This window comes from Bombina bombina, chromosome 2 (assembly GCF_027579735.1).
Source record: "Bombina bombina isolate aBomBom1 chromosome 2, aBomBom1.pri, whole genome shotgun sequence".
NCBI lineage: Eukaryota > Metazoa > Chordata > Amphibia > Anura > Bombinatoridae > Bombina > Bombina bombina.
This window is the reverse complement of record NC_069500.1, coordinates 977689836-977793411: the sequence shown is the minus strand read 5'-3', so window position 1 is coordinate 977793411 and position 103576 is coordinate 977689836. Positions and strand designations below refer to the sequence as shown.

Here is a 103576-nt window from a genome sequence, read left to right as displayed (position 1 = left end):
AAGAGGGGGTAAGTGGTTTCCATTCCTCAAGAGCTTTTTAAGGGGCTATAGTGTTTATTGCATTAGCGCTGTGGATTCTGTTGGCGCTCTACAAATAACCGATAATAATAATTGCATTGCTTGGCCACATGTTATAATGAAGCGTTGGATTCTATCGCTAAATTTTCCAAAGAAACTGAGTCTCCTGAACCCCTTTCTACCATTATTAGGTGTGATTATTGTAAAAAAAAAGCTGAAGTGCCGTCTACAGCTAATTTAAATGACTCATGTTTAGATTTGGTAATGCAATCAGACCAATCTAATGCTGTTTCTTTGTGTACTAATGCACCTACTGTTTGTTCATTACAGGAAAATGCTGATGGTGGTGTCACCTACTATAAAAAATGTTATCAAGGCTGTAGTTTCTGAGGCGTTGGCTGCTCTCCCGCATTCTAATAAGCGTAAAAGGTCAGTTCAGATTTTACCTTATACAAGTGCTATGTGCCCTGATACCAGGGATACTGTTATGTCTTAAGATGGTTGTTTCCTAGGGATGAGGACTCCTCATCTGATGTTGCACCTAATCTTTCCTCTTTTTTTTTTTTTTTTTTTTTCGTTCTCTTTTAAAGGATGCCTTAATTACTTTAGGGGTTAACAATTCTAAAGTTTCTGATGAGCTTTGTAATCATTTAAATTCATTTTTTTAAGACTGTTGTTAATCTCCCTGAGGTTTTTTTCTATTCCTGATGCGGTCAGGAATAGACCTGATTATTTTTAGTGAATAGTCTAAGCCAGGCAATTCTTTTACTCCTGCAATGGTTAAAAAGGTATACCCTTTACCTGCTGCTAATACAGATTTGTAGGAAAATGTTCCCAAGGTGAATAGGGCCATTTCCACTCTGGCTCAACGTACTACTAGTCTTTTGGAAGACAGTACTTCTTTTAAATACCCTTTAGGAAAAGAGGGGTGTCCATACTGATTCATCAATCCACAGATTTTAAACACATCTCTACAATTTCTGACCCAGAGGGTAGATTCCTAATAAGTAGAGGCCAGATCCAAGATACAGATATAACCCTATGCAACATATATGCCCCTAATGAAAATCAACACACATTCTTTAAGCATATTTCCCACCTCCTCACTCAATGGTCTCATTCTAAAATAATATTGGAGGGAGACTTTAATGTTACAATGTCACTCAAGGTTCCAAAACAGAACATCGCACTTTCTCATAAGAATCTCCATCACAACCGTATAGTTAGGGAGATAGAGGACTCCTTCGCCCCTCACTCTTTTTCAGACTCTTGGTCGACTCTAAATGGTATCACCAATGACACTATTTATTACTCACCAGCTCATAAATCATACATTAGACTGGACTATATCTATACCAGTCAGGTTCTACACCCAATGTTACTTTCTTCCTCCATCCACACTTGCTTGACTCTGATAGTTAGATCATGGACATTCAGCCCACATTGCTTGAGGGACCCGCTTAAGCACAAGGACACTCTCCAACAATTAGTGGAATATTGGGACCTGAACTATGGCTCGACTTCTAACCTGATCCATATATGGGATGCCCACAAAGTCTATGTCCGAGGAATTCTAATTAAACATAGGTCACAACACATTAAACAAAGTAAGGCTCTTTTAGCCAAATTATACCAAGAATTAGAATTGTTAAAAAGGCAACACAAATTAAACAAACAAGACTCAACACTAAAAACTCTCCAAAGCAAAAAAAAAATCCTTAGCCGAGTTTTTAAACCAATGAGGTATAGGAGCCATTCACGCATTAAGGGTCAACTACTATATCTACACCAATAAACCTGATAGATACATGGCACATAAGATTAGGGAGCGATGTAGGGCCTCTATGATATCCAACATTCAAAAACCTGATGGTACATTGACCTCCCACCCTCAAACCAAAGTTGATACATTTGCAGATTATTATGGTAATTTATATGATGGCAAGAAAACTACCCGAAATTCACAAACCACTGACATCACTAATAACTTTTTTAACAACAGCCCTATTAAATGGTATCTCTAAGGAGGATTGGGAGTCCCTTAATGCCCCAAACACACAAGCTGATATACTCTCAGCTATAAAAGACCTAAAGTGAGGTAAAGCTCCGGGACCTGATGGTTTCTCAGGAGAATACTATAAGCTATTTAAAATGTCTCTCGTCCCCCACTTGACTAAATTTTGCAACCACATTATGGAGGGACATGCTATCCCACCAGAGCTGCTTCATGCCAAAATAATAGTTATCCTGAAGCCCGGCAAAAAACCCAAGCTATGCTCAAGCTACCGTCCAATCTCCCTTATAAATCAGGACCTAAAAATTTTCACCAAAATACTTGCGAATAGATTGAAACATATTCCTCCTTCATCGGTGCACCCAGACCTAGTGGGGTTCGTTAAGGGAAGAGAGGCTCCTGATAATATCAGACGGATGATTAATATTATCCACTACCTTACCACGACCAGGACGCCTTCTCTGCTCCTTTCCTTGGACGCGGAGAAGGCGTTTGATAGGGTTGATTGGAACTTCATGCTTGCAGTCCTTTGCCACATGGGGTTCGAGGGATCGTTTATTAAAGCCATTGAGGCTATATACTCCACGCCATGTACCCAGGTATCATCTGCAGGTTATAAATCTAAAGTATTCCCGATCCTCAACGGGACTAGACTGGGTTGTCCTTTATCCCCACTTTTGTTCAACATGTGTATTGAACCTTTAGCAGCTAAAATTAGACTCTCCCCAGATGTATCGGGTGTCAGGATCCGAGATGTAGATTATAAATTATCCCTCTTTGCGGACGATATTTTATTGTCAATAACAAAACCACTAATTTCATTACCTAACCTATTTGGAATCTTAAATCAGTTCTCCATGATTTCTGGCTACAGAATAAATTTTGACAACAGCAAAGCATTACCTATAGCTTTATTCCCACACTCACAGAAACTCTTAGAATTAGATTTTGACATGAAGTGAGCCAAACACTGTATTAAATATTTAGGGATTCAGTTAACTCCTCAATATGATCAACTATTTACATTTAATTATCTACCAATTTTTATGGAAATCAGGAAAGACCTTAAGAAGTGGAAACAATACAATTTTTATTCCCTAGGTCACATCTCGGTGGTCAAATTTAGCGCACTTCCTCACCTTCTATATTTGCTTAGATCACTACCCATTAACCAGATTTAAACTCTCTTCAAAAAGAAATCCAGTCATTTGTAAGAGGGGTGAGGATGATGAGAATCCCAAACACGATAATGACAAGACATAGAGAGATTGGAGGACTGGGTGTTCCTGACTTCTGGGACTACTATAGAGCTTCTACACTAGCACAAGCCACTCTATTACACAGAACCTCCAGGGAGGTCCTTTGGACATCCCTAGAGGCAGACATGGGAGGCTGGAACTTTCCAGATGCCATATTATGGGACATACACCATCCAAACACTGAAATTGGCCAATTTAAACCCACCACAACCGACTCCTCTAAACAAATTTGGTCTTCCCTTGCAATAAACAAGTCACTGATCCCTACTTACATTCTAATAAGGCCAATGGGATATCTCCTTAATAGAGACTTCCGCAACTGTATAAGTAAATGGGAAAATAAAGGCCTATATCGAGTGGCGGATCTTTTGGAAAATGGGAAATGCCTACAATACACCCAGCTACAATGTAAATCAGATCTGATACACGTTCATTGGTACCTGTGCTTACAAATCTCGTCATCCCTGCATAAATATCTGAACCCCTTACCCACGCCCCAAATCACTACCCTAGAATCTATTTGTAACTCCACAAGTAGGCCAAAACAGTTGATTTCCAAATTATATTTAACCATTCAAACTCTCACTGATAGCACTAAATCTTCCGCCATGTTAAAATGGGAAATGGATCTTGGTATCACACTAGAGAAGAAGAAGTGGGATAGAATCTTTAGTTCAGCCACCAAGGGTCTACTGAGTGTGGATCTACAAGAAAACACACTGAAAACCATCCATAGATGGTATCTCACCCCAATTAGAACTTCTCTTAGTTCTATTGACAGCACTAGACTCTGTGATAGGGGTTGTGGGGAGGTGGGAATTTATCGTCATATGTGGTGGGATTGTGAGATTATACAACCGATATGGAAATCTCTGTCGATCCTTCTAAACAATACTTTAGAGGAAAATATCCTACTCACTAGGTCACAAGCATTGCTCCACGAACCACTCACAAAATATAATAAACACATCAATATTTTTATAAAAATCCTGTGTACAGAAACCAGGATCTGTATAGCACATTACTGGAAGACCGGTGCGCCTTCTTGGATGGAAGTACAGTATACAACAAAATCTCACACACTTACTCAATGTACAACTTGGCTGCTTATGTCTTAGATACTAAAGAGAATAATGATAAGATTTGGTTCTACTGGAGTCTCAATGGTACGTCACTAACAAATAGGGGGGAAAGTACCTAGAAGAACCCTAGCACTTATGTCTGTTTGGTATTTTGAGCTATGTAACTCTCTGATTTGAATCAATTGGTATCTTATGTTATCAAGGAAAGTTTTTCAAGATAAGGGTTTTGCTAGCACACGTCTAGATTACGAGTTTTGCGTTATCAGTGAAAAAGCCTCATAACGCTGCTTTTTCACTACCGCTGCTATTACGAGTCTTGCAGGTATAGGTGTACCGCACACTTTTTTGGCAACGTAACTACCGCACTTTTTAAAAAGTCATTTTTCAATGGGACTACCATAGTGCCGGTATTACGAGTTTGCCTGTCTGGCCAATAAGTGAGGTACAGCCCATAACTACAAGATCCTTACCGTAAAATGAAAGTCAGTAGTTATGAGTTTTACGTTACAAAGCTGTAGCATAAAACTCATAACTAAAGTGTTACAAAGTACACTAACACCCATAAACTACCTATTAACCCCTAAACCGAGGCCCTCCCGCATCACAAACACTGAAATAAAATTATTAACCCCTAATCTGCCGCTCTGGACATTGCTGCCACTATAATAAACATATTAACCCCTAAACCGCCGTACTCCCGCATGGTAAACACTAGTTAAATATTATTAACCCCTAATCTGCCACCCCCAACATCACCGCTGCCACTATACTAAAGTTATTAACCCCTAACCCTGACACCCCTAACTTTAATATAATTAAAATAAATCTAAATAAAAATTACTATCATTAACTAAATAATTCCTATTTAAAACTAAATACATACCTGTAAAATAAACCCTAAGCTAGCTACAATATAACTAATAGTTACATTGTAGCTATCTTAGGTTTTATTTTTATTTCACAGCTGTTTGTATTTATTTTAACTAGGTAGATTAGTTAGTAAATAGTTATTAACTATTTACTAACTACCTAGTTAAAATAAATACAAATTTACCTGTAAAATAAAACCTAACCTGTTTTATTCTAACACCTAACATTACACTACAATTAAATAAATTACATTAATTAAATACAATTAACTGAATTACAAAAAAATAAACACTAAATTGCACAAAATAAAAAAGAAATGATCAAATATTTAAACTAATTACACCTAATCTAATAGCCCTATCAAAATAAAAAAGCCCCCCCCCCCAAAAAAAAACAAAAAAAAACCTAGCCTAAACTAAACTGCCAATAGCCCTTAAAAGGGCCTTTTGCGAGGCATTGCCCCAAAGAAATCAGCTCTTTTACCTGTAAAAAAAATACAAACAACCCCCCAACAGTAAAACCCACCCCCCACACAACCAACCCCCCCCCAAATAAAATCCTATCTAAAAATCCTAAGCTCCCCCTTTGCCTTGAAAAGGTCATTAGGATGGGCATTGCCCTTAAAAGGACATTTAGCTATTTTTCTTCGCCCAAACCCCTAATCTAAAAATAAAACCCACCCAATAAACCCTTAAAAAAACACTAACCCCCGAAGATCCACTTACAGTTTTTGAAGACCGGACATCGATCCTCAACGAAGCCGGGAGAAGTCTTCATCCAAGCGGCAAGAAGTCGTCCTCCAGGCAGGCAGAAGTCTTCATCCAGATGGCATCTTCTATCTTCATCCTTCCAACACAGAGCAGCTCCATCTTCAAGACATTGGAAAAGCCAATAGAATGTGAGCTCAATCCTATTGGTTGATTGCATCAGCCAATATGATTTTTTCACCTTTAATTCCGATTGGCTGATAGAATTCTATCAGCCAATCGGAGTTCAAGGGACGCCATCTTGGATGACGTCATTTAAAGGAACCTTCAGTGTACAGCTGGGACCGTATGAAGAGGATGCTCAGCGCCGGATGTCTTGAAGATGGAGCCGCTCCGCATCGGAAGGAGAAGATAGAAGATGCCGACTGGATGAAGACTTCTGCCCTCCTGGAGGACGACTTCTTGCCGCTTGGATGAAGACTTATCCCGGCTTCGTTGAGGATGGATGTCCGGTCTTCAAAAAACTGTAAGTGGATCTTCGGGGGTTAGTGTTAGGTTTTTTAAGGGTTTATTGGGTGGGTTTTATTTTTAGATTAGGGTTTGGGCAAAGAAAAAGAGCTAAATGCCCTTTAAAGGGCAATGCCCATCCAAATGCCCTTTTCAGGGCAATGGGGAGCTTAGGTTTTTTAGATAGGATTTTATTTGGGAGGTTTGGTTGTGTGGGTGGTGGGTTTTACTGTTGGGGGGGTTGTTTGTATTTTTTTTTACAGGTAAAAGAGCTGATTTCTTTTAAGGGCTATTAGGGCTATTAGATTAGGTGTAATTAGTTTAAATATTTGATCATTTCTTTTTTATTTTGTGTAATTTAGTGTTTATTTTTTTTGTAATTTAGTATATTGTATTTAATTAATGTAATTTATTTAATTGTAGTGTAATGTTAGGTGTTAGTGTGAGGTAGGTTAGGTTTTATTTTACAGGTAAATTTGTATTTATTGTAACTAGATAGTTAGTAAATAGCTAATAACTATTTACTAACTAGTCTACCTAGTTAAAATAAACACAAACTTAGCTGTGAAATAAAAATAAAACCTAAGCTAGATACAATATAACTATTAGTTATATTGTAGCAAGCTTAGGGTTTATTTTATAGGTAAGTATTTAGTTTTAAATAGTGGACCAACTGTATGAAAGAAAACATACTTTATGCTTACCTGATAAATTAATTTTCTTTCATGGTGGTGAGAATCCACGAGACCCCAGCCTTATGTTTATTTGGTTTTAGTGTTTTCATATTTTTCCCTATTCCTTTTATGGCTCATTCATTTTTCTTACCTCACTTTGCATGGCTATACATTAGAATGAGGAATCTGTGAGCTGGGAGGACTTTTATAGAGCTCTTGGGGCTTGGGAATCTTTGCCTCCTCAGAGTGGTAGAGAAGAGTAATTCCCAAGAGTAATGGATAATGGTTTTGCACCACCCTGAAATGATAGCTTAATATATAAAAAAAAGCATAAATTATGCTTTCTTCAGCCCCACCCTTTCATTAATTTAGGACTCCACAGTATTGGTTGCCAGGAGTAATTTATTGTGGACTCTCACCACATAATTTATACTTACCTAAAAAAATATTTTTTCTACTTAAACGGGGAGAGTCCACAGCTGTATTCATTACTTTTGGGAATTCCGAACCTGGCCATCAGGAGGAGGCAAAGACACCCCAGCCAAAGGCTTAAATACCCCCCCCCCCCCTTCCCTCATCCCCCAGTCATTCTTTGCCTTTTGTCACAGGAGGTTGGCAGAGAAGTGTCAGAAGATTCAAGATAGTCTCTTATGGAGGATAGTACTCTTCGGAATGGGACTGGAGTTTTAAGTAGTCCTGTCAGCCTCTCAGTGAGAGTCCGGAGATGCAAGGAGAGTCTTTCTGCGAAACCATCCCAACTCATATTAACAGCTCCTAGGCAATCACCGTTGACGAGTTTCGCTGCCTGCTTTATTCACTCAAGTCCATGTCAGAAGTGAGACTACTATCTGTCACACTTGAAGGGCCGTGTTCCTGTTCCATGGCGTAGATTCCGGTAAGATCGTTTCATTTTACTTAGATATGTGAAATGTAATGTAAACGAAGAAGTCAGGGTCTCAGTGGGACTCCTTTATCTTATGTAATCAAAGGTTAATATCTCCTGAGGGGGGTTATTGAACAGGGGGGACTTTAATCATGTTTGTTACGTGATTTTGTCTGCTAATGTGTGGTGATATTTGGGCTCGTGGCTATATCGGAACATAACAGCCTTTTTTGTCAGGCTGCGCAGCTCTTGTGGCTTTGGCGTGTTTTTCTTTGGCCTGCATGGTGTACCTTCTGACCAGGCGTGGTCACATTTCTAGTCTCCATTTCCGTATTCCTGACGCGTGGCAACAGAGAGAGTCTGTTTCGCTAGTTGTCTGGGTCATAGGGGGTGGTAAGTGCCCCAGCCATTGGAGGTGTAAGGTGCCGTTTTTTTTTTTTTTTTCCTATCAATAATGTCTATCCTAGTTATGGAGGATTGTGACTTTTTGGAGACGGATGTCTCTGATTCAGATTCTACTTCTAGCAAAGAGTATGAAATGGCCCGGGTAATCCATGCCCAGTTATGTTCCGCATGCCGCTTTAGAGTGCTCTTTTATTCCGGAAGATAGAACTTAGAGTCTGCTGAGCCATCTTCCCCTGGGGACCCCATATCTCATGTGGCGAGTACCCTAGAACCTTCTTTGGCTACGCAAGCAGGTGTCCCTAATGCCGTTACCCCTTCTCCGGAAGGCGGCTTTTTCCTCCAGAAGTTACGGCACTGTTCCGCATGGCCATTTATTTGGCATTGGCGCATTTACATCTTCCAGAGAGGGAGACGTTAGTGAGATACTGTCCGTATCTGGTTAACCCGGGCTCGTCAGGCAGGGGATCATCTGGGTTAGATCAGCCCTCTGGGGAAGCGGTTTCTCTGAGGCTTCAGGGGCCCAATCCTCGGGGTCGGAGTCTTCAGTTCCCCCGGCGGAGGTAAGTTTTGCCTTTCGTTATAGACTGGCGTGCCTTCATGTCCTGCTGCGGCATGTTTTGGCAGTGCTGGAGGACCCCAATCCTAATGGATTGAGGAGTCCTTGGTCTTCCGTCCCGAACGGCAAGCTGGGTTAGACCTGGGGGGATTAAGTTAATCTCCTTGTCCTCTCCAATTTACCTTTCTATTTGGGGTATCTTATTCCAGTTCTGAGCTTCGGAAGAGTGGGATCTCTGATTGGCTGGCCCTGTTAGTGTACCCACTTTTCTTGGGCGTTCACCTGCAAGTGCTGCCCTCTTTTTCGTTGATCCGGTTAGGATGTATTTGTTTGTTTTTTTGGAAGCTCATGTTTGTTTTAGTTTCCCTCTTGGGAAACTTTTTTTCTCTAGAATTTGATACTAGTGATTTTGTGGTCGCTTGGACACTTCTGCGGAAGTTGCAGGTTAAGGTGTTAGTTACATACGTTCTATAGATCCTTTGTCAATGTCTACTGGGATCTAAATTTTTCTGTGGCCTGGTTCAGTACTTAGTGCCCTCTGTAGCAGGCTGGTCCTGGTCAGGCCCTGGTATTCTGTTCCTTAAGGTCTATACCATCCAACGTGGTGTTGGTGTTTCTGGCTGACCTGGTTGGGTGGGGAGTTGCTCTTTTAGATGAGGAGTTTGTTATGCTATGGTTCCTCCTTCAGAACGAATATCTTCCCTTTGGATAGGGATTTCCGTCGAGGGGAAAACCATGAGAGTTTAATTCATTTTGTTTTGGGGAAATCTGCCCTTGACAGAGCTAAGAGAGGGGCCTTTTCATTTATTGACGTCAGGCTAGTTCTCATTACTTCTTTTGGGTGGGGCATCAAGGGGCTTGTACTCATTCCTCTTGGTCCTGTTCCTGTTTGTTGGTGGGGTTCCAGAAGCGGATCCTGCTAAGAAGGGTTCTGAAGGTTCTTGGACCTCAGAGCTAGAAGCTACATTCCAAATTGGTCTGGAGGTTTAGATGACTCTTTAAACTTCTGGGGTACCAGGTTGAGGTATTTTTTTATCTCCCCTATGGTTTTCTTTTTGGCCTACCTCTTTTTTTTGAGGTTTTTGACCTCAGTACTTCTTCCTTAAGGGGTCAAGGTGACTTAGGCTTCCTTTTCCCTACTGGGGTTGGTTGTTGGGTCATCGGTTCTGGAAGTTTGGGCATTGTCAGCCTTTTCCTCATGCTGATTCTCGCCTGCTCCCATGTTTTGGGGGGCTTTGGAGAATGCGTTGGTCTCTCTTTTGACCTGGAGCTACCCTTTCTTACGACAGGTCAGTTTGATATGTCGTTTCCTGGGATATCGATGCTCGTTCATTGTTTTTACCTTGGTCTAGGTGGTTTCCGAGAGGTTGATCCAGATGGATCGATGGAGACTATATTGCAAACTCTGTTGCAGAGGTGTGCTATTTCTTGTGTATGCTTATTAGCTCCTTAGCTTCTTCTTGGTCTTAGGGGTATTATCCCTCGAATTTTGAGGAGTTATATTCTCTGTCTCTGAGATGCTTAGTGAACGTTCAGCGTCCTAGGACTTTTCGATGTGGTAGCGATTGCATCTTCTAGGGTTCTCCGTATGAGGTATTCTAGGGTTCCTCAGGAGTTCCTAGTTTGTGCCCGGCTCCGGTTTCCAGGTGCCCGGTTTTTCTGGATGTGGTCTAGTATATCTGACCGGACCTCCTAGTTGGATCCTGAGTGATTCAGTGCTTACGGTTGCGAGATATCCACTTGCTCCTTCAGGTGTTGTGTCTTCTCTTATCGGAGACTTGGAAAGGACCTGATGGTTAGTTTAGTTAACTAGCAAGTGGGAGTTTGATCACTTATTACAGCTACTTCCACTCTAGAGGTGGGCTCGCTGGCTGTTTGTTTGTCTACTGGGCCGGCTGTTGTAGCCGGATTGTGTCTTTTCAGTCAGTTTTGTTTTTGCTGTCTGTTTGATGATGCACGCTCCGTACCTTTGGGGGGGGGGGTGAGCAGTTGTCTTTTGCATTCCTCTCCCCTTAGGGGGATTGGGGTATAACACAGTATCCACCTGATGTGGAGGGGGGTTCCCTCTGCCTTGTGTGCATGATGTCATGTAGAGGCGGATTCTGGTATCGTGCTAACACTGTTGTTTCAGTGTGGTCTCCCTTTTGTCTGGGAGTGTACCTTCTTGTCGGGAAGGGATCTGGGTCTGGGTTCTGGAACCCGAGATCGTACTATGTTCGGTTCTAGCTTAGTAGTTTAGCATGCCAGTCTTGTTACATATGGTCAGGGTTTGCCTACCCTTTGATACCGTTTAGTCCTTCTTTCTTCCTTTTTGGAGATATGGGTGGTCCGAGGAATTGTTTATTTCCCTACCTTCGGACATGCCAGTTGTTTGGTGTTGGGTCCATTGCCTAGATGAAGCAGCCCATGTAGCCTAAGGGTTGGCTTTGTGGCTTTGCAACCCTAGGGTTGTTGGTTCGAATCCAGCGGTTGGTGCTGGTTATACTTTTAACGGTCTGAGGTCTGTTGGCTTGCTTGAGCCTTGACAGCGTTTCTTCTCCAGATCTTGTGATCTCTCCATAGGTGGAGTTTAGTGGAGCTTTTTACTCAGCAGGGGCTGTTCTCTGCTGGGTTTTGGATACCTTCCTGCTTTCCCTTTTTTTGACTGGGAGGGAGTGGATACCTGCACTTCTTGGAAGGTTCTCTCTGTGGGAGTTCCTGGTGCATTCCATTCAGATTGGGGTAGGGGTCTTTTCTCTACCTTCCTTCAGTTTGGTCATTCATTCTCTATGCATTTTCTTTTCTTCTGACGGGGAGAGTCCACAGCTCCCCACCCCTGTTTTTATGTGGGGCCGTGTTTCTTTTTATTCTTCTGGGACCTTTTTTTCACTTGATATTTCTCCTACTGTTCCTTGTTTTCTCAGCAGAATGACTGGGGTATGAAGGAAGTGGGAGAGATATTTAAGCCTTTGGCTGGGGTGTCTTTGCCTCCTGTTGGCCAGGTTCTGAATTCCCAAAAGTAATGAATGCAGCTGTGGACTCTCCCCGTCAGAAGAAAAGAAAATTATCAGGTAAGCATAATTTATGTTTCTTTCATGGTGGTCCACAAGACCCTACCCTGTGGGTCTTTCTTTATTCTTGCACACATCTTTTTTTTTTCTCTGCTTCTATTATTTTTTTTAAAAAAATATATAGAAGAAAAAGGAGGTGCCTCAAAGGGTGAGTAAGTCCTATGTACCATATACAACAATAATGATAAGTGCCAACTCACAGATTTGTTGGCACTACCCGTAGTGGCATATACTGGAGACTACCGGTCCCTCCAGTAGGACAACCTCAAAAAATATCACCAGCCCGCCAATGTAGTAGCAATCCATCTCAGCAATATTATCCTCGCGTCAGAAAGATGCTCCAGGCGAATGCCAACGTCACTGCCAAAACATTTCTTTAAAAACACACTTCAGGGATATAAATGCTACAAAGTGTTAAATGTGAACGTGTACATATGATTCACATAGCCTTGGGACAAAGTTACACCATAGTTCACTAAATAACACTACATACAGTATTTTACACATTTCCGGTAAAATTGAAGTACTGGCTCTTTAAATTTATTTCTGGCATTTAGTATATACCAGAGTTCTGTTCCTCATTCTCAGCAGGCTCTCAGCTGTTCAGGATTTTTTCTCAACATTTGGAGTTCATTTTCAGAAGTTTCTGAGCTTCCTTCTTTGCAGACCTAAGGGAGTTATTTTTTTCCAAAACTGTGCTCTCACCTCACAGATGGTGGCCATTTTTGATGACGCACTGCAATTTCTCAATGTGGTAAGCACCCTTAATAACTAGAGCGTGGCGTAAATTTATATTTATTTAACCCTTTAATGACTCACACTGCAATTTTTTTATATTTTAAAGTATAATTCACAGGGACTTCAGTCTTATATTGTAGCAATATTTATGTTCCCCTGAGAGTGTTAACTAGGCTTGCCATCTTTAGTTCAGGCCAAACCTATGTATAATAGCAAATAAACACAAACTCTCACATAAATATTGTCACTCTTATCTCATACAAACACACATAGGGGCCGAATTATCAAGCTCCGAGGTTCGCCGGAAACAGCAGTTATGAAGCAGCGGTCCTAAGACCTGCTCTGAGGCTGTGGACATCAATCCGCCCGATCCTATACGATTGGGCTGATTGACACCCCCTGCTAGCGGCCATTTGTGCTGTCGGCATACATTGATCATCCGCTGAGTGGATCATGTCGGACAGACTGATGATTAATCGGCCCCATACTCTCTATTTCTCATACAAACTCTCTCACACACTAACACACACTAACACACACACACTAACACATATACTCTTACACACATTCTGTCACACAAACACACTGACTAACACAAAGACACACACTCTCAAGAACACAGCTATGCATCATGTAGGAGCCGTCACTCAGTAAGAAGAACTGTACTAGTACAGTACTACTAGGCAGCGTATATTTGCACCACATTTCCCACCAAACCAAACTAAGCTTCAAACCCAGACACACAAATGGAAACCCGGACTGTCTGGGTCATTCCCGGACAGATGACAACCCTATTTTTAACCCTTTCTGTACCTGTGTACTGTATTTCTGTGCTGCTTTCTAATTTTAGATACTTATCTGTCCTTGCTATTCTAAATCATTATGGAGCAAACTGATGTAGCTTAAGTCTTAAGACATAACACTGATCCCTTAGAAGGGAAAGGGCCTCATTGATTTTTATTGCTCTTTATTGCTTTGCAGGACTTGGTACACAGATTTCATAAAGTTGTCCTTAAGCCAGCCTTGGTGTTTTCCTCTCAGGAAGGACTTTCTCTATCAAGGTCACTTCTTCAATCAAGATTTCAAATCTAAACAAATCAGAGTAGAGGGCGCCACATAGTGCAGATCATAAAGTAATTTAGATACAGATACAAGAATGGCAGAAGAATCCTACTCACAAAATGTAAAGCACAGATGTGCAATACCAGCAGTCCGGAACCGCGGCCCGTCGTCCGGTAGACCAATAGATAGAAGGGGAATCCTCGTCTCGCCAGGGAGAGTCCAGAGATACCACGGAAGGAAGTCTGTACAGCGATGGTCAGTCACACAGGTCCAGAGGCCTGGATGGAGAGTCTAGGATGGAGAGTCCACAGCTCCAAATAGGTGGATAAATCCCAGAATAGGGAAAATAATAGGTCGGCAGCAAATAGAGGGTTGGAGAAACTTTAAAAAGTTTATTAAAATGATAAAAACAACAGCAACGCGTTTCTCAGTGTTACACACTGTTTCATCAGGATAGCCTGTTGAAACAGTGTGTAACACTGAGAAACGCGTTGCTGTTGTTGATGAGGTAGTCACTCGAGGAGTGAATCAGGCAGACCAACAGGAGCAGCCAAAGAAAGACAGGATGATTTTCACCACTACCTTCAACAAAGGAAAAGATAAGATGGCCGAGAATATCAGGAAAAGGTGGGAGATCCTAGCAACAGACCCTAACCTACCATTTAAACATATGGATCCTCCCATCATGGGCTACAGACGGGGAAGGAGCTTAAGGGATCTACTCATGTCCACAGACCCCCAACAGTGTTATATGAAACAACAATGGCTAAAAACAAAGAAAAAGGGTTGCTACAGGTGTTTGGGATGCACAACATGCAGTGGGATGATCCCATGTAAAGTCTTCAGACACCCACACACAACCCAGAAATACACAATAAGACATTTCATTACCTGCACAACTTCTCATGTTATTTATCTGCTCAGCTGCTGTTGTGGCCTATTTTATGTAGGAAAAACGACGGACAACGCAAGACTCAGGATGGCTAACCACAGATCAGCCATAAGGAGCGCCCTGGACAAAGGGGTGTCGGACCAACCCGTGGCACGCCATTTCCTTATGGCCAAACATAAGGTGACGGACCTAAGATTCGTCTTGATCGACCACGTTCCACCACTTAAACGAGGAGGTGACAGAGACAAAGCCCTACTTCAGAGGGAAACGAGGTGGATACACAGACTTGGTACCCTACATCCTAAGGGCCTAAATATGTCTAATGATTGGCATTGCTTCCTCTGATACCAGTGTGGAGTGGTAATATACCACTGATCCCATACGTGTGATGATTCACCCGTGGTGAATCGCCCGCTATAGTGGGACACAGTATAGAGTTTGATACCCAATCAAGGATAGTCATTTGTTGCTCTGGGATACACACTGAGTTGGACCGCCTTGATCTTGACTAAACATGAGGGTTGGAGAACTAACCAGTGTGTTTCATGTTACATAATGTGATACACACTGGGTTGGGCCTCCTTACCACTCATGAGTCTCTGTTTGGCTTTTCCAGAGGTGGCCTACACGTATGAAAACAAGAAAACAAGACATACGAATGTATGGCACATAGGTAATGTCAGGGTACCATGACCTCTCTCCTAACTCAGCATGAACATAACTTTGGTTTATTATGGATTCATCTCTGTTACCAAAATGAATGAGGTTATGTGACCATTATACCTCCACCTTAAAAAAGAGTCAGCACTGTGTAATTGCTAATGGATGGACTAGAACTAAGCTGGATTGCATTGACTTCCTTGATTGCCATTTATAAATAGTGAACCAATGATACATTTTGAGGTTCCACTATATGGATACGATGGTGTCCAGACACAAGGAGCTTATACTGTTATATAAGGGTTATCTACTAAGTATCCTGTCAAATATATACCCATAGAGTTAGCCACTGTCTGATATACACTTAAAGCTTGAATATTAATACGATATGCTACCAGAATTTACGAAATGTGTGTGGTGTAATATTGCGTTTGACCGCAAATATGTTGTGCTGCTTCTAGTGTAATTTTTTTGTTTGATTTCCCTGTATGACCTGTTTGATACTACAGCTGCTATAACTCGGTAAGGGATGGGAACTAGGTCCTTAGCACTTATCCCCCAATAGCTGAACAGGAGACAACACACTCTAGCCATACAATATAGGTTGTGCATAAGGTAAAATATTCCCTACCGGAGTAATCCTTAATACCCTGCCTCTTTACATTTGATACGGTCCCCCTCTTATGTTATACTATGTGATCTAGTGTCTCATGTATGGATATCTTACTGCAGCATGGCCACATAGTACCATCTGACAAACTCTTTCACACCACTCTGACAGTCTTTTTGGGGCTTGAATTTGTGGAACGCACCAAGGTTACCATGACTACATACATACTCGCAAAACGGGTGACGTCATCCGCATATGCTAATTAGCCATGCGGTTTGAGGAATCACACTACAGACGCCGGAGTTCTCTGCTCAGCGCCTCTGGTATTCACAGCTCTGATCTTTACAGCAACACATTCGACTACTTTGCTGACCACATCTAACAAATCGGACTGGGGACACTGGCATTCTAATACAAGGTAGGACTCAATACCTTTTGACAGTTATTATTATTATTAACAAAGACTTGATATACATGGTGCGGTTACAGTAACAGTGGCATAGATCTTCAATGATTCTCTAGTTCTGTGCAACGCTAACTTAAGCAATATGTGATGAGGTGACTGTGATATAACCATAACTATGGATGGGATGTTAACGGATACATATGAGAAACCAGTTAGGTATACATAAATGATAGGTTATAGTGACTTGTTTTCTCCTATACTAATGTGACTTTGTAACATGAATCTCGTGCTAGATTACTGTTATCCCATTGCAGCCTAATATTCTAATCGTTGTTCTACATGGATGTACATTGCTATAATGATATGTTTGTATATCTCTTTAATATATTTCATTATGTTAGTAGTATGGTAATATTGTTTGGTAGAGGGGGCCATCACCATGACAACCACGGTTTTGGCGCAATTCACACACATTTTGCTAGATGGGTGGGGCTTAATGTATATATAAGTCACTATGTTCACTTGCATGTTTGTTCTGGTCTGAGGAAGGAGTCTGTGGACTCCGAAACGTTACCACAATAAAATAAGTTTTTATGCTAAAAACCCAGTGAGTGCAGTCCTATAATACTGTGAATACTACTGACCTGGCACCCTGGTTGATGACTGGAGGAGATTGTGAGTGCAGATACACATGGAGGATATATATATATATATATATATATATATATATATATATATATATATATATATATATGTGTGTGTGTTTAAGTGTATGTATATATGTGTATATATGTGTGTATATATATATATATATATACGTATATATACACACATATACTGTATATTTATTAACAGTACAATATACATATATAGGTATATATATATATATATATATATATATATATATATATGGTATAATATATATAGGCATTAGAATATATATATACACACACACAGTACAATTTCTTTACAATGAAGTAGAGTAGTTTTATGGTATATGACAGCAGTAGTGGTATTTCAGTAATTCCTAAATGTATTAGCCATTGCAAACTCTATTAAGAGTTGCTTCTCAGCTACTAATTTCTATAACTTAGCAATGTGTATGCAAACAAAAAAGTTAAATGTTTTACCAACATACGTTAGATTCCTCACAAAGTAAATAACTAACCTTCCTAAGAAAAACCCTATGTAAATCACACAACCAGAACCTGAGTCCATCCAAACAGGACCCATAAATCTTTAATCATTGCCAGTGATTGACAATTTTGGAGAGATCCATTCAGTCCCCATCACATAAAAACAAATATACAACTGAGAGTTATTTATGTGCAGCTTTGCAAGGAAAAGCACGACAGGCTACCAATTAATTTTTACAATTCATTTATGACAGGCCATGCATATCAAAGAATCAGTCCTAGAAACTTTCAAGGTTAAGTAGTTACCATGTTTCTAGGGGTAGTGACATTAGCTGCATGCCAGTGGGTGTATGTTGAGCTGCTCCATCTCAGTGTGATCAGCATCGGCTAATTCCTCCAGCAGCTGTAAAATCCAGATACTCAGTGCACCCTGGCCCCTGGCCATGTGCAGAAGCAGCTCCCACCCGCTCTGAGTAGACAACAAATGAATGCAGGGGGGCCAAGACATTTTTGGGATTTTGTTTTTAAAAAGTAAAAAAAAAAAAAAAAAATGTGCTGAAGATGGGGCCCCCCTTATGGGGGACCTCCTGGGGGCCGGTCGTGACCGCGACTCGGTAGTTCCACGGCTAAGCAAAATAAATGAGCTCCTCTCAGCTCAACGACTTCTACACAATGATTTTTCGTGCCGTTGAGGGAGAGGAGCCTAGTCAAGCATCATCACGTGACTTCAGTGATGATGTATCTGGACCAGCTTAACACCACCTCACTGGCTCACTCGCACAGGCTCTGAACTGTACAATTAAGCCAGTATAAGGATGGGTTGGAGAGTGGGAGTGGCATCTGCATGAAAGCTAATGACACAGGCATGTAGGCTCTACTGCACGTGCGGTTAAATAAAGAAAAAACAGTGTAAAAATAAAAATATATATATTTTACAACCAAAAACAGTTTTGCTTTCACTTTTTTGGGGATATAAATTAAATATAATTTTTCCAATAGGAGGGCTATTGGAAAAATTATATTTTCTTCAGAATTTTTTTTTCTTCTTCTTTTGACTGGGGGTTCACATGCGGGTGTGCACATATGGAGGAGCCTCCACTGGGTCCTACTGTAATCACTTTACATGAAGGATTACACCTTTGATTCATGTAGCATACCCTGTAGTGGGGAAATCTCCCACTGAAATAATTACTGCTCATTATTCCAGAGTAGTCACCACTTATTGGGCTTTTAGAAATGAAGCTTCCATTGAACAGATGTGCAAGGCCGCTACTTGGTCATCTTTTCATAACTTTACCAAATTCTGCCATTTGTGCTCTTGGTAATAAGGTTCTGTGGGTTGCAGTGCCTGTTTAGTACCCTCCCTAACTGTTTTTGCCTCACAATTTTATGGTGCTCTCATGGACTTCCCAGCTTGGGTATAGGATCCCACATGTAATGGCTTGTGGACCCTTACCATCTTATGAAAGAAAACAAAATGTATGCTTACCTGATTTCTTTCATGATGATAAGAGTCCATGAGACCCACCCTATTCTTTTCAATAACAGTACCAGTTTTTACTTCTTTTACCCTGCTTTTCCTTTCCTACTTTCTCATACTCTCCTTTCTCTTGGCCATATGTATGACTAAGGAATCATGGAAAAGTGGGAGGAATTAAATCTGTGTGGGGTGTTTTGCCTCTTCCTGTAGGACTGGACTTTAATCCTACATGTGATAGCTTGTGGACTTTCACATCATGAAATAAATTATCAGGTAAGCATACATTTTGTTTTCTTTCATAATGGTGAATCTACGGGTCATCACATGTGGGGCAATTCTCCTCCTGACCAATAGGAGGACGCAAAAGTTACCCCGAACATACCAGAGCTTTAAATCCCTCCCTCTTCCCATGAATTCTCTGTCATAGTAGCCAAGTAGATGGCGGAAACAGATATGCAGGAAAGATAAATTGGGGCAAGCAAAGTACAAACGAAATGCACATTACAACAAGTCAAAAGTGGAAACTGTTCCAGTATAATGAACAATAATGCACTGAAGGGGAGTCTTCCCTGCAACCAAATATGCCTTACGAATTAAGGCTTTAAGCCAAGCAGCTAAAGTAACAGCCACAGCTTTCTGCTCTTTGGGGGGCCAGAAACATGACCAAAAATCGAAGAAGTAGTTCTGGGATATTTTGTGGTTATATATAATATTTAAAATCTTCCACTACATCCAGACTGAGAAGAAGTTGCTCCTTTTTAATTGTTGGAGCTGGCCAAAAAGAAAGAACCACAAAATCAGAAAAAGGAGGTTTGCAAGACAAAGCATGAAAGCTCAGAAACCTTCCAGGTAGAAGAAATAGCCAAAAGAAAAAAAAAAAAAAACTTCCAAGAAGAAAGATGAATGGTCAAAATCACTGGTTTTCAAACCTGTCCTAGGGCCTCCCCAACAAGCCAGATTTTCAGGATTACTATGGATGAGAGCAGGTAAAATAACCATGTTTACTAATCGGCTGATCATTTGACCTGTGCTCTAGTTCAGATGTCCACAAAATGTGGCCAGTTAGGGAAGCCTGAGGACATGATTAAAAAAGCCAGTGGTCTAAACAATAAATAGGCTCAAATGTAGGAGTTTGAAGAACTCTTAAAACCAGATTAATATTCCAAACAGAAAAAAAATGCATGAATAACTGGTTTAATTTTTATCAGAGTCTGAACAAAGATCTGAAATCTGGGATTTTAGCAATTTTCTTATGCAAAAAGACAAAAAAGATAAAAAAAATCTGACCCTTAAAGAGGCATAAAACTCATTTATTTCCCCCATGATTTAGATAGAGCATGTAATTTTAAGCAACTTTCTACTTTACTTCTATTATTACATTTTCTTTGTTCTTTTAGCATATTTTGTTGAAAAGCAGGGAAGTTTCTGGAGCACTAGATAGAAGAATGTTATCCATTTGCAAGAGCACTATTCCAGCCATGTAGTGCTCTAAACACCTACCTAGTTATCTCTTCAACAAAGAATAACATGAGAATAAAGCACATTTCAAGATATAAGTCAATTGGAAACTCTTGAAAAAACTCTTGGAAAAATTTAAATTGTATGTTCTGTCTGAATAACAAATGATTTGGGTTTCATATTGTCAGGGTTTCTCCCTGACATTTATTGTTATTTACTGCCATATTAGACTCACCTGTCTTCACTCTTCTCCTGTAGCAGAGTGTGTAATGCTGCTCACTACTTCAGGCTCCCTCTTATGGCCAAATTGGAGAACATCATCTGAGAGAGACAGGTTGCATTCCCAGAGTGATGATGTCATCATTCCCTATTTAAAGGGACATAATACTCATATGCTAAATCACTTGAAACTGATGCAGTTTAACACTTCATGTTCTATCTGAATCATAAAAGTACAGGTATACCTCACTTTACAGCGCTTTGCTAATACAGCACTTTATGGAGCTGAAGTTTAACCTTTAATGATTTTGAAACAGTGCTGTACTCATTGTGAGATTGCAAAAAAAGTTACTGACACCATTTTGTTATGCACAGTTCACTTTGTTTACAGCATTACAGTGCATTCTATGTCTCAGTATTGTAGTCTGGCAAATTTTACTACCGTAATTGTTACTATTTTACAGGTACAGTTTTTATTGAATACTGTGCTGTGCTAGTGTTAAAACTAAACTTAGCGCTATTGCACCCCTAATATATGTTCAAATATGTTTTCAAGTTTTTAAACACACTGGCAAGTGAAAAGAAAGCTAAATCAATGTTGTTTCACTTTAAGCCAGGTTTCACTTTACAGCGGGCTCTGGTCCCTAACCCGCTGTATGAGTGAGGTATACCTGTATATTTTTACTTGAGTGTCCATTTAAGAGAACCCTTATCCAACCCCTCATTCAGGAGCTCAAGAACTTTATTCAAATTCTAAAAGAATTCCAGTGGTATATTTTGCAAGCACACCAATCTAACAATGTTTTCAAAACCTTATTATATTTGCTACTGGTGTCATGTGTCCTACCCTGAATTAAGGTGTTAACAATCTTGTCTGAAAAAAAACACTTTGATATTCCAATAAGCATTCAATCACAGGGCCATCAAATTCAGAGTTTTTAGATTTCTGATACAAGAAAAAACCTTGAAGAAGCCTCCAAGATGGACAAGAGGACATTTGAACTAGGTCAGCAAACCAAATCCTGACACATCTGAGCAATCAAAATTGTGGAAGCTTGCTCCTGCTTGATTCTGGCAATCAATCTGAATAGTAAAGATGTAAATCAGGTTAAATGACTATTATGCTCACCTGAGACCTGGCCCAATAATGGGCAGTTTGTGAATCATGTGTACATGTTCATACTAATAGTTGGTGGGCTATAAAGATACAAAGTACGTACCTAATATTAGTAGATTAGAGACAGCACTATATAGATGCAGACAATGGAGAATGCTTACCAAGTCTGTCCAGATTGGCAAATACATCAAAACTCTTGCTGCTTAAAATATAAAATGGACCTTTATTTAATTAATTTCACAGGTTCCAACATTGCACAAGCAATGAATTGGCCTTAACAATAGTCATTAATCATATTTGCTCTCCAACCTCTTAATCAGCCTTTAAATATCTAAAAAGCGCTAAAATTATACAATACAAATGTGCCAAATAATAAACCTTTCCAATACAAAAGTGAAACCTTAATCTATAATGCCACCCAGTGGTTAAATAATTTACAACTCAAACAATGTATACATACAATATTATAGTGCTGCCATTTTGTATCTAAGAAGCCATTATGAACCAATAATGAACTGTTCTACTGATATTGAACTGTTGGGTTTTTTCTGTATTTTGTTATATGACATCTGTTCTTTGGGGAGTAACATCCTTATCTCGTTACTAAGGTAACCATGCAACTAAAAGCATTTTTACATTCTTTGTTATCTTGTTTCTCTAGGATGAATGTCTCCACTTTTATACAAAGGATTTTCTGTCTGTTATGTTGTATTAACTAAGTTGTAATAGGGGGCATGTATGAAGACCCTCTGTGTTGTTACATGTATGTCATTTGTAATATATAACCCAGCCCTGCTAAGAATAAATCAGAGCAGCTTGAAACCTTGTTGTGTATGTCTGAGTTGCTCTCCAAGGCCTTGAATGTGAAATACTCAATTCCAGTGATAAGTGTAGAATACTGATTGGTATTTTGAAGATTATGAAGTGGTAACCCGGCGCATGGAGACGTCCTAACACAATCCCCCTACTGTCCACTAGGCGGAGGCAAAAGACACCTCAACACACCAGGGCTTTAAATCCTTCCCAATTCCCATGATCCTCAGTCATTTTATTTTGTTTCCTTGATGAGGAGTATGATGAAAGTGAAGTGCAGATCTACTCATTACTTAAAGGTGATCCTCTAACCGATCTGAGGCCCAGTTTCTTCTCAACGTTCAGAGGGATTTTAGTTCTAGTTTGCTTCATAACAAACAAGTAGCATTTTGTCAACCAAGTCAGTGGTTACGTCATTGATTCTCGCTGTGGGGCTAATTATTGCATGGAGCAATCGTGTTAGTGTAGAGTTTGTAAGATATACATGGAAACACCAGGGAATTAATATGCCCTGTATTTATGTCTTATAACAATCATTATGTATCATTTGAATGATGTTAATTTCTACTTAAATGTTACATATTTGATTCACATTGTATCTATGGAATTCATTCACTAGGTAAATTGTTAGAAGATTAATTCTACCCATTTCATGAATTGGTGATACTGATTGGTAATTCTCAGATGACGATTCTTACGTCATCCTTCTACCCGTTTTATATAGACAGGCATGGATTGGAACTTATCTCGTATGGAGCCATGTGGATTGCATTTGGTAAATATCATGTTTACAGTTAATTTTTTTTTGTAGATGTGAGATCACCATTAAGCTAGGATATTCATACATGTAACTCCTTATTCAATGTTGTTATGTATCGATGCGATAATAATCAGGATCTGGTTGGTCAATGACCCCATCGAATTAGGGTTGCAGTAAGAATTGCCTTTTAGAATTTATTGGATAATGGATTTTGTTTTCTTGATTTTGATTGGTTTTGTTGTATTTTAAATCCAACTCCATTTGTTTGTACACATTATGCCTGAGGAAACTACGGAATATCACTGAGAAACATGTAGTATTATGTGATATATGAAAGCTGCTCATGGAGCATTTTTATTGATCTTATTCAGGGGTCAAGTCCAGCAGAAATGCATGGGAACGGAGTTCCTGCACTATTTTTGCAGGAGGAACTGAAACGCTTCAGTAAACACTGCTGCTGCTGGTGGGAGAAGCTGGAGCACAGTCTGGTTAGAGGGATAGTGAGATCCTCTAGCAATGAGCAGTAACATTTCCTACAATACACTAAATGCAAGCCTGTAAATGGTGCTTCTGTGTGATCACCCCGGAATGTGTGGAACACATGGTGCTTACATTTCTGTGTGGCTTGCTATGGGGTTAGTTAGCTCCTCTCAGCAGATATATGACTATTGCACCTTAAGTGGGTGAGACTCTGTGACAGAGGAAGAGTCTAGAGTTGCTGTCAGACACGGAAGTCTCAGCCCACCCTGGAAAGGAAGGAGAGGGGAAGAAGGAGGGTGTGAGGAACTGAAGCTAAGCTGGCTATGCACCATGTGATTTAAAAACAAAGTATAGACACCCTTGGATCTTGACATTAAACAACAGGCATTCATGTGTGTCTAGTTTAGTTATTTTAAAATAGTTTTTAAAAAGTTCAGTATTTCAACAAAGAAAAAATGTGCTCATCAACCAGGGAAGAGTCATGTCCTTTCAGCTGTAATGTACCGACAGGGTTAAACTTGCTTTAAAGAGATATATATGTTTTGTAGCTATAAATAGTCTCTGCACAATAAAGGTGATATAATGAGCAGAATAAACTATATAATAGCAAATACTGAGGATAAACAAATAGCTCAGGTAGATTACAATTATGTAAGAGTAATCAAATGCAGGACAGTTAATAAGTATCAATATGACAATGTTTGCCCAGTAAGCGTATAAAGCAATTGTGTTGCAAGCAGGAGGTTACACAGTGTGTAATAATATGACTCCAGGATAGATGGAAAAAGCACTGGATAAAACACACAAAGCTAAGAGGATAAGACCAGCAGACAAATATGAGAAGCAGGTTAGTTAGCAAGCAATGCTATGGCAAACAGATAGAAGTCAGTAAAAAATACAAGTTCCATTATAAGTTTGTTTGTATGATACAAAATATTCTTGCGGTTCCTGAGTACAGCTGTTTAAGGAGCAGTTAGAGAGTGAGTCAAGGATGTGACAACGTTTCAGCAGACAAAGCTTTACAAGTGAATCTGGTAGAGCAATGGAGGTTGGAGGCAAGTAAGTTACTCTCGGTTCAGCACACTGTGGTGAGTAGGAGGAGTGGTTAGAAGATTCACAGGAGCTTGAGGATCCGATCATGTGACAGGCAACAGCTCCAAACAGATGGCAGAGTTTAGTATTCAAAAGTCCGTAAATATACAGCATGAGAATTGGTAGCAGATATAAGCACCAAAAGCAGGAACATCCACTGTAGACAAGAAACTAGGAGGCTTAAACTATCAGGTTCACTAATAATATTCAAGCAATGATTCATGGGAAAGGTGAGCTAATATAGGTATTGATGGGGGTGGAGTATGGAGTTTAAAGATATTACAGATCCCTCATGTCAAGGAATCCTCACCGAGGATTCAGGACCTGGCTTCAATGGATATTTCGAGTGAAACCTAATCAGTAATCTAGGCGCATGAATATCCGTATGAGGGATCCAAGAGTTTTCTTCTGGTCCAAAACCCTTCCATTGAACCAAATACTCCAATCTTCATTGTCTGATACGGGAATCGAGAACAGTTTGTATCTCATATTCATCTTGGTCATCAACCCAGATTGGAGGAAGATAAATTTTCTTGTGAGGCAATAGAGGGTCAGGTACATATGGTTTTTTTAGAGATACATGGAAGGACGGATGCATCTTATAGGATTGTGGTAGACGCAAAACTACAGCATTAGCGTTGATAATGTGTTTGATAGGGAATGGCCCTATAAATTGATTGGCCAATTTTTTAGATGGTACATCTATTTTTAAATGTTTTGTGGATAACCAAACCAGGTCTCCTATATGATACTGTGGAGTAGGTCTATGACGTGTATCGTAATAAAGCTTTTGTTTGGATTTAGCTTCTGATAGATGCATCTTCAAGAGATCCAATGAGGCTTTCAGAGTAGCTGAATAGTCGGTTGCAGCTGGGGACTTTTGGTTGGTAGACAGAAAAGTTAATGTATTTGGATGATATCCATAGGTAGAAAAGAATGGGCGGGGGGCGGAGCCAGCTATTGAAGGAGATAGACATGTTTGACAAGAGCTCCTGGCTCTTTTATATTGAAATTAATGTTTATTGGCGTCTAAAATATTTCTTCAATTATCAGAAGGGGACTCTCTTATGTATTGCACTAGTGGAGTATTTGGGAGTGCTCGGAGGCCAACTTTTCTCCGCTTTGAGAGAGTTCTGGAAGTCAAGCTACAATGGAGGCCTTGGATGAGTGGAGGAAGGCTGTGGCGCAGCTTCTACAGGAACATCATGCCAGCCTAGCGCTGACCCTATGAATACAACGGCTGGTGAGGATAAATCTATACAGTCTGCTGATCACTTTATTACTGAAGCAAATCCTCATGCTCTGCTACCTATCACTCCTACCAGTCTCCTGAGCATTTATGATGCAGCGAAAGCTCCCGAGACCTCCCGTGGCCATTTTGAGTCCCTTAAACAAGGGAGCGTTAGTGTTTACCTTCCCGAAGTCTGGCTGGATTGTGCTGGTGGAACCGGGAGACACACGACTGCAAGCAAAGTTTCCTGCCTGCCTACTGACCCGGCACGCTATTTGCGGCTTGGAATACCGACTTTTTCTCCTCCTCATATACACCTCTCAGCTATTTTGTGTACTGGGAGTCCGCAGCTTTCCCCAACAGGGTCTCAGCCCAGCAGCAGCTTTTTCATTGACCAGCATGGACACTTGATGAGAAGCGGAGTGGGGTAAATAGACAATCACCTATCACAGGAAGCTCAATACCAAGGTCTGGTCCCACACCTCACTAAATAGCAGAAAAGCTATCAGCCGACTCTAATTAATAAACTTTTCATCAGACTTAACTTCTTCACAGTACTTGCCTGACTGCAGACTGTATGGATATCTTATTTAATGCTGTGACTTTTTATTCTGTATTAGCTTGGCTGATATACCCACTTACAGCTTTTACTTTCAAGATATACTCGAAGTGGGCAAGGTTTAAAAACTTAAGTTGCAAATATTTCTCAACACTAGGGTCTTTTTATGATGGCAACAATGCCGGATGTATTGGTTCTCTGGTTAGTACAGGACAGTTACTCTGATCTAGGTTGTTTATATATCAATCAAGTTAACTGTTATATAATGTGTCTAAATTTATCCATATGTCAGACTTTGTTATGTACACTACAAATACATTTTTCATTGTTTAGTTAGTATATAGGCATGTTGAATACCTGTATATGTTCTGAGTGTTAGTCTAACAGTAAAACCTCCTGAACAAGATGTAATGGCCACTTTCAGCCACTAGAGGGGAGTCAAAGCCCAGCTATAACTTGATCTGCACTGCAAAGCTCTGTGATCTTGCAATCTCAGGTACTTGTCCCTATCTGTCTTGAGACTCCCTGCCCTGGGAAGTGAGATTTGTCTCTTATGAATATAATTCATAAGCCTAGATCTTGGTAATTTCTGGGAACTCTAGAAATCCTCCTTAGGCATCTGGACTCAGCATATGGCATCTATGATTGTATGTATTACACCCTGTTTTCCTGCTTCTTATTGCGCTTTTCTTGCTATTTATAATATAATCTTCTGTGACTAAACATTTAAGTATTTTACAGATATAGCTGAACTATACATTTATTTTGCCTGTAGTGCTGCATATACTGAAACACTGTCAAACTGCTGTGGCTGTCCTGACCGAGGTTGCCTTAGTTAATAATGTTTGTTCTATTTTTGTAATGTTTCGCTAAACAGTTCACGCCTTATGTCAAGCAAGCCCTAAGATTCTACAGAAAGGTAGAAAAACTGATAACTGCCCATCTACTATATATGAGGGAAAGGGGGTAACTGACTTATAGCCGTTTCTGCTAATTTCCACAGTGAAAATGGTTATTCTGTTCTCCACAGATCAGTTAGCACATAAGATCAATATTTTGTTGTTTAGTTAAACTTTTATTATTTTTAATGTTTTATCATCTTGTTTCCAAGTGATATGTGTGGCTTTGCAGCATGGTAGTCCCCTACTCTTTAGCATGCTGGCCTGTTGTTGGACATAGGGCCCATGTCCAACTGACAGGGCAATTATGAGGGGGCGGTGCTGCCACAAAAGCCGAATTATGCCTCTATTCCATATCTTCATGGAGACAGTATTGATATGATAGCTTTTTTATTTTAAAACTGTTTAGCCTAATGTATGTATACGGTTCTATCTCCCTAATGTCACATATTATCTTAAGGCCTCGTCATGACTTGCCCAACCTTTAGTTCTTCTGCGAAGATTAACCTATCATTATGAATTTCATAAGACTAGCTCCTAGTTCCAAAACTTCTACCGTTCTTTAAGTCTGCTGCACAGTGACTTTGATCTCCTTATAATTCATTGAGATAATTAGCTTATGTCACGCTTGTACATTTAGATTTTAGGACTCTAGCATATTGGATTTGGCAATGTCCTAGTAAGCATTAGTTTCTTGTTATGCACCTATTAGCAACACAACTATACCTAGTTACACGCAGATGATGATAGTGCCCAGTGTTACTACAGCTTTTCTCCTCCTATTCCACCTACATTTATTTCCTTAAGTAACTCCTTCCCGACACATAATGAACCTTTTGGCTCCCAAGTTACATATCTTCGTATAATCGTTCACTTTACCACCTCCCGCCCCCCCTTATTGTATAGTATTCTGGTTCTTTGTGATTAGACCAGATACTTCATTCGCGGTTCCCTTGTGAATAACCGCAATTACCAATATTATATAATAACTATGTTCTCTATATACAATGTAAGTTCTCTGGTGTATGCAATGTATATGCTGAGTATCTCTCTTTCTCATCATAAGCTTGATGTTAATATACATTTTGATAAGCGCATATGCACTATGTTTTACTGTTTATTACTTATTAATGAAACAATATAATTCCTAAAAGTAAAAAATGTATGAGGTTTGCTTAGTCTTGGGACTCTACGCATGACATACTATCGTCTATTCTTATCCTGTCATTAGAACCTACTGCATATTATACTATTATTGATTTGATATTGATAGCTACTGAGCTCTTACTGTATGATGATGTTTCTCGTTGTTACATAGCAGTTTCACCTGTATTTGTATGTCTTTTTATCATAAACCTCAATAAAAACCATTTAAACAAAAAAAAAAAAGAATGGGCTAACTTTTGTCGATGTGTTCATCAAATTATTGTAGGAAAACTCGGCCATTGCTAGGAGGGTAACCAGTCATCTTGGAGATAGAAGATGTAGCATCTGAGATACTGATGATTGTGTTGGGTATCCCATGTAGTTTCACTATATGAGTAAAGAAGGCGTCTGCTGTTTCCTTTGCAGTAGGTAGGTGTTTGGGAGGGATGCAGTGGGCTAGTTTGGTGAGGTGATCAATGACAACAAGGATGGTATTATGTTCTTGTGAGAGGGAAAGTTCAACAATGAAATCCATGGATATGGTTGACCATGAAGTATCTGGAATTGGTATAGGGGACAGATAACCAAATGTTTTTTTGAGTTGGGTTTTGTTTCTGGCACATATCTCACAAGAATTGATTAAATTTTGTACATTGTTTTCTTTTCGAGGCCACCAGAATTTTATACAGTGTAATTCAACAGTCTTGGTAATTCCTTGATGACTGGAGAAGGGTGAATCATGGAAGTGTTTTAAAAGGGTAGGACGTAGATCCTTAGGGATATACAAGTTATCAAATTGGTAATATAGTCCTGAGATATCCTTTCTGATCCCATTCTTCGGTAGATCTGGATCTAAATGCAAATAAGTTACAAGTTCTGTTTCAAAGGAGGTCAAAGTTCCAATATTTTTTTCTGGTGGTATGATGTGTGTTGGGTCATCTTTCTCAGAGTTGTAGTTATTACATCTGGATAAAGCGTCAGCTTTAGTGTTCCGCGACCCTGGACGGTATGTGATCAGGAAGTCAAACCTGTCAAAAAAAAGTCCCCATCTGACCTGGCGTGAAGACAGTGTTTTATTTTGTTTAAGATACTCAAGATATTTATGGTTAGTATAAACTAGAAAAGTTTTTGATGTGCCTTCCAATAAATGTCGCCAATTTTCTAATGCACACTTGACTGCTAGAAGTTCTTTATCTCCTATCGAGTAGTTGATCTCAGCGGGTAGGAGATTTCTAGAATAAAATGCAATGGGATGTATTTTAGAAGAAAGTTGATTTCGTTGTGATAGAACAGCTCCAATGCCTGTATTTGAAGTGTCAACTTTAACAATTAACTGATAATCATGGTTGGGTAAGTGCAGAATAAGTGCAGTAGAAAAACTTTGCTTTAAATATTCAAATGCTTCTTGGGCTTCTGATATCCATAAGAATTTTGGTAATTTTTTTGTTAAAGTAGTTAAAATTTTAAATTAATTTTCTATAGAATTTGGAAAACCCTAAATATCTCTGAAGAGATTTGACAGAGGTTGGAGTCGGCCAGTTTATGATTGCAGATACTTTTTCTGGGTCCATTTGTATGTTTCTGGGAGTAATGATGTACCCAAGAAATTTGATCCTGTTCACATGAAATTGACATTTTTCCAACTTAGCAAACAATCTGTGATCTCTTAAGCGTGTGAGAACCCAACATACATGTTTCTGGTGTTCGAGTAAATTCGTAGAATAAATGAGAATGTCATCTAAATAGATGATGACATATGTATATTAAATGTCAGAAAGTGTCATTAATGAAATTTTGGAAAGTTGCTGGGGCATTACAAAGCCCAAAAGGCATTACCCTGTATTTGAATAACCTGTATCTAGTGTGGAAAGCTGTCTTCCATTTGTCTCCCTTTCTCATTCTGATTAAATTGTAGGCACCTTTGAGATCCAACTTGGTATAAATGGTGGCTTCATTTAGACATTCCAAGAGTTCAAGTATAAGAGGGAGAGGGTAATGATTCTTTATAGTAACTGAATTCAGAGCCCTGTAATCGATAATTGGTCTCAGGGAGTTATTCTTGTTTTTGATAAAAAAAAAAACATACCGGCGGCAGCAGAAGATGTGGATGGAGTAATGAAGCCTTTTTGTAAGTTTTCATCTAAATACTGAAGTGGATATATTTTTCCAAAAGGAATATGAGCACCCGGAATGATAACGATGGGGCAGTCATATATCCTGTGAGGGGGAAGGTTTTCTGCTTGTTTTATATCAAAAACATCAATTAAATTCTGGTATACAGATGGAATAGTATTTTCAGCATGCGATATTGATATGGAGATTTGTGGGAAACGTATTTTGACAATATGATGATGGAAATGTAATGCTGTTTTGAGTCCAATCTATAGTAGGATTGTGCTTTGCTAACCATGGATAACCTAGGATTAAAGTGTGTAAAGAAGTGGGAATAATATCAAACAACATAAACTCAGTGTGGCCCTCTATAGTAGTAGGGGTATGGTGTGATGAGTTATGGGTCCCTTCTGTATAAAAGAACCATCAATAACTTTGACATAAAGAGGTTTTTGCTTCCTTATTGTAGGTATGTTATTATTTTTCACATATTCAAAATCAATAAACAACCCACAAGCTCCAGAGTCTATAATTGCATCAATCTTGAGATGGTGTTGATCCCACTGTAATGACAAAGATATGGTTAATTGGTTGTTAATGGTTGGTGTGGAGAGAGAATTGATGATATTTGTCTTACCCTTCTTCTGACGGGTCAAGATGGGACATGAGGAAACATTATGGTCTTTACTAGCATAGTACATGTATAAACTAGCTTGGCGTCTTATCTTTTCATCTTGGGATATAGGTCCCTTTATGGATCCTATTTCCATGGGAGTAGTTGTGTTGGCATTCCTATCTGATGGATATGTTGGGTACTTTTTGGGTAAGTGTCAGAGTTTTCCTGCCCTTCTTTCCCTGAGTCTACAGTCAATTCTAATAGACGTTTTTATTATATCATCCAGAGTTTCAGGGATATCCAAATGAGATAATTCATCTTTCAAACTTTCTGATAGTCCCAGTCTGAACTGATTTTTTAAGCTTACCTGATTCCACTGGGAATCTAATGACCACATTTGGAAGTCTAATGTATTCCTCCACTGGTCTTTTACCTTGTTTCAAGGAGCGTAGCTTATTCCCAGCGTTTATTTGTTTGTCTGAATCTTCATAGTTTCTTTTTTAGCAATGACAAGCCTCTATCTAAAGAGTCCAATATAGGGTCATTATTCTCAAAAAATCGATTTGCCCAAGCACGAGGTTCACCTAATAGATAAGGTTTAGTTGTACATACTTTAATCCTATCTGTGTAATAGGTTTGTGGTTTCATAGTAAAAAGTAATTTGCAGGCATTTTTGAAATCCCTGAATTCTGATCTTTTGCCTGAGAATGGTGTAGGGGGTTTTATATGTGGCTCAGGAGTCTGAGGTTTTAGGTGTCATGAAATCTTTCAGTAGATTTTTTAGAACTGTGTTTTTCGCCTGAACTACGGTTAACCCTCTAGCCAGGAAGTCTATTTTTTGATTAAGGGTAGAAAATTGAGTATTAATCTCATTTGGATCTATTTAAAAAAAAAATATATATATATACATATACACACACAAACAAAGAAGAAATGCACTCTCCATTGTAATTAAGCAAAAGTTTTACTATGTGAACGTTTTCGGGGTTGCCCCCATCCTCAGACTTACATACAAGTGAAAATACAAGACAATTTATGTGCTTTACCTGGTTCCTGGTGTACCTCAGGGCGTGTACCGTTCCCTATGCGCAACAGTCCGTACGGAGGCCCTAGAGGTTCAAATGAGTCACCAAGTCAAAAGTTAAAAACAAAGTGAGAGTAAAAGTAAAATTAAAACGCAACAAACAATATACTACAGATCAAAATCCTGATCGTAGCATACTAAAAAAAATACAGAGTGCATGTAGTATCGTTATATTAGGGGCAGAGTAGTTATGGTGTATGTGTTGTAAATGAGGAATATCAATTGACTCATCACAGCAAGATATTACAAATGGTTATTACAGAGAGTGAACAGATGGATACTGAATTAAATTTGTAATAGCCGAACTAGAAAGCAACCCATGACAGGACAAACTATTAAATGTCAGAAAAAGGCACCCAGAACCAGCATGTATGTACTGGGAACAAGCCAAACAGATCATAATTTAATCCAAGCTCCCCAATAGTAGCAAACTGCCGTGGTGGTATGAAAACCATATTACAATCCAAACATACATCACCTGCCGGCCACTGACAGCACCACAAATAAGCAAAAAATTAACAGATATTAATTAGAGCCATATCGGTTGAGACACCGTATTGCATATACTATGCAGAGATACATAAGTGTCCCGTCTGAACAAGAATCCAAGCCAATTTCGCTAGGGGACCGTATTCACAACACAATTTCTAAATTACAATATTCCCCATATAACACATAGAGATATGTCAATATCTGTGCGAAACAAAATATATTTTATTTTATTTATATCAATGGAGAGCTTTCATTCCAGTACCACTCTTTCAAAAACCTCAACCATAGGGGGAAACATGACTAACACTTCTCCATATACCAGGACAAATTAAATGAACCAATATATCCAATATACAAACACCACATTGTTTAATTCAAAATTACCTTATTATATAGTCCAGATCAGTACATACCAAATGAACAATACCGCCCACTAGCTATATTCAACTGTGACCATACTAACAAGAGAACATGCCAAAGATTTTAAGGGATATAACCAAAGATCACAGGAAGCAAAGCATGTCCAAATGGAATTAAAAAATCAATTTTATGGTTGCTTTTCACCTTATTTATGGCTTGAATATTCTAGGTAGATTACATATTAATGTATACATTTGACCAACATGTCTAAAGTAATGCCACTGTAACAGCAAACTCATGTTCACGTATCTGTGCAATTATTTTATCGATGAGCATTGCTCAATAATTGAAAGCTTAATTGCGTTTCTGTAATTATTAATTTCTTTGGATCTAGTAGTGTGATGATTATATTTTAGATCTGTTTTTAATATCTTAACAATTGTGTTTATAATAATAGTCTAATATAATTGTTTTGAATATTAAGTGATGCTAAATAATATTTTAAAGTTATGTACTAATCGATATGCAATTGATAAAATAGTGGAGGATAGGGAGCTCACGGATGCGCACTTCCGTTTATTCTCTGTTACACATATTCGTCACTGCGCAATAAATAGCATTCTTCCTATATGATGTTTGACGAATCTAAATTCATATGTATATCATCCTAGTTAACGTCTGTTTTATATTTGAGATATGAATGTATACACGTTGCTTAAATGTATACTCAAATAATAAAATATTATATGAAGTCTGATCTTTACCTGGTTCAGCCTCTGTCCCGCTTGCTCCCAGGTCACCGCTTGCGGAGTGGAAAGGGAGATTGAGGAGTGTGTATAAAGCCTCCTCATGTTCAAGAAGGACTAGTTTTGGTGGGGGCAGGCCCGGATCCTCACCTCTCCGACGGGCACAAGTCTAATCCCTCATGAGGCAGACTTTTTTCCGCAAATGTAACCTCATATCTTTGAATCACCTACACATTTGCAAGGGTGTCCTCTGGACTTCTGACACCCCATTAAATGATGGCATCTTTTACTGCCACAGTCGTCATCCTCCTCCGAGCCCCATAAAGCTGTGGATAAAACTCTTCAATGACGTAGACCAGTGCCGTCTCCTGGCTGGTGAACCTGGGAAGCACCATATTGCCAAACAGGCTTTAGAGAACTGACAGAAATGGCTACGTGAAATTGACTTTTATATGGGGAAGTAAACATGCGATACACCATGGGACATGTATCTGTACATCTGATTGGATTAAATAATGTAATCTTGTTATCATGTCTGTGAGGCCAAACTGACTCAAGTCATGTTTGTGTGATGAACTCTGATTGGCCGTTACTTAATGGTTCATGGATTCATATCTTTGTAACTTACATACACATACCTCCTAGGGACGCAATGACTACATTTGGCATGTAGACTTTTCTTTAGAATTTATGGGAATGTAATGCATATGTGACGTATATATATATATATATATATATATATATATATATATATATATATATATATATTACGGCATCCATTAAATATTAAGCTATTTTTTTTACATTTGACAGTTGAAATATATTTTATTTAATATTCATAAAGTAAATATTATCCAGTCACATTAGTTAATGTTTAAACATTTCAAAGTTATTGATCAATATTGTGTTGTGTAACATTGTTCAATGTATTTTTCACTCTCTTGATAATTTCTTAGAATGTTATTATTGTATGTATTCCTTTGTTCTTAAATAAATATTGTGACTCATTATCAAGTATTGACAGTGCTTTTTAAAATTTATTTACAATCCCAACAATGCACATCGATTGTGTGCTAAGTGACAGTGTGTGAAATTATGTTTGACTTTTAAGAAATGCGAATCTCATGTTGAAAGATACGTTTACCACACTCTATTTTACTAATGGTGAAATGTGTTATTTGTATTTAAAATAGAAGTTACTTTTATAAATTAAAGGGACATTTTTAAAAATAAATGTCATTATTTAGCAAAAATCAAATAGAGCATGTATTTCTATTAAATAGTCACATATACTAAATTTTTAAATTAATTCTCATGGTGTATTTTATTTTATTTTATAAAGCAGATATGCAATACTGTGAAGTATCTGGATACATCTAGCTAACTACAACTTCAATTTAGGATACCAAGAGAATGAACCAAATGTGATTATCGAAGGTAAATGTTTGTTTTATTAAAAAAAATTCTGTCGGAATCATGGAAGATTAACTTTGGGATGCATGTCCCTTTCACTACAAATGAAATAGCTATCACAAGCTATTAACAACAACAACTAAATAGTTAACATATTTACTTTTAGAATATTGTTCTTATCATTGATGAATGCATGCAATACACACTATTCTAATAGTAAAGATGCAATGGTAATGTTTTAACAAAATAAGATTTAGATGCAGTCATGTCTAAATCTAAGAAGACATTTAAATATATTAGTCTAGACACCGTCAAAAGTTATATGCATATAAAGGGGCAGTCTCCACCAAATAGATATTTACTTTTTAATGAATCAGTACAGATTGTTGAAGGGACAGTATACTATAATATTTTTGTCCCTTAATGTGTTTCAAATTCCTTTTCTTTAACAGCAGCAGGGTATAAAATGTATGATATTTGCTTTTTATGGTTTATTTGTGTATATGAATAAGCTGATTTTGTGTTTTGAAGCCACAAACAAATAAAATGGTTTGAGCTTGTAGATATAATCTGATCTCATTACTTTATCACATTGTGTACATATATATGCTACTTTGTCTTATATCTGTCTGTAAAACAATCACCAATACTTGACAATTAACATTTTATTACCTTATCTCTATACCCCACTGGGAGTGTAATTTCTTATGATGGCTGTGTTTACACAGCTTGGCCCTAAGGCCAAAAACTTTCTGACTAGGTGGAAATACCACAGGCTAAATCAACTATTTTAAATGCAAAAATAAGGGTAATGGAAATACTTGTAAACAATTTAATACACGCCAGCAGGTAAAGTGAATAATTGTGAACAAATTGAAGTTGAGAAAAATATAGAGTTAACTGTCCCTTTAAATGACTCCACTAGAGTGAACACTCTTATCAATATGGCATACAAAAACTAGTTCTGTCTAAATGTGAAAATAAACTTAGCTATAATGTTTTCTTTTAAAAATCATTTAATCTACCTATGTTATCTTGCAACTAACAATAACATAATAACTAACTTTATTTTAAAAATATATTACAATTTTCTACAAACGTGAATGATAGATATTAGAATGAAAATTGCAAATTAAGCTAGACTGTCACTTTAATCTAGCAAGTTCACCCTAAACATAACAAAAGTTGTTATGTCTTTCAACATATAATAATATGTACAGATATTTGTATAAATTCTAAATTATACTGCATAGCCTCACCATTAAGCCTTAATTAACATTTTCTGAATTGTACATCTCTAAATCACACAACCAAAATTCATTATATGGCTGTATCTAGCTCCACCTTCACTTTGTTAAAATACAAGACTTTAACACTCATTATCTACTTGAGCTGTGTTGATATTTTAAAATAAATTTAAAACAAGTTAACTGTATTATATATAATAGCAGGCATGTGCTTGTAAAATAGATCATTTAACAACCAGTTATGCAACTATTCTTTTCTTTCTATGTCCTTTTCCATGCAAAAAAGTGGGCATTATATATATATATATATATATATATATATATATATATAACACATTTAGCAGAGAAAAGTCATACACGCCAGAACTACAATTCCTGAGTATACAATATATTGTATATTGTATTGTATCCTCAGGAACTGTAGTTCTGGCGTGTGTGTGCAGCTCATACACAGTGGCTTACTATATTGTTTTATATGAGTATGAGTCTCTGTTACGTGTGCTCCTATTGCCATGTTATCCAGTATTAATTTCATTTAACACTGTTATCCATTATGGATTATGACTTTTTCTCTGCTAAATGTGTTATATATATCATGCCCATTTTTTGCACTTGTTTTGACATGTTTTATGTATAACTATACATTAATGTTATTAGCCAATTTGTACTATTTTATTATGTTTTGTGCCAGTTTGTATCTTTTTAAATTGTTAATATCCGTTGTGGGTGTGTATAGAACATTTGTATGTGATTGGTTAGAGGGTTCTATATGAGGAGCAAGGTTAATTGTGGTAGTTACAGCCTGATGAAACGGCAGGAATCAGCCGAGAAACGTGTTGCTGTTTATTTTGTTTTTAATAAAGACTTTTATATATTTTAATCCACCCTTTCTCTTGTGGAGGTTATTATCCGAATTATTGAGGGTATCGTAGTGTTTCACTGACACACACCCGGTGAATCCTGGTTATATCCACACCCTCCTTTTGTTCAAGCTGATTGGCGCAGCTCCTGAAGGCACTTGTGTGTTTGAGCCAAGGAACTTCTCTGAATCGTCTAGCACTGTCACGTGATTGGCCCGAGCAGTCTGGAAGAGAGTCTGTCGGGCGACTTTGACGTCCCGGCCTGCTGTGTTTGGGACCGTTTATGCTTTCATCTATGTGAGATGCCTTTTGTCTTTTGGCTTTCTTAACTTTTGCACAGACTATATTGTCCCATGTTGGTGCCTCCTCTTCTGTCTTCACGGGGTGGTATTGTGACTTCTCTTTTCTCTGGGAGTGCTGCCGTCGTCCTGAATTTTAATTCATCCATTGCTGTCTATCTAATAACTTTTACTATAGCGCACCTCTATAGGGCTTTCTAGTCCTATATCTTTATAATTAACCTCTGATGTATGACTTTGTCAATTCAATGTGCTTCAGAGTATCCCTTTATCTGCTATCTGTCACATTCATCCCTTTCAGACTATCTAAAATCTAATGATGTCTAAAACGAATACATGTAAACTAATTGTGTGCCATATGATGGATATGATGGCCAAAATCCCCCACCCCCAAGTCTTGGTCCATACATTGTCTATACTTACAATGTGAAGGTGTCTTTAGCTGTTGTAGAAGTCAGCACAGTTGAAAGACAATGCCACAGACATGATCACATTGGTATTCTTCACTTTCAGTCTGTATATGAAGTAAATCTCCCTAATAGAAAATAAAGTGTAAATAAAATATCTAAAAGTGGTACATAGTTCTGCAACCCTCTCCCTAACACTAACTATTTCCTAAATGTTTCTTAGCAATAGCTTAATAAGCGTATGTAGCCTCTTTTGTGTTATGTTATTATAACAATCAAGTGTGAAGTTGAGTCACATACATTGTGCATACTCAACCTCTGATGTATGACTTTGACAATTCAACGTGCTATCCATTTATCTGCTATCTGTCACATTCATCCCTTTCAGACTATCTAAAATCTAATAATGTCTAAAATGAATAATACATGTACACTAATTGTGTGCCATATGATGGATCAATGGCCCAAATCCCCCCACCCAGTCTTGGTCCATACATTGTGTATACTTACCATCTGATGTTGTCTTTAAAAATCAGGTGGCGAAGTCATTACAGAAGCCAATGCTAGAGACATCTGATGTATAATTTACCTATGATTATAAAATATATTTTAGATTTTGATATAGTAATTTCTTGAACAATCCTAACATGTTCGCACGATTCTACTTTAATTTTACTAAAAGTGTCACATTTTTGCAATTCTCCTATATAACTTATAGTATTTACCTTCTGACGTGGTTGTTAATGATGTTGTCTCTGACATTGACCCCCTCATCCTGGAATGGCCCCCTCTACAACTTCATCATCCTCCTTATCTCTTTGAAGGGTTAGGGGCACCTGGACATCCTGCAGGATCCCTGCCTGTTGAGCTATGTTATGAAGGATGCTGCAGGCTATAATGATCTTTGCCACCTTCCTAGGGCTGCATTGGAAGGCTCCTCCAGACCTATCCAGACATCAAAAGCGCATTTTGAGGAGCCCAAACATCCATTCAACTACAGCCCTAGTTTGCCTGTGCACTTGATTATAGCGCTCCTGTGCCTCGTCGGTGGGGTTTCGTAGAAGCATAATGAGCCAATTCCGGCTCATGTAACCCAAATCACCTATAAATAATTAACATTACGAAATGTGAATAGTATAAATATATGATAAATAATAAGATGAAAAATACATTTAAAGAAAGAAAAAGAAAATGATACAATGTATCTCCATGAAATTAAAATGAGGGTTAAACATTTGCATAACCTAGCTAAAAGTTCTATATGTAATCAACTTTAATTGCTCTGCTAGTGAATTTGCTGATTTTACAGAGTCTTTCAAACTGCTAAACTGTTGTCTACGTTTAAAGAGCTACACCGTCCCTTTAAAAGTATTGTCAAGGCTATGACCTGCTACATATCCGTTTATATAACCCTAGACATTTGCTGAAAGAGACAAGTGAAGGGTTAAACCTCATTCTATATCTGCACATTTTAGCTATGACCTGCTACATATCTGTTTATATAAACCTAGACATTTGCTGAAAGAGACAAGTAAATGGTTAAACCTCATTCTATATCTGTGCACATTTTAGCTATGACCTGCTACATATCTTTTTATATAAACCTAGACATTTGCTGAAAGAGACAAGTAAATGGTTAAACCTCATTCTATATCTGCATATTTTAGCTATGACCTGCTACATATCTGTTTATATTAACCTAGACATTTTGCTGAAAGAGACAAGTGAATGGATAAACCGCATTGTATATCTGCACATTTTAGTTATGACCTGCTACATATCTGTTTATATAAACCTAGACATTTGCTGAAAGAGACAAGTGAATGGTTAAACCGCATTCTATATCTGCACATTTTAGCTATGACCTGCTACATATCTGTTTATATAAACCTAGACATTTGCTGAAAGAGACAAGTAAATGGTTAAACCTCATTCTATGTATGCACATTTTAGCTGTGACCTGCTACATATCTGTTTATATAAACCTAGACATTTGCTGAAAGAGACAAGTAAATGGTTAAACCTCATTCTATGTATGCACATTTTAGCTGTGACCTGCTACATATCTGTTTATATAATCCTAGACATTTGCTGAAAGAGACAAGTAAATGGTTAAACCTCATTCTATATCTGCACATTTTAGCTATGACCTGCTACATATCTGTTTATATAAACCTAGACATTTGCTGAAAGAGACAAGTAAATGGTTAAACCTCATTCTATGTATGCACATTTTAGCTGTGACCTGCTACATACCTGTTTATATTAACCTAGACATTTGCAGAAAGAGACAATTAAATGGTTAAACCTCATTGTATATCTGCAAATTTTAGCTATAACCTGCTACATATCTGTTTATATAAACCTAGACATTTGCTGAAAGAGACAAGTAAATGGTTAAACCCCATTCTATATCTGCATATTTGAGCTATGACCTGCTACATATCTGTTTATATAAACCTAGACATATGCTGAAAGACAATTAAATGGTAAAACAACATTCTATATCTGCACATTTTGCACATTACACAAACAGAACTGTTTCAAACATTACAGTGGCAATTGTCTAACTTCTTAACCATGCTGTGCACAAGTATTCACCAACAAGCCACCCGTGAGGAAACTGTCTGTCCTCAAACTACTACTACTACCCTGGAATTCGCAAACACGTTCATAATTTGCATCCGTGCATCGCAAATTAACTGCACGTTCAAACTATGAAAGTGTTTGCAATTTCAGAAAGGACCCTCTTCTGCTGGAGCCCGCAGAGCAACATGGGTGTAATCTATTGCTCCCAAAACATTTGGCATTTCAGCTATTTCATTGCTATTCCCTCTTGAGGTTTCTCCAATCGTCCTTCATTTTAAGGAATCCTATGAAAAGCCTACAAAATGTTTCCATGGCATTCAGAAACCTTTCAAAAACTACAGAGAAGGTGCCTTGAGACAAGCCGAACAAGTAACCCTCTGTGGATTGAAAGCCTCCGGACGCAGGACCAGAGGCGGACTGAGACCAATCAGGGCCCCCGGGAAAAAATTAGGGAAGGGCACCCACTGTATCACACCGACCAACCCAAATGTATGCTAATGAACATGGTAGCCTCCCTGTCCTACTGCTACCAGCCCCCCCCCCCACCTCCGGGGCCAGGACCCCAAACTTTAAGGGCAAGAGTAAGGACCCCCAACTTCCAGGGCCAGACCCCACACTCCATGGCCCTCACAGCGACAGACCCCGATAGGGCCCCCCGAGCAACAAACCCCACATCCAGGCATAAGGCCCCACTAAACCCACTGCTGACAGCTCCAGCTTAAGCAGCATACCAGGACCCATGGAGATGCTATTTCTGAGCCCCCTGACATGCTGGGCCCTTAGTCAAGATCCTATTTGCCTGGCTGATCAGTCCGCCCCTGGCCAGGACATGTATGCAGCAAAGCATCTTGGACATGCCAGGAATTGCAGTGCGCATACGTCTGCGTGGCTCCAGATAAGGCTTTAGTACATCGTAAAGGCTCAATAGCTGCTGCCTATTGAGCCGATATTTGTCAAAAACTTCAGCATCGCTCATGTTATCCAAGGTGAGTCTCACCCTGTGAACAGGAGGAGCCCTAATCCTCAGGCGTTCCACATGCTCTTCTTCGAGGCGCCGGGCAGGCCTGAGTCTGTTGTATATAAACTTGTCCAACAGCACCAACACAATGTAACTGGGGTTGTCCATATTTGCAGAGCCAAGCAGCACAAGTCAAATAGCAGAGCAAACACGCAATGAGTAACAAGGTATTCAAACACACAAAAGCGATCTGATACAATGTCGGTCATAAGGGACGTATTGGCCATGGTAGCGTGTTAGTAATGTTTGCTCCTCGTATACACTTGATTGTATCTGAGCGGCGCAAATGCTTTCATGTTTGTTGAAATTTTGTTTTTCCCCGATAATTTGTAATGTAAAAGTGTTAAAGTGTAAAATATAACATATACAGTGTATCTTCGTAATGTTTGTTCATATGCATAACAAATACTTAGTAAACGCAATGTTATATTAAAAAACCACAAGACCACCCTAACATGATTGAAAGTGCATAGACATGGCATAGAATCTGATTGAGCAATGTTGCTGCAATATTGTTGCAAAACGATAAAGTAACGGCTGACATATATAAGTGTTTGGCGAGATTTCAATATTTTATGTGTAATAATGAAGATATGACAAACCTCTCATTTACGTATATGTAAGAGTGAGAAACTGATTAAAGGGGCAGTAAAGTCCTAATGATACAATCCCTATGGTTCAAGCTTAGAATGATGTTGTCATATTAGCTACATGCCTGTCTACCTTCTAAACCTTCGTTCTCTTGTTCTACTTTGCAACATTATTATTGTGTGATGATTAAAAAGATAAATGTGTGTTTTTGTTGTTGTGTTATGTACATATATGTATGTATTTTGATTCTCTCCCACATAAGTTCATTTATATAAAGCAGTATAGCATTGTTGTTCCTTCCATAAAAATGACAAATAGAATATTTTCTAATGATATATTTTAATTATACGAAATTCCTAATAGTAAATTATGTTTAAATCCTAATCTTAAAGGGACACTAAAGCCATCATTTTTCTTTCATGATTCAGGCAGAGAATAAAATTTTAAACATTCCAAAGGAACTTCTATGATCTAAATAGTTTAATTGTTGATATATCCTTTGTTGAAGAAATAGCAATGCATATGGGTGAGCCAATCACACAAGACATCTATGTGCAGCCACCAATCATCATCTACTTTGATAAGTTTAGTTAGAGATAAATATAAATTAGATCTTGTACTGATGAAGTAATCACTGTTAAATATGTCATGTAGGGTCAGGGAGTCTTCTGAACCTTACAGAATGCCTTCAGTCTTATTTTAAAACAGTAGTAATAAAAAAAAGCTATTTACAGCAGAAAAAAATCTAAATAAATTAAAGTTTGTTTTTTAACTAAAAAAAATGTTATTTTATGGATGGTTAAGTTCTAAGTTTATTGTGCCTTTAAAATTGAAGCTTTATTTGAAGTTTACTGTTTATATTCTCACCACTAGGTGGCAGTACTATTATTTCAATTCATGTCTCTGCTGCTTACTATCACTCTTCTATCTCAGAGCCAACTCATGTTTCGTTGATCACATGATTCCTGGTAAAGCACAAAGATCAGTTTGCTGGAGGTCTCTACGATAGGTATGTTGCATTCATTTGTGTCTTTTAAGCATTTATTTATGTTTGCAGGCAAAATGAATTGTAGCTATTTAATGTTTATATTATTTATACAAAGAAAGATTTGAAAGCAGTTTTAAAAGATCTGAACATCAGGAGAAAGGGGTATGCTTTTTCCAGAGTGCACTAAACTTAGTAGATTTGCACTTCTGCATTTGGTGTATAAAGAGGATTTATAACACTTTAAAAAATCTCTTTGATATTGTTACACAAAATACTTAATTATACATAGTGAAGAAAGTGTGTAGTATACATTTATCATTTTGCCTGCAAAACGCAAATTCAGAAGCCATGGTTTCTGTTAAAATGCTGCAAATGAACTAAATAATCTATATACTAAACAGTGATTGCTTGGAGCAGTGGACAAACTCATTTACAGCTAATCCTAAGGGATATAAATTAAGTGTGCTCATCTGAGTTTTAAAGTCGTTTTGCAAATCATAAATAAAGTGACAATTTTAAAATGATTGTTTTTTATGTAGGTCTTACGTAATGCAGTACTTAAAGAGACATTGTACTCAGGCAAGCAGCAGATAACTGTGTTGATTCAGGAACACCTGGAAGGTTATAATGTCTTCTAAGAGTTTTTGGTCACATTTTTTTCTGTAGCTATTACTGCACTGTTTAAATTTTTAGCAAAAGCAACTATTTTGCATGACAAAATAAAGGTAAAGGAGATATTTTTAAACAGTTTGATACACTCCAACAGGTACAATGGATCATTGGGAACATTATGAAAGGAAGAAAGTTTTACATTACACCGTCCCTTTAACTGCTGATATAAGCTATGTATATATTTAATGCCTCTTTAACGTGTTTAAGATGTTTTAGTGTTTCCTGGGTTCTTGCTAAGCATACACATAATGGAATTCTGTTTGCTAGACATTTTTAAAGTGACAAGATCTATTGTCTGTAGACACACAAACACATACATACTTAGACATCTGTATACACAAGATATGTTCAGATCCTAGTGTGTTGCAGTTTCACAAGAATAAATGTGGCTTGGTATCTGAAACCTCCATATGCACATATCTAGTATACACGCATACATTTATTAATTAGTATTTTGTTCCTCATTTTATATATGAATAGAGTTCATTAACACATAGAGCATCAGATACAAAAATAAAAGCCCATAATAGTGAACAAATAACATGCTTTAATTGGTTAAGTTTTCAAATATAAACCCTGCTGTACAGTGTGTTTAACCCCTGCAAAGGGGTAGAATTCTTATTCTGTACTGTATACACTTAATGGCCAGTGTACTGGGCATTGCTACTTGTGAGCTGGCGAGTGCTGGTAAGCAAGTCAGTGACGGCATACACATGTAGCTGCCTATTACTGCATATATAACAGTTCATCAAATGATTTATTTACAAAACTCCCTATAGACTTAATAAGGATTTTCTGTACAAATGTATTAGATAAAGTTTCTATAGGATTACGAATGGCCCCATAGTTACCAGCAAGCATTTGTGAAACAATAATATATATATATATATATATATATATATATATATATATATATATAAACACACAGTTAGTTCTCTGCACAATATACTGCAATACTGAAGTGCTCTAGCATATTAAAGATTTTTATTGTTGCTATTTTATGTCTCAAAGTTTTCCAGTTTGATGTTACGTTTCAAGTTGTGGTAGACTACAAAATGGCTACAATAACTATATACTGTGTGTACTGATAAATTTGTGATATTGAGTAGAAGATTTAAGAGCAAATCTGGGATTGTATTCTGAAGTAAAACATACATGAATATTATGCTATGGAAATTATCTGAGTGCCCCTGAGGGTGTTTCAGACAAAGCCTAAATGTCCACTTCTGGCCTGTTATAGCCAAATGTACTTTTACAATATGTTTGTTATAGGAACAGTTTACACCAATTTTCATTTGTGTAATAGTCACTACTATAAAGAAGAATATGCACAGCTACTGATATAAACATCCAGTATAAAACCTTTTAAAAACTTAAGACGCTCCCAGTTTAGCACAGTTGCTGAGGTTAGGCTGGGACACCCACTGAAAGGGACTTGGAAAAACAGAAATGGCAGACATTCCCCCCTCCCCTTCTTATGAAAAAGACAGATTACACAAACAGGAGCAGCAGGAATCTGGAGACTTCAGTCTACATCTGATACTTTGGGGCTTGTTTAGGAGTCTGATAATTAACACAATGTTATTAAAAACTAAGCAAAACTGTATATTGTTACAAAAACATTCCCAGATGTGCTATATGAATGATCATCTACAAAACATTTATGCAAAGCAAAATCTATTTTTAAAAAATGTATTTCACTAGCGAGATATATACAGTTACAAGTTTCCAAATCCGAAATTCCAACGAATCCAACAACAAATCCAATGTGTGTGTGTGTGTATATATATATATATATATATATATATATATATATATATAACCAAATGTAGTAGTAAGTCCAGCACTTTCTTGGGTACCCCTTCACTGGGTATAGCTTCTAGTAGGTTTACCTTTGCAGTGCACGTTTGCCTGGGAGGCCTGCCATGCTCCCATATATAATTCCCAAAATAGACAATAGCAGCAGTACTTTTCTTTAAAACACTTCTTCTTTATTAAAGTAACATTTTAGGATAAAATACAGCGACGTTTCGAGCCTCTTGGGCCCTTCCTCATGCTATAGATTAAGAACAAACATCTCCCTTATGTACACCTGTGTATAGGGTGTGGCTTAGTTAATTACAGAATTTTACCTGCACTTAGCTCATGTTGGTATCCCCAACTGGTAAGGTTCTGACTAAACTTTTCAACTTTATTATTCAACTTTGTTGTTATTTTCTAATAAACATTTATTTCTCAACACTTGAATGTATAATTATGTGATATGTCATATATGTTTCTTTATAATATATTACAAATAGACACATATCCACACTTCTATCTTAGGGATATGGTCAGATAAGGTTTCAGGTCATAGACCATATCCCTAAACCAAGGAGAGGAGGTAATAGAGAGTTGCTACTTAAAAAGAAAGAAGTATGGTGGATAAAAAATTTGAAAACACTGTATCCGAATGGATTAAACAAGGATTATGATATACATTTGTTTTTATAATTGTTTTTAAATTCCTGTGTATAAGAAGTGTGGATGTGTCTATTTGTAATATATTATAAAGAAACATATATGACATACCACATAATTATACATTCAAGTGTTGAGAAATAAATGTTTATTAGAAAATAACAACAAAGTTGAATAATAAAGTTGAAAAGTTTAGTCAGAACCTTACCAGTTGGGGATACCAACATGAGCTAAGTTCAGGTAAAACTCTGCAGTTAATTAAGCCACACCCTATACACAGGTGTACATAAGGGAGATGTTTGTTCTTAATCTATAGCATGAGGAAGGGCCCAAGAGGCTCGAAACGTCGCTGTATTTTATCCTAAAATGTTACTTTAATAAAGAAGAAGTGTTTTAAAGAAAAGTGCTATTGCCATTGTCTATTTTGGGATATATATATATATTACATTACAATTTTTACCCGCTGATAAGTCACAGTATTTGGTTCTATATCTATTTAAAACAACAAATATTAGCTATATATACAAACATATTAAAAATTGAATAAACCTACCTTTAGGTTACATGTATAAGCTGTATAATGACATGCACATATTGACTAAATATCATAAGATTGGTTATATCCCCTCTCCAAACTGGCCCATTTTAAAGATGCAAAATTCCGAAAAATAAACTATTTTGAAATCAAAACCTTTTCCGCTCTCAATCTGTTTGGATAAATGGTTTTCTACCTTTTTATTTTTTAATACAAATGGCTATGATACTGCAAGCAACACAATCTGGTTGTTCTGTAAATTGTAAACTTGACAACCAATTACAAGGGGCATCAAACCCCAGATTTTCCCTAATGATTCAAACAGAACGGTGTTGGGGGGGGCAAACTTTCTAATTTAATTTTCACATTTACTTTGATCCTTTGGTATCCTTTGTTGAAAAGCAGGTTGGTAGGCTCAGGGGAGTGCATGTGTCTGGTGCACTGTATGGTAATAGTTTTGCAAGAATACTTTTTAAAATGTCATACATTGTGCAAACATTGCTGCCATCTAGTGCTCAGAAGCATTCTTGCAAAACTGCCACCATCTTGTTCTCTAAATTCATGCATGTTACCTACCTAGGTGTTCTCTTCAACAAAGAATGAGAACAAAATAAATGTGATAATATAAGTAAGCTGGATACTTTTTTTAAATTGTTTCCTCTACATTTCATGTTAAAAAATAATTGGTTTTATGTCCCTGTGATGTAATATTGATGTAGTATTCATACATATAGAATGCATATTTTCTTTCATATAGTTTTGCACAATATTTACAGCTTTAGCTTACGGCTTTGTTAATTCCAGTAGCCAGTGAACTAAGGTTTTTTTACTTAAAATGCAATTTGCAGGTAGTTTCTCAATATTCTAGCTGGCTTCTAAATTTGATATAAATTTGTCACCCCCCTGGTTTACCTTTTATGTTTAAATGTTTCTGCAGATTTCAGCATGGGTCGTTTGGATGGCAAAGTTATTGTACTATCTGCTGCAGCACAAGGGATTGGAAGGGCTGCTGCCATTGTAAGTTTGTAAACGATGTTGCTACCATTTTATTACTCCACCATTAGCTCATTCTAGTTCTGCTGCTGGGTTAGAGCCATCCCTGACATGGTGTTTGCTTTAATCTCTATCTTATTATGTACTGTGATTTTCCTGTGGCTAAGTTAGATTGTCTTACTGGTCTACTTGACGACAAGGCATTATGTCTTTTGTGGTTAAAATGTCACATTTCGACTTTCAAAAGTCAAAAATATAGGTTTAAAGGGACAGTAAACTGACATTTGAGTATAAAATGTTTAATTGTGAGTGTTAAAAAACCTTTGCAGTATATTTTAATAATGTAGGGGGTCGATTCTCCTGTAATTTAAGTCTGAAAATTTAGTTTTTAAGTTTTGGTAACTGGAACAGCACATTCCAGGTTTCACAAGCCAAACCCTGCCACATATGTCTGTCCCAAATTAGCTTCAGCAGATATTTTATGATGATATTACTAACAACATCATTTGCAGCAAACAAGGTCTTAAACATTTTCAAACTCACCCACTATGTTAATATAATTAAGACTGCAAATCTTGTGGACTTCTTCTTTTTAAGGGGTTTCTTTCACATAATTTTACACTAAACTAAATCGAAGAGAAAATACAAAAGAAAAAAATAGATGGTAAAGGGAGAGAAAAAAAGGTGAAAAGGTTATCAGCTCAGGGGAATGTATTTATTAAAATAAAGTAGACAATTTAAAAGAAAAGGCAAAATTAGAAGATTGATTGAGAATAAGAACAATAGTCTAGATACTGTAGGTGGTAGTTGCAGGTTTGGCGTGTGGTGATATATTTGGGATTTGTAGTATTCAGCCAACCCTCAAAGCCACATGTTAATGAATCTCTGACTCTGGCATGTTGTCTGATTTGGTAGGTAATCGAACAAAGAGAACGGTGATCATTTGATAACAAATATGTTTTTCAGACATTTGCTAAAGAAGGTGCCCAGGTTATTGCAACAGATATTAACGAAGAAAAGCTGAAAGGACTGGAAACATACAAAGGTGATTAATGTTATAGCTAAACCCACATGTTCCTGTCCACTAATAAAACAGAGGGAGTTTTGCTTATTAGCCAGTAAGCTATCACCCACAGAAATATATTGATTGAATTATTACTGGTGAACTCTAGGGATCTTATGTAGAGTATTTTGGCATGGAGTCTCTAAGCGTGACAAATCAGCTTGTTTTGTTTGGTTTTTTCCTATTGTTTCCTGCAACAATGAACACACCCAGTAATGAGTGGCGTATGTGCCAACATACTTTTATTGTTTCTGAAGTGTTGAGTGATTTTAGATATGTAATGTACAGATTTCAAATGTTTTTGCCAATATGCTTAATTGGGAATAGGGCGAGTTATAGTGAAGGTTTGATGTAGAGACTGAAATATTGTACTTTGTCATGCACAGTTTCTAATTCTGCAGTACATATGTTTATACAGTAAGAAATCTAACCTTTAGGAACTATCATAGTATTCCAAAAAAAAAGTGTTTGGTATTCTTTTAGTTACAGAGGCAGTGACTATTATTGTGTAAACAAAAATAAAAGCCAGGGAATTGTTTCAAGGTCAGTAAAGAAAAGAATGTTACATTTTTGTTACATTTATTTTGTTTTTTAATCACAGTTTATTTTACCAACATTTTATAGGCATTAAAACTAGAGTGTTGGATGTCACTAACAAGGAACAAATAGAAAACCTCTGCAAGGAAGTTGATAGAATTGATGTGCTTTTTAATGTGGCTGGGTGAGTATTTTTGCCTTAATGTGTATTTGAAATCCAACATTTTTCTTTCATGATTTAGGCAGAACATACATTTTTTAAACAATTTTCCAGTTTACTTCTATTATCAAATGGTATCATTTGTTGAAGGAGCAGCAATGCACTACTGGTTTCTAACTGAACATGGGGGAGCCAATGAGAATCGGTGTATATATATGCAGCCACCAATCAGCAGCTAGAGCCTAGATTCTCTGCTGTTCCTGAGCTTGCCTAGATAAATCTTTCAGCAAAGGATAACAAGAGAAGGTAGCAAATTAAATAATAGAAGTAAATTGGAAAGTTGTTTAAAATGGTATGTTCTGTCTAGAACACAAATTATTAATTATGACTTTACTGTCCCTTTAAAATCTATGGTACAGCAAGAGTAGGCTTCATGTTTAAAAAAAAATGTTTTTTTACAGGAAATTTTCTTCTGAAAAGTTAATTTACTGGGGTTTTTTTCTACAGAATTCCCCATTTAAATTTGTTAAAAATGTGTAAATAAAATTCAATAATAAGCTTTGTAACCTGAATATAACCTAGCACTGTTTAGATTACAGGAAATAAGAGTAGATAATTATGGAATGGTGCAGGTCATACAAGTCCAGGAGAAGGTTTCATTAGTGATTGGCGTAGCTCACAGAAAGGGAATACAAGTGCTAGGATATATTTGACTTATATGGCTTTCCAGAAAATCTTAAACTTTGACAAAGTTGACTCAGAAAAATAGATTTTTGAACATTTGCTACAACATTTTGCTCATTTCCTATATCAACTGGTTGGAGAGCACATTTTATCAAAGCTAACCAGAAATCTATTAGTATAAAACTAGACAATAATCGTAAGCTTACAGCTCCGTTATTTCACACTGAGGTAATAATATGCTTCTAGAGGGTTACACGAATAACCCTAGATATCCCTTATGTGATCTCGCCCTTACTTAAAGGGACAGTCTAGGCAAAATTAAACTTTCATGATTCAGATAGGTGTGGAAAGCTAAACCTAGGTAGGCTCATATGCTAATTTCTAAGCCGTCTCAGTGCATTTTGACAGTTTTTACAGTTAGACACTGTGTGTCATATAGATAGTGCTTACAGTCGTGGAGTTATTTAAGAGTCAGCACTGATTGGCTAAAATGTATGTCTTTCAAAAGAACTGAGATAAGGGGGCAGTCTGTAGAGGCTTAGAAATAAGGTAATCAAAGAGGTAAAAAGTGTATTAATATATCAGTGTTGGTTATGCAAAACTGGGGAATGGGTAATAAAGGGATTATCTATCTTTTTTTTTTTTTTAAAAAAACAATAACAAATTCTGGAGTAGACTGTCCCTTTAATTCTCATCATTCACCATTTTAGCTGAGACACCCAAAGTAAGAACTGAGCAGAGCAGTCAGTCCACAGTATGCATCATAGAGCTTTCTCTTACCAAACTGTAATATGAGAGCCTTTGTTTTACAGACTACAATCCCCTAGATCGGGAATGGCTAACTTGCAGTCCAAGGACCATATGCAGCCCTCTGTACCAATTTTTATTGGAGTAGAATGCCCCTTTAAATGGATTAGATAGAACATGATATTTTAAGGAATGTTCCAATTCACTTCTGTTATAAACTTTGCTTAGTTCTTATGGTATCCTTTGTTAAAAAGTAATGCTAGGTGAGTTCAGGAGAGTGTATGTGTCTATAACCATCTGGCAGCAGTGTTTGCAACAATGTTTATAGTAATTTTACACATTTTTGCAATTACCGCTGCCATAGCATGCGTAAAGTGAAAGTCAATCCTAGTATTTTACAAACGCTAGGATTGACTATAGAAATAAATAAAGGGGACATTCATTCATTAAGTATAAGATACTTCATGTACAAAGCTCCTTTATTTGTTTCAAATGATTGCCGTTTTTAGCTACTACAGCAGCCCACGGCTAAAAAAAATTCTGCTAAGAGGTGACGTTTTCACCTCTTAGCCAATAGCCGTGCGGTAAATCCGGCTAATAAAGGAGCTTTCTACATGAAGTATCTTATACTTCATGAATGAAAGGTTTTATTTGTAAAACGCTAGGATTGACTTTTACTTTAATAAACTTGCACACTCCCAAGCTTGTATGATCCTACCTAGGTTTGTTCCTCAACAAAGGATACCAATAGTGCAAAGCAAATTTGATTACAGAAGTTAATTAGAAAGATTCAAATTGCACACTTTATCGGAATAATGAACATTTAATTTTTACTTTACTGTCCCTTTAAATGATGGTGTAAAATATTATCAATAATTTTTTTGCCATAGTTCATTTTATTAACTTATGTTAGTCGGTAGTTTCCAAATATTATAATAGATACGTATTTACAAGCTCATTTTTTATACTGGCTTCTTAAAGGGACACTATACTATAAAATAGTTTTTCCCTTAATGTTTCTTCTACTGGCTGTGTTTACACAGCTTGGCCTTAATCCCTTAACGACCGAGGACGTGCAGGCTACGTCCTCAAAAAAAAAGACAGTTAATGCCTGAGGACGTACCCTGCACGTCCTCGGTCTGGAAAGCAGCTGGAAGCGATCCTGCTCACTTCCAGCTGCTTTCCGATTATTGCAGTGATGCCTCAATATCGAGGCATCCTGCAATAACCATTTTTAGCCATCCGATGCAGAGAGAGCCACTTCTGTGGCCCTCTCTGCACCGGACATCGATGGCTATGTTCGTTGGTGGGTGGGAGCCGGTGTGGGAGGCGGGTGGCGGCCATCGATGGCCCTTGTGATGCGAAGGGGGGGCGGGATCGTGGGCAGGGATGTCCGGGGCGCGCACAGACAGCTGCCAGTACCCAAGATGGCCCCCAATAAGGCAGAGGGGGAGGGTTAAAGAGCTGTTTTGGTGGGGAGGGAGGTTGGGGGCTAAGGGGGGATCCTACATAGCAGCATATGTAAATATGTTAAAAAAAATATTCAAAGATACCTTTTATTTTAGTACTAGCAGACTTTCTGCCAGTACTTAAGATGGCGGGGACAATTGTGGGGTGGGGGAGGGAAGGGAGCTGTTTGGGAGGGATCAGGGGTGTGATGTGTCAGGTGGGAGGCTGATCTCTACACTAAAGCTAAAATTAACCCTGCAAGCTCCCTACAAACTACCTAATTAACCCCTTCACTGCTAGCCATAATACACGTGTGATGCGCAGCAGCATTTAGCGGCCTTCTAATTACCAAAAAGCAACGCCAAAGCCATATATGTCTGCTATTTCTGAACAATGGGGATCCCAGAGAAGCATTTACAACTATTTGTGCCATAATTGCACAAGCTGTTTGTAAATAATTTCAGTGAGAAACCTAAAGTTTGTGAAAAAGTGAACAATGTTTTTTATTTGATCGCTTTTGGTGGTGAAATGGTGGCATGAAATATACCAAAATGGGCCTAGATCAATACTTTGGGTTGTCTACTCTACTACACTACATTAAAGCTAAAATTAACCCTACAAACTCCCTGCAAGATCCCTAATTAACCCCTTCACTGCTGGGCATAATACACATGTGGTGCGCAGCGGCCTTCTAATTACCAAAAAGCAACGCCAAAGCCATATATGTCTGCTATTTCTGAACAATGGGGATCCCAGAGAAGCATTTACAACCATGTGTGCCATAATTGCACAAGCTGTTTGTAAATAATTTCAGTGAGAAACCTAAAATTGTGAAAAATGTAAAAAAAAAATTAATTTGATCGCATTTGGCGGTGAAATGGTGGCATGAAATATACCAAAATGGGCCTAGATCAATACTTGGGGTTGTCTACTACACTACACTAAAGCTAAAATTGACCCTAGAAGCTCCCTACAAGATCCCTAATTAACCCCTTCACTGCTGGGCATAATACACATGTGGTGCGCAGCGGCATTTAGGGGCCTTCTAATTACCAAAAAGCAATGCCAAAGCCATATATGTCTGCTATTTATGAACAAAGGGGATCCCAGAGAAGCATTTACAACCATTTATGCCATAATTGCATAAGTTGTTTGTAAATAATTTCAGTGAGAAACCTAAAGTTTGTGAAAAAATTTGTGAAAAAGTGAACACTTTTTTTTTTATTTGATCGCATTTGGCAGTGAAATTGTGGCATGAAATATGCTAAAATGGATCTAGATCAATACTTTGGGGTGTCTTCTAAAAAAAAAATATATACATATCAAGGGATATTCAGGGATTCCTGACAGATATCAGTGTTCCAATGTAACTAGCGCTAATTTTGAAAAAAAGTGGTTTGGAAATAGCAAAGTGCTACTTGTATTTATTGCCCTATAACTTGCAAAAACAGCAAAGAACATGTAAACATTGGGTATTTCTAAACTCAGGACAAAATTTAGAAACTATTTAGCATGGGTGTTTTTTGGTGGTTGTAGATGTGTAACAGATTTTGGGGGTCAAAGTTAGAAAAAGTGTGTATTTTTTCCTCATATTTTGTATTTTTTTTATAGCAAATTATAAGATATGATGAAAATAATGGTAGATTTTGAAAGTCCATTTAATGGCGAGAAAAACGGTATATAATATGTGTGGGTACAGTAAATGAGTAAGAGGAAAATTACAGCTAAACACAAACACCGCAAAAATGTAAAAATAGCCTTGGTCCCAAACGGACAGAAAATGGAAAAGTGCTGTGGTCATTAAGGGGTTAAAGGGACACTAAACCCAATTTTTTTTTTCTTTTATGGTTCAGATAGAGCATGCAATTTTAAACAACTTTCTAATTTACTCTTATTATCAGTTTTTCTTTGTTCTTTTGCTATTTTAATTTGAAAAGCAAGAATGTAAGCTTAGGAGTCGTCCCATTTTTCGTTCAGCACCTGGGTTGCGCTGAACAAAAATTGATAATCAGAGTAAGTTAGAAAGTTGATTAAAATTGCTGGTTTATCTGAATCGTGAAATAAAAAAAAATCTGGGTTCAGTATCCCTTTAAGGCCAAAAACTTTCAGGATAGGTGGGGATACCACAGGCTAAATCAACTATTTCAAATGACAATATAAGGGTAAAGGAAATTCTTGTAAACAATTTAATATACTCCAGCAGGCAAAGTGGATCATTGGGAACAAGTTAAAGGGGAGAATGTTTTTGAGTAAACTGCCCCTTTAAACTTGGAGACTTTGCAAACTATGTAACAAAATAAAACTATTATTCTCAAGAGTTAATAACAAAGTATCAGAAATATTCTTAAAGGGATATGAAACCCCAAAAGTATCTTTTGTGATTCAGACAGAGCATGTGCTTTTATAGTTTACTACTGTTATTAAATGTGCTTTGTTCCCATGTTATTCTTTGTTGATAAGATATCTAGTTAGGTGTTTGGAGTATTGTGAGGCAGGAAATAGTGCTGACATTTAGTTCTCTTCCATAAGGATAACATTATTGCAAAACTGCTGCTATATTAGTGCTTCAGAGACGCTTTTTTTCCCATACTTTTCAACAAAAGATAACAAGAGAACAAAGAAAATCTGATAATTGAAGTAAATTAGAAAGTTGTTAATTTGCCTGCTCTATATGAATCTTAAAAGAAAAAATCATGTCTCTCTTGAGATTACCATACATTTTATTTCAAAAGCACAACAATGGGATTTAATAAGTGAAAGCCAGTGGTTAAAGGGACATTGTACACTAGATTTTTCTTTGCATAAATGTTCTGTAGATTATCCATTTATATAACCCATGTGGGAGTGTTTTTGTTAAAATGTAGTTTATACAGTGTATAATAACATTGTGCTGATTTTCAGACTCCTAACCAAGCCCCACAGTTTTAGATGTATACTGATGTCTACAGATTCCAGCATTCTCCTGTTTGTATAATGGGTCTTTTTATATGCAGGGGAGGGGGGAGTGTCTGCTATTCCTGCTTTCGTAGCCCATTTCTGTGGGTGTCCCAGCCTTACCTCATCAATGGTGCTAAATTGGGAGCTTCTAAGTAAGTTTTTAAAAGGTTTTATACTGGATCAGCATCTGTGCATATTCTTCTTTATAGTAGTGTCTATTACAAGCAGTTGTATGAAAATTGTTTTATGCTTAAAAGTAATTTTTAAGACTTTTATAAAGGGTAAGGACTAAATTAATGCTTTGCCTTTTGTTGCAGTTTTGTTCATCATGGAACTATTCTAGATTGTGAGGAGACTGACTGGGACTTAACAATGAATCTTAATGTTCGAAGCATGTATCTTATGATCAAAGCATTCCTGCCAAAGGTAAAACTGCATTTTTTTATTTGTCTATATAACTGTTGTATAGTAATTTGGTTCAGCTATGATATACTTCTATGGAAGTTTCATGTCTAATCATTTTTAGATACTTTAGTATAATGTGTAGATATTGTTTTTTTCTTTTTTGCTATTGATCCCTCATATTGTTTTCATTTTAATAAACTTTACAGTTGTAGTGGAGGAGAAGGCTTGATAAATCGAGCCCAAAGTGTTCTGGAACACACAGCAGAATTACAAGTTACAATACAAACAGGATGGTGCAAATAAATGCTTAAACACAAATACAATATGTATAAAATACACCTTCTTAAAATAAGAAAAAATCTTCCTTTAAATAGTCTAAATTAGCATACATATAGCTTATTGCAGATAAAACCTGGTAATAAAGGTAAATTAAATATAAAAATGGCTACAAACAATAAGTTATATGAGAAATTCCCAAATCTCAGAGCAGTCTTTAGTCAAATATTTGTAATTTCCTCCGTATTGAACTAATACCACCTTTAAAGCATTGATTTATAATCCAATGTTCCCTGTATAAACAATACACTGTAGCTGCCGCCTAGCTCCTTTACAATCCATAATGAATGCCTCTGCCAGGCGCTCTTCATCTGCTGCACCTCTCTGCCAATCCTTTCACTGGGTTCCTCTTGACTCCAGGATTAAACACAAAATCCTCACTCTGACATACAAAGCCCTCCAATGCACTGCTCCCCCCTACATTTCAGACCTTGTCTCCAGATACTCTCACTCCTGTCCTCTTCGGTCTGCTCACGATCTCCTATTCTCCTCCTCTCTTGTTACTTCCTCACATTCTCGTTTACAGGACTTCTCCAGACTGGCCCCCATCCTGTTTTAACAGCTTCAAATGCTCCCTAAAGACTCTACTATTCAGGGATGCATACAACCTACACTAACCTTTCCTAACTCTATTGCTTTCCCCTTGAACCCCTTAGAATCAGAGCAGTGCAACTCTCGGCAGGGCCCTCTACCCATTTGATCCCTATAAATGTTATCTTGTATACCGCTTATGTTTATAGCGATGCAGAATCTGTTGGCGCTCTACAAATACCTGATGATGATGATGATGATGATGATGATAATAACTTGTTCAAAATTCTGTTAGTACAATATTTCCAAATTTCGCAGTTTGTTCCTTTATTGCTTTGCTCCACTCGAGCCACAAACACACTTCACCTTCAGGCTCCGAAAGTCCTCCAACTGTTCTCACAGCTGGCATTACCTGCCAGTCCTTCCTGATTCAAGCTTGGTGTTTCCTCAAGTCACTCCGGAACTGGTCACGTGACCTCTATAGTGCAATCTGATTGGATCCATGTCCAAATTCAAATATCGTCTTTCTCACAGTTAGGACATTAATGCCAGTGGATATAGCACATTAAAGACACATAAACTTGAATGATCCATCAACACTTTCACCCGCAAATATATATATATATATATATATATCCAGTGGAGGCTCCTCCATATGATCACAAACGCACGTGAGCCTCCTGGGAAAAAAAAGAAAAAAGAAAGAAAATGCAGTTTTTTGGCTGAATAAATATAATTTCTCCAATAGCCCCCCTATTGGAAAAATTATATTTATTCTGCCAAAAAAGGTAGGCAGGGGGAGCTCCCAAGGTTAGGAACTAACTACAAGTCCCATAATGCATAGCCATTACTTAGCCAATGAGAGAGCGATTTGGGGGGAGGAGGGGCTGCAGACTTGCGTGCGTGTGGAACAAACACTGGCACTGCTAATCAAGGTATGTCTCTATCCTACTTTATCATCATATCTACTTAGGCAAAAATTCACTCCAGATCTTATTACAGCATAAAGATAGAGTGTAGACTGCAACAGCAGCAGCCAGCAAGTAGAGCAGTGTAGCCGATCAGGGAGAATTACAGCAGTGAAGATTTCTAAGATGGAAAATGTTTTTACTACATTTGTGTTATGTATATTCTTTACTGATAAAAAACAATTTTTTTTTATTTTACATCTGTAGTCTAGGACTACAGATGTAAAATAAAAATAAAATCGTTATGCATCAGTAAAGAATATACATAGCAAATGTAGTAAAAACGTTTTCCATCTTAGAAATTTTCACTGCTGTAATTCTTAAATGTTATGCACCACTGCCACCTGCTGGCTGCAAGTAATATAGCAAGCACTATAATATGATTATGATTGTGTGTGAGGGTAATATATATATATATATATATATATATATATATATATATATATATATATATATATATTTATATATATATATATATATATATATATATATATATATATTGTGTGGGAATTGTGAAAAAAAAACTAGACTGATATTTTACCACATAGGTATTTAATAAATTTTTGGTGTGATACATTTTGTAATATATAGGTCTGAGGAAGGGGGTGACCCCGAAAACGTTCACCTGAGTAAAGTTATTTCACTACAGAATACGGAGAGTGCCTTTCTTATTTCTCCTGTGTGTATATATATATATATATATATATATATATATTTCAATATACAGTGTGTGTAATATACATATCTATATACATATATAAAATCTATTTTACATAACTGGTCCGTGAACCCCCATTTGAATAACCCACGAGCCGCCACTGTATATATCTCACTGCTCATTTGATCCACTCCTCCTGGAACATCAACTATATTACAACTTTTGTATCATCAGCAAACAAGCTTCTCCTGGAGCTCACTTCCAATATCACTAATGAACATGTTAAACTAAACAGGCCCAAAAACTGACCGTTGGGGAACACCACTAGTAACTGAACCCTCATTTAAATTTACTCCATTAATTGAAACTCTCTGCCTTCTATCCTTAAGCCAGCAAATCTACCCACTTAACAATCTTAGCATCTACTAATACTTTCTACGTTTTTCTCTAGTAAATTTAACAAAATCTCCTTTCATTTTACCATATATCTTGTAAGGCATGAGGAGATTCATGATCTGTTGCACATAATAAATAAAAAGAATACTGTTTTTGCTTCTATAGTAATCAGCTTATCTATTTGTAATGATTTAGAATTTGCTTTAGATCAAAGCAGACCCAGTATGTTTCACTGAAAGATATACAAACATTTGAATGCTTGGGAGATCAATTGTTCTTGTATTTAAAAGGATAGAAGAACTGATTTATTTGGTATATCAAGCATATTGTATATTCATTTTAAATGTTTTTCTACCAAATAGAATACTGTTTTGTGGTTATTCGAAGAATACATTTTAGATTATCATAAAGTAGAACATATATGTTTTATATTTAATTTCCCCTTTGTCCACAGAGGTAGAATATTTTTTTCACATTTTCCAATGTTTGTTTTTTTTAGTGAAAATTTTTATGAAATTCAATATTAAATTAAATAATAATAATTATTCCTGGTCAAGAAAGGACTTTTCTACGAAATGAATGTCCAAGAAGATATAAGAAGAGACATGATTCAATACCCATTTAAAGGGACATGAAACCCAAAATGTTTCTTTCATGATTCAGATAGAGAATACAATTATAAACAACTTTCTAATTTACTTATATTATTTAATGTGTTTTATTCTCTTGGTATCATTTGTTGAAGCAGCAGCAATGCACTACTGGTTTCTAACTAAACACATGGGTGAGCCAATGACAATCGGTATATATATGCAGCGACCAATCAGCAGCTAGAACCTAGATTCCCTGCTGCTCCTGAGCTTTCATAGATAAACCTTTTAGCAAATAATAACAAGAGAATGAAGCAAATTAAAAAATAGAAGCAAACTGGAAAGTTGTTTAAAATCATATTCTCTATCTGAATCATGAAATAAAATGTTTGGGTTTCATGTACCTTTAACACAACAAAAGCTCTAGGTTTGCAGCTAAAAGTACCCACAAGAAGGATCCAGATGCATTTCCTCCTGTGAAATAAAAACAAAAGCATAAGAATACTGATCCTGATAATATCTAGCCAAAATGGTGAATACCGGACAAAACGTTTTAATATGAGGATGCCAAATCATCAAGGACAGGATATAGGTCTAAAAGCAATTCCATACGGTCCACTACCTAATTAGACTCTACTGTAGCATCTCCTTCCTAGCCACAGTGTCTTTTACAGACTCATCTAAAAGCTTTATCAGAATTATCAGAAGCAGGACCTGTTATTTAAAATAAAGACATTGCTATATGTCAACCTTAGACTCAATTGTAATACTTCATACTATAGAAGAAAATCAATGTTGCTTTGCACAAGCCTTTCTCTAACTACATTCTGAATAAATTCACGGGAAAAGCTTGATCTCAAACTCCTTTTTCTTTCTTTCTAACAGATCGTGCATGATGTTTTCCTACATGATAAAACATATTTGGGATGCGGGGTAGTTGCTTTACAATAGTAATATATGCATCTTCTATGTTTTGCAGATGTTGGCACAAAAATCTGGGAACATCATCAACATGTCTTCTGTGGCATCTAGCATCAAAGGTAAAACATTTATATACAGGGCTTAACACAGTTATATGAAACATTGGAGCTATATTTTTGAAGGATTTGACATGTAGATATAAGTAGACCTTCCCATGGGAATAGGGCCCTCAATTCCGCCTGTATTTGTTTGTCCTGTCTCTTAAAAATATTGTATCATCATTGCCCTTTTATCTTTTGTACCAATGGACAGGTCTGCAGAGTTAGTTGGCGCTTTATAAATAAAGTATAATAATAATAATGTAGAATAATAAAAAAAGTTAGGATCCAACAGAAACAATTTAGGAGCCATAGCTCTGAGGTTCCCTGGATTTGTCAAGCCCAAATTTATGAAATGCTGAATTATCTTTAAGACAAGAAGTGAAAGGTTGCCACTGTTAATATATTATTATATCTACATGATTACATAAATCTTTTTAATTTCTCATCTTATCCACAACTATATCTTAAAGGGATATGAAACCCACATTGTTTCTTTAATGACGCAGATAGAGCAAGCAATGTTAAGCAACTTTCTAATTTACTCCTATTCTCAATTTGTCTTTGTCCTCTTGGTATCTTTATTTGAAAAACAGGAATGTAAGCTTAGGAGCCAGCTCATTTTTTGTTCAGAACCTGGGTAGTGCTTGCTGATTGGTGGCTAAATTATTTTTTTAATTTTTATTTAATTAGAACTTCCATGTACATAACACTTGGTGCATTTGAACATGAAAAGCATAGTGGGAATTGGGTTCCTTCCCCAAAGAGCTTAAAATTATAATAATCATTCAGTGCTATACATGGTTGCCAATATTCTAAAAAGGCACTGTTCTATTTGTATTAAAAGAAAAGTTTATATAAGGAAATTGTGATAAACATAATGGGCTAGATTACGAGTGGAGCGCAAATGTTTGCGCCTGAGTGATAAGGGGTTGATAAAGGCTTGAGTGCAATTGCGATTTACGCTAGATTGATAACCGCAACTTCAGAGCTCTGGTTAACTGTTTTGCAAAACATAAAAGTGTCACAAAACATATCAAAAATACATTACAGAGTATAGTCGCACTCATAGTAACACTATCTAATAAAAAACATATTGCACACAAAAGTTATAAGGGCTCAAAGATATGAGGTCTCAGGTGTTAGAAAAAAAAAGGCTGCAAAAGGCTTTAACATTGATATACATACATATACATGTCTAAAGATGTATACTGTTTAAGTAAGCAGTTAGCTAAACAAGGTAGTTAGGCAAACAAGGGGGAAATATATTTATTTTATATTTTTAAGTTAAACCTTTTAGTAAGTATGTGTGAGAATCTCATTCAGTGTACAGCTTGCCACATGTTTGCATCACTGGAGCAGCCACTTCAGGGCAGTGGCGGATCCAGAGCCTGGTCTCGGGAGGGGCACTTCCAGATTTTTTTGTGGTGGCGGACAGAAAATGAGTGCTTATAGAACAGACTATTTTATTTAACCTATCGTACAGCTCTAACCTTATTTAAAAACAGTCACATTTGTCTTTTGTGTGTATCACTGTTAACCATGGGGTAAATTCATTTTATGTGTGTTTCTAGAAAAACCAACTGGTTAATTTATGTGACATGTGATAAAGGGTTAATTAATAGTTTGTTACTGGCGTGCAAGGAGTTAATCAACTATCTCTGTCTTACTGACAAGCAAAGTGTTAATTATGTTTCTGCGTGTTAATAGCAATCAAGAGGTTAATGCTCTGTGTTACTGGCTCCATAATGGGGTTAAATATTTATCGGTTTGGTACTGGCAATAAAAGGGTTAATTAAAACCAAGGGTTTATATACTTTTCTGTGTGTTACTGAGCAAGGGGTAACATACATTTTCTACATAACTGGTAGTCATAATGTGTGTCATTGGAAAATAGGGTGTTAATTAATGCTATGTATATATTACTGGCAGCAATATATATATATATATATATATATATATATATATGTGTGTGTGTAAATTTGTAGTGTGTAAAAGTGTATGTGTTTGTACACTATATGGCTACAGAATTATTTTTGGCCTAGGCTTCTATATTTTAAACAAATTTGACAAGCCCTGCCTAGCATACACCTAATCAAATAGTGCAAAGCTGTGATTCCAATGCATGTATATAATGAATAAAAACAACATATAATATACAACAGCTATATAATAATATTGATTTAACAATCATATTATAATTGTCTTCTACAGCAACGGCCTGCCACAAACTATTCCACTGCAAATTTGCCAGTAAATACACGACCACCTCCTATGTGGCTATATGGGTATGCAATGCATTATGCATTTCTATTTTAATACAGCATAATATGTGACACCTTCATTCCAAGCAAGGCCTGTTATGTGTTGTGTATTCAAAGATGCTTAAATATACGTTGCATTTATTTAGGCGTACGTGATGAATAGGTTAACAGGGGCACTAGTAAGGGGGACATTAATAAATAACAAGGAGAATACCCCATTTGGCTGCAATTAAAATAATAATAGCCATTGACGCACCTTTCTGGGTCCTTCCGCCTTGTTTTCCTTTTAAGTCCTCGCCTCCTGGATGTGCTTCTTCACCCTCCCCTTACCTCCGTTACACCGGCAGGCAGGCGGGGGGAGGGATGAGGTCCGGTGGGCAGGGAGGTGTAAAGGGAGGGTGCGGGGAGAGATGACGGGGAGGGGAGACTGACTGCACACTGCAGCTGTCTGATCTTCGCGCATTGAGGTGAGTGTATGGGAAATAGAGGGTGATCAGGGTATGTGACTCTCGGGGGGGGGGGGGGGGCAATTGCCCCGTTGCCCCCCCCCCCTGGATCCGCCACTGCTTCAGGGATTATATGTCTGAGGCAAATGTGAGCATATTGTCTCTTTAGAAACTCGTATTGGAGTTCTGGAGGAATGAATTGCAACACTGCATGAAATTCAGACACTTGAAAGGGAAATGGATAGGACTGAGCTGTGGCCCAGCCTAAGATCACAGTGCACTTTTGAGGCATCAATAGAAGCCGGTAGCCATTTATAGACTTATATTTATATGATGCAATCATATTCTTATCATGGTCTATTGTTTAAGAAAATGAGTAACTCACAATAGTTATGTAAAATTAATAGGGCTAAAGACAAGTCCAAAAAGTCTCTAACTTCCAATTTCAAATAAGAGGTTAAGACACGGAGTTCCTTGCAGATGCGTGATGCGACCTCACAGTTTGGCAGCTAACTCCGCCCCTAGCATGCAGCATTACATAACAATTCATTATTTTATTTTTTATTTTTAAAGCATATGAGCATATCAATATTTTTTGAAGGGGCACAGCATTCCATTTGGGTGGGCATTGCCCCCCAATACCCCCCCTTGTAGCCAACCCTGAGCCAATACTTTCTGAAAATCCGGATCCGGTGTAAATCCCTGTGGATTCTCAAATAACATAGGCACTCTGGGTATAAATCAAACACCTTTAATGCATAAAAAGCATGCCGTTATTCCATAACAATTCGGCGCCAATCAGAAGCCTTGTTCACATGGCGGCAAAGAAATATATGTGACATATTTCTTTGCCTCATAAAATGGCTTGAAAGATGGTATTTTGGTTATATGAAAAAGTATCAATATAGCAAGTACAATGTAATATACTACAATATTTCACTAAGTCCTTAGTCACAAACATACATCCAAAAGAAATTTGTAGACCCAAAACTCAGAAAAATGTACAGAAAAATTAGCCTTTGACAGTAAAGAGGCAACACATCTGACTGAGATCATAGAAACACATGCCATTCAGCAGACCATGATACATACACAGGGGTCAAGTCCAGCGGGAAAGCATGGGAACTGAGTTCCTGCACTATTTTTGGAGGTGGAACTAAGTTCCCCCTGGACAGAGAACAGAAACACTTCAGTAAACACTGCTGCTGCTGGTGGGAGGAGCTGGAGCACAGTCTGGTTAGAGGGATAGTGAGATCTAGTAATGGGCAGTAACACTTCCTTCAATACACTAAATGCAAACCTGTGTGATCACCCAGCACTGTGTGGAACAAATGGTGCTTACATTTCTGTGTGGCTTGCTCTGGGGTTATTTAGCTTCCCTTAGCAGAAATAGGACTATTCCACCTTAAATGGGGGAGACTGTGACAGAGGAGAGCCGTCTCAGTCCCAAAGGCAACCATTCACCCTTCACTGGTTTTATTTTGTTTTCATTAACCAACGTGTATAGATTATATACATATAAATACAGTGAGTGTGTATAAACAATATTAATTGTGAGGGGGGTGGAAGTCTGAGAGCGTTCCCACACTTTTTTTGTAGGACTTGACCCCTGTACATACACCTAGAACTTAAATTAACATTATACTGAACTTAAATTAGCATTATACTAAACACAAAGTTGAAAGTTCTCTGCTGTATACAAATAGGGTTGCCACCCAGACTGTATTTTACTGGCACAGCCGGTAATCAGAGATTCGGAGCCGGTGCCGGAATGAGTATAATACTCTCAATGCAAAAGCCGTTTTTTATTTTTTTATTTTAACTTCGCTAGCACCAGTGACGTCATTTTATCAGCGTCGAGATCATCTGCTGCCCTGAGGCTGTGTGTACACTTACACTACTGTCCAATAATTCCAATTTCCAAATCCAATCCATGCCTGGCTGCCCAGCTCTGTCTCTGCGAGTGTGCGTGACGTCACGTGACGGACTGTGGTCGTGGCTGATGCTGACCGGCTGTGCGCTGCTTCTACTTCATACAACAAGAAAACTTGCGCTGGTAAGGAGGATACTCTGAACTGTCTGGAGAGTGGACAGGTTAACTTACTGACGGTTTGTTTACTATTATCAGTACTGTTGACGAAAATCACTATCTCTGTTCAGCTTAAAGGGACAGTCAAGTCCAAAAAAAACCTTTCATTTTTCAAATAGGGCATGTAATTTTAAACAACTTTCCAATTTACTGTTATCAACAATTTTGCTTTGTTCTCTTGGTATTCTAGTTGAAAGCAAACCTAGGGAGGCACATATGATAATTTCTAAGCCCTTGAAGGCCACCTCTATTTTATTTACTTTTCACAGCAGGGGAGAGCAAGCTCATGTAGGCCATATAGATAGCATTGTGATCACGCCCGTGGCTAGTGGCAGACACTGCACTAATTGGCTAAAATGCAACTATATGCAAAATAACTAAAAGTCATGGGATTAGGGGCGGTCAGAAGATGCTTAGATACAAGTTAGTCACAGAAGTAAAAAGTGTATTAATATAACAGTGTTGGTTTTGCAAAACTGGGGAATGGGTAATAAAGGGATTATCTATCTTTTTAAACAACAAAAATTCTGGTGTTGACTGTCCCTTTAAGTAAGTTAGTATGCTGTGTTGTGCAGACTGCTTGCAGAATGGATGGATGGATTGGTGGTGGCGTGGTGCCTGTGCATATGGGATCATTTCTTTGAAATCTGATTTTTTTTCTTCTTCTTAGCGACAAATGTCCTATATCAGTAAACACAAAATCTAAGTGGATTCTGCTGCTGCAAAATTGCAGGGAGCTTAACGTTGGTGACTGTGATGAAGTCGGTGGCACTTAACTATTGAAAGCTATAAAACTCAGAGACCTTACATTTCTTATTTAGCTCACAAGCGTATCAATTGATGATTTAATAGGAGAAAGTTGCAGGGAACTTTGATTCCACATTATTCTAGCTTTGCAGACATTTTCTTTGTAATTTTATTTTTTTCTCATGCAATACTACCATCTAGTGGTAGTCTGTATACAGAAAATCACTAATGTTATATAATGAATTTCTTTTTACAAATACACATTTATTTGGAAATAAGGCAACTTGAATGCTTAATTTAAATGGTTTGCATCTGGATTTTTGCTACAGCACATTATTATACATAAATACAGAATGCTTTCAAGAATAGGACAAATGATATTGTCATATTGCCTTTTCTCAAAGTCAATTTACAGGAGGTTGGCATATTATTTTACTAACACAGAGGGCTTTGAGTTCATGCTTTTTATGCATTTTGCCCTACATAGGTCTGGTGTACAATTAGTAGACATTTTCTATGTCTACACCAGCTTCATACCAAGTGGATCCTGAATATAAGCAGACCAAACATTTTACTATTAATGCTGTTTGCTTACAGAAACACCAGGCAACCCTAGATGAATTTCTTTCAGTTGATATTTATTTTAAAAATAAGCTTATTCATTAAAATGTATCCCCATTCTATTCTAACTATAGCAAGATATACTATAGAAAGTTAAAGTGTATATTTAAACATCCAAGTAGCACAGTTAAAATGTGGGGTGTCTGAGCAGCACTGCTTGTTTAGGTACTAATTTAAAAATACATTTACATGGAGATCTTTCAGCGCCAAGATATTCTTTTTTTATAAATTCTTCTTTTTTTTCCTAAAGGTACATTTACCCTTGACAGCTGTGTATCTTACTAAGGGAAGTAATTCCTGTATGCAACCCCGGGGAAAAAAGCAGAAATAATTTGTGCCAAAGATTTTATGTCCTCAGTGAGTGTGCTTGGGGCATCTGATGGGTGGGTATAGACAGTTGCCACAACTCAAAGACCTCTCTGGAGCTACTTGACATTTTTATAAAATATTGTTTGTGTTTGTGTTTAATAAACATAAATTTATACCCTTAACGCTTCTAAATACTAATCTGCGTCCCTATGTATTAGGAAGTTGGCCGTCACTGAGTTACAGTATACTGCTCAATAAAAAAAGCACTTTAACAATCATATTGAAAGTGTAATGTAAAAATTTCAAACAAGGTATAAAAAATCATATAAAGTGTAATGTGCTGAAAGAAATGTTGATATTTAAAGAGGTGTTCTATATGTAATATACATCAGCAATAAGAACCAAGTTGTAAAACATCTGCATAAAAATGTTTTATAAGCATTTAAAACTGTCCATGTATTAATATTACTTTTCAGTTTTACCACCAAGGATACCTTGCTGAGTTTAACTTACAAATGTTATTAGCAAGGTAACTGAGTGTAAAACCAAATAGGATAATATGATTCGTGTTATTTTGGATGTGGAGTATTTGTAGTCTCTGAGGTCTCACAGCTCCTAAAGTAAAAGCCAGGATATATAAATGGTACTTAAAGGACTCGTAAATACAGTAGATTTGCATAATCAACAGATGCATAATAAAAAGACAATGCAGTAGCACTTAGTCTGAACTTCAAATGAGCGGTAGATATTTTTCTGACAAATTTCAAAGTGATGTCTATTTCCATTCCTCCTGTATCATGTGACAGCCATCAGCCAATCACAAATACACATAAAAATATTCTGTGAATTCTTGCACATGCTCAGTAGGAGCTGGTGAGTAAAAAAGTGTAAATAAATAAAATACTGTGCACATTTTGTTAATGGAAGTGAAATGGAAAGTTGTTTAAAATTGCATACTTTATCTGAATCATGAAAGTTTATTTTGATTGAGTGTCCCTTTAAGTTAAATAGACCAGAAAGAAGGAGGGGGACTCTGAAAACTAGCTACTGGTGCAATCTGAAACAAACTTTCCAGGCTGTCTCTTTGGGGGAATATGTAACCTTAGCTGTGTGTCTTGAGTTTTATTAAATCAGAGCTATATTTATTAGGGCAATCTTGTGTTCCCTGTCATTCCCCTTCATTCAAGAAGCATTTCAACTAGTGTTTTGCAATACATGGAGGCTTAATAGTGTTAGTAGCTCTGGGCTTCTCAGTCCCATCTTTACTTAGTCCAGTCTTCAAAGTTCTACTCCGTATTTTCCCTCAGTCTCATATCGTCTCCTCAGACTTGCTCATCTTATCACCCAGACACATGTTCCTCTCAGTGCTCACTCAGTCTCATCTCCTTGCTCCATATTCCCTCACTCAAGTCACCTCAGTTTTTTCCCAGCCTCAGTCACTTTATTTCCTGTCATTAAAGTGATATGAAACCCTGTTTTCTTTCATGATTGGCATAACATGACTTAACAGACCGTATTGGTGTACATACTGTAGGTATACACACAAACTCTTCACATGAACAATCTTAACCCTATATATCTGATCATCTTGTTCAGATCAAATCATATGTTGTTGCAGAGGAGTTGGGGTGCTCTACAGTCAGAGAGAGACTACAACCAACTTTCTTATCAGGCACTGTCTGAAGCTGAAAATGTGAGTGTCACATAGTGCTAGGTAAACTGACGTTAGGAGAATTAAACAGTGAAATTACATTTTTTTGTGTATTTATTTAAACTACTAATGTTTATGTGAGCCTAAAGTTTTTAGTTTGTGAATCAAAAGACTTCCAAAAATTAACAAATGAATGTATATGTTTCTCCTTCTGTGATTAATAGGAGTAGCAGTCATATCAGTCCAATTATGAGTACCAGTACCACATCTCAGTAAGAAGCAGATAGAGAGAAATCCATCTACTCCTCCTAGGAAGAAAGGGAGACTGAGAAACTGCACGTTCAATGACGATTGGCTAGCAGAACCAGATTTTAAATTATGGATAGCACGAGCATCAGATGAGAACAGTGTTCGCTGTATAGTTTGTGAAAGTGTTTTCAGTGTAAAATATGATGGTGTTGATGCTGTGAAGCAGCATGCACTGGCTAAGAAACATATCTCTGCAATACAAAGTAAGAAAAAGTCCAGCCTTATAACAAAATTCTTTCCAACTGCACACAGCAGAGATCAGGACCTTGTTACAGCAGCTGAGCTGGCACATGTATCTCATGCTGTTCAGCACAGGGGCGTATTAACGGAGAGGCCAACAAGGCCGGTGCCTATTGCGGCGGATTTTGGGGGGCGGCACTTGTCCACACCAAAGTGACCACACTGACTGCACTAACGCTGCTAACTTGCCAGCCTGCTTCCCCTATCTGCCGCACATCAAGGATTGAGCCCGGGAGTCACGCACATGCGCATGTGATCTCCCAGGCCAGGCGGCAACGGAAGTGAGACTGAGTAGTCACTAGTGACAAGAATATGAGGCCGGCGGCAGTGCAACTCTAGAGAGATGGGGAACGGCCGGGAAAGTAAGGTATGCCAAGGCTGGAGGCCCTTTTAACTAGTGATCGTCATCATGCGACTAGCTCCATCAGGGGAGGGGTGTGTTACGCACTACCTGTCAGCGCATTCTCAGACACTTGATAGCGGCACGCTCACTGCAGTCTCAGGCATTTCCTCTCTGTTCTTCTGTACAGTCCTTTCTGATGTTTTTACCGCAGGGCTGTGAGCAGAAGAACAGGGAGGAAAATGATTGAGAGAGAGCCGAGGTCATAAACACAGTTTAGCTCAGTGCTGGCAGCAGTGATTAATGGGGACACAGAAGCAGGCTGCCTGGCTGGATGCGTGACAGATTCCAATGTGCAGTGCGGACTGGTACTTGACAAACTGTTCACTCAGCTGGCCTCCTTACATGCCTGCTCTCTTCATGGTACATTCCTCATTACTGGGTCTTTAAACTTTATCTTTCAGAGTGTGCAGGCGGGCCAAGCGGTGCCGAAGCAGTTGTTACAGATTACATCAACACTGTTTGGCCCTGCTCTGAAAGATTTAATACAAGTTTAGAGTCTAGAGATCTATCCAGTAATGAGGAACGTACCATGGAGAGAGCTGGCAGGGAAGGAGTCCAGTCCCCGCCCTCACTGAAACCACTGTTGAATTGAATCCACAGTAAAGACACTCAGTGACTCAGAGCCTCAAACCTTACAACATAAATGCACCTCCAGGTGCTGATAAATGCATACTAGATTACTAGGCATTCACAGTCCCCCAGATAAACTGTTCATGATCTTATTTTATTTCAGTAGAACTGGGTTGGGACTTGGGATTATATTTTCCTGTTGTTTAATATAACATAGAATCAAAATCTCTTATTAAATGTGTTTTATATGTAAAAAAAAAATCTTTGTTGGGTGTAAATTATCTATAGACCCTGACATGTTTTGTGGAAATTTTAAATTTTTATCTTTTTGAGAAGTGGAATCTGGTTGTGTATATGCAAGTTAGCCCCTTACTCAAAATTATTTAAATCTGTATGTTGGGAACAAGCCAGTCATGTGGAAGTATTTTTGCAAAATAGCTATTAGGAGTATTCATGGGGAATTTTGTGTATGAGTGTATATATGTATGATGAATGTGTGTGTGTGTAAGAGTGGCTGTGTGTGTGTGAGAGTGGCTGTGTGTTGGGGGGGGGAGAGGGGCTGTGTGTGTGTGTGTGTATGTGATGGAGAGGGGTTGTGTATTTATTTTTATATATATATATATATATATATATATATATTTTCAAATTACACCATGACCAAAAAATATTATGGCCAAAAAACAGCCTAAAACTTAGGGGGGGGGTAGGGGGTGGGGGGGCAGCAGAATTTTAAGTGCCTAGGGCAGCACAAAACCTAAATACGCCCCTGGTTCAGCATCACCATAGTTATCTATCGTCTGACTGTGGGAGCAAGCGAAGTACAAAGTTATTTCATGATTCTAAAGTAGCCAGTAAAATCCATCTTGGAAGAACTTAAAATGGAATGTCTGGTTGAAAATGTGCTAGCACCTTATTCAGCTCACAGCGTTTTAGAGGAAATGCTAAACATTTCATGCTCTTATGCCATTGCCACAGATGCAAGCAATAAGGGTAATCGCAAGTTCTTTCCGCTAGCAGTACGTTTTTTTAATGCCACTAGTGGCATCAAAGATGGATTGCTAGACTTCTATGAGGAGCCTGACGAGTCTTCTGAGTCAGTGAGCACTTATCTTATGAATGTTCTAAGCAGTCTCAACTTGGACATTAAGAACATGATCGCTTATACTGCAGATAATGCTTCTTTTAATTATGGCAAAAAATGTTCAGTCTATAAGAGACTGAAAGATTCACAACCAGATCTCATAAAAGCAAACTGCAACTGCCATGTGTTACACAACACAGCAAAATATGCACTGAAAACCCTAAGCTTTGACGTAGAGAACCTAGTCTTGAAGATTTTTCATGCAGTGCAAAAAATGTAAGCAAATTAAAAACATGTGATGAATTTGTGCACCAGGAATATCATAAGGTTCTACGCCATGTCCCAACTAGATGGCTGAGTCTTTTTGCTGCCGTTGATAAGACTGCTTTTAGATTGGGAGGCCATAAAAGTTTATTTTCTGCAGTGTGGGGAAGAAGAGTGTTATCCAGTCATATGGACCTTTATAAAAGACCAACAAGATGCCCTAAGCACAACCCTCACACTACCAGAGTGCTACCTCTATTTTGTGCATTAGTTAATGTCCTTTTTCACCAAAACTATTACAACTTTGGAAAAAGATTCAGTGACTGCCCCTGAACTGTACTCGGTAATGTGTAGCATTAGGCATCAGCTACAAAACAGAAGGTAAGATAGCTTTTTTGGGGTTCAAAGTAAACCAAGATTTGCCCAAGCTGTTGCAGAGAAGCTTTCCTTTGCTTGTTTGAATTTTGAGAAGGTCCCATCGTTTGCCAATATCATTAAGCTCTGTGAAGTTGTAAAGATTGCCAACAGAATTGAGAATGAGGAGTTATACAGAGAATACTGGCTGTTAAAAGAATCATTACCAACAATTATGAGCATGGAAGTTCTTTCCTGTCCTGACAAATGGGTTCAGTTCTTTAAAAACACAGATGCACCAAATTTGCTACAAATAGTACAAGCAGTTCTGGCCATTCCTTGCAGCAATGCTTTTTGTTGAACGTGTTTTTAGTGTCATGAACAATTTGTGGACTGATGAAAGAAACAGGCTAGGTATGCAGATAGTCAAGAGCGAACTTTGCATTCGCTATAATTTACTTTATTCTTGCTCAGAGTTTTATGACATGGCATTAAAAAATGCCCAATTGATGAAAGCAGCTAAGTCAAACACAAAATATACCTTCAAGAAAAAATAACTCTGTTGCACATATCCATAAATAAATGAGGGAAAGAAAATGTGACTAACCAGCTGCTAATATTCTATTGTAATTAGAATAACTTTAGCCTGAACACTGTGACCTTAAGACTTCTGGTAATTTATTATAGACAGAAAGTTTCTGAATGTTTTAGTTTTTGTAAGTTTGGTGGACTGTCTTTTTGTTTTGCTATTGGGCCCACTGTTACATACCTGTAATTTTACTTTTAAAATCTTCATGCAAACCCTTGTATTCTGTGTAGGCTGACATGCACCTTTATTTGCCTTCAAGCCGTTCTCATCAAAGTTTTATGTAAAAAAAACAACAGAACCTCTTAAAAACCAGCACACCTTGTATATCTGAAAATATTAGTTAAACAGTTAATAATAATTTTAAATAAATATTTTACATGTTTCAAAACTGTGACTGTTTATACTTTTATTTCTCACATTCAATATCAGTGATTCACAAACCATGTGCTTTAGGATATCCACAGTGCTTTACGAGAACTGAGCTCCAGGCACCCGGTACCTGTCTCGTAGGGGCATGTTACATTGAGTTACTCTGCCTCTTTTTTGGCCCCACCTTTTTGTGGCCACGTCCTTTTGTGGCCCCACCCACCCATGGCCGGTATTTCTTTGAGGAAAAGGTGGCAACCCTATATACAAATAATTTATATTCAATAAAATACCAGTTGTGTGGTTACTAGAAAACAGATGTGTGTTTTAGTATAGCTAATCATTGGTTCTAAAATCTAACAGAATCTGTACTTCTCATTTATGATAACAGTACCAGTGTAGTGGTTGCTAAAAAGATAGAGGTTCAAGCTGTTCTTGGCCTGCAAGTGACCCAGAGGATTACAATAGGGCAATATGGTGATCATTTCAAATGCTATATAAGTGTGTATAGATTAAAGGAGCTATAGCAGTATATATTGGTAATAAGATTCAGAGCATGTTAAGTATACAAAAATTCAGTCCATAACACCAGAAAGTTATTAATCACTATTATGGGAAGAACTATGTTTATACAATTGGTTTAGTGGAAAAAAAATAATTCCCAAACAAGTATTAATCACAATATTTATGTGCTCAGCATGTGTGAAACTTCTAGCATTAGTACCAAATGTGCAAAGCATCATATATACTAATGCGCCTTATGCAATAAGTGGGTGGGATGTCCTGATTAAAAAAAAAAATTCTGCTACTAGTGTATTAAGATTTTTAAGTTTGTTTCCCAATTATTAGTGCACTGAAATGATTTGGCTGCTTGTTCCTGATGCTACAGAAATATTGAAGGCCCTATAAATAATGTATCTGTTAAATTTTGTCTTTAGAGAAGTAGATCCAACTGATTTATTGGTAGTAACAGCGAGTTTAACCTTTTTTTATAAAAAAAAATATTATTAATAACTATTAATGATTGTAGGGCATTCATATTTTTATTGCTGTTATGGGTAAAAGAAACATAAAGGGACAGTAAAGTCAAAATTACAATTAAATGGAATTGATAGATCATAAAGTTTTAAACAACTTTCCAATTTACTTCTATTATTGATTTTGCTTAGTTCTCTTTTTGTATCCTTTCTTAAAGAGTAATGTGAGGATCATGCATGTGTCTTTAGCCATTTGGCAGCAATGTTATACATAGATACAAACACTACTGCTATAGACTGCTAAAGACAAGTGCACACTCCTGAGCTCCTATCAGGCTACTTAGATATGTTCTTCAACAAAGAAAATGAAGACTACAAAGCAAATGTGATAATAGAAGTAAATGGGAAAGTTGTTTGAAATTGCACGCTATATCTGAATCGTGACTTTTAATGTTGACTTTACTGTCTCTTTAAGAAATTGATGATGTTTATTTCAGAAGTGCTGATATCTGTTTATTAATGTCATTGACTTTGATTAGCATTCTTTCCTTTCATGGTGAGTTACCATTTGTTTCTATTAAGTTTTCCTTTCTCTTTGGCTATTATAAATCTTTTTATTTTGTATTTTTACTGTAGGTGTTGTAAACAGGTGTGTATATAGCACATCTAAGGCGGCAGTAATTGGCCTAACAAAATCTGTTGCTGCAGACTTCATTGAACAAGGCATCCGATGCAACTGCATATGTCCTGGTCAGTATATCCAAGTGACACAACAGGTCATATTTAGTCTTTCTTTATAAATCGGGGATTGTTCTTAAAAGCAAATACCAACTTGAAAATGCATAAAGACCAACTGTTGCTTGCTGTAGTTTACTTTTAGTAGATTGTTTGGAATTCCCAGACAAAGGAATCCAGTGCATTCCCTGATTGTGTTATGTTATAAAACACTTGCACCATAACAAGACATTTAAACTTTTTATATCATCCATATGAAAAAGTAATATTAAAACTCTTAACATTTTAACATAAATTTTCTGGGAGAAAAAACCCAAAGTAAAAGCTGTTTGTTTAAAATGAAACAAACTAATACAACAATCGGTTATCCAATTATAAACTGGCAGATAAAAGGTCCATGCAAAAACAAAGGTATAAATCTTATAGTTGCCACCACTGCAGCGCAAATCAGCCATTATCCAACAGTACAGTTGTACACTTCCTGCTAACGCGCATTGTACCCATCAGCCATTCAGATTTAGTAGTAAGTGCGCTAAAGCTCAAAGGCTGAGCAGTGTTTAGTGTTGGTACCATTACAGGTTTTAAAAGAACTTTACTGAGAGACCTTAACATTATAAACCTGTATGTATCTTCTTAAACCGTAGTGAAGGCACAGACAGTGCCATTTATATTGTGTCACCAGTCAGGCAACAAGGAGGTTCTATACCAGTGTTAGTTATAGACCATATGTTTTAGGGGCAGAAAAAAATGTCCACAAAGCTAAATATCCAAGGGTCATGGGTAACTGATCTGCTACTTTCTTTTCTTTTTTAAATCCCCTATTCCTTCTTTGCTCCTCTTAGTCTGCATAGAGTACTGCACAATTAAAGGTACTACCTTGCACATTTAGAGTAGCTGGCACAAATTGTAAGCTCAACATTCCATACTTAGATGAAAAAATAGTTAAATAACGCTTACCATGATGGAACCTCTTAATATATTTTACAGGTTTTTTTTAAGACACCTCATTGGATGTTTTTTATGTGTTAATATAAATACTTATTTACACACACAGTGCGTGTGATCTGGAAGAGTCTTTAAGAACCAGACATTGAGCTACTTAGTTCGGAGCTTTTACTACTGCATACTGCGACTAAGGTCTATGTGTCTCAGGGATTTTTTGGACCACAAGAGTTCATAAGAAACAATATTTGAGCTATTCTGTAAATAAGGTCTATGTGTCTCAGGGATATCTATATATTGGGAGTACAATAATGGAACGTTAACATGCTTTAAAATCTTTTTGTGTAGGGACGGTGGACACCCCATCCTTAAGGGAAAGGATACAAGCCAGGCCAAACCCTGAACAGGTAGGAAGGAAATAGTTTTCCATCTCGGCTTCATTATTTTCAATTCCCCATTAATTTTATTTGTAAATATACATTTTTGGTATTTCTAGGCTTTAAAAGACTTCCTTGCAAGACAAAAAACTGGCAGAATGGCCACTGCCGAAGAAGTAGCCCATCTATGTGTTTATTTGGCTTCTGATGAAGTAAGTCATAGAATACCGCTAAAAGCCATTTGTTTTATCTCAGTATACTAAGAACTACAATTTGCCTTGGGTTGCACAGAATTTAATTATGTTAAAACAGTGTAGTACACTGAAATCGTGTGCATAAAGTTACAGACCAATTGTCTGATCACATATTCATTTTGTCACATTTTCCTTATGGTTTTTTTTTTAGTTAAAATACGTATATATTTTTAATATCTTTTTTTTATTAAAAGAATAAAAAAAACATTAACAATTTGCTTCAAAAATGTTTTTCAAATCTAAATAAATATATACATATAAAAATATTATCTGACAGTACAAAATATACACTGGAAACAAACTGCAAATAGATGCAAAAGACATTTAAGGACTTAGAAATAAAATACAAATGAAACAACTGATATGAGTTAGTATATCACAAAATAAGGGTGATAAGTGATCTAAAAAAACTAGTAATTATTCTTCTATTACTAAAAAGGGTGTAAAAAAAGGGGGAAGTGATTATTCATTCTTTCTATCACTCAGAATGTGAGGGGAAAAAGAATAAGGGATATAAAAAAAGAATGATTATTCATCTATTACTTAAAGTGTCGTGAGAGGAAAAAAAGGGGGTATAAATTATATTCCCCTTTAAATTCTTCCCAATTATCCATTTTACAGGCTAAGTATATTAAATTGTTTACAAATAGCTAATTTACCTTTGAAATAGCTGATTTATCTGTTGTATCCCTACTTAAACTGAAGGTTTGTATACTTAAAGGGACATGAAACCTAACATTTTTCTTTCAAGGTTCAGGTAGAAAATACAATTTAAAAAAAGTCTCCAATGTACTTCTATTATAAAATTTGTGTAGTTTTCATGTTATTCTTTGTTGAAGAGATATCTAGATATGTAGCGTGCACATGTCTGGAGATCTAAATGACAGAAAATAGTGCTGCCATCTAGTGCTCTTGCTAATGTTTAACATTGTTGTAAAACTGTTTCCATATACAGGGAGTGCAGAATTATTAGGCAAATGAGTATTTTGACCACATCATCCTCTTTGTGCATGTTGTCTTACTCCAAGCTGTATAGGCTCGAAAGCCTACTACCAATTAAGCATATTAGGTGATGTGCATCTCTGTAATGAGAAGGGGTGTGGTCTAATGACATCAACACCCTATATCAGGTGTGCATAATTATTAGGCAACTTCCTTTCCTTTGGCAAAATGGGTCAAAAGAAGGACTTGACAGGCTCAGAAAAGTCAAAAATAGTGAGATATCTTGCAGAGGGATGCAGCACTCTTAAAATTGCAAAGCTTCTGAAGCGTGATCATCGAACAATCAAGCGTTTCATTCAAAATAGTCAACAGGGTCGCAAGAAGCGTGTGGAAAAACCAAGGCGCAAAATAACTGCCCATGAACTGAGAAAAGTCAAGCGTGCAGCTGCCAAGATGCCACTTGCCACCAGTTTGGCCATATTTCAGAGCTGCAACATCACTGGAGTGCCCAAAAGCACAAGGTGTGCAATACTCAGAGACATGGCCAAGGTAAGAAAGGCTGAAAGACGACCACCACTGAACAAGACACACAAGCTGAAATGTCAAGACCTGGCCAAGAAATATCTCAAGACTGATTTTTCTAAGGTTTTATGGACTGATGAAATGAGAGTGAGTCTTGATGGGCCAGATGGATGGGCCCGTGGCTGGATTGGTAAAGGGCAGAGAGCTCCAGTCCGACTCAGACGCCAGCAAGGTGGAGGTGGAGTACTGGTTTGGGCTGGTATCATCAAAGATGAGCTTGTGGGGCCTTTTCGGGTTGAGGATGGAGTCAAGATCAACTCCCAGTCCTACTGCCAGTTTCTGGAAGACACCTTCTTCAAGCAGTGGTACAGGAAGAAGTCTACATCCTTCAAGAAAAACATGATTTTCATGCAGGACAATGCTCCATCACACGCGTCCAAGTACTCCACAGCGTGGCTGGCAAGAAAGGGTATAAAAGAAGAAAATCTAATGACATGGCCTCCTTGTTCACCTGATCTGAACCCCATTGAGAACCTGTGGTCCATCATCAAATGTGAGATTTACAAGGAGGGAAAACAGTACACCTCTCTGAACAGTGTCTGGGAGGCTGTGGTTGCTGCTGCACGCAATGTTGATGGTGAACAGATCAAAACACTGACAGAATCCATGGATGGCAGGCTTTTGAGTGTCCTTGCAAAGAAAGGTGGCTATATTGGTCACTGATTTGTTTTTGTTTTGTTTTTGAATGTCAGAAATGTATATTTGTGAATGTTGAGATGTTATATTGGTTTCACTGGTAAACATAAATAATTGAAATGGGTATATATTTGTTTTTTGTTAAGTTGCCTAATAATTATGCACAGTAATAGTCACCTGCACACACAGATATCCCCGTAAAATAAAAAACAAACTAAAAACTACTTCCAAAACTATTCAGCTTTGATATTAATGAGTTTTTTGGGTTCATTGAGAACATGGTTGTTGTTCAATAATAAAATTAATCCTCAAAAATACAACTTGCCTAATAATTCTGCACTCCCTGTAGTGCTGCAGATACGTGTACACTCCTGAACTTAATGTCTTTGAACAAAGGATTACAAGAAAACAAAGAAAATTTGATAATAGAAGTAAATTGGAAATGTTGTTCACAATTGTATGTTCTGTCTGAATCAAGAAAGAATAAAATTTGGGTTTTATGTCCCTTTAAGTATAGCATATAGAAAAGCTGTGTAAACATAGCCAGCAGACAAAATTACACCCCTAGTGGGGGTAGGGGGAGATAAGCTATAAGATGCTAAATTTCAGTTGTTCTCTCTAAGGGCCTGCTGATCTAAACCTCTCCACTCTGGCGTAATGATCTAATCAAGGTCCATCAAACACTTTTAAAAAGGCAATTTTTTTCTTGAGAGTTGTTTATCTCTTTAAGTGGAGTTCTGGATGTGAAAGAGAGACACCTACAAAATAATGCTCAAACGCTGCCAAAGTTTTGGCGAGATTTCTCTCCATCCCGGCAAGTTATTGATCATGATTCCCTAATATTGGGCTTTTGGTATACAGACAGAGATAATATAAAGAAGCATGTGTGTAGAAAAAGCGATAAAATAAAGAGATCTGATTTCTCTGCAAGCTCAACCCATTTTAATGGGTTGTGGTTTCAAAGAACAAAACCAGCTATTATGCATTACAAATAAGCCTAAAGAAGCAATTTCTCTGCAGCTGGTAGAATATGTAATTGCAAACACATTAAGGGAAAAACAATTTTACAGTACACTGAGCCTTTAATATGTTATACAGCAGCTTTTTACACCAGCTCTTTGGCGGGCTTGTTGCCATGTATTACAAATAGTAAATTGTCTTTGTATTACTAAGTATTGTCATGAAGGTAGCCTAGATATTGTGGTTTGTTAGCCTCTGAAAATATCAGTCACCCTAAGATATGTGTAGATTTTACTTATAAAGCTGCTAATAAACACAAAATGTTGCAATAAATAGGTAAAAAATATTAGCCACATTTTATAATAATTAGTATGTGCACAAGCAACACACAAAACATTGCAATCAGTAGACGAAATTAAAAAAAAAACATTCTTTATAAAATTGAGCGTATTTCACTTATAAATTCATGATATGCCACAAAACATAATCCTGTAATATCATCGGATGGCACTGAGTATGCACAGTTTATTGCTAAGCCCATAGCATTCCTTGTGCCAGTGTTAGTGTCAGAGTACAAAACCATTTCTTATGAATTATCTTGCTCTTCAAGTTATTTACATGGAGTTAAAAAATAAAGTATCATTAATATAATGGGACATCATAGAAAGTAAAATGCTTTCATGTGTTAGAGCATTTTATTATTGCAGATTTTCTCGCACACATACCTAGATAGACTACGATGCAACAATTCACTTGTGGGGGGGTTAAATACATCTGGTGAACTAATGACAACAGGAATATGTATGTAGTGACTAATTACTTACCAGTAATATATTGCTGAATTGTAGTCTATCTCTGTAACAAAGGATACCAGAGAGCAAAATACATTTGATGATAGAAATAAATTGAACAGTCTTTTAAAATTACATGGTTTATCTCAGTGATGGCCAACTTCCTAACACACAATAAAAAAACACAAATAATGATATATTTCCTAACAATGTCCACTACACATTTTAATTCTGCTTTTCTTAGGACCATATGAATTACTGCAGCGGCCGCCAATTGGCCTTCCCTAGTCTATCTGACCCATGAAAGTTTCATTTTGACTTTGATGGTCCTTTAAGAACGATAAACAAAATTATAATAAAGCTTGAATTCAACACATTCTATTCTAAATTTAAAACTTAAAATATAATAATATTCCTTATTTAAAAAAGGATATGTAGTCAATTCTATTCTAGTAATAATAATTGTAATCATTTTACTACCAAGTGTTGTAAACTGAAGGTTAGGGATGTCTGTAACACAATGCAGCTAGTTCTCCTTGTTTGGGTTTTCACATCATTTTTTAGTTTCCTAATTTGCTTCATTTGAGCATTATGAGCATTTTCAGCATTTGTATATAACTTGAATACATTTTACCTCCTTTTTTATGGCATTCCAAGCGATGACAAGACTAACCAACTAAGGGCTAGATTACAAGTGGACCGCTAATTTATCACATGCTCGCAATCGGGCAAAGTTGCCAATTTGTGGGTGCGTGATAAATAACCAGCCATTACAAGTGGCTGGTTATTGCTACCACAAGCTTGCGGTAGCAATTGGTGCTTATAAAATAAACCAGAGATCAGATCAGTAAATTGCAGTTCACTTGTGGAGCACTAATATCGCTAGCCCATAGTGTTTCATGTCCCTTTGAATAAGGAAATCCAGACTTGCTAATGGAGTAAACAAAACTAGCCACTTTTATTTTGTTAGTAGAATCCCCATTGTTTTGTAGTTCCTTATCATATTTGCTGACATCAATTAGGGACAGATAAGTATCAAGATTAGTTTTGTGAAGACTGCAGTGTGCAGTTCCAAATCTCAGAAGTGAAAAATATGTCATTTTCAGATATAAATTATAGAAAAAATGGGGCAAAATAAATAATGAAATTTAATTATTTTTTTTATTTCTCATAATTAAACATTTTGGGCTAGATTAAACGTGAAAAGTCGTTAGTCGCCGGTTTGTGGGCTTGTGATAATTTAGCGCTCCACTTGTTAACTAGCCCTTTGAATCTTTCATGATTCAAATAGAGCATGTGAATGTATAACAACTTTCCAAATTACTTCTTATTTGTTTTATGCTTTTTATATACTATATATTATAGGCTCAAGAGCTGCTGATTGGTGGCAGCACATATATGCCTCAGGTTATTGGCTCACCCAAAGTATTCAGCTAGTTCCCGATAGCTCTTTTCTGCTTCTTCAACAAAGGATACAAACATAATGATGCAAATTATATAATAGAAGTAAACTGAAAAGTTGTTTAAAATTATATACTCTGAATCAGGAAGAAACAATTTTGGGTTTCATATCCCTTTAAATAACGCAAGGTGGTTAGAATTTAGCTATTTAACCCCTTAATGACCACAGCACTTTTCCATTTTCTGTCCGTTTGGGACCAAGGCTATTTTTACATTTTTGCGGTGTTTGTGTTTAGCTGTAATTTTCCTCTTACTCATTTACTGTACCCACACATATTATATACCGTTTTTCTCACCATTAAATGGACTTTCTAAAGATACCATTATTTTCATCATATCTTATAATTTACTATAAAAATCTTTATAAAATATGAGGAAAAATTGAAAAAAAAAAACACTTTTTCTAACTTTGACCCCCAAAATCTGTTACATATCTACAACCACCATAAAATACCAATGCTAAATAGTTTCTAAATTTTGTCCTGAGTTTAGAAATACCCAATGTTTACATGTTCTTTGCTTTTTTTGCAAGTTATAGGGCCATAAATACAAGTAGCACTTTGCTATTTCCAAACCATATTTTTTCAAAATTAGCGCTAGTTACATTAGAACACTGATATCTTTCAGGAATCTCTGAATATCCATTGACATGTATATATTTTTTTTTAGTAGACATCCCAAAGTATTGATCTAGGCCAATTTTGGTATATTTCATGCCACCATTTCACCGCCAAATGCGATCAAATAAAAAAAAATCGTTCACTTTTTCACAAATTTTTTCACAAACTTTAGGTTTCTCACTGAAATTATTTACAAACAGCTTGTGGAATTATGGCACAAATGGTTGTAAATTCTTCTCTGGGATCCCCTTTGTTCACAAATAGCATACTTATATGGCTTTGGTGTTGCTTTTTGGTAATTAGAATGCCAGTAAATGTCACTGCGCACCACACGTGTATTATGCCCAGCAGTGAAGGGGTTAATTAGGGAGCATGTGGGGTAATTTTAGCTTTAGTGTAGTGTAATAGACAACCCCAAGTATTGATCTAGGCCCATTTTGGTATATTTCATGCCACCATTTCACCGCCAAATGCGATCAAATTAAAAAAAACGTTAAATTTTTCACAATTTTAGGTTTCTCACTGAAATCATTTACAAACAGCTTGTGCAGTTATGGAACAAATGGTTGTAAATGCTTCTCTGGGATCCCCTTTGTTCAAAAATAGCAGACATATATGGCTTTGACGTTGCTTTTTGGTATTTTGAAGGCCGCTAAATGCCGCTGCGCATCACACGTGTATTATGGCTAGCAGTGAAGGGGTTAATTCGGTAGCTTGTAGGGAGCTTGCAGGGTTATTATTAGATTTAGTGTAGAGCTCAGCCTCCCACCTGAAACATCAGACCCCCTGATCCCTCCCAAACAGCTCTCTTCCCTCCCCCACCCCACAATTGTCCCCGCCATTTTAAGTACTAGCAGAAAGTCTGCCAGTACTAAAATAAAAGCTATATTTGTTTTTTTGGTATTTTTTTTTTAAAAAGCATATTTACATATGCTGCAGTGTACTATCCCCCCTTAGCCCCCAACCTCACTGATCCCCCCCCCAAACAGCTCTATAACCCTCCCACTCTAACTTAATGGGTGCCATCTTGGGTACTGGCAGTTTTGTTTTACATTTTTTAAACTTTTCTGTAGTGTAGCTTCCCCCTACACAAAACCAACCCCCCACCCCTCCACGATCTCTTTTTGTGGGGGTTTTTTGGTGCTTAGGCCACTTTTAACTTTTTAATCATTTTCCGTAGTGTAGCCGTTCCCACCCGCTCCCGCCCCGTGCACGCGCCCGCCCGCCACCCTCCATGCACACGCGCGCGTCCGTGCGCGCCCCAGACGGTCCCGCCCCCGATCCCGCCCCCCTTGACATCACACGGCACACCGATGGCCGCCCACCCGCCTCCCAAGTCGGCTCCCACCCACCAACGATACCGGCCATCGATGTCTGGTGCAGAGAGGGCCACAGAGTGGCTCTCTCTGCATCGAATGGCCATGTAAGGTTATTGCAGGATGCCTCCATATCGAGGCATCACTGCAATAACCGGAAAGCAGCTGGAAGTGAGCAGGATCGCTTCCAGCTGCTTTCCACACCGAGGACGTGCAGGGTACGTCCTCAGGCGTTAACTGCCTTTTTTTTGAGGACGTACCCTGCACGTCCTCGGTCATTAAGGGGTTAAAACCAGTTGCAGCAAATAAAATGTTAATGCATTCAGACCCTTTTGACACCCACGTTGTATGGTAATTATTTTTAGACAGCAAATTACAAGGCATATTGTTCCTTTAAAAATGCTGAAGCTGCATTACAAAATGTAAGTTTAATTTTTGTTTTTATGGCGCCATGTAGTGTTCTTGTATTTAAAACCTGCTCTAAAGGGTACATATATTTTTATTATTTTTACCTTTTATTTATGAAATGCCAAAAAGTTACATTGTGCTAAGGCAGCTTAATAGGATATTGGTTATTTTATGGGGTCAATTTATGAAGCTGGGACAGACAGGGGTGCACACCAGCTTTCCTCTGGCGGCTGAATTCCACTGACAGAATTCAGCATTGCACACAAGCGTTATTTTGCGCTAGCTTGCAATCCTGCCCCCTGCCCGGGCACAGCCAATCATGCATGGGCAGGAGCTGGCAATCTCCCTGGTCGGACAAGATCGGGGAGATTGAAATTCGCCACCTAAGAGGTGGCAAAAGGTTAGGGAAGCAGCGGTCTGATAACCGCTGCTTGTTAAACACGGTCTGCAGGTTTTCTTTTGAGAACCTGCAGTCGTAGCGGGTCGAAGGCTGGCAAAAGCATTTGATAAATAGACCCCTATGTATCATTTCCATTACAGCAGTTTCAAATAGCAGTTTAGGCAAATAAATATGGGGCAAGTCTGTCCTGTCCAAAACAAAACTCATATATAGAGTAGAATTGGTCGAATAAAAGTAAGTGTTTTATTTACATTATTCAAAATAAATATTAAAAAGATGATATGCCATTGTATAATATATTCTGTCTCCTTTTTTCAGTCTGCTTACGTCACTGGTAATGAGCATATTATTGATGGCGGCTGGAGTCTGTAAATCATGCTCAGGTGGATCATGCGGAAGAGGCCTAAACAGACATATAAAGAATTGGGAAGCAGTTGCGAATTAGAGCAATTTCATTTGAAACAAATTTTGTACAATGAATAATGAAACCATATGGGAAATTAAATAAATCAAGCCAGTAGGTTTTCTGTGCTGTGCTTTTTTCAATCTGTTTCAGACAATTATTTAACATAAAAAGGATTTAAGTTAAAATGTGTTCTGAGTTTGATCTTAACGTTTTCTTTTTCTTTCGTAAGTTGGTGAGAGTCCACAAGATAATCACATGTGGGAATTACACTCCAATCCACTAGGAGGAGGCAAAAACACTCCTGTATACCAAAGCTTTAAACTCTCCCAGACTTTCTCAGTCCAAGTTTTGCCTCCTTGATGGAGTGAGGTGAATTCTGAAGTGCTGATCTGCAAGATATAGAAAGGGATTCATTAACCTTCTTGAGACCCTATTTCCTCCTCTGAGAACCTACAAAGAGGACAAAGGGTTAGACAGGCAGTGAAAATCTTCTTCCAGTGCGAAGATGTCACAGGCCTCCTAGGTGAAATGTGGATTTTATACACCACTCCCCTGTTCTACAAAGTGCTGTTCCGTGTATGCTGGCCCTGTGCCCACAAGTAAATGTGTATTTATCCACCAATCTCCTTGCTTATAGTGGCAGCACTTTAAAAGATGCATGGCACTGTGTTTGCGCTGCCTCTGATGGGCTCGTCTAATGGATTTTTTTTCTTGTTGGGTCTGAGGTGAGCACAGTAGTTATAGGTGCTAACGGGTAAGTACAATGCATCTCATAGCCCACCGGTTATTCACATAAACATGTACTATGATTCACAAAGCCCAGGAATATGTTCACACACCACATAACTTTTAATACAGTTTGGGCTACTTTTTAGCACGTTTGCATTTCATTCAATTTTGAGTTGACTGTCTTTAAACTTAGTGCTATCGGAGCTACTGAGGCAGCCTTTACTTCTTCCCATGCACTATTCCACTAATTTTTCTGTTATTTTCTCAACGGGGATCGGTATTACAGTAAATACATGCTACACATAATGATGTATTCAAAGCAAAAATAAGCCTTAGGGGCCTATTTAACAAAGGTCTGTCGGACCTGATCCGACAGTGCGGATCAGGTCCGACAGACCTTGCTGAATGCGGAGAGCAATATGCTCTCCGTATTCAGCATTGCACCAGCAGCTCTTGTGAGCTGCTGGTGCAACGCCGCCCCTTGCAGATTCGCGACCAATTGGCCGCCAGCAGGGGGGTGTTAATCGACTCGATCGGGTTGAATTACGGCAATGTCTGTCCGCCTGCTCAGAGCAGGTGGACAGGTTATGGAGCAGCGGTCCTTAGACCGCTGCTTCATAACTGGTGTTTCCGGCTCGCCAGAAACACGGGCTCTCAAGCTCCATATGGAGCTTGATAAATGGGCCCTTAGAATAATATGCAACTGTATTTCTAACATTATATTACATGATGTTGAATCTTGATTATTTAAGTGTAAAAGTTTAGTTTCTGTAAAGTACTCTAGATTGTATAACGTAATGTTTGCTGCCATGTTTGAAATAGTTTTCTATTTATCTCTGTCTTATGTGGAGAACAATTAGGGAAAGATATTTGCACCAGGCAATAAAGTAGAGTTTGTGTAAACAAAGCTGTGTGAAACCTTGTTTGTATTAGTTAGTTTTATTGACTGTTTTATATATGTTCCTGATTGTTTGCAACAGGATAGTAAGATAAGCTTCAAACTTAAGTTTAGACATGGCGGCATCCCTTACTTTACTTTATAGCACCTCAGTGGAATTTAAAATACAATTTTCAGAGTTTAAGGGACAGTCAACACCAAAATTGTTATTATTTAAAAAGATAGATAACGCCTTTACTACCCATTCCCCAGCTTTGCACAACAAACATTTTTATATTAATATACTTTATAACATTTAAACCTCTTAATTTCTGCCTGTTTCTAAGCTACTACAGACAGCCTCTTATCACATGCGCTTTTATTTGCTTTTCACAAAAGGAGACTGCTAGTTCATGTTGGTCATATAGATAACATTGTGTTCACGCCCGTGGAGTTAGCTATGAGTAATTGGCTAAAATGCAAATCAATAGATATTAAATAAATAGTCATGTGATCAGGTGGCGGTCAGAAGAGGCTTAGATACAAGGTAATTGCAGAGGTAAAAAGTATATTATTGTAACCATGTTCACTGTGCAAAACAGGGGAATGGGTAATAAAGGGATTATCTATCTTTTTAAACAATAACATTTTTGTAGTAGACTGTCCCTTTAAATTACAGGAAAAGTGAAAAAAAGTAAGCTCACTCTCTCTAACCAGAACTCTGTTTTTAACCCTTTATGCTCCAGTGTTAATTTGCTTACTGTTATTACATTTATGTACGTGTGTGTGTTTATGTGTGAGTATGTATGTATGTATGTATATGAGTATGTGTCCATGTGTGTTATATATATATATATATATATATATATATATATATATATGTGTGTGTGTGTCTTGATGAAATACTGTAGACTTAGACAGGAGATCATGTTCACTGCAGGGCTACAACATGGATAGACGACATTAAAGCCAGGCCAGTTTTATTCCAAAATAAAATTAGGAGTCCTAACAGAGATGACACAAACGAAAATATCAAAGGTGGTAGACTTTATCTTTTACTACCTATTCCTTCCTTTACTTATTTTTTAACCTTTGTTATCACATAATTTATACAGCTGCAGTTTTTTTTATGCCATGTGCTTTATCACATTTTATGTCTGTAGAATCTATTTAATCACTTATTTTGCCACCAGTAAACATGGGATGGGGGAGAATCTGACACTGACCTCCTTTTAATGGGGGCACATTTTGGAATCTCTAAAAACGGCCATAACCAGGCATATCTGCCACAAAATTTGGAAGATCTTTTTATCCTAGTGTTACGGTTATAATTATATTATGATTTTTAGAATTCTTGAATTTCTTCAGGATGGCCTAGAGAAAGGTTTATCAGCCACTTCTCTTAATGTTCAGATTTTGGCCTTATCTATTTTATACCACAAGAAAGTACTGAGGGGAAAAAACAGTTATTCATCCAGTTACTCCTCCTAGGAATATTAATCTGGTTTTGAGAATTTTCCAAACCCCTCCATTTGAACCTATGTATGGTTTGGACCTCAAACTTTTTTTTATCTTTGAAGGTTATTTTTCTCTTGGCTATCTCTTCAGCTAGAAGAGTTTCTGAACTTTCAGATTTATCTTGTAACCCTCCTTTCCTAATTTTTCATCAGGACAAGGCACTTCCCACAATTTCTTTATTCCCAAAGTAGTATCTACAGATACTATCAACATAGAAATTGTGGTTGCCTCTTTAAGTCAGCTCCTAAGAATCATAAGGCGCATCTTCTTTACAACCTTCATGCTTTTAGGACAGTAAAAGTTTACATGGAGGCCACACAAAACTTTAGACTTTTTTCTAGACCTCACTAGGAAGATAAAGTTACAGACATTACCTTAGCCACTTGGCTCAAAGCTTTAATTCTTAAGGCATATTTCTTCATAGGGAAGACTTCCCCTGAATGCACTACTGTTCATTCCACTAAAACAGTATTTACTTTTTGGTCTTTTTGTCATGAAGCTTCTACAGACCAGATTTAGAAGGGGGTCCTCTCTTCACACTTTTACTAAATGTTACCATCTCAATGTGTATGCGTCTTCTGGGGCAGCTTTTGGCAGGAAAGTAGAATGGGCCACAGTGCCTGATCAGTAACATGGTGGTAACATTCCTCCTCCTCCTCCAAACACAGCGAGTTGAGTTGATGCCAAAAAGCTTGATTTTGGTCTCATCTGACCACAACACTTTCACCCAGTTCTCCTCTGAATCATTCAGATGTTCATTGGCAAACTTCAGACGGGCCTGTACATGTGCTTCCTTGAGCAGGGGGACCTTGCGGGCGCTGCAGGATTTCAGTCCTTCATGGCGTAGTGTGTAACCAATTGTTTTCTTGGTGACTATGGTCCAAGCTGCCTTGAGATCATTGACAAGATCCTCCTGTGTAATTCTGGGCTGATTCCTCACCGTTCTCATGATCATTGAAACTCCACAAGGTGAGATCTTGCATGGAGCCCCAGACCAAGGGAGATTGACAGTTATTTTGTGTTTCTTCCATTTGCGAATAATCGCAACAACTGTTGTCACCTTCTCACCAAGCTGTTTGACAATGGTCTTGTAACCCATCCCAGTCTTGTGTAGGTCTACAATCTTGTCCTTGACACCCTTGGACAGCTCTTTGGTCTTGACCATGGTGGAGAGTTTTGAATCAGATTGATTACTCAGCTCGTTACCTGTATAAAAGACACCTGGAAGCCAGAAATCTTGTTGATTGATAGGGGATCAAATACTTATTTCACTCATTAAAATGCAAATCAATTTATAACTTTTTTTAAATGTGTTTTTCTGGATTTTTTGCTGTTATTCTGTCTCTCACTGTTCAAATAAACCTACCATTAACATTATAGGCTGATCATTTCTTTTTCAGTGGGCAAACGTACAAAATCAGCAGGGGATCAAATAATTTATTCCCTCACTGTACATTTATCAGGTATGAATAAATGTTATTTTTATTTATAAAGCGCCAACAGATACCGCAGAGCTGTCCATGGGTAACAAAGATAAAAGGACAGTACAATATGAGACACCAGACAAAATTTAACAAACAAATACAGGGGGAATTGGGAGCCCTTTTCCCGTGGGAACTTACAATCTAGATGGGTACATTTTTCCCTAGTAAATAAAATAATATGGGAACCTCTAAAAGATACTTTGCAATAACAAGGGAAGAAAAGTCTTTATAAGTTGAGATCAATATATCAGTAAAACTTTTAAGATTTTAAGAAATTATATTGCACTGATATTGATCTTAGCTGACATAATAATGTATCTATTGTGTTTTAAATACAAGAATATTTACTATATTTGCAACATTTTATTATGTGTATCTTTATTGTGGATCAAATATCAAATCTTATTCCTAAAATAGTAAATCACTTCATGTTCTATTAAATCAAGTACTTATACCAAAAAGATAAGTTTCTTATTGAGGATATAATAGCAAATCATACTATAGCAAATGTTATGTACAACAGACAAAAGTATCTTTATTTTAGAAAAGAATGCCAAAAATGTTATTTATATGTTGGGGTTAGTTAGCAGGGTTGCGTGCTAGCCTGAAGGTTTGGTTGTCTGAAGTAATTTAAAGGGACAGTCAAGGCAAAATTAAACTTTCGTGATTCAGATAGAGCATGCTATTTAACCCCTTAATGACCGGACCATTTTTCAATTTTCTTACCCTTAATTACAATGGCTATTTTTACATTTCTGCAGTGTTTGTGTTTAGCTGTAATTTTCCTCTTACTCGTTTACTGTACCCACACATATTATATACCGTTTTTCTCGCCAATAAATGGGCTTTCTAAAGATACAGATATATATAAAATATGAGGAAAAAATGGAAAAAAACACACTTTTTCTAACTTTGACCCCCAAAATCTGTTACACATCTACAACCACCAAAAAACAACCATGATAAATAGTTTCTAAATTTTGTTCTGAGTTTAGAAATACCCAATGTTTACATGTTCTTTGCTTTTTTTGCAAGTTATAGGGCAATAAGTACAAGTAGCACTTTGTTATTTCCAAACCACTTTTTTTTCAAAATTAGCGCTAGTTACATTGGAACACTGATATCTTTCAGGAAACCCTGAATATCCATTGACATGTATATATTTTTATTTAGAAGACAACCCAAAGTATTGATCTAGGCCCATTTTGGTATATTTCATGCCACCATTTCACTACCAAATGCGATCAAATAAAATAAATTGTTTACTTTTTCACAAATTTTTTCACAAACTTTAGGTTTCTCGCTGAATTTATTTACAAACAACTTATGCAATTATGGCATAAATGGTTGTAAATACCTTTCTGGGATCCCCTTTGTTCAGAAATAGCAGACATATATGGCTTTGGCGTTGCTTTTTGGTAATTAGAAAGCCGCTAAATGCCGCTGCACACCACGTGTGTATTATGCCCAGCTGTGAAGGGGTTAATTAGGGAGCTTGTAGGGAGCTTTTAGGTTTAATTTTAGCTTTAGTGTAGTGTAGTAGACAACCCATATTATTGATCTAGGCAAATTTTGGTATATTTCATGCCACCATTTCACCGCCAAATACGATCAAATAAAAAAAAGACTGTTAAATTTATCACAATTTTAGGTTTCTCACTGATATTATTTACAAACAGCCTGTGCAATTATGGCACAAATGGTTGTAAATACTTCTCTAGGATCCCCTTTGTTCAGAAATAGCAGACATATATGGCTTTGGCGTTGCTTTCTGGTAATAATAAGGCTGTTAAATGCTGCTGCGCACCACACTTGTAATATGCCCAGCAGTTAGGGGTTAATTAGGTAGCTTGTAGGGTTAATTTTTAGCTTTAGTGTAGAGATCAGCCTCCCACCTGACACATCCCACCCCCTGATCCCCCCTGACCCCCCTCAAACAGCTCTCTTCCCTCCCCCACCTCACAATTGTCACCGCCATCTTAAGTACTGGCAGAAAGTCTGCCAGTACTGAAATAAAAACCTTTTTTTTTTTTTTTTTTTTTTTTATACTGTCTGCAGTGATGGATCCCCCCTTACCCCACAACCTCCCTGATCCCCCATACCTTTCTCTAACACTCCCCCCAAATTTGTTGTTTTTTTAACTTTTTTATATAAAGCATTTGTTTTCTGTAGTGTAGCTGGCACCCCTCAACAATCTACATCCCTCCCCCTCCCAGATCCCTTACTAAACTACAGAGATCAGCATTAATCTGTATTGTTTGTTTTTTTTTTAAATGCACATTTTGCGTGCGCACGAGCGCCCACACCCGCCCACAATCGCCGACAATGTAAGATCGGTAAGAGAGGCAATATATTACAATGGCAAACAGTATAACATGCCGATGGAAGCTGCTCCCACCCACCAACGTGAACACATGTTTAGCCATCAATGGCCGATGCAGAGAGGGCCACAGAGTGGCCCTTTCTGCATTGGTGGGTAATATAGGGGATTGCAGTGATGTCTCAATATTGAGACATCACTACAATCCCTTGTAAGCAGCTGGAAGCGATCATGATCGCTCCCAGCACTTCAAAAGGCAGAGGACGTACCAGGTACGTCAATTGTCACTAAGGGGAGTTTTTCCTATGACGTACCTGGTACGTCCTCTGTCATTAAGGGGTTAAAAAAGCTTTCCAATTTACTTATTTTACCTAATTTGCTTATTTTTCTTGGTATCCTTTTAAAAGCATACCTAGGTAGACTCAGTACCCAGAAATGTGCTACTAGGAGCTATCTGCTGATTGGTGGCTGCACATATATACCTATTACCATTGGCTCACCTGATATGTAAAGCAACCTGCCAGTAGTGCATTGCTGCTCTTTCGATAAAGGATATCAAGAGAATAAGTGCAAATTTGCTAAAATTAGTAAATTAAGAACATTAGAATGTCCCATGAATTTATTTTCAATGGATTTAGAGACTATAAGGCCCACATTTTGAGTGATTGCCTTAATTTGGGACCTCTGCCCATCCTGTTGTTTGTCCCTGTTTCCAAATCTATACAAACTCTGAAACCCACTAAATCAGCTGCACCTCTGGACTGACTAGATACCAACCTGGTTTCTCAAACTGACATTACAGGCTCTGCCGTGGCTGTCCGGGTTCAGCCCTCTTACAATCTAATCCTTGCATTTAACATGAAAATGTATAGATTGTGGCTTATTCTCAACTTCCCACTTTTTGATGGTTTGATTTTCAAAAAACAGTAGCTGAATAGTTTTCCCAAAAAGGTGAATCGTCAGAATTAAAATTACTACAAGTTGGTAATTGGTGGCCTTGATATTTGCCTCTTTTCATTGGCTCACACGATGGGGCCGATTTTATCAAGGCCCGAATGCAGGTGAATGTATCCTGTTTCCGTGCGAGCCTTCAGACTCGTCGGAAACGGGAGTTAAGAAGCAGCGGTCTTAAGACCACTGCTCCTTAACTCATCCGCCACCTCTGAGGTTGCGGACTGCAATCAGCCCGATTGGATACGATTGGGTTGATTGACACCCCCTGCTAGCGGCCGATTGGTCGCGAATGTGCAGGGAGCGGCATTGCACAAGCATTTCACAAGAAATGCTTGTGCAATGATAAATGCCGACAGCATATGCTGTTGACATTTATCGATGTGCGGCGGACATTTTTAAATCGGCCCCAAGGTGTTCAGTTAGGTCTCAGTTGTGCATTGCTTCTCTGGAACTGACTGACTATGTGTTTAATCCCATTGTTAGTGGTGGTTTAACACATAGTTATATGTAAGCAACTGCAATAATAAATGGTCTATTGTATTAGAGCATTCTCTGTTTGCACTTGTCTTTTTATGTCAAATTGACTGGATGTAATTAATGATTTAAACACCATGAACCTGACTCTGAAACCGCTAAATGGTACTGTAGGAATTCCAGCATGTTAAAGGCCCTATGCCAACGACCATCTATACTGAAAAAAAATAATTACTGCAGTAGTCTCTTTAGAAAAGCTATGTAAACAGTAGGCACAAGAGAAATCAACTTCCCCATAGAGGTGAGAGATTTTTGTATTTGAAATGTCTGGTTTTGCTCATTGAACAATTTCCTTGTGCATACTTTTTTCAAGGGATATCACAGCCATTTTAAAGTTGGCACAGCATAGGATTGGCAGTCTTTTTCTATTGAAAGTTTTTTTAATGTCAGTAATTAGCAGGAATATTGTGCTACCCAGCGCTGTTAGAGCAGTAAGTTAGGAGGCAGATTGGATATAATTTTTAATGCAAAACTGAGATACCATAGTGCTTTATGAAAAGTGAAATTGCAATAATACCGTAACAAAAGAGCTATGATTTAACACCTGAACCCGTTACATATGTGCATGTATATTTGTGTGTGCTTGTTTATGTTTATTGGTATGTGTTGCATGTTTTGACAGAGTGAGAGTGTGTGTAAGAGAGACATAGTGTGTTTGCAAGAGGATAACTGTGTGTGAGTGAGAAAGTGTGTGTAACAAAGTGCATGTGTGTGTGAGAGAATGTTTGTAAGCATGTTTGTGTGTGTGAAAGAGTTTGTATTGTGAAATAGGGAGTATGTATGACTGTGTGTGCGTATATGAGTGAGTGTGTTTGTGTGCGAGTGTGTGTATGTTTTAGAGCGAGCTTGTTTGCGTATGCGAGAGAGGTAGTATGTGTAAGTATGTGTTTGTGGGAGAGAGAGAGCGAGAGAGAGAGTATGTTTATGAGACTGTGTGTGAGATACAGATGGAGTGTCTGTGAGTGTGTTTATGAATGTCAAAGTGCAAGTTTTTGTTACATTTTTAGTATTTACACGTTTGACTACACTCAAGTGTGCATATATTTTATTCCCTTGACAAAATTGTCCAGGTAAAGATGTTCAGGAAACATTGCACCCTATTAAAAAATTAACATCTCTACCTTTTTTTTTTAATTATTATTTTGTGTATAGAGAGCTAACATGAGCAGGTCTGCTCTTTCTGCAGGCTCAGTCAATTTACAAGGGCAAGTCCTTGAGAACAATGGGTGATGGTTTCAGTAAGAAAAACTAGATATTTAAAATGCAACAATAAATCTTAAGTAACACATTTCCATAGATTTAATACTATGCAGCTGGTGAAACAAGTAATTGGGAACAGATTAGGGGGAAGCAAATTTTACACTACATTGTCCCAGAACTGTATCACCTTATCTGATTGTTCCATCTGGATAAGGCCTTTTTCCGAATTACATCTTTGTTCCTTACAAAGTTGGGTACTTCCTGGAATTTGTGATTGTCATTTGTCTGTGTGATTAGATAATCCCTTTATTACCCATTCCCCAGTTTTGCACAACCAACATGGTTATATTAATATACTTTTTGCCTCTGTGATTACCTTGTATCAAAGCCTCTGCAGATTGCCCCCTTATTTCAGTTCTTTTGACAGACTTGCATTTTAGCCAATCAGTGCTGACTCCTAGGTAACTCCATGGGGGTGAGCATAATCTTATCTATATGGCACACATGAACTAGCACTGTCTAGCTGTAAAAAAACTTTCAAAATGCCCTGTGATAAGGTTTAGCTTTCAACAAAGAATACCAAGGGAACAAAGCAAATTTGATGACAAAAGTAAATTGGAAATTTGTTTAAAATTAAATGCCCAATCTGAATCATGAAAGTTTAATTTTGACTGTCCCTTTAATTAATGTGTTTCTCTGTCATACATACCCCATATTGGAGTGTCATCAGCCATCATAAACTTTTGGGAAAAGTTACGTCTGTCAGTTATTTGGTCTTCCTTGCTTACTAGAAAATAGTAATAGAGTTCCATGTGCTTGTGCCACTACAAGCAGCGTTTGGTAGGAAGGCCTTACAAACAATAACTTCCTCGGACATATGTTCTTCTGCTTTTATACATTCAGCTTTGTTACTTACCACCAAGTACAGAGATGGTAATAAGAAAGTGGGTGATTTCCCCCCCCCCCATATACTCCCATCATAGATAATTTTTTAACCCTTTCATGACAGGGTCAATTTGTCCACATCAGAACAACGTTCCGATGTAGACAAATTGAAATCATGCAATCACGAGATTTCAGTTATGGGATTGGGTCAGGGGGCCGTCCCTATGACACTAGGCACGCTCCCCAGACCGCGATCGCATCCAGGAAGTGCTGTTGGCTTCAGGACAGTCAAACGGCTAGGACCTTCTATTCCATCCTAACGGTGCTAAAGCCCACCGCGTTTAGGATGGAATAGAACGCCATAACGGCCTTAAAAGGTTAGTCTTCCAATCAGTTCAGCTATAAACAAAATATTATCGTTATATCAATATAAATATCTATATATAGCTATGGGGGGAAAATAAAAGACCATTGCAATATTTCTCTGGTTTTACTATTTATAGGTATGTGAGTAAAATTAACGTTTTTGTTTGTTTGTTTTTATTTTATAAACTGCTGACAACATTTCTCCCAAATTCCAAAATATTGAAATTTAGAGCATTTGCAGAAAATGACAACTGGTCAAAATAACAAGACCTTGAATAATGTAAAGAAAACAAGTTCATATTCATTTTTAAACAAAACAATACTAATGTTTTAACTTAGCAAGAGTTTAGAAATCAATATTTGGTGGAATAACCCTGATTTTCAATCACAGCTTTCATGCAGCTTGACTTTGTTTGATGGCTTGTGACCATCCTTCTTCCTCTGGATCACATTCCAGAGGTTTTCAATGGGGTTCTGGTCTGGGTATTAGGCTGGCCATGGCTGGGTCCTCATCTGGTGGTGCTCCATCCACACCTTGATTGACCTGACTGTGTGGCATGGTGCATTATCCTGCAGGGAAAAAACAATTCTCAGAGTTGCGGAGTTGTCAGAGCAGAAGGAAAAAAGTTTTCTACCAGGATAACCTTGCATGTGGCTTGATTCAAGCGTTCTTCACAAAGATAAATCTGAATGATTGCAGTCTTGCTGAAGCACCCTCCGATCATAGCCAATCCTCCACCAAATTTCACAGTGGGTGTGAAACACTGTGGCTTGTAGGACTCTCTAGGTCTACGTCTAACCATTAGATGACCAGATGTTGGGCAAAGCTTAAAATTGGAATCATAAGAGAAGATGACCTTACTCAAGTCCTCTATGTTCAAATCCTTATGGTCTTTTGCAAACCTCAGTCTGGATCATCTTTGCTTCTCATTAATGAATGGCTTTTTGTAGCTTTGCACCACTTCAGCCCATCCTTGCTGTGCACTTCACCCTAGCTGCCATTTGCCATTTTTTTTGCAGGGCACATTATCCTATGATTGTTGCATGACATTTAAATGAGTTGGCAGTCATCCCAGGCAGTGGAGAGTTGTTTTCGCCCTCTGATGTGCTGTAGCTTTGTTGTCCCCAATGTCTGCTGCTTGACCTTGTTCTTATGAACCACTGGCTTTAAATTATTATTATTTTTATTTTTTTGGGGGGTTAATGCTTTATCGAAAGGATAAACATACATCATTTTAAACAAGTTGTAGTGAACTAAAAATGTAAGTAAAATACCTGAAGCAGTATAACATCATGGGTTACCAATATAGAGATAATGAAAATATCCGTCCATCAGGGTAGCAGGTCGTGGTTGTTAAAGTCAGCGAAAAATGTCTCTGGGACCTGCTGTTTTATGTTTCAATATCTTAATCAAGCACTTAGGTACGGAAGCCCAGAGAGGCCATGCATTTTTATTTATTTTTTAAACATATCAAGTTATTTGTCAAAATAACAAGTTGTTTTTCAAAATAACAAAATTGTTTTCTCGAGATAACAATATGTTTTTTTTTAAAAAATAACAAAATTGTTTTCACGAGATAACAAGCTGTTTTTTTTTTTAAAATATCAAATTTGTTTTCTCGAGATAAGTTGTTTTTTTAAAGAAAACAAGTTGTTTAGCAAATATTTTTTTTACTCTCAGATTGATACATTTGCCTGGCTAGATTTCAAAATTTTGACTAAGTGATTTGTGTGTATAATATTATATTCCTAGATTTAAGAATGTACACCAGTTAAGGCAAATTAATAAAGATGGCTAGAAAACAAAGCCCTAGGTAATGTGAATATTATATATATATATTTATTCTCCTAAATTCCACAATTTAAATAAGAATTAATTAGTATATATGTCTAAAAGGCTATGCCCTGGGTAATTTGATATAAATGATATAAGATATACAGTTATGATGACTTAAAGAGTTAAAAAATCTTATGTATATACATATGTACCAAAAGACACTTAATAGTTTTAACAAAATTTAATAAGACATAAAAATACATAAAAAAGGGACGTCTCCCTTATAACAAAAATAAAACACTAGCACTATTAGTTAGCGTGTGAATTGCGCTGAAAGGGTTACCAATATAACCAAACCTCTGGTATTTACAATATAACAATAGTACCTTACAGTGTTAGTATGTATGTCCGATAAGAAGAAAACAGAGCTGTGTGCTCTTGGAGGACCGACCTCACCGCTTGTGTAGCGGTTCGGCGTTACCAGTCCGTTGGTGGGAGGCGGCTTTTTAAAGGATTCTCATGTGACCCCTCTTACGTCACGGATGCGGTCCTAGCAACCGGAGCTATGCTATGTAGTAGCAAATGATCCTGGATATTTTTTTGTGAACCTGATGTGTTACAATATTGCATTTTAGTATAGATGGTATCTTTGAAGAAATTGTATCTTTGATTTCTTAATCCCCTATTCCGTATCAAGACGAGAAATTCTGGGGGAAGTTAGAGATATGGTCTTTGCGGTCACGGATAGTGACTTAGGATCTTTGTATACTGCATAGATGGTTAACTTGGCGGTCGCTAATAGCGACTAAGGGAATTCACCGATCTAGGTAAAAAACACAGCATCAGATCCCTATTTAAAGGTGCAGTCTTGGCGGTCACTAGCAGTGACTGGATTCACAGTAGTTTTGAACTTGGCTCACAGTAGTTGTAGACTTGGCGGTCGCCAATGCGACTAGATAATAAAAAGTGAAATTAAATTGCAGCAAAAACAATATGTTCGAAAACACAGCAGAAATGTTTGGGGTGGCAACAAAACAACAAAGTCCTGTTGCAAATGTCTTTCTTTCTTTCTTGTTTCTTTCAAGCACAGTCAATTCAAATAAGTAATACAAAGTTAAAGTGCAAGGAGACAACAGTGTCAAGGTCAACGCGTTTCGCCCTTAGGCTTTATCAAGACATGTTTGTCTGTGTCACTTGAAGAAATATTTAAATGCTACCAACTGTTCTGATTGGTTACCTAGTTTAATTTATTAAAGGTGGAATGAGGAGATAGATGGTTCTCTTGTGTAAAGGTAGAATTATCTAGATGTATATTATCTTAGAGATATTTGAAAGGAATATACATATTACACTGTTGTATGTGTGTAAAATGTTCATCTAAATTTCATGTTGAATAAAAAATTGGAATATAAACTTGGAATATAAATTCATTGAGACAATAGAAGATATAAAGTACATAGGATATGTATAATTTAGGTATAGGTATTATTGGAAACAATAAGTGTGTTTGTGCGTGTGGGGGTAATGTGTGTATAAAGCTTTCCCACTTGTTCATAAAACTATGTGTCCTGAGTGTCATGTCTCCCACTGAGTCATATAATTCTATTGTCATTTGATGAATGAGGGAGTTCTTAAGCTGAGTTAGTGTGGGTACAGATTTGGATGTCCATGTTTGAAACACTAGTCTTCTAGCTAAAAGGATAATGGTGACCATTCTGTGGTCCCCTGGGGAGTTGCAAGAAAAGTATGGTTTCGTCAGTTATCTCCATATTAAATCCCCAGATGATCTTAAGCCAGTAGGCCATGGAATTCCAATATTTAACCAGACGTGGACAGGGCCATATCATGTGCGATAAATCTGGGTTGGGTTTGTGGCACTTGGGACAAATGTTATCTACTTGTGGTGCCCATTTCTTGTATATTCCTGGTGTGATGTAAGCGTGATGTTATAAACGGATATGTGAGTCTCTTAAGTCTTGTGACAATGTGCTTTTCCTCAGCATCATTATGCTAGCCTGTATCTTGTCTGATGACATTGGTTACCCCAAAGAGGAAGCCCATTTTGCTGCAACAGTCTCTACTGCCCTGGAGTTGATAGGCTCTAGTAACAACCTGTATATTGGGGAGTTTGAGAACATTCCCTGAGAGAACAATGAGACTAACTGTCCTATTGGTCGCGTTGTTTTTAAGGTGTCCTCTCCTTGTAGGAGGCTATGGACATAATGTCTCGCTTGCAGATAGGCAAAGTGATGTGTGCGTGGTAATGAGTGCATAATGATGTAAAGCTCCTGTTTGTGTCCCCTGAGTCATCTAAGAAATGCTGTATATTTTGTAATCCCTGTTGCTGCCATATTTTAAAGGGGTGGGTAGTGAGCCCTGCTATAAAATTAGGGTTCCCTTGAAATGGTAGGTATTTAGTGCAAGATTGTGGGATCTTAAGCCACTTGCAGATTGCTCTCCAGGCCCTCAACGGTTTTACCAGTGGGAGCAGACCCCCTGCATGTTGGTAGATTTGCTGTATCGACAAATGAGGGAGGACCGCCAGTGACCATGGCCTAATCTGTTCTTCCTCTAAGTTTTAAAAGGTGTAGTGTTCCTTTTGACTCAGCCAGTCAATTACAAATTTTGACAAAGAAGCCCAATTATATAGCTTGAGATTAGGGAGACCCAACCCACCATGCATCACAGAGCATGTCAGCTTTTGAGCACTTATTCTGTGTTTCTTGTTTGCCCACACAAAGCCTAAGATCTTAGCATTTAGTGTTTTCAAATCTATGTCCTTCAGCATAACTGGTAACATTTGAAACATGTATAATAGTTTCGGAAATGTAATCATTTTAATCAAGTTTATGCGACCTGAGAGTGAGAGTGGGAGCCCTTTCCAGCCGTCTATCTGATTAGTCACTTTCTGAATCAAAGGTTTATAATTAATTGTGTACCATTGGGCTGGGTTAACCGATAATTTTATCCCTAAATATGTGAAGTGTGTGGTGACAAGTTTAAAATTGAGACCCGCTGTGTCTAGGGGATTATTTTTTGTTAGCCAAATTAATTCTGACTTTTCCTGGTTTAGCAGGTAGCCAGAGATTCCACTGAATTTCTGGATGAGTTCTAATATTTTTGGGAGGGTGAGCCTAGGCTCGGGAATAAACAGAATCATATTGTCTGCATATAATGATAAGTGCATAGTTGCGGTCCCTATCTTCAATCCTTGAATTTTTTCTCTAATGGCTTGAGCAAGTGGTTCTATCGCCAGGTCGAACAGGAGCGGGGAAAGGGGGCATCCTTGTCTCGTGCCCCTGAACAATTGAAAGGTGGGGGCAACCCTACCATTTATGATAACTGCTGCTACTGGGTTTTGATATAGATTTTAGATAGCTGTTAAATAATTTCCCCTAAAACCAAATCTCTCTAAGGCCATGAATAGGTATTCCCAGATAACTTTATCGAAAGCCTTTTCGGCATCTAAAGCTAACATGCAGGCTTTTGCCTGTGCCACCTTATCAGGCTCCTTTCTTGATTTCCAGAAGTATGACAAAATTAACTGCACCTTTCTAATGTTTTTAACCGAGGATCTGCCCTTAATGAAGCCTGTTTGATCTTCGTGTATCAAGGTCGGTAAGATAATACTTAATCTAGTTGCTAATATTTTAGTGAGGAGCTTGTAGTCTAGGTTCAATAGGGAGATTGGACAATATGATTCTGGTTTCAGTGGATCTTTTCCCAGCTTTAACAAAACACTAATATGGGCTTCAGTGAATCTGTGATTTGGTATGGTGTGTCCTGTAATTATGCTGTTATATAGGTAGGCCAGCGTGTCTGAAATCTCTATCCTCAAAAGTTTATAAAACTCAGCAGGAATGCTGTCTGGGCCTGGGGTTTTACCTAGGGGAAGTTCCCTTATCACCTTATTTACCTCTCCTGTTGTAATGGGAGTGTTTAACCCGTGTAATTGGTCTTCTGTGAGTGTGGGTAATTTTAAGGTGTTCCAAAATGCCTCCACCTCACCTCTATCAATCTCTTGTGGGCTATAGAGCTTAGAATAATATTCAGTGACGACCTGCTGAATCCCTTCGGTGTGTGGATGGATCACCCCTCCCTTCCCTATAGCTTGTATAACATTTGGAGGCCTAGCAATTCTGGTCAGCAGAGCTAATGATCTACCGGTCTTATTTCCAAAACGATAAAACCTGGCTTGCAACCTGGTTGTAGCCTTCAGTGTGTTTTGTAGAAGGACATTGTCTCTAGCTAACTTAACTTGTTTGAATGATTTCCTATTACTAAGATTAGGTGTCCTAAGGTATCTATTTTGGGCGTTTATCAACTTACTGAATAGTAACTGCTCCTTCTCTTTGGATTTCTTACGGATCCCTGCCTCATAGTTAGTGATTACCCCCCTCAAAACAGCCTTCGCCGTTTCCCAAAACAATATAGGATTTAGGTGAATGGCATGCATATCACGACATTAACACACATCAGATAGTTCCGTAGATTTGGGTCTTTATATAGATATACAGGAAAAGACCATTTGTTCTCACGTGGTAAGTCATGTCTCGTGTTAATAATTAGTTTCACTGGTGCATGGTCGGACAGTGTCACAACATCATTTCTAATGTCTGTAATCTTAGTAGTCAGGGTCCTAGATAGCAGGAAGTAGTCTATACGAGATAAAGTTAATTTAGAAGGAGGGATACATGTATAGTCTCTGGCCTCTGGATTACGGGAGCGCCAGATATCTATCAATCTAAGATTTTTCTTTGGTGAGTATTCTCGTCTCCCTTTTAGAATTAGTATTCAACGTCGTTTTAAATGGTGTGAGGGCTGGGTTCTTAAATCGATCAAGAGGGACGTGTGGTGCAATATTAAAATCCCCCCCAACCACCATAGGGAGATGTATTGATTTCAGTAACTTTCTCTGTAGGTCTGCCCAAAAAGTAGACTTATTCCCAATCGGGCCATAGACTCCTACCAGTGCTATTGAGATGTCACCTAACTTTAAGTGTAAGATAACATATCGGCCGTTTGCATCAATTTCTTTATGTAATATGTTATAGGCCAATTCCTTTCTGAATAGGATGGCTACCCCTCTAGCTCTACTTCCTGGAAATGAAGAGCTAATAACCTCATGCACCCAAGCCTGTTTGAGCTTTGCATGTTCAGCGATAGTGAGGTGAGTTTCGGTCAGAACTGCAATATCAGCTCCTTTGTTTTTTAGAGTTTTTAAAATACATTTTCTCTTAATAGGCGAAGTGACCCCTCCTACATTCCATGTAATTATATTTGCCCTGGTGTTAGCCATAAACTTGTCTAAGTAAGAAAATATCTACAAAGCAATCTTTCCATACCTGCCGACTATGCAATTTTCTTTGTGCATTGCGAAACCATTTATACAATAAGACCCAAATAACAATATTGTACTCAGCCTCTCCTGGATCTCGTCCTGCCATTTGTGGATCTTCCATACTCTGTTCAATAAAGCTTATCAGAAACCTCCCTGGGGCATCATCGCTGTGTGAAAACTTGAGATATCGCATTACTACATAATTGAACAATTTAAACCATAAACAAACAACAATACAAAAACATAACAATAAAGGAGCTATTATTCTCCCGTGGCAGTTTCTCTAACTCCCCCCCCCCCCTCCCTTTCTATCAAGATTGAGTATAGCTGGGGCTAATAGCGGCAACGTAGATTTACAACTATGGTCCTCAGTATGTCCCCAACAAATTGTGGCAAAATGAATATAACTAGGACTTGTAAAGGTAACTTAAGAGCTACTTCTATGGCTCTCATTGTGTCCTTAGCAGAATATAACAGATAAGAACAAAATTAATATAACTAGGACTTGTAAAGGTAACTTAAGAGCTACTTCTATGGCTCTCATTATGTCCTTAGCAGAATATAACAAATAAGAATAGATGGGACTTGTAAAGGTAGCCTGAGGGTTGCAACCCTGGCTCTCAGTATGTCCCCAGCAAAAACATAACATGTCATCTTATTGGTACCAGTTCCAGTGTTTGGATGCTTCAAGAGCATGTGTCTTTAGTTCATCCAGGTTGTTCTCCTCTATGTTCCG

General features: G+C 37.6%; 1 protein-coding gene across 1 annotated transcript; it reads left to right on the top strand.

Moving 5' to 3' along the window:
- The first annotated feature begins 43550 nt into the window (after positions 1 to 43550).
- BDH2 (3-hydroxybutyrate dehydrogenase 2) lies at positions 43551 to 84995 on the top strand. The gene is made up of 10 exons (XM_053703504.1): positions 43551 to 43626; positions 48210 to 48289; positions 49232 to 49310; positions 49953 to 50049; positions 56160 to 56268; positions 60706 to 60766; positions 74662 to 74775; positions 76051 to 76109; positions 76199 to 76291; positions 84768 to 84995. The coding sequence occupies exons 2-10, from the start codon at positions 48218 to 48220 to the stop codon at positions 84819 to 84821; spliced, it is 738 nt and encodes a 245-aa protein (XP_053559479.1). The 5' UTR covers positions 43551 to 43626; positions 48210 to 48217; the 3' UTR covers positions 84822 to 84995.
- The last annotated feature ends 18581 nt before the right edge of the window (positions 84996 to 103576 follow it).

Coding starts and splice junctions, on each gene's coding strand:
- BDH2 (XM_053703504.1), top strand. CDS start 48,218: ATGGGTCGTTTGGATGGCAAAGTTATTGTACTATCTGCTGCAGCACAA. Junction 48,290..49,231: donor TTGGAAGGGCTGCTGCCATT/GTAAGTTTGTAA, acceptor TATGTTTTTCAG/ACATTTGCTAAAGAAGGTGC. Junction 50,050..56,159: donor GTGCTTTTTAATGTGGCTGG/GTGAGTATTTTT, acceptor CTTTTGTTGCAG/TTTTGTTCATCATGGAACTA.